Source organism: Biomphalaria glabrata, chromosome 9 (assembly GCF_947242115.1).
Source record: "Biomphalaria glabrata chromosome 9, xgBioGlab47.1, whole genome shotgun sequence".
Classification (NCBI taxonomy): domain Eukaryota; kingdom Metazoa; phylum Mollusca; class Gastropoda; family Planorbidae; genus Biomphalaria; species Biomphalaria glabrata.
In genome coordinates, this window is record NC_074719.1 from 15,185,501 (window position 1) to 15,329,679 (window position 144,179).

At 35.3% G+C, this 144,179-nt stretch overlaps 7 protein-coding genes across 18 annotated transcripts; 3 read left to right on the forward strand and 4 right to left on the reverse strand.

Moving 5' to 3' along the window:
* The first annotated feature begins 22,061 nt into the window (after positions 1–22,061).
* Positions 22,062–72,211, forward strand: LOC106068338 (tudor domain-containing protein 5-like). Of its 5 annotated transcripts, none has more exons than XM_013227676.2 (28): positions 22,071–22,178; positions 23,186–23,325; positions 25,055–25,262; positions 27,479–28,103; positions 29,364–29,434; positions 30,356–30,412; positions 31,056–31,200; positions 32,650–32,804; positions 33,122–33,224; positions 34,679–34,767; positions 35,427–35,638; positions 37,323–37,461; positions 38,001–38,062; positions 38,160–38,229; positions 38,634–38,714; positions 39,628–39,753; positions 61,870–61,952; positions 62,626–62,740; positions 63,841–63,920; positions 64,211–64,270; positions 64,879–64,987; positions 65,502–65,626; positions 66,269–66,381; positions 66,824–66,882; positions 68,224–68,388; positions 69,806–69,944; positions 70,043–70,117; positions 70,293–72,211. In XM_013227676.2, exons 3-28 carry the CDS (start codon positions 25,068–25,070, stop codon positions 70,622–70,624), a joined length of 3,585 nt encoding a protein of 1,194 aa, XP_013083130.2. In that variant the 5' UTR covers positions 22,071–22,178; positions 23,186–23,325; positions 25,055–25,067; the 3' UTR covers positions 70,625–72,211. The 5 variants fall into 5 exon arrangements, with proteins under 5 accessions (XP_013083129.2, XP_013083130.2, XP_055897642.1 ...); XM_056041667.1 differs by having other exon boundaries at positions 69,842–69,944; XM_013227675.2 differs by lacking the exon at positions 23,186–23,325 and having other exon boundaries at positions 22,062–22,178.
* Positions 42,178–56,096, reverse strand: LOC106068339 (E3 ubiquitin-protein ligase TRIM56-like). 2 transcript variants are annotated; one of them, XM_013227682.2, is made up of 3 exons: positions 56,037–56,096; positions 52,377–52,462; positions 42,178–46,015 (listed from the first exon to the last, which is right to left on the reverse strand). In XM_013227682.2, the coding sequence occupies exons 2-3, from the start codon at positions 52,456–52,458 to the stop codon at positions 43,689–43,691; spliced, it is 2,409 nt and encodes an 802-aa protein (XP_013083136.2). In that variant the 5' UTR covers positions 52,459–52,462; positions 56,037–56,096; the 3' UTR covers positions 42,178–43,688. The 2 variants fall into 2 exon arrangements, with proteins under 2 accessions (XP_013083136.2, XP_013083137.2); XM_013227683.2 differs by lacking the exon at positions 56,037–56,096 and having other exon boundaries at positions 52,377–52,942.
* A 108-nt stretch (positions 72,212–72,319) lies between the features above and the next one.
* Positions 72,320–94,889, reverse strand: LOC106068336 (valine--tRNA ligase-like). 3 transcript variants are annotated; one of them, XM_013227672.2, is made up of 25 exons: positions 94,737–94,889; positions 86,328–86,394; positions 85,458–85,555; positions 85,155–85,281; positions 84,844–84,994; positions 84,615–84,696; positions 84,017–84,136; positions 83,741–83,849; positions 83,450–83,632; positions 82,643–82,871; positions 80,546–80,627; positions 80,337–80,413; positions 79,117–79,177; positions 78,916–78,991; positions 78,697–78,767; positions 78,483–78,608; positions 77,550–77,654; positions 77,226–77,373; positions 76,935–77,062; positions 76,511–76,666; positions 75,786–75,992; positions 75,078–75,189; positions 74,424–74,599; positions 74,031–74,183; positions 72,320–73,664 (listed from the first exon to the last, which is right to left on the reverse strand). In XM_013227672.2, exons 1-25 carry the CDS (start codon positions 94,830–94,832, stop codon positions 73,590–73,592), a joined length of 3,015 nt encoding a protein of 1,004 aa, XP_013083126.2. In that variant the 5' UTR covers positions 94,833–94,889; the 3' UTR covers positions 72,320–73,589. The 3 variants fall into 3 exon arrangements, with proteins under 3 accessions (XP_013083126.2, XP_013083127.2, XP_055897643.1); XM_013227673.2 differs by having other exon boundaries at positions 94,761–94,853; XM_056041668.1 differs by lacking the exons at positions 84,615–84,696; positions 84,844–84,994; positions 85,155–85,281; ... (1 more) ...; positions 86,328–86,394; positions 94,737–94,889 and adding an exon at positions 84,276–84,323.
* Positions 94,890–94,903: 14 nt separating this feature from the next.
* On the forward strand, positions 94,904–98,551 carry LOC106068337 (uncharacterized). Of its 2 annotated transcripts, none has more exons than XM_056041670.1 (3): positions 94,904–94,986; positions 95,863–95,920; positions 96,714–98,551. In XM_056041670.1, exons 2-3 carry the CDS (start codon positions 95,875–95,877, stop codon positions 97,712–97,714), a joined length of 1,047 nt encoding a protein of 348 aa, XP_055897645.1. In that variant the 5' UTR covers positions 94,904–94,986; positions 95,863–95,874; the 3' UTR covers positions 97,715–98,551. The 2 variants fall into 2 exon arrangements, with proteins under 2 accessions (XP_055897645.1, XP_055897646.1); XM_056041671.1 differs by having other exon boundaries at positions 94,964–95,104.
* Positions 98,552–99,646: 1,095 nt separating this feature from the next.
* LOC106068335 (uncharacterized) lies at positions 99,647–106,231 on the reverse strand. Of its 3 annotated transcripts, XM_056041672.1 has the most exons (5): positions 105,899–106,230; positions 105,528–105,578; positions 103,488–103,905; positions 103,210–103,274; positions 99,647–101,978 (listed from the first exon to the last, which is right to left on the reverse strand). In XM_056041672.1, the coding sequence occupies exons 4-5, from the start codon at positions 103,250–103,252 to the stop codon at positions 101,053–101,055; spliced, it is 969 nt and encodes a 322-aa protein (XP_055897647.1). In that variant the 5' UTR covers positions 103,253–103,274; positions 103,488–103,905; positions 105,528–105,578; positions 105,899–106,230; the 3' UTR covers positions 99,647–101,052. The 3 variants fall into 3 exon arrangements, with proteins under 3 accessions (XP_055897647.1, XP_013083124.1, XP_055897648.1); XM_013227670.2 differs by lacking the exon at positions 103,488–103,905 and having other exon boundaries at positions 105,899–106,231; XM_056041673.1 differs by lacking the exons at positions 105,528–105,578; positions 105,899–106,230 and having other exon boundaries at positions 103,488–104,330.
* Positions 106,232–111,064: 4,833 nt separating this feature from the next.
* LOC106068334 (uncharacterized) lies at positions 111,065–122,674 on the forward strand. The gene is made up of 4 exons (XM_013227667.2): positions 111,065–111,329; positions 114,857–115,163; positions 115,930–116,100; positions 117,613–122,674. The coding sequence occupies exons 1-4, from the start codon at positions 111,281–111,283 to the stop codon at positions 121,097–121,099; spliced, it is 4,014 nt and encodes a 1,337-aa protein (XP_013083121.2). The 5' UTR covers positions 111,065–111,280; the 3' UTR covers positions 121,100–122,674.
* Positions 122,675–123,102: 428 nt separating this feature from the next.
* Positions 123,103–138,960, reverse strand: LOC106068333 (zinc finger protein on ecdysone puffs-like). Of its 2 annotated transcripts, none has more exons than XM_056041669.1 (14): positions 138,809–138,960; positions 133,290–133,347; positions 132,758–133,074; positions 132,025–132,115; positions 131,142–131,191; positions 130,676–130,881; positions 129,741–129,825; positions 129,558–129,662; positions 129,288–129,368; positions 128,960–129,028; positions 128,814–128,874; positions 127,186–127,307; positions 124,769–125,195; positions 123,103–124,301 (listed from the first exon to the last, which is right to left on the reverse strand). In XM_056041669.1, the coding sequence occupies exons 2-14, from the start codon at positions 133,336–133,338 to the stop codon at positions 124,075–124,077; spliced, it is 1,890 nt and encodes a 629-aa protein (XP_055897644.1). In that variant the 5' UTR covers positions 133,339–133,347; positions 138,809–138,960; the 3' UTR covers positions 123,103–124,074. The 2 variants fall into 2 exon arrangements, with proteins under 2 accessions (XP_055897644.1, XP_013083120.2); XM_013227666.2 differs by having other exon boundaries at positions 133,290–133,350; positions 138,809–138,950.
* Positions 138,961–144,179: the final 5,219 nt, after the last annotated feature.

Here is a 144,179-nt window from a genome sequence, read left to right on the forward strand (position 1 = left end):
CCAAACAATCATGTAGGAGAGACAATTTAGAATATTCATTTCTTCTTCATTACCTCCTAGTAATCTATCATTAATCAATTACGCCGGGGGTAGGAGTGTTGTTGTGTTGTTTTCATGTATATCTAGTCGTATTACTCTACGTGACCTAGAAGTGATGGGAAGCAGGGGCTAGGCATGGTCATGAATTTACCAATTAGATTTCAACGTTGACAAAAAAAGTTATTGTTGTTGTTTTTTTGCCTCGACCTGGACAGGTATGCGTTAGAATGTCTGCCAGGACGTGTGGTATGCTCTTAGGACCAGGGCCGGTCCTATGCGAAAAGGATTGCTCGGGGGCACTCGGGGCTCGGTCTAGGTAGGCATATGCATAATGTTAAAATTAAGTTTTTGAATTTAGAAAATACATTCGTCTTTGCAATAAATTTTGTTAAGTGAAATCTGATGATTCGGGGGGGGGGGGGGGGGGGTTCGCGCTTAGGATTGGCACCCCAAAATGACAATTTTGTCTACTTTTCAGGAGATTTAAATAATTTCAGGAGATTTCAAGGACTTTTTCGTATATTTTGCAATTTCAGGAGATTTCCAGGAAGCCCTTGAAAATCAGGAAGCCTTGGAAACCCTATTTTTATATAGAAGTTTTATTGTTTTAATTTAATAATTTACACCTAGAATTAGGTCGGGGTTTATGGAAGTCTATATTGGTTTCCTGATTGCTAGAAGGATATTCAGCTTAGCAAAACTTTTGCCTGCCTCTAATTCGCGTATTGGTTTCCTGGTTGCTAGAAAGATCTTCAGCATAGCGGCTTCCTTTCTTTCAGCACTTTGCTTCATGATTCTTTGGGCAGAAGAGACTTCTGTTCTCAGGACAAAGTTTTCAGTTATCTTTTGTCGGCTTTCTGTAGCTATTAAGTTTCCAGGGTGGGGTTGATGGCGCTACGCCCGGCCCTCCTCCTTTATCCTGACTTGCGACAGGTCATTATGACCTCTCTGGTGGAGTTCATTTCTCTTTAAGCTAACCAAAATTACCATTGTGAAATTTTCGGTAGCATTGCTTTTTTGTTTTGTTTTGCTTAGTTTTAATAATTGTTGTATTGGCTAAACAAATGCTAAGCGAACTAAAAAATAAACTTACATCAGCTAAATCAATGATGCTCAACCTTATTCGGTCGGCGGCCCATTTTAATTTCCGACAGTCGTGTCGCGGGCAACATGAACCAAAACAAAACAAAAAAACAATAACCATTTTTATTATAAACCTAGTAAAATCTAGTACTTACATTGATTCATGAGAAATTTATCCTAAACCAACTTTTAAATATCCAGTTGCATAGATGAGACGCCGAGTTGGAGCCCTAAATCTAGAATTCTATATGTTCATCCGTGAGTAAAAGTAAAGTTTAGCTTTCAGACCTTGTGATCTATAGGGCAGATGATGTAAAGGTCATCTGTTTCTGTGGCCACGGCTAACTAAGGTGTCGTGTGGCCAAGCACAATGACCAACTAATGTCAGGTATCCATTAGATGTGAGTGGAAACGGAGGTGCCCAAAGATCACAAAATTAAAAATCACAGTCTTTACCAGGATTCGAACCCGGTATCTCCGGTTCGGAAGCCAAGCGCTTTAACGCTCAGCCACCGCGCCTCCTCGTCGTGAGATGATTACGTAATATGGATGTCACCCGATTCATTTGTTCTCACAAATAAGTAATTATTGTGATCATTAAGAACGCTTGTTTTCGTAGATTTAGAAATGTTTCTGCAAGCAGCAGAGTAGCAATCCATGATCTGAATCACTTGAAATTTGTCAAGCAGTGATGTTTAGCTTCGTAAGTCAACAAGTTCCAGTTTCAGCTCTGTCTGGGCACTTGAAACGTTGATGGATTTTTGAAACCACGAGCTTTGTTCAATCTGAACACGATCATCCTCACATGGTCCACACACCTTGCCACATAGATTTTGTTGGTTTGTTGTCAAGAGAAAGATTGACAACGTCGACAGGATTCTTCTTTTCAGAAAACAGGTCTTCCATCTCTGCTAGCAAACACTTTTTTTATGCATTCGCCGTCGGAAAATGGTTCTTTTTGGTAAATATTCTAGGTGAAATCTAGCAATCGCGTCTCAAACCAAAAATGTCGGTTCATTTCTTTATATGTTTGGTTTCATAAAGATGCGTATGTCATTCAAAAGAGCCACTCTATCTTAATAAAACAAAATATGGTAGCTTATTATCGGTACCAATCCATTTACCCTAACGTAGAGCAAGATAATATTTATTCAAACTTTTTTTTTACACTTTTTGCCAACGTTTCAGCGGGCCGGATGGAGCCACGTCGCGGGCCGTATTTTGGGCATCACTGAGCTAAATAATTGTTGAGAAAACTATTTTTTTAAAAAGTTACTATAACTTAAATGAACTTTTTTTTTGCATACAGTATTACGTTACAACAAAATGAAATGAACATGAAGCTAAATTTGCGAATAGCGTAAGGAACAAGTAGTAGGCTTCTAGGAGACTATGCAGTACAGGAACACTATATTGGCACAATAAAACTGGCAACAAGTTTTAAAAAGACGTCTGCTAGACACAAACACACACAGCAGTTGCATTTATTGAGGCGCTACCAAAAAGAATATAACGGATTTTTTTTTTCTAAATTAATAGACTTACATGCGCGACAGTCCTTGCGATGTGTATAAGTAAATGTTTATAACATATGTATAATAATATGTTTATAGTAACATGTTTATAATAATAAAATTAAATAACATTTTCAAATTAATTTAATTAAATACAGTGACTTGTAAAAAAATTGATACATAAATATACTATGTATTCTATGTATATAATGTTATCCTACCTTAATGGCAAGCTAACTGAATAAAATCAAATTGTCTGTAAGTCACTACCGGTGTACTCAATCTAATAGTCTCCGGGAGAATAGGTGAAAGTAAGGTGAGTTCTTCAGGTGATCAACAATTTGAATAAAAGGCAATTGACAGGTGAATGGGTGAGTGGGTGATGGGGGTGGGGGGAGGCGGCAGACGTTGAGCAACTCACGCGACTCAATTATCTGTGTCAACCCCCTCCAGGTCGAGATCAGGCAGTGTTGATAAAATACGGCTAACTTGTGTCTTAATGAAAGGTATGTCATGTTGCAGTGGTGACCACCCATCCCCAGGACATGTGTAGGCCTATGAGAGTGAGTTATGCGCGTGGGGGGGGGGGGAGCTGAAATACAAAGTGATATTTTTGTTCATCTAAATCTAGTTAACAAAAGGTCATTTAGTCCGATAGGGGGGGATGAAAGACTCAGTCATTCCTCTCCCCCATTTTTTCCCCAAACCATATCTCTTTTCAAAATGACCGAAACAGCTATTGCTATTATCAGTTTGGTGTTGGTATAGCAGTAGATCTAGTGTGCAATTTGGTAGCTGGTGTACTACAATCAGAACATCCCCTCATCCATCTTTAAAAAAAAAAAAAAGGATGTTTGCCCCTGCCGTTGCTATGTAGACATAAAGCATTTAGGCTTATGCTGCGTTACAATAAGCGTCGTTATTATGACAACATAAGCGCGAGCTCTTCATTCGCGCGCGCGCACTGCGTTTGTCCATGTAACCACGCCCAAATGACGGACTGGGTCTATTCAATTGGATGTCTAAAACTTTATGAGTGAGCAAGAGATGTGAGGGGGGGGGGGAAGAGAAAAAAAGAGAGGTGGAGGGAGGGAGAGAGGTGTCAGGGGGAGGAACTCTAAAAGTACTTACGAAGCATTGATTAATATGCCGTGTCCAAAACTTCTAGCCCCAGGGTATGCATGCAGACGACGGGCAGTGGGTCACGTGGAGCAGGCCTTGGCTAAAAAATTTTCTTTCGTTAATAAAAGCTTCCATTTTACAGCAGACGTCTGCTTACCATTGGATTTCATTTCTACAATCAATCAAAAGTTGGGTTAAGAAAAACCCTTTTTTTTTTAAATTGTTCACATGGCTTTCCCTATGTATATTCTGGGTTTACTATCTTTCTTTGTTTTTAAATATGATTTTAGAACATAGGCCTCATTTGAATAGTCAACGTTAGCTTTTTTTTTTTTTTTTTAGCTATTTTTTGGTTTCAAAATAAATGTCTCATTGACTCACTATATCACTATGAGACTATTTTTATGAAAGAAAAATATCCAAAGTTGCTAGAATAAACATTACTTTGGAAACACAAAGTTATTATGTTGTAAAACTATAATGAGTCCAAAGATTAAGATACTGCAGTATTATAGGCCTACTTGACAATGCTGACCCAGGTTTGACCTACATATTTTGTCCTCTGATACAGGCCCAGTTGGTTTCTGCCTTGGGTCGATTTAATTTTCTGTGTGCGCCTAGTTTTCTTTGGGTCTCAAATCTCAAATGTATGTCTCGTCATATTTGGAACTATTTGGAAGGGTTCTCCAGACTCAAGTGACAGTTGTTTCTTGTTTTCTTCTTGCTGATAATAATAAGAAGTATGTAATAAGCATTCATTTTTTGTGAACTTAACAAGAGATAAATAAATAGATAGATAGATAGATAGATAGATAGATAGATAGATAGATAGATAGATAGATAGATAGATAGATAGATAGATAGATACAGACAGCCAGATAGATAATCTATCTATAGATATAGAGATCTATATTTTATAGATTAGATAGATAAGAAGTATGTAATAAGCATTCATATTTTTGTGAGCTTAACAAGAGATAGATAGATAGATAGATAGATAGATAGATAGATAGATAGATAGATAGATAGATAGATAGATAGATAGATAGATAGATAGACACAGATAGATAGATAGATAGACAGATAGATAGATAGATAGATAGATAGATAGATAGATAGATAGATAGATAGATAGATAGATAGATAGATAGATAGATAGATAGTGATTATGACCAGCTCCATCAGTGGCCATCACCAAACCTCTATCAACCCTAATATGCAAATGGACCGTCTACTGATAGCAAGATAAAGGAAGACACGCCCCACTCACGAGCGGCGAATCAAAGCCGTCCTTCGCTAAGCGCGTGCCGATGGGAGCATAAAATAATCCAATGAATGACATCACAAAAAGATGGCGCTGATTACTGAGCTCAAGCACGCGTCAGGTGAATAAACGAACACAGTATCGCCCAAGGAGGCTATTTCTATTTAGTTGTCTGCACGACTGGCAACTGTAATTACATTGACTTATTTTTATTGTTATAAATCTTTTGAGGCAGAGGCGTGACACCAAGGTGGTCAGCTTGTAGGGTGCGTTTCACAGGGCTGATTTTTATAAAGACATGGTTTGCTATTGTAAGGAAATTATTTTAATGTAATCTCTTTAAAGCGAAAGTAGACTACAGTTCTTTTCTTCTTCATTCTCATTATAAAGTCATAAAATATAAGCCTATTTGAGATTAACTGCACTAAATAGTTTCCAGGTCAGACAGTTCTCCATATAGTGGTGTTTTGGGGCCAATAGCCCTATATGAAATAAAATTATTAGGCTACATAGGACGAGCTACGCTAACCTGCCTCATAGTAGCGCCGGGGTGGAAACGGTCGTATGAGGAAACGATTAGGCCAGAAGGGCAGCAAACTTCGTAGGGGTGCCTAGGAGGTGCACTCTCTTCGTACAGATCGGGGTTGCAAAAAGAGCCCTTGCAACCATGTCAACAATCCACACGGCATTCCCGCACGTAAGGTGTGGTAAAGAGAAGGAAATGGTGAGGGTCCCCGGTGTGCTCGGTCTCCGGAGCTTCCGAATCACTGGAAATAGTTGTATGATACATAGACAGTTTTTAATAGACACCAACTTGAATCTCTTCCAAACAGAACGATCTGTTCAATCATGTTGGTAAAAGGGGGCTCTTGTTCTTTTGTTTCAAGAGACTTTGGATCAAGACTACCGACAGTTTCCAGTGATTACTTAGTTAAACTGAGACCAAAAGAAATTCCGCTGCCGAGGACAGACGCAGACGGTGATAAAATCTTAATCGACCACCGGCGGACAATGATTATGCTTGCCTTGGATATGGCAAAATATGTAGGTCACAGCTGGGGCTGCGTATCTACGGGAAATACTTCGGACTCGAAGACAGGCCTTGCACCAAGTTAGTGCTTTAAAAAAACATAAACTGTAGACTCGGGAAGGGGTTCATAGATGCAAAGATTGGAATTTTCCCATTTAGTCCAAGCACACCAAAAGTGATCTAATTTAGTTGGCATCTATAAACCTTTTGCATTTTCTACTAGGTTGACAAGCTAGCAAACTCACAACTTTGAAGACATGGTTTGTAGATTTTTTTCGACAAGTAGCTTAGTTTATTTCGAGGAGTAGAAAAATCTCTAATATTTGGAAGTAACCTATTCCGTAAAACTGTACTTATATGCTTGGGCCACTTGACCTTTTCAATAAAGATCTCTAAACAGGAAAAAGAAAACCCGGAAATAGGTCTCCAGATAATCATCCAGCTGTTTGATGTGGCCACGACCAGGGAGCCCATCAGTCTGATTTTGGTGCCGAGGGCAGTTGCACCATTAGTAAAATCACTAAATTTAGAAACAATTCAGGAGAAGACTGAAAAGTAAAAGTAGCAACAAAAAAAAAACACAAAAAAACAGTGAACCATAATTTACAAATGCAAAAACACAACCTAATAAAATACCCAGAGAGACTCAAAGATAAAGGCAACTTTCTTAATCCATATGCTTGGACACATTTATTCAAGTGCTCCATCTTTCACCGTGCCATTATGCTGAGCATGGAACGGGTTGCCTGAATCAGAAAAGAAAACCAATGACTCCCCTAGGTAAGTAATTTTATTGAGGATTTAATGGATATTCGTATGTCTTATTAATCTTTTCTTTTGAAGGAACGCATGTAGTTTATAAGATAAGATAGACCATAGGGTTGAACATTAGTTAAGTGTTGTCCCAAGTGATAAATTCGAAAGTCAAGATATTAATGTTTACTGCATTAATATATTAAATTAAAACTTTTTTAAAAATAACGGTGCATTCTGTCTGAGTCTTTTCAATTTCTTTTCTTTATAATAAGTTAAAAATAATAAATATTAGATAACGTTTGTCACCAAATAAGCTTAAAAATTGTAAACCCTAATACCAATAATTTACAGCATTTTGGCGTTCCAAACATATTATAACGTGGTCCATTGATAAACTTTACCTTCACCCAGCTGTTTAAGTAGGCTACGTAATAAAGAAGCTACGCCCCCGGTCTTGTAGGCCTTGTTGTTTTACACCTTTTATCTCCCCTTCAAGGCTTGGCGAATCACTCAATGATGAAGTAAAGGTATAGGAGCGTGATCACATCAATGAAGAAATAAGCTTTGTTTGACCACATGTTGCCTCTGTCCATCAATCTAGTCTGTCCGTCTCTATGAATGCCCAATAAAAGTTGCTTGCCTGAACGATCTGTTGACTTAATAAACCAACGTGGAACACTCGGCCTTAGCTCCCCTTAACGGAGACATGGGCGTTGACAATGTTTGTCCCAGCTTTTCAAGGTTCATAATTGTCATACACGCTGTAAAAAAGGAAACATAGTCAACTTCATCATGGCTAACATTTCAACATATATAAACCATTGTTTATAGGGCAAAGTACTACAAATACTCTTTCTTTCCTAGTGCTATTAGAGCATGGAATGGGTTGCCTTAATTAGCCAGGAAAACCAATGACTTGTCAGAGTTTGTCATTCATTAACTTTATGATTAGATTGACATAGGGACACGCATAGGACGTAATCATCTTTTTTTTAAGTAACGTCTGTATATTATAAAATAAGATATTTGTTAATAGCCCATACTTTACTTCGTCAGGGGAAGTCGGCTGGCTGAATTCGAACTTGGGACCATTGTGACCACAGTCCAAAGCGCATACCACACAAAAATCAATTAACAGAATGTCTCATTTTTTTAGCGGCCCCCGTAAGGGGAAAAAGCCGCTATTAGGTTTGTGCAAAATGTCCGTTTGTCCGTCTGTCCGTCTGTCACACTCAGATCTCGAAAACTAGAAAAGATATGAAAAATATTATTTCATCATTAAATGCGGCTTGAAAAGTTTAGGTGCAACGGCTACTTTTGGTTTTCTAAAAGCAAACCGTTTAATTTATAAAATTAATTATGCAAGCGAGTTTTTCATAAAAATACACCAATTCTAAAACAATTACGTAAATGTAAGGGAGGCAATGTTACAATATGCTAACAAAGATTGACAATTTTTGTGTATTTTCAGTATCACTAAGTCAAATATATTTTTAAAATGTACAGGAAATGTTTACAACAAATATAAATAATAGTTAACGATGTTTTTTCTGGTCAACTAGCTGCTAAAATTAAAAGAAAACATTTCTGTTTGTTTATAAAGGCTAATAATGCATTTTGTATGTAAATATCACGCACATTTTTTTTAATGGACTTTTTATACAGCGATTTTCTTGCAGTAGCGTAACGTCGCTACATGACCAGGTGCTAAACCAATTCCTTAAACTTTTTTAAAAAATCAGATTTTATTTATTTTTTCTTTATCCGAATAAAAGAAGATTATTTTTGTGCGTTTTGTCTGTTGGTCGGTCTGTCCGTCACGATTAGATTAAAAAAAACTAGAACTCTAAAAGCTATTGAAAATCTGATTTACACTTTAATGTTCCTCCCGTAACATCTCAATAGTTTTAAGTATCTAAAAATTGATTGTTCCGGATTTTTTTGTGCAAAACTAATCAACCCCAACAAATGTTTGTTTGCTCTTCTAATTTATATTACATTCAATTTCCATGCTTAAACGTTGCAAAAACACATTATCAATAATATGTTGTTCCGTTTTTTATGTAAATAGCATATTAATGCTAAATCAAAATCTTAATACCACTTATATTTCATTAAGTGTAAAAATGTTCCGGATATTGTTTTATAAAACATGAATTATGCCTAATGATTGTTTGAAATCGCATAATTTACTAATATTATACTTATATTATTTGACAATGCGTCACTATAATTTGGTTATCAATATCAAATTGTTCCGTATTTTCATCTTTAAACAAATTTTAAAAATATCGACAATAGGTTTTTCAGGGCTTTAAAAAAAAAGTAATTTACTAGAATTGATTACTGAAAATTACTTTTTAGACATTTAATTTTTTTGTTAAAACATAACATAGAAGTTTTGTAATCGATAAAGAAAGTTCCGGATTTTGTTTCTTATAAATCGTCGCCAGAAATTTCCGAATTTATTTAAAAATCTACTAACGCCAAATAATTGTTTGAACTCCCTCTTCTAATTAATAAACAAATAATCTTCTCATTTACGAAATAATGTTTTTACGGATTTTTATGAAAAATATTTTAACTCACTACTCTCTTACAGTACATTTAACTTTCTACCTAAAACATTAAAAAATCTAATTATCGTTAATATTATGTTCCGATTTTTAAGGAAAACAGAATCCAAACACCAAAGTAAGGTATGAAAATCTCTCCACATGGCTGTAGTACATCTAATTTTTATACGAGACCATCCAAAAAATTTAATTAACGGTATTTCATTTATCTGAAATTCTCTTTTTCTTTTACTATTTATACAAACATCCGGAACAATCTATTATATAAACTTTTCAATTGTGTTCATACCTAAAAATTATTGCAATGTTTTGAAACGTAGAATAAAGATTAATAAATTTTTAATAACTTTTAAATGTTGTTTTTTTTTATATCAAGATGACGGACAGACCGACTGACAGACAAAACGCAAAAACAATGCGGCTTTGATCCTTTTTAAATAAATTCTATTACAACTCAGTGCACCAATGTCTATGAACCCTCGTTAAATATCTCGTGTAAATGAAGACATTTTTTTTTATGGTACCGGTACTAGCCTATTGTGAGGTAATGGAATTTTTTTCTTTGACGTCATATGAATGAATTCTTTAAATGTAATGTTAAAAGAACGCACTCGGTGCACCAATGTCTATTAACCCTCGAAAAATTGCTTGTATTAATAAAAACATATTTTAGTCTAACTAAGCCGTGTGACGTAGTGTTTTTTTTTCCTTTGACGTCATATGGAATGAATTCTTTAAAAGAAATGCTAAAAGAACGCACTCGGTGCACCAATGTCTATGGACACTCGATAAATAGCTCGTAATGATGAAGGCGATTTTTAGTCTAGCTAGGCCGTGTGACGTAGTGTTTTTTTTTTCCTTTGACGTTATATGGAATTAATTCGTCAAATGAAATGAAAAAAGAACTCGGTATAGTAATGTTTATTAAGCCTCGTTATGTGACTCGCGTTTAAAAAAGGAATGATATCTTGATTTAGATCTAATCTAGATTTTTTAAACTAGATCTAGATTTTTATTACAGTATATCTAGATCTGGATTTATATTCTAATTAAAATTATTTTAGAGTCTATATCTAGAATTTGTAGCTCTAGTTTAGACTAAAATAGACTAGATTAAGATGTAGAATTTCAATTTCTAAACTTAAAGTGTAAAAAAAAAGTGTAGATTTTCATTTCCAAACGTTTTGATCAATATTGTAATGTTTTAATATACTAAAACTAATCTACTATTTTTTTATTTAATTTAAATTTAAATTTACGGCAAATGAATCTTTGAAACATTATTACTTTTGACCATCGGATGGCTGCCTGGTCGTGCGGTTTTCGCGTTAGACTGTCGTTCAGATTTATGGATGGTCCAGGGTTCAAACCCTGCCCGCTCCCATCCCCCGTCGTCCTGCGGGAGGTTTGGACTAGGAAGTAATTATCTTCAACTCTGAAGGAACATCCGAAACATGTAAAACATTTTACATCAAAATTAAATCACTTCTTGAATATTATTTGCGAATATGCAGATCCGACAGGGATCCGACTTCGACGGGGGCCGCCTCTGAGTTTGTGTAACACAAACTCTCTTTGTAATCTTGTTTAGTACATGTTACTGTCATGTACAAATACACTTACATTCTGCCACAGTTTTTAAACTTGTACACTTAGCAAATAGCAATTTAAAAAATGTTGGATGCATTCCTTCCAGCATCATGATAGTAAATAGTGCCACAAACCCAGTGGCGTAGCTACCAATGTGCGGGTGGTGCGGGCCGCACAGGGCACCAAGTGGAGGGGGGCCCCAAAATTCCCCCAGTGTATATTAATTTCCTTTTTCCCTGAGCGTTTCAGTAAAAACGACTAATTGTATGGACACGAACAAACATAAACTAGTGTATTTTAAACATGAACTAACTTTTTATAAACTAGTCATGTCGCTATTTTGTTTCATCTCCTTGACTATTTCTTCAATACAATGTAAGCTATAGAACAGTTTGAATCTAATTTACTAGATTTATTTCGGACACACGGTACATGTTGTTACTACACTGATCGATGCTTTGTAATATAAAGAAGAAGAAGAAGATAGGCCAACCTTTTTTTACTTCATTGTTTAGTCCATTAGTTTAATCTAGATATTGTTCACAAATATATTTCTAAACTCTAGCTCCAAACAATTGTCTTAGTTTATTCATTTCTTTATGATTCTTAATAGTTTAATTTTGGAAATAATTCGATTGTAATGTCAATTTTTTTAAATAAGCTAACCTTTGTTTTCTACGAGTTTTTTTCAACTAACTAGTTAATTGTAATACTGTAACGTAAACATAATGATGAACAGTGCTCAAGACTGACTAGTCTGGCTGGCGCTTCAAAACCCTTTTAAGCTCAGACGGAGAAATCGGCATATCTGGTTCTGTCCGGTCTGTGTAGGTTATAAGGGCCCCATACCCAGATCTATCGGGGTCCCTCATTACCGACCCATCGGTATAGCAGAAAATGGCATCCGATGGGTAGGACTTTAGTGTAGCTGATGCCAAGTTTTGGAGTATGGCAGGTGTTAATCGCCTCTTGGTGGCTCCCTCTTGCCCTATAAGGGACATGTTTATTTGTGGGGCCGGCATTCTCCTCCACAGAGGGCAAGTACTAATTCTTCTAATAGGAATTCTATCAGTGGAGAGCCCAGGTGATTTTGACAAATTGGCTGCAATGTGAAGGAACGATCGCATTTTCATGCGGTTCCTCTCTCTCCACTGTTGCACTAAGATTGTGGTGGGTAGCCTAGAGTCGCCCCTTTTGTAGCGCTCGTAGGCCATAAGTACCGCCCTCTTCCTCCTTAAATGTAAAGGGGCCACGTTTGTTAAGATTTCATCATCTTCATTTAAATCCAAAGATGGATTCAATGAGTGGTGGAGGTTATCCCCGAAAATAGAAAAACATGAGACCAGCAGAGCTCACATTCAGTCATCTCTTGCTTGGAGGGAACTTGAAGTTTGCCTGAGAGTAGGGAACAGTATTGACAACAAGGCCCAAGATTTGATTATACAAGAGACGAAAACCTGGAGAGTTAGTAAAATTACTATTAACGTACGATCCACTCTTGAGGGAGCATGTGCTTCGAACTAAGCTTTGTTCCAGACCGAATACATACATGTCTCCACAAATACAAAATGAATTTATTACAAAATTGGGGGATCACGCATACAGCAAGTAAAACAAGCCAAATATTTCTCTATTATTTTTGACAGTACACCTGGCATCTTAAAGCTGGATCAAACTTCCCAAATTTTACGGTACGTTGTCATGGATAATGACGGGGTGCAGGTTCGTGAGTCTTTTATTGACTTCATCGACACAAAGGACAAGCATGCTGCTGAAATCGCTAAGATGATTCTAGAGTGCGTTCGGATGGCTTAGACATAATGAACTGCAGGGGTCAAGGCTATGAAAATGCTACGGTCATGAAAGGTCAAAACTACGGTGTCTAAAAACGTATTCTAGAAGTCACTATTCATTGCCTGCTCAAACTCTGGAGACATTAACTAGTAGAGATGAAAATTCATCGACTAGATCTGAAGCAGGTGGATTATTGGTTGCTGTTCAGTCTTTTAATTTTGTCACCTATCTTGGATTTTGGGCTCCTGTATTAACTGAAATTAATGATAAGCTATTCTACCTTCAAAAACAAGGATTGTCTTTTCGAGACTGCTCACTCAAACTAAAAACACTAGAGACATTTTTAAGTAGTAATCGAGAGGACATCGCTGACGACAGCATTACCTTTGCCGAAAGCGTGTGCTCAGATCTGAGAATCAGTACAGAACCTCAAAAACGTATGGGCCATAAGAAAAAGATGCCTGGTGAGAAAAGTGACTACTCTGTACTTACACACAAAGAAGAGCTACGAAGGGAAATTTATTCTACCTTGGAAAGGATTGTTCAAGAAATAATCACCCGATTCGAGCAACTTCATAATGTAGCAGATAGATATGAATTTTTGTCGCCTTCCCAGCAATTAAATCCTCAAGTCGAAATCAATCTCGATAGTACTCCTAGCGACATTGATAAAAACGAATTTCTGCTGGAGCGAAAGAGGCTTCAACGGTTTGTCACAGTTTCATCAGAAGCCTCCGAATTTCCAAAACAAAGACCTGTTGAGCTCTTGAATTTTATAAATAAATATCAGCTAGATGATTCAGTCCCGAATATCGTCATCATGATTCGCATATTTTTTACTATTGCGGTAAGCGTCGCTACATGCGAGAGAAGTTTTTCCAAACTTAAACTGATCAAGAATTACTTGCGATCAACGATGACAAATTTACGACTCACTAATTTGGCCATTTTGTCCATTGAACAAGAGCTGGTGGAAAAAAATGGATTTCGATAAAATTATTGATACTTTTGCCAGCAAGAAAGCGCGTAAAATTCATTTGTAATATGTTTATTTTTTTTTTTTGAATTAACAATATTTGATTAATGAATACATATTATTTTGAACAGGTTTTGCAATGTTATTAATTAGTTAGTTGTTTTTTTTTTTTGTTTTTTTTTTAGGGGGGGGGGCATCAAGATGAGGTACCGCACTAGGCATCATATATTCTAGCTACGCCACTGCACAAACCACCTCTATGTATAAAAGTTTTGCCCTGGGTGGTTGCGAGGTCGTTGTCTAGGGGTTGGATCGCTGGCGACTCTTAAGTCTAATCCAGTTATATATTGTTAGACACTTAGTATTTTTAGTTTGTATAAAGACGCACCATAATTGACGGACTTTAAACGCGACTAGTGACGTTATGACTTAGTTGGGTTAGAGGCTACCTAGAGACGTAAACTAGGATTTCATGAGGGTAAGACGTATTTTTTAGACAGAGACTCGACTGTGGCCCTTTTATTGGATTAAACCTTCATCTGAACAGTCTAATGGTTTTTGGACTTGGCTTCTTCACTTGTTACTTTTTGTGTGTGCGTAGGCCTATAAGTCTTAGTGGTTAGTTGCATTGAATACACCCGCACAAGAAACCCAGACATCTCCAGAGCAATCTGTCCAAGTCAGACAGGCAACACTAACTACAGGACAGATAGGCACATCACAATATCTAGCACTAGCATACTCTTCAAGAAGACTTAACTCGACCATCTATCTATGAGTGTGTGTGTGTGTGTGTATACGTAATTAATCTTTATTACATTCCAACCCTTCATTCTTTCCGAAGACGTTTACTGTACCATAGAATAGATTTTTTCATGGAGTTAGTGAAAAGACTCTAGACATACCGCCCTCGCCAGCCAGGAGATATATGGGAGCTCCAAGCACTATTTCCGGTATTTAAAACAAAAAAACAAAATTCATACTCTGAGGTATATACAGTGCATTATCCTGCTGTTAAAAAATTAGTTCAAAAACCACTGCACTTTATTAATGGAACCCAATGACTGTTAAAAATGTGTAACCCCTCTTGGCCACGCTAATGGATTTTTTAATATTTTTTTTTTGTAGTTTGCTTTACATTTTATATCGAAAATGGAAGTTTTATCTTCAAAAGCATCTGTTGGGGGGGGGGGGGTAAAATTTAAAAAATTCTGGAGTTTTTTTTTAAACAAACTAAAATCCACCTTATTTACGCTCATAGAATTTAATGACTGTAGTTTGCTTTAATTTTATATTGAAGAGGTGGATGGGATTTTAAACTTAAAACCCTCTGGAGGGAGTTTTAACTTAAAGCCCTCTTTGAGGGGTTTTTAAACTCGAAACCCCTCTTAGCTTTCATTCTAATTACCATGAGATATATGTACAAATGTGGCATTCATTCTAATTACTTTGAGATCTATGTAGGCCTACAAATGTGGCATTCATTCTAATTACTTTGAGATCGATGTTGGCCTACAAATGTGGCATTCATTCTAATTACTTTGAGATCTATGTTGGCCTACAAATGTGACATTCATTCTAATTACTTTGAGATCTATGTAGGCCTACAAATGTGGCATTCATTCTAATTACTTTGAGATCTATGTAGGCCTACAAATGTGGCATTCATTCTAATTACTTTGAGATCTATGTTGGCCTACAAATGTGGCATTCATTCTAATTACTTTGAGATCTATGTAGGCCTACAAATGTGACATTCATTCTAATTACTTTGAGATCTAGATTTAAACTTAGTGTACATGATTCAAAACTATTCCATGTAGTCATAACACTTGTTTTAATTAACGCATATGAATAAACGCTTAATTAAGTAGAGAGGTCAAAGGACACCTTTTTTTTTCAACCGTCCATCTCTACGAGTACCAACGTACTGAGAGACCCTCTAGTGTTATCTCATATCCAGACACTATCACCTATTTACCCGCGGGCAGCTTCATTGACGCTAGTCTCTTGTAGCTGCACGAGCGCGCGCTAACGTACGGGCAGACGTCCAAATGAAAAACTGCCTACAATGGAGATGATAATGAGAATCGACATTAAAGTCAAATGTTTAGCATTTATGTTAATAGCTAGTTAAACAATGAAGAATGGATGCCTTGAAACCACAGCGCGTGAACAGAACACACAAAAATTGTTTTCCTTTTTTATTGACTGTTCTATATTGTGAAACCCAATGATTCCGACTGGCCACATAACATAACATTTGATTATAAATGACCAACAGAAAATATTGAAAATCTTCGTCGAATCAAAAAAAAGCGTTAAGAGGTTTATATTGACAAAGTATCTCTCTTATCACCAGGGGCTTCTGGATGTACAGTACATTAAATATTTCTTCATTTCTATAAAATGTTATTACATCATTGCAATGAACCAAGTATTTTACTGTTTCCCCTCTTTTGGTAATCTTTGTTTCGGTTAAATTGTGACAGATTGGCTCAATTCATATCCCACAATATTGTTACGTTTCTCACTATCCAGCTTTCTCTGCAAACTGCACCACACACACAACGAACTTAAAGAGCCTCACAACTCGGGGCTCCAAAGTAACAGTATCAGCGTAATTTCAAATACATCACAAATACTGTACAGTTGGCAACAACATTATACTGACTGTCAACATTTAGCCACGTGATAATATGGATAAAACAATGGGAAAAAAAACTGTCACATGATAGCCATTGTGTATTACGTAATTTGTATAGAAGAGATAGAGAATCACGTGGCTAAATGTTGTCTGTTTACGATTGGTGAATGAGGTCCATTTTGACCCACTTTTAAGTTTCAAGTAGACGGAATAGGCCTACTCTTTATGGACAAAAAAAAAACAACAAACAATGCAATAGTCATCGACAACGCAATACCACTATCCACTATCTCATGAGTTCAGAAAAACTGAAAGAGAACAAGAAAAACATTTTGAAAATACAGTTTTAAAAAAGACAAAGTCTTTTATTATATAAGTTAAAATAAAATTAATAATCAAAATAATTAATCACCAATATGTTTTATGTCTTGTCAGGTACAATGAATAAGTGTGCAAAGTTTCAACTTGATATGGGAATGAGAAATGGGGGAAAAAAACAAGTTCAGACTTTTTAACAGAAAGACATACAGATAGAGTGAATTGATATATATGGCTCCTTCTAGACTTATGATCATTATTGTTAAACCAAACTTTCGTAGTAATTATTCACGCAAATAGATGCCTATGTTTTGTAACTCCGTGCAAGAAGGAATGTAGCACATGTCTTTGTGGGCTGACCAGCAAAATAGCATTAGGCCTATGTCCAGTAATGCAGCATTACACAAGTCCTGCAGCGTTCTCGGAATATTAATAATTCCTTCAAGTAGTAGGCCTACGTTTTTCTCATCTCTTAGTTCATTCATAATTAATTTTGGTTGTATATCACCCTGACTTTGTGATTATCGCAACTTTGTTCACATAGGCCTAGTATGCAATCTTTAGAGAAGGCCAGGCAAATACTAAAAAGGCTGCTAACATTTTCGTTCTCTAATTCCTCAGCGTTGTCGAACCTTACAATTAGAGTTGGATGACGAAATGTTAATAGCCCAGTGTATCCTGCCCATGGGCGTAGCCGGGGGGGGGGGGGGGGTTTGACCCCAGGGCGAGGGCGGGGAGTCTACAATTTTTTCACTAACTCCGGGAAGAACCTATTCTTGGGCACAATAAACGTCTTCCAAAAGAATGAAGGGTCAGAATGTAATAGAGATAAATTGTGTACACACACACACACACACATCCATACAAACATATATATATATATATATATAATAAAAAAAAATAAAAATATATATATATATATATATATATATATAAGTTTTTTCGCCAGGGGGGTGGGGGTGTGGAGAAAAAAATCCCCCAACCCCTCCCCCCCCCCCGAAAAAAATCCCATTGCTCAAATGCATCTTTTCCAGTCTCCCATAATAATGAGGGGATGTTTGTTTTATTTTTAGGTTAATTCTCCCCCCCCCCCACACACACACGATAAAAAGTGTAAGCAAACAACCCCCGCTAGTCGTCTTTTTCATTGTAAAAGCTCTCGACTTCTTTGTGGACTAATATGATGGTTCTTGAGGTAGCCACTGAACTAAATCTTACTACTTTCTTGTGTTGTAGCTTCTGTACTTTCTCTGACTTCTGAAAGGCCGAGAATGTCCCGCTGATATTTTTGTCATAGCATTTCATTGGGTTTAATATTTCATGGTGGAACCCATCTTCTCTCCAAGACCGATTTTACCTTGGGGGTAGACAAGGGGTGGATTGGTTATCAAAATCGGCCAGGGCATTACCATATAAACCGGCCTACCAATGGCAGGTCATATCATGGGCGTAGACAGCATTTTTTTCGGGGGGGGGGGGGTTCCCTCCTCCCCCCACCCGGCACAAACTGATCTTTTACTATTTTGGCCGTTTTTTGTTGTTGTTTTTTTTTTGTACCCTAGAATATAGGCTCTTCCTTTAGTTAGTGGAAAGGCAGTAGACACTCCGCCCTTGACTGCTAGGGGGTCTTGGGAGCGCAGTGAACTTCCCCAGCAGGGTCCGGGTCTCCGCCCAGGATCCAAACATTGTATCCAGTATTTAAAGCTAAAAAAAAAAAATGCATTTTCTGATGTATCTACAGTGCATTATCTTGCTACTCTTCTGCTAAATACTTCAAAAACCAAATGTGCTATTCATTGCACTTAATAAATGGAGCCCAGCGACTGGTAGGTATAAAATGGTAACTATTGTTTTTCTTTTTCTTTTTTATTGGAGTGGAGGGGGGACCGCTTTGGCTACGCTCATGAAATTTAGTAATTGTAGGTTTGCTTTTTCTTTTGTTGGAAAGAGAGGGGGTACCTCAATACCCATATTGGATACGGTAATGGAATTAAGTGACTGTCATTTCTTTTTGTGTTTGTTTTAATGAAGAGGTGGGTTTTTAACCTCAAAATCCCCTCGAGAGTGATGCTAAGATCACCCCCCCCCCCTTTGGCTGCACTGGCTAGATAAATAAGTAAAGTTTCCTTTTTAGACCATGAGGTCTGGGGCAAGTAATGATTTGAACCCCCCCCCCCCTGGTCACATGTATGTGTCATATTATACGCGTAAGCCTAATATATATATATAATTTGATAAAGCATCGACAACTGGATGCACGCTTGCATAGTATTGCGTAATGTATTTTATTTATACATGTAGGCCTATGTGATCTGAACTCTATCAACTGTAGGCTACAATAGCAGCATTAATGAGTTTGAAATGAATAAATTATTAAATGTTTTGGAAACTTTTTGGTATTACTTACACATATAAAAGTTACTTCAAAATATAAGTAATTACCTCTCACGCATTAATAATGTGCAGGGGCGGACTGGGTGCCAAAATTGGCCCGGGCATTTCTATAAAATTCGGCCCACAAAGTCTCAATCATGTGATGGGCATCCATTTCTAGGTGTATCGGTCCTTAAAAATCATTGTTAAGTTTGATAATGTATCGATATGCATGCATACAGTGAACTCTATATCTTAATAAACAATATAGCGTCTTTTAAAATCAGCAATTATGTAGGCCCTAAAAAGATGAAGCCTACTAGTGGCACTGTCTACATTCTACATCATTTTATTTTCGGAAAATGTGTTCGATTAAAAGAGTATTACACTGTAATGTCTGTGAAAGACTTTTTTAACACGATGCTCAGAGGGCCTTTTATAAAAATAATAATAATAATATAATAAGGACATTATAAAACCTTTAACAACTTGATATGTGCCATAGTGACTTCGATCAGGCCATTTCGGTGGCCCTACCGGCCCATTTGGGTACCGGCCCACCGGGTATTTGCCCAAATGCCCATATAGTCAGTCCGCCCCTGATAATGTGTCAATCTAGTCAAGCATGTTGATCTGTGACTTCAACTCTGCCAAGTCGTTGGTTTTCCTGTCTGACTCAGGCAACACATTCCATTAAAAGGTAAGAGAATGCAGAACGAGAGAGACACTCACTTAATGTAAAATTTTCAATAAACAAACCTCTTGCTTCATCCACGTAGGGGCCTACATTCTCAAAAACGCGAATTCTAGCCTACATGAATACACATTATTTTAAACTAGTCGACTGGCGGCAGGATGTCAGGACAACCGCTCTGTTATCATCAGCAGACGCCCTGGCTGGCTTGGCCACGTACGTAGAATGCCAGTAGGTCGACTTCCACAAAACATTCTGTATGGCGATCTAATGGAAGGCAGGAGAGCCGCTGGTCGCCCACTTTTACGCTATACGGATGTATGCAAACGAGACAAGAAGCTCTTCAAAATCGACACTAGCAGCTGCGCAAAAAGTAGCACTGGATAGATCAACATGGAGAGAGAGCATAAAGGAAGGGTCTCGGATTGCAGATGCCATACACAAAACACAACAGAAGCAGAAAGAAGGGTGATAATGCAACGGCGCCTGGTGATCACATATGCCCAACCTGCGATCGCAGCCGTGTATCAATGATTGGCCTCTTTAGTCACACAAGGAGTTGCAAAGGGAAAAGAGACGTAAAAAGCAACAGAAATAGGTTCTTCCTGGAATTAATGTAAAAATTGTAGACTCCCCGCCATTGCCTGCAAGAGGGTCTGGGGGAGCGCTGAGAGTCCCCCCCCCCCCGCCGCCAAGCACTCTTTCGGTATTGAAAGCCAACAAAATGCTAATTCTGAGGTATCTACACCTGATATTAAACATTTTTATTTCAAAAGCCTAATCTGCTATTCTTACTTACTTAGATCCTCCCGCGCCGTTCGGCGCATTGGGCGGCAAGCTGCTTCCACAAAAATCTGTCATTGACAATGTCTGAAGCCTCTTCCCACTTGCTTTGAGGACCTCCATGAAACTGTGGCGTCAAGTTGTACTAGGGTGTCCCTGTTTGCGCTTTCTTCGTAATGGCCTCGATGTCATCGCAACTCTTATTATGCTTAATTTATTTTGTTGAAGAACATGTCCCGCAAACTTCATGCGACGCTCTGTCACATCCTTACTAAGGGGTCGACTCCCAGTTCGGCACATGATTTCCTTGATTGAGACGCGATCTCTATGACTGACTCCAAAAATCCGTTTTAGCCATCTTTGTTGAGCCACATTTAGTCTTTTTGAATTTCGGCAGATAACTATTCACTGCACTTTATTAATGGAGCCCAGCAACTTAGAAATGTGTAACCTCTCTTGGCTAGGCTACGCTTAAACTATAGGCCTATTTTAGCTTCAAACCCCGCTGAAGGGGGGTTTAAACTCAAAACTCCTTAGGCTACGCTCATACTATTTTGGGTGTGTAATTTGCTTTTTTTTTTTTTATTGAAGATGTTTTTTTAGCTTCAAACCCCGCTGTGGGTGAGGTTTAAACTCAAAACGCTCTTTGGCTACGCTCTTAGAATCTGGTGACTGGTGTATGGATAGTCTTACATTGAAGAGTGGGTTTATTTCGGAGGGGGTTTTAAAATAAAGTCTTCCTTAGCTATGCTCTTATCATTTGAAGATTGTCGTTTGCATTTTTCAAATTTTTTTGTTTTTTTTTTGTTTTGTTTTATAAAAGAAAGGAATTTAACTGCAAAACCCACTGGTTTAAACTCAAAACCCCCATGGGCTGCGCTTGGGCAAGGGATGGTTTAGTATTAAAACCTCACCTAAAATAAACAAAATCAAAGCAAAAAATCAGTCACTAAATTTCGACCTCCCTTCGGGGGGGGGGGGGATTTCATTTCGGGGGAGGGGGTTGAACCCACAACCCCCCCCCCCCTCCCCCCTGGTTACGCCTATGTGGACCAGTGCGAGGAGGGGGTATCTCTAAACTTTCCGAGCTCAGCAAACACAACTCATCTTGACGGGTTTCAAACTCGAGCCCAGCTTGATAGGTAGCCAAGTGGGTAATACCTCGCTCTCAGCCACACATCTCACATTAAAAAAAAACAATTAATGTAACAAAACCAACCAAATATTGCAACTCGTGGGATGGTCAAAACTTTTAACTGACTTTTATTTTTGGTTTTGAAGAAGGAGCGAAACAAAATAATTGTCTTTAGGTAAATATTTATAAAAGTTTATAGATCTAGATCTAAACTGCATTGAATTATTCACTTATTTTATTGTATGCCATTTTCTAGATCTAATTATGCATTTTTATCTAGAATTAGATAAATAAATTTATAGTATTTATTTTTTAATCGAAATAATCTTTTGTCTTTGACATTTTTTATTTACTACTGTCAATTACAAAAATTGTATCTCGTGCCGACTGATTAAAAAAAAAAATACACAGATCTAATTCTAAAATAAATCAGAAAATACCAACATTACAGAAGAGATATCGTTGAAAAAACTAAGGACGAAAAGTACAAGATGCTTTAATTATTTTTTAGAGATCTAATTAGTCAAGATTAGATCTATAATCTAATAATAATGATATCTAGATCTAATATTATTATAGATCTAGACTAGACTAGTCAGTCTTGAATATACTTGATTTTTTTAGTGCAGAGTCTCCCCCCCCCCCCCTTTTTGTTTCTTCTGAGTTTCTCTCTTTTCCCTACGGCTACGGCAACTGCCACTATTGGCACTATCTACTAGACTATATCTAGGACTGGACTAGATTATAGTAACAGTTCACTACGACTACTTCACACTAGCGACTAGATTGATGACTAGATCTAGTATCTATTTTAATTCTAGAGTCACTAGTTCAAGTAGTTCTAGATTATAATTAAAGACACTAGTCTAAGAGTTCTCTACTTCCTTAAAGTCTAAGTTAAAGTTTGAAAAATTGCTTAAATTTTTTTTTTTTTAAATAAATATTAACTGGAATCTAGTTCTAGTATTACAATCACTAATGCAAGGCTTAAACCTAATAGGTAAGCCTTGCTAACTGTTTTAAGTACAGGTTATAATTCAGTCAGCCGTCTTTATTAGTCTTTAAACTTTAAGGGGAAACTGTGATGATTTTTCAAAATTAAGCTATTGACATATATATAATATTTAAATGAATTCTGCATAAAAAGTTGTAATAGTGAATATTTTACCATTTTTTATTTAAATACTTAGAACATTTATTTAATAAATTAGTAAATTCTTGACATCTAAAAAAAAAAACGGTTCTTTGAGATATTATTTTAAGGTTAGGCATATCCCACTTCTCTCATACTGAAAGGGATTCTACATCAAACCAGTGGCAGTGCTTCATTTTTACAGGGGCTGTTAGGCTTAGTGACGACCTAGTCCATAGTCCATAGCTATGGTAAAGTTAATATATTTATAAAGATATCTAAAAGCATTAAAGGATAACCAACTAACGAAAAAAGTAACATTTTTATCTACACCCCTCTCTGTCCAAAAAAATAAACAGATCGTGTGTCTGACTTGATTGTAACAAACTGGTCTGTGCAAGTTAGCCTGAGGCTACATGTAGTTGGTCATGATAAGACAACCAAGCGATAGTAATTGTTGTGTGTTGAGTGGGCAGGCGAGAAAATACACACTTACATGGTTAGTCAAGCAATGTAGATCTACTCTTGAACAATTTTTTTTCTTTGTTTACAAGATCTAGATCTTACTGCATAGACATAGATATCTAGATTCCTTTTACAAGATTGTAAACTTTACTGCATGGTTTTCTGTTAAACATTAAGTCAATAGATTAAATTTATAGGTGTGTGGGACATCACATAGAAACCCATTGAAAATCTGACCGTTTTAGCTGTGCAGAAAAATTATGTCAGATAAACATCAGTTACTAAGTTATTGTTGAAAATAAAATAAAAAGAATAATATTTCTGTAAATCAAAACACATATTATATAAAAAAAAATTGTCAACCATCAGAGTTTCCCTTTAAGTTGTTATATATCTAAAACAATAACTAAAAGTGTCACTCAGTTCAAATTTTATATTTAATTTATATAGAATCTATAGAGTCAATAAGAATCTAGATCTAGATACTAGGAGCCAATAGATCTAGATCTTCAGGTTTGTTTAGGCCTGCCCACTTTCCTCTTTCTCTGTGGGTTCCAATCTAAATCCTGACTTGCAACATTGGTCTAGTAGTTGGTTTTGCAAGGTTTGTTCTTTTTTGCTTTTTGATGTCTTGGGCTATAAGTTTTTGATTCTCCCATAAGTTAATAGTAGATATATATATCTTTTCCGGACACCTAATTCTCAATATCAGTGTTGACAACTTTTTCGAAGATCTGGAGTTTTTCATATAATATATATATATATATATGTTTTGTGATCTCCATGTCTCAAAATCATACAAAATTGTTAAAGAGTCAGATCTTGTTCTGTAAAGTGCTTTATTAATGTGATTTTATATATCCATTGTCTTCGCTAACCCTACTTCCCAAATAGGTGAAATAGTCCGTATTAGGGATGTTCCCTTCCTGTAGTACTAATGGGCACTTTTGTTTGTTGATACTTATAAATTCAGTTTTCTTTTTATTGATCAGTAGTACCTGACAGTCATTTTTTGCTCTTCTGAGAGTCTGATTAATTTGGCCTAAGCCTTTTGTTGTGTATGGGAGAGGTGACAGGATGTCATCTTCAGAATCCAAGTCTTCCAGGTGTTGAGTTAGGGTCCACTGTTTATCATTCTTGTGGTTGGATATGTCTTTCGTGTGATCCAATCTATGGCCAACAAAAATATTAAAGGTGAAAGGATCTATACTTGTCTTACTCCTGTTTTTAACTAAATGGATTAGTAAGCTTGCTTTTGTGTAACACTTAACAAAATGGTCCATCATGTAACTGATGATGTTGGTGAATTTTGGTGCAACTCCATAATTGTTCTTCTGTTTCCAAATGATGTCTTTGTCAGTGCTGTTAAAGGCTTTCATGAAATCCACAAAGGGAACTGCAATATGGTCAATACATGATTCGTCCTACTGGAAACCAGACTGTTCTGGTCTTAATCATCTTTATATCTTTCTTTTGTAAATACTGGTCCTAACAGAAATTAGTTATGTCAGAAAAATTGGCATCAGAAGAGATTGACTTCCCTTTCAGATAGTATATCTACTAATAATGCTGCGATAAGTATTTCATTTTCATCCATTTAGCAGCTTGAGAATTAAACTTTTTTTTTACCTCATTGTAATTCATCATTCATTTTGATATAGTCAAGTGCAAGTATTTCTTTTTCCTCGATGTAGCAGCTTTAGAATTAGTTTTTTTTTTTTTTTCCCTAGATAATTACCTAATTTTCTTCATTTATCTTTTAGATAGAATTCTAAAATGACTGACTTGAATAAGAAAAGGGAAGAGATAAAGAGACAAATCAGATCTTTGTTGGAATCAGCACCACTAGGCTTGACCCTTCATGAACTAAAAAGAGATTACAAGATCTTTATTGGGTCACAGTTCCCAACCAGAGAGCTAGGATTTAACAGAGATGAAGACTTCTTAAGTGCCATCGATGATGTGGTGCATGTAAGTCTTTTATTTTGTACTCATTTAATGAGAGAGAGAATGAAGTCCTGCATCTGGCAACCAAAATGGAGTTAGTTGTAACTGTGAGCTCAACAATTAACTTAAGAAGAATTCTGTTAAAGAGATAGCAGACAAAAATATGAATATTTGTCATAGCTGGCAATTTTTCCTAATAGTCTACATAGCATAAAAGTAAAGTAAAAAAAAAAAGAAGTGGATTGTAGTGTTGTTTCTTGCTTGCAAAATTATATTGTTAAATTGATTGCTTCTAGCTAATTTCATTTGTATACTAACTTTTTCTCTCTGTAATTATTTTCCATGTTCCAATTCATTTTGCCCATTTCACTAACATGTTTAGATTAAACTTCAATCATTTTTTTTTGTTTGTTATCGGAAAAAGAAAGGGGAATTCATGCCCATTTTTTATAAATTTCAATGTAAAGAAATTCATGACTATTAAGCAGTGGTGTCACTTATGGGGTGCGGTTCGCACAGGTTCTCACCCATTTGGAGGTGACACCCAAGTAGGAAAAATTATAGCTTGGCAAAAGCTCACATCAAAAAAATATAATTCCTAGATATATATATATACATACCCAAACATGTCTAGGCACATCTACTGTAGTAATTTATATCCATATATTTTATTGTCATCATTAAATTTTGTGGTCCAAAACATGTGCTTACAAGGAGGATGCAAAAGTATTGTTGTTTTTTTAAATCGGTTGTATTTGCATTGTAGTTATTTTATATTTTAGTACTAATCAGGTAAAAATGACATTATTATCCAATTTTAAGAAATTAAAATAGAATTTTAAGGGATGTCATTTCATCTTCTAAGTAGAACATTTCTACCTAAGCAACAATATCGATTCCAGAAGATGTTTTAAAGAAAACATTTTATTGCCTCTTCAACGATGCGATTCTATAGTCTACCTCCTTTTTACAGCAGAATGGACCAATTTCTCCCCACTAACGTACCTCTGTACCATTGACATTTTTTGCATGAACAGAACAGGCCCGCTACAAGATGTGTTGTTAAACAAGAGGATGATCTTAGGACAACCAGTCAATTACAAACTTGCATGATCTACTGTGACTTTTCTCAAGCTGTGGGGTGTACTTCACAAAAGGGGCAAGGGGGCCACATGACTATGATGAATAGTACGCTCAGATTTCAAGAAAAATACTTCATTATCAGAACATCCCACTCCCTTATACTTAAACACTGACATGGGCTGTTCTTACTACGGAAAGAAAAGTGATTTGTTGATGCCAGAGAAAGATTTTATGAAGTTACGAATGCAAGAAAATGCTTTGCTGAGCTAACAGCGTTTACCCAGACTAACTTGCTGGATGGAGAGGGAACCTGATGCCTCTCCAATACTATGCTTTCTTAATTTATTGTGACCTGCAATCTTCTTACTAGGAGAAATAGTACAATCTAAACATAAGGAGAATGAGTTTCTGAAAAAAACAAACTATAGGAGCTTTAAGACTTAAACACAATTGCTGACTAAGGGGACTGCAAACATACATTTTCTGTTCTAGGTGGTTGTCAAAGTTTAAACAACACATCATAATGTTAAACTGTTTCTGTCTAAAAATCGAACACAGGAAACATGTTCATGTGATCTTAAGTCTGTTTCATATTTAAATAAACATTTTATTGTAAAATATACAATAGCTATTGCATAAAATCATAAACAATGGTATTTTATAATAGAATTGACACTCATTTAACATTTGTGTAAAATATATGAAAGTAGTTAATCTGCTTACTGTATTGGTCCAAAAATATAACTAACTAACGATAGTATTTATTGGGAAATATTTGGATAAGTTGATGGATGTGTGTGGGTTGGTGACACCTTGATCTAACCACACTGAGTGACAACGACCTTAGTAATGCCACTGCTTTTAAGCCCCCGCTCTTTAAAGACATCATTATTGGTAAAAAAATGTTGAAAACAACAAAAACATTGATGTTTTACAAAGGGAAACTATTCAAGATTAATTTAAGCAGTTAAAAACATTTTCAGAAAATGATTAAAAAAACCTCATATATACACTACACTAAATATTGTTGATTTGGCTGAAATAATAGGGTCTAATCAATTATGTATCATCAATTAGGAGAGAAAGAGTTAAAAGAATGCTAACTTATCTTTAAAAAGATATCTCACCAACCTTTTTATATTTGTTTTGTTATTTAGATCTCATGGCAAGGCAACCAAATGGTTCTCCAAGCTGTGGCCAGTAAAGAGACAAAGCAACTGGTAAAATTGATTAACAGACAAAAAATTGATCCAAAAAAGAATTGGGGTGTGTTAAAAAATGCCAGATATGATAGAAACCTAGTTCTTGCAAAGCCGTATTCCCCTAAGGATTATCCTCCCAGAAATGCAGGTAGTGATTCAATGGACTGGAGAGCTTCTTCCTTATACAACTACCCCATGCCTTATGACGAAAAGCCACGTCGCAAGACAAGTAAGAAAGTTGCCCCATCGGTTTCAGCCTTTGTCAGAGCTCAAATTCATGACCTGGTGAGAAACTCTCAAGATGGAGTATCTCTAATTTACCTCAGGCCTCTTTTCCGCAATACTTATGGAACAACATTGGAGCCCCAACTTATGGGGTTCTCCTCTTTAGAAGATATGCTGTCAAGCATGGCAGATACTGTACAAATGAAAAATTATGGGTCAGAGGTGAGAGTGGTATCCACGATACCCCCAGCTCCCTCAAACAGATCTGACATTAAAAGCTCTGTCTCACAGAACACTGTTGCTTCTGATAATGTTAAATCAAATTGTGATACTAAATTCAAGGTAGAATCAAAAGGTAAGAATATTTACTCCTCTATAGGAATTTTAAATGTTCATTTTTTTTCTTTTATTTTTATAGACACAATCTTAACCATTAGACTTTTAGTCAGTGTTTTAAGACCTAATTTCCAAAGAAAACTTTACTCAATTTCCTTCATGGATTCTGTAATCATTTACACAGTTAAAAAGCATTTTTGTAAAAATTTTGATTATGATTAAATATAATTTATTGCTATTTAGTTGCATTTATGGGGCAGATGATGTAAAGATCATCTGTTTCTGTGGCCCATGGTTAATGGGGGTGCTATGTGGCCAGCATGATGACCAACCTCCTTTACTTTTCCCCATCTAATGTCAGGTCACCATTAGAGTTGGGTGGACTCAGGGGCGCCCTAAAAATCCTGAAATTCAAAATCCCAGTCTTCACCAGGATTTGAACCTGAGTCCGCTCAGCTGAAAGCCAAGTGCTTTACCACTCGTCCATTGTATCACCTGTTTTGATACAAGTAATCTTCAATGATTATGCTGATTATGTTTTTATTTTACAATGTATTATTATTTGATCAAAGCTTTTTACATTGTCTAAAAACATTTTTTTTGTTCATGTATAGAAGTATACAACATGTTAAATATCCCATGTTTTGATACTTCTGATAGCCCTTAGAAGGGATCTTCTAAGTATCCTGTTAACCAACTTCTACATGTCTTCTCTTTTATTTACAAGTTGACATTATTTGGTGTTGACCTACATGTCTTCTATTTTTATTGCATTAAGTTGACAGTGATAGCTCTCTGTTCTTTATTTGGTGTTGACCTCCCAAAGAATTTATGTTACTATCTTTACAGTTATTCTATAAAATAAAAACTTAGCCTAAAAATGGGTACAGATAGAATTTGAAATGAAAACAATATATATCACTTCTGTAGTGTTTAAATCTCTAACAAACTTTAGTGAACACATTAGCTCATGTTGAAAATAAAAATTTTTTGGAAGAAATGCTTGTAGTTTATTACTAAGTGAAGATACTACTTTAAAAATTGTAGACAATCTTCATTTCTATCTTGGAATTTCCCAATTAGAATTTGAATTTAGTAGGCAAAGCAGTGGCCAGTTGATGCACTTTAAAATTTTAACTGATAAAATGTCAATGTTTGATTTCCATTAGACTAATACAGCTTTATATCTTTTCATAAACAGAGATGATTAAAATATATAATATAATTTATGATTGTGCTCATAACTAATTTAATACAAAAATAAAACTTTGTTCTTAAGTTACCAAGCAAGACCCTAAGGATCAGATCCATTGTAATATACCACCTGCATTTCAAAATTATGTCAGACAAGTAAGTTTTATAAATAGACACAAACAACATTTCTTTCTCTTTTTTTATGTTATTATCTTTTCAAATGGAACAAATGTTTGACATGTCTCGGATGTTGCTTCAGAGCTGAAGATAATCAACATCCTAGCCCATACCTTGGAACCATGGAGACAACCAAACGACAATCCAGCGTGCGTACAGCAAGACCAGTACTCATAGTGCAAAAGTATTTTAAAAAATACCCATGCACATATTATGCTGCAGTGATAGAAATGTTTTAACTTTATTTGTTAGTGATTATAAAACAAAAGATATTTATTTTTATGTAAATAAAATATCTAAGAAACATATTTGTATTGGTAAAATAGATGTATAGATCCCAAGGCTTTCCTGTACCATTATTACCAATGTCTAGTTGTTATCAGAATAATGGTTACATTTCCTTTTGCTTGTTATGGTATGTAAAATGAATTGTTTCACTTATGTGGAGCCTATGACAAGTTTTAGGGTGTGCACATAAATATTCTACAAGCTTTACTCTGTGATGTGCATACTATACTATTTATATTATAAAAGAGTAAGCAAAGTTTCAAATTGTGCACACTTAGGTCTGCATTGAGAACAAGTCTGCTTGAGGTTGGTGTAGACTACTAGACAAAGTAGCTCTACTTGGAGGTGAATGTTAAGGAAGTCTTAGGTTTGAACTGAAAGTTCTTGGAGTTGTGATGTTAGGGGGGAATATTGCAATAATAATATCAATAAAAGGTAAAGCTGCCAGAACAATAGAACACTAGTTTCTTGTCTGATGAGATTTTAGTAACTATCAGAGATCAACTTAAAAAAAAAAGAAATTCCCATGGGATTATAAGTAGTCTTTTAGGTTAAATCAATAAGTTTAATATAGAATGTAGTTATGTTGTATCATAGTTACACTTCCAACAGGTTATTTCAAACTATCCTAAAGGAATCAGTTCCAGCAGATTTCCAGTTGAGTTCAAGGTAAATAAAATTATTGATACTCATAAAAGGATATTATTAGATAAATACTTGGGTGCTTCTTTTAACCTGGTGATTGAAATGATAGTGATGAGTGTTGTGTAACTTTTGTTCTATGGTAAAAGTTAATTACAATCAAGCTTTTTCAATACCTTAAGTTCATAAGAAATATTGTCTCAGGCTAAGACAGGGCTGTTACAGTACAAAACAGCCTTACCTGATTTTCAGCCTGAATCCTTTCACATTAACGTGATTAGGAAGAAAGCTTAGTTATATTGTGCAACATTGGTGTACATATTCCAACCAAAGTTTATCCTCTCATTATTCTATGTGACCCTAGAGATAAATGACAAAGTGTTTTCTTAGACCAATTACATGCCTTTTATATGTAGTCAGCACATAGACTATCTGTGCTTTATTTCTTAAAGGCTGGGAGTCAAAGGTTGAATTAAAGTCACAACCAGTTCGATCTTAACTAAACGAGCTAGAGTGGAAACGTATGAGTTATTGTAAATTTTGATACCAGCTTCACTGTACTGATGCCTGCACAGAACCAGAAGTTATATTTTTATCTCAGTAAATTCCAAATATCCATTTAGTGTTTGGCTAGTCCTTATAAAATCTAACCAATGATTTTCATATACAGGCCACTCATAAGCTAGACATGCCTTTAAAGACATATGGCTATAACTCTGTGATAGATTTCATCAGTGATCTTCCCCATATTGTACGCATGGAGCGACCTAATCCTCAAGGTGATTGGATGCTTTATCCAGCAGAAGTGAAGCCAGGTAAGTCATCTTTTTTTTTTAATATGATTATGACCCACTGATTTTCTTTAGGAGTAAAAAAACAAATGTGTTTATTTTTATCCATGAACATTAATAAAACTGCTGCATTAATGAAAATGTTTAGTGAGAAATTATTAACTAATTAATTAGTTAATTAATTATTAAAAAACAAGAACAATGGTATTGATTTATAAGACAACACAACCCTATTATTTCAATTGATTAGATCATGCGCTGTACCCTTACATTAAGTATCGATAACATTGGTAAAAGCAATACAATACTGTATCAAGCTATCCATAGAAATTACTTTTTGAAAAGTGGTATATGTGAAGCTTTATTACACGAAGAAACCACTCATAACTTTTATTAATTAATTTACCTTAACTGTATTAAATATGTTAACTAAATAGATAAATTTAACCAATTTAAAAATAAGCATTGTTGTAAAGGCTTTTGCAAAAGGGTTTCTTATCAGAACAATTTTATCCGAAGTCTCAGTGTGACTTTAGGGCAGAAGAGCAGAAAACAAAAAAAGCAGGTTTTATCAATTTTACCAAAGCTTTGACCTTGTCAACAGAAGTCATTTGTTTGAGTACTAGAGTACTTGCTGTCCAAATAAGCTACAGAAACTAGTGTCAGCTTTTCATGAAAATATGCTGGTCATGGTGCAGTTTGACTATTCCTACTCTAGGCCACTCTCCATCAAGAGAAGGGTAAATCAAGGATGTGTTTTGGCTCCAATATTATTTGGCATTTTCTGTTTAGGTTGTACTCGATATCTCCTTTAAATCCCTGGAAGATGGGGTAAATAATAATAAAAATCCTTAGTAGATCAGATGGAAGGCATTTTATTTTCATCTATTGTCTTTCAAGACAGAAGGAGCCAAATGTAAAAATAATAAGCTCTAATATTGCTTTGAGAAAAGCAAACTTTACTTTATCCTCAGCCTTTTTCAAAGAACATGCCACAGGGAGATGTAGCAAGCACCCCAAGACTTATGAAACATAAAGACTTTTGACTTTATCAATCATACTTTTTTTCCCCATTTGCTCTGTAGTCAATAGTATTTGCTATTAGGGCTGTCTTAATAAAGTAGAACTCACCGTTTTCTGTTCTTTCCAATCCACTTTTTGTTTTTCTTTTGCCCATTTGGAGTCTGACGTACTTTGGCTAACATTTTTACTATGTGGCCACAAAATAGTTTATATTTTGTTAGACAAATAGATTTGTATATTTTATATGCTACAAACTTAAATGTCACCAACCATCTTCCTGGTTGCATCATTCCATATGTGATCTCTGGTTGTCTGCTGTTTTTCCTAGTATCTCATTTTGCAAGTGTTTATTTTTTGTTTTTATGCTTAACTTTGGTATCATTTACTAAGCATAACCAATGAAAAAGTCGTAATTGGCACTCTTACTCATTGAAATAATTAATAATTTAGACAAAAAATCGGAGGGTAAAGAAGAAAAACAATTGGCTGATGACACAGACCTTCCTCCTGTGGAAATTGACCAACTGACAAAGGACACAATAGTTCAAGTTCTGTCCATGCACAAAGATGGTATCCCTTTGTCCAAATTTCAGTCTGTGTACAAAGTAGGTGCTTTAGTTATTGTTCTGATAATTTCACATTTTTTAATATGAATTTTAATCTTTTATAAATACATAATTATAAATAATTTAGAGAAGAACGTGTATGTATATGTGTGTATGTGTTTAAGATAGGGTGGCAGGACTTGACAACCCCTATAAACATGCTCAAAAACTAATGTATAAGGAATTTAACATGTAGATGCCAATTATATTTTTCAATTGTTGTTGGTTTCACCAACCATTACTGTAACATTCTGTTGTGTGTGTGTGTTTAAGATTTGTTTAGTTTTTGTTTTTTGTTGTTTTTTTTACTCCACTAGGACATGACAGGTGTAGCACTAGAGGTTGACAAATACTGTAATGGTGGTATCAAACAGTTGTTGATGAGTTTGCCTTATGTTTTGATCAGCATATGTCCAAAAGGTGAGCAGGCAAAAGTTTAGTGTACATTACTTGGTACATTTGCAATAGTTACTATCATTTCATAGGCACATTATGATGTTTAAATACTCTGTATCTAAATATTAAGCCTTAAGATTTATCTCTGCTTATATGGCAGGGTGTATAAAAAACTGATCTCTGCTTATATGGCAGGATGTATAAAAACTGATCTCTGCTTATATTGCAGGGTGTATAAAAGACTAATTTCTGCTTATATTGCAGGGTGTATAAAAGAGTGTTCTCTGCTTATATTGCAGGGAATATAAAAGACTGATCTCTGCTTATATTGCAGGGTGTATAAAAGACTGATTTCTGCTTATATGGCAGGGTGTATAAAAGACTGATTTCTGCTTATATGGCAGGGTGTATAAAAGACTGATCTATGTTTATAATGTTTTGCAGGGTGTAAAAAAAAAGGATCTATGTTTATAATATTTTGTGGGGTGTCTAAAAGACTGATTTATGCTTATATTGCAGGGTGTATGGATGACTGATCTATAATTATGTTTCAGGGTTTTGGAAAGACTGATTTCAGTTTACATTGCAGGGTTTATAAAAGATTGATTTCTGGTTATAGTGCTGACTTTTGGAAAGTCTGATCTCTGCTTATATTTCAAGTTGTATGAAAGAGGTCTGAATCTTGTTAGGTTTATCTTCCTTTAGATATCTTAGCTGTTTTTTGTTTTTCAAAGCAAGTGGTAGTCTTGATTTATTTCTCAGTCATACTTACTGTCACTCCTATTGGAGTATGAGCCTTCAACAATAGAGCTCCATAATCCCTGTTCTGGGCTATCATTTTCATCTTGTTCCAAGTGTAGAGGAGTTTTCTGCACCCAGGACAAAGTTTTCTGTCTTCTTTTGTTGGTGTTCAGTAGCAATAGAGTTTGAAAGGTGGGGTTGCTAGACCCATGCCAGGACATCCTCCTTTATCCTGACTAGGGACAGGCAGAGTAGTCAGTATTACCTCATTATGACCTCTCTGGTTTGGTCATAATCTCATCTTTTTTTTCTAAATTCTAAATTTTTTTAATCCACATAGTTGGATTGTCTCACCTTAAATTTTAGACATATAAATCCATTCCTATGGATTCTTAAGAGTTAGCCTCTTTTTCAATTTTGTTAGGTTATTTTTATTAACTTGAACAATAATCATTAAATATTTTGTTAAGAATATGTTTTATTGCTTAGTGAATAAAAACTACATTCTACAAATATATGTTGCTTCCATTAAAAACATTTTATTCTAGTTTTAGTACAACACTGGGGTCACATAGAGCAGCTAGCATTCTCATTGTCTGTGATTTTTTTGAATGTCTAAAAGGTGACCCTGACTTATTCATGTCTTCTTTTCTAGTTCTTTGTTTGTTATTTTATGTATTTATAAAATGTATTTAGTTTTCTTTTCCAGTTCTTTGCATGTATAATGTATCTTGCAGATAAATATCGTGTGTATCTGAAAGATGTTGTGGCTACTAGAAAGTTTGACAAACTGAGCAGCATCTACCAGCCACTCACAAATAATGAGGTAGTGTAGTTTGAATAACAAGGTAGTGTAGTTTTAAATCATGATGTAGTGTAGTTTAAATCACAAGGTAGTATAGTTTAAAATCATGATGTAGTGTAGTTTAAATCACAAGGTAGTGTAGTTTTAAATCACAAGGTAGTGTAGTTTTAAATCATGATGTGTAGTTTGTTTGAATCACCAGGTAGTGTAGTTTTAAATCTTGCGATAGTGTAGTTTAATTAATTTTCAAGATATTTGCATTTGTTCACATGAAGTTTGCTTTTTTTTTTGTTTAATTTAGACAATAATACAATTTTTAAAAGAAATTTGTATAAAAGACATTAATGTTTTAAAATAATAAATGAAAGCACCACAACAGAAACATTTGTATAATGTACACCATCCTACCTTTAATCTATATTGTCATGTTAGTAGACCTTTACTCTCAAAAGTACATTACAAATGTAAGAGTGTACGAGAAAAAATTCCAATGAACAATTGTATAAAGTCACATGACAATCTCCCTACAGTGGGTCTGAAAACATGTTCAATGAAACTATGGGCTGAATTTGTCTGTGTTAAGAGATACTCTGTACTCTTGTTTTGGGGAAGAATGCTAGAGATTATGGTTAGAATTTATTTTTAATCATTTTTGTATGAAATATAATTGTTTCTGTCAGCAATCAGATGACACTCCTCAGCTGCCCATAGATGTTGTGGGGCCAGGATGTTACTATAAGCAACAGCCTTTACCTGCCATTGATGAAGAGCACCAGTACATCAATCTGTTTGTTTCTTATATTGTCACTCCGGCCTTGTTCTGGGTTCAGCTGAGAGGCACTGAGACCACAGTAGCTCTTGAGGACCTGATGGATGACATTGAGAAAATTTAGTGAGTACACAATCAATTTATTTTCCATACACCAAATGACTTAACCTTGTTATAATTTAGTGAAGACCTTACTTTTAGAGTATAATGCATGTATGAACTCTTAATAAATTTTATACTGCGCATCGCAACATATTTAGCATGAATTGTACACAAATTTAAATAATTTCAATGGATTTTAATTTATTGACTAAGAAATTTATTTATTTTTTTTTTTTTTTTCAACAAAACACCCTAACTCCCATGTCTTTAATTTAAATTTTAATTAACGCAAAATACACACGTTCTTGATACTTAACGTTTGTCATTAGTATTGTTATACATTTTCAAAATGAATTATTTGGCAGTTTAGTAGATTGTTGTCCTTGAACAGTGATGGGCAAACAAAAGGAAAAAAATTATTAAATTTAGAATTAAATATTAAAATTTAAACTAATTAGTTGTGTTTTGATAGTTTGTCATAATATATTTGGCTCAGTTGGAACATAGTTATTCTTTAGAGCAAACTATTTGCAAATAGAGCAAGTTGTTTGAAACCTTTAATAAGGCCCCAGATATTGTCAATGAACACATTTTTTTCTTGTATCTTAACATTTTATTTGTTCAGGTGACAGAGAAAATCTGTAAAAAAAGACAAATTTTTCTTATGTTTCATTTTTAAGTTCCAAAACTCGCTTGAAAAAATGTCCATCTTATTTGTATGTAGTTAAGCACATTAGAGTATTTAGGTTGCATAAAATTAAGAAACTCATGAAATAGTATTACACCAAAGACTGTATATTTAAGAGTTTGAGCTTGAGTGTCCATGAGAGTGGTTTGCCTTTAAAATGTATCAAACATTACTGTCACATTTGTACTTACTTAGTCACACAAACTCCCAACTCAACAGTCACTTGTTTGAATTACATTTATAAACTTAAACTGTGTGAAAGTTCTAAGTTATCTAAAGTGACCATAAAGAACTAATCTGGTCATGGCTGTGTCTAGTTAAGTGGGCTGTTTTTTGCTCTCTCTACTTTAAAGGTTGTATGGTGGTAGAGTTATATGTTCTTGTCAGGAATATTGAGTATTGAGTGATCTATGATGTTTAATGTTTATCCTACAGTAATGAGTTACATTTCCATACAAGTCTAGAGCAAGTTGCTTCCTCCACTGCCTAACCAGAATTGAAAAGAATAACTTATTTAAGACAGTTTCCTCTTCTCTAAAATGTGGCCTGAATCAATTGGGATAATGGCTTAATTTGCACAGGGTTTTAATAGTGTTCAGGTTTTTCTTGTGTTTCCTTTTAGGCCACATCGACTGCACTGAAGCCACTTTTTCCTCTTCTAACTTTTGGATGGTCTGGCAGGTCATGTAGCAATGACTAGGCTGCTTTAGTGATGGTGCCAATGCTACCCTAATAGAATGAGTAGACTAAAAGTCTACAATGGAAGCTCTAGATAAAGTCTTATCCTGAATCTAAACATTGCTTATTGTACTGTTAATAAATATTTAAATTCCCTAACATGGAACAATTTTGAATTTTGATATTATTTTCATTAATGATTACCTTGTAGTTGTCTTAATTTCACAAGATAAATTTAACATTACCTGCAACATAATATAAAGTTTTAGTGCTATAATTTTGAAATATACCTAATTATTGCTGTTTGTTTTTTTCTTAAAAATTTTTGTTTGTCATCAGCGAATCAAAAAAACTATCCAGAGAATATTTCATGACGCCTGCCATTGCCAAAAAAGGTTTGCTGTGTGCTGCCATTTATCCTGAAGATAGATACTGGTATCGGGCTGTTATCATGGATATCAAGGAACCTTTTTATGAGGTGATTCAAAAATATTTTATGCTTTAAAAAAAAATCCAAAACCTCTTTAGAGTAGCATGCTTCATATATATCTATGGTCCAATGCCATCCTCTGGGGTTGGCTGCCTTTTCAGCATGTAAACTCAAAAATTCTTTTTTACATGGTAAGGTCACTATCCCCAGCCAAACCCTCCTACTTTCTCACCTGAGCTCGGGACATATTGTTTTACCAAGTAGTAAAAAACCCTCTATGAATTAGTTGAAAGTATCTATTATAGAAATTGTGTATAAATTGAAAGCATGAAATAGTTTTTGAAATGAAAAGTTGTTCTTAAAAACTATGTAGTTTCCTTTTGATGAATATTTTCAGACTAAATAAATATTTCTTTCTAGTGTTGAAGAAATTCTTCAAGTATCATGTGATCATTTTCAGAATGCTTTTTTAAAACCTGATGTTGTTTAAAATTATATTACAAAATGTCTATAGTTACACATTTGTTTGTGAATGTAATATGTTATGTATTATTTATTCACATTACATTTGTTTTTAACCTTTCTAGGTATTTTATGTTGACTATGGCAATACCTGCTCTGTGACAGTAAGTCAACTCAGACTGCTCAAGTAAGTAGTAGTTTTAACTTTTGTAAGCAATGATAATCATAATTATTGATAGTTTAAGGCAAAGCAACCAACTAAAAAATAATTATTCTGATATCAGGGCCAAGTTTTTAAAGCTGCCAGCCCAGGCCATACAGGCAAGACTCAGTCATCTACACCCTGTTGGTGAGGTAAATATGTATTGAACATTTTTATGTATTTTAAAAATAAATAACATTTGTTTTTTCTTTTAACTTAGAGTTGGAGCATACATAAAGCATTGTCATGTTCCACTCCACGTACCGTCTTAAGGCAGAATTTAACCCAGCTGGTCAATGGAAAAAAATATATTATTAGAAATATTTTTAATATAAGCATTGTTTTTTACATTTTGTTTTACTATTTATTACTTCTAGGCTAGTTTATGGACTCTCTCTTTAGATGAGCTTTCTTTCTTTGTTATCCCAATATTTCATTATGAAATAAATTATTTGTATCTTAAAATGTTTGTTTTCAAAATTATTGCATCTTATTTGTTGATTTTATTTTGTCTGACTGTATTGAATGTAAATTGTTAAACTTGAAAACATTTCAGAAATGGGAGCCTGGTGCCAGAGACAGAATGCTAGTGTTGTCAAAGGAAAGACCATTGTGTGGTTTAGTTACAAATATCAAGGTACATTTTTCAAGTCATCTACACTTTTCATTTGTCTCAATAGAATTTTTGTACCAGGTTCTAAAAAAACAAAACTTTTTTTTTTCTCCCCAATTAGTTCATAAAATTTAAGTTGAACCCTACATTTTTTAATTTACATGTTGTTTTTTTTTAAAGGAATCTACATAACCACTTAATACATTTTTTTCCATTTGAGTTCAGGGCACCTGCCTATAATAATTTGAGAAAGAAAAGTAATCTAGATTTTGGTTACTTCCCTTCATGCAAACTGTCAAATTAAAATAGCAAAACAGATAACAGAATATTAGAAGTTTATTATTGAAATTCTTACCTAAAACAACATTAAATAATAAAATGTTAGCATTACTGTTAGCGTTTCAATTTCAAAAGACAAAGCTTAGTAAAAAAAAAAAAAAAACTGGTTAAAGAAAAACTTTGGATTGGCAGTAAAAAGGAAGTAATTTTCTTCTATAATTTTGTAGCCCACTATTAAGGGAGTTGGCTATTAAATGAATCAAATTATAGAATCATATCATTTATAGAATGAATCTAAAAATCATGTTTCTTCAGAGTATCGTTTATAGAATCTTCATGTGTTCTTGTATTAAGAATTGAAATACTATGACTGACTAGGAAAAAAAAAATCAGCACTGAGCTAACTTTTACAGACACTATAACTATAACCTCATCAGCAAACTGGATAATAGACTATATTCTGTGACACAGTTGATGTATTTTGTGTTTGATTGATGTATTAGTTTCTGTGTTGCACTTGAATTAGTTTTTGTGTGATTGTTGAATACATTTTATGTCATTGAGCGTTGTCCAATTGTAAAATAATAATCAAAATGATATTAGTTTAAAGGAAAAAAATATATAGTTAAGAAAAGGATATATTTGTGTTATGTTTTAGGATCGAGTTTTGTCTCTCTGTCTGGTTGACACTAATGATGAAAATAAAGATGTTCACATCAATGATGTTCTAACCCAAGAGGGATATTGTACATTTATTGCAGATGATCAATTTGATCTGAGCCCTGTGAGTTATACCTAGTTTTATACATTTTTTATTTTTATTATTAAGCACTTTTACCGGTAAACTTGAATTTAGTCAAATATTTAGACCTGATATATATTATACAGCCTTCAACAGGGTTACTCCAAAGAACTCTAAAAATGTTATTAAAATAATTATTTTTATCCCATGATTAAAATCAAACAGATGGTTGCATGGTATTGGTATTAGTCATTGATAAGTAAATACTGTATGTTGCTCAGCTAAAAGGTTTGTCAGAACTGACTAGAATATAATTATGTTGGTGAGCTTATTTTAGCACCTTAAATATATGTTTTACAAGCTGGCTTGAAACTTAACAACTTTAGCTCTTAGAAAATATTTTAATTATTATTTGTATAAAACTCTTTAAAATTTGTAATCTAAATACACACACACACACACACACATACTCAATCATAAACACATACTACAAATATCAACCTTTTCATTAAACACAAAACAAAAATGTTGTTTGAAATGTATTTAAAACACTTTCAAAAGTAGACATGAATGAGGGTTACAGAAATATCAGGTCTGGTTTCATTGTACAACCCACAACAGAGAATAAAACATTGCACAAAATAGTGAAGTTTTCTGAAAGGATAAGATCCAGAAAGACTCTCGTTGACCTCCTTATTGTTGTTAAAAAACAAAACACTGGTACTACAATTCTAAAAACTTTCAAAGCCCTTGATGGATATATTGGTCTTTGTTTGAGTGAAATGTGTCAGTGGTTTAACTAGCTACTATATTATATAATACATTTTCTCCACTTTTTTAGTTGAAAAAAATGTCGAAACTTATGTGGCTCATGAGTAATTAGCATACTTTTTCTTGATTGATTCATGGAGATTGACTATTCCTGAGTTAACCAGATGCCTGTGCAATGAAGAAGCATCAGTTTTGTATAACTATTCCTGAGTTAATCAGATGTCATCAGTTCTGTATCACTCCAAGAACATTCTCAATTACACATAGTACACAAAATAGTACACAATTACATTATTAGATGTTTGAAAAACACATAATACTAAAGAAAGCAGTCTTATAAATCTAAAAATCAATATTTATTGAAAAAACAACACATTATCTACTATTAAGTCGTTCATTTCAGTTAGAGAAAAAATAAAATTGATAGTTACAAAACATATTAAATATAACATACAGTACACTATATTACAGCAGTTCATAGTCCAAATGTGTTGTAAAGTTAAACGTTCAGTTAGTTGTCTAGCAGATCTCTCCAGTGAAAGAAAGAAAGAAAGAATCATCGTGTTATGTTAGTTCAGAAAGTAAGCACAAAATAGTTGAAAATAGTTTTGTATGACAATATGAGTTTTAAGTTGTTCAATTGAGGAATTGAGTGGACACAAAACTTGAAGTAACAGCACAAGAAATCATTTAAGAGGATTATTTAATGGTGCTAGTTGTCTTTCATAAGTATGGTCTTTTAAGTGTTCCCATTGTATTTAAAATGTGTGTGTGTGTGTGTAAATAAAAAGGGTTCTATGAAATTAACTTTCTTCAACCTATTTTTCTATACCCGATGGTTAATGAGGATGTCATGTGGCCAGCACAATCACCAACTGCCTTTACTTTGCCCAACACGTCAGGTCCCCATTAGACTAAAAATACCAAATCTCAAAATGTCAGTTTTCACTGGGATTCAAACTGGAGATCCCTCAATTTGGAAGTGAGCACTTTACCGCTGGGTCCACACAAAACTGTTTTCTTCTTTCTAAATATTCTAAAACTAGGGTTGAGTAGCCACGTGAAATACTGTACTCCTCATTAATCTTCCTGGACAGACAGGCCAGCCTTTATTCATATTGTTTTAGCCATTATAGTATATTCTACATCAGCCCCCGCAATATATTCTTGTTGTTTTTCTACTCATATTCTTGTTCTCCCTGCCTCTAAGTTTTTACTTTAAACTCATTACATTTTGTGTTTGTTTGTTTTTTCCCACAAGAATCCTTTTCACTCTGCAGCCTCTTCTGTATTGTCTGACTACAAGATGTTCAATTATTACTTTCATTGTAACAATGCAAACATGACCTACTTAGTGATGTAGCCCCCACCCCCATTTTTCTTGAATTGTTCTCATTTATTTTATTTTAAAACTAACACACCTGCAACATGTGAATTGCAAATTATACATTAGAACTCTGCGAGAACTCTATGCGCCATGTTCACTGTCGTGATGTCCCCTAACGTTGTGGGTGAGGCTGGAAAGTTCTTGGAAGGATTGCACGGTGAAAGTTTTGGTTGATAACAAGACAAGATTGCAATACAATTAATAGGGCTGGTGCTAAACAGACATCAAAGTATAGTAGAAGTTTTGTTTTCTTTTCATTGACACTCGAACCTGAAACATGTACAGCCAGTACAACCAATGACTATCCCCCCCCCCCCCCCCCAGTTGTCTGAATGTGCATGTAACTGTGATCGTGATCTATTTCTGATGACATTGTCATATTTGTAAAATAACGTGTTCAAATTATAAACAAAAAACAACATTGATGCAACCAGTAGTGGAGATCGCTACCTATCGCAAAAGAGCTCAAAGATAGGATTTATTTGAACACCTTTTAGTTACAATTTTTGTTTGCATCAAAATGTACTGGTAAATATGAAGTACAAATCCATTGAACTAAAAAGAACATCAAAGTATCCAAATCAATGCACATTTATGTAGCAGGATTCCTTAAATCAGTTGCCTTCTATAAATGTAAACATGTTCAATTAAAAAACAACAACAACCCGTTTTTAATTCAGGCAATATTTCACTGTGAACAACACTGTACAAGACGTCAGTTTCTAGGTCTGTTTCTACATCTACAAATGTATGGTTAAAGCTCATTTCTTTCACCACAAGGTTACTTTTAGTAGTGTTGTAGCTGTCCATTCTATTTGCTTGGAAGAGTCTAATGGAACCAGAGTACAATGTCTAGTTTCTATACAGTTTGTTTCGAGTACATTGAATCCACAACTAATCCATTTACTAAGTTTGTGTTTCCAATAGTTCAATCGAATAGATGTGATCATACATATTTGTTTAAACAATGCTAACATCACTTTTGGCAGGGTGTGGTAGGGAACATTTTCTGGGACATAATTTAAATACAATTTCATTAGGCCCATGTAAGAAAAAGCCGCTTTTGGTTCTATGCTGTTGTGTCTGTCCATCCGTTATGTTTAAATACCAACAATTAAAAGAGGTATTGACAACCCGATTTCGCCATGGCTTGGATCGTGCTCAAAATAAGTGCCACGACTACTTTTGGTCTTCTAATGGCGAACCCAGCAATACATATCATATGCACATACATAGACACATATTTAATAGGACATCATTTGGTTGTCTTAACTTGTTAATTCACAATTACTGTGTGGTACAGCTTTACAGATGTATAGAATTGTATGCCACGTATTGTGTTGTTTTTAGCAGGGCCACCCACTGGTTCAGGTGTTACATACTTTTTTTTTTACTAAATCTATATTTTGTATAGTTTATTGTGTCATTCACCCATAGTATAGATCTATCAGTTTTTTCTTGCACCATAGCTAGATCTACATTGAATCAAAACTTGGCAGAAAGTAACAATCTCTTAACAAGGAACTTGACACAAATGAATGTATGCATCTAATCAAGAGGAGGTCGTAGATTTATAAATATACTCGACAAAGATCAAATGTTAGGCAGCCAAAGGAGATGAACTGCATCCAACTAAGATAAACTTATAATGTTTAATTCAGATGACTGAATGTTAAGTATCCAACTAAGATGCTCTTAGTAATGTTTGAGATGACTAAATCATTCAACCGAAAGGACCTTAATACCCTGTACATGGGTATTTGATCTGACTAAATGTAGGCTTTCAACTAAGAAGAAATTAATACACATCGAAATGCGTCTAAATGTAATCAAAGTATCTGATTAGGCCTTCAGAGTTGACCAGCATCAGGTGGTTGTCAGGGGTGCTGCTAATGAAGCGAACATGCTCGTTAGGGAAGTAGCACCTCTGGAGGTGGCCCTCGTAGTTCAACACGTCGATGCGGCTGTCCTTCTTGTCAAAGACGATGACGTTGTTGTGTTGATCGGTGCAGATGATATCTGGCCCCTGGTACAACTCCTCCTCTGCGTCCGTGTTGCCATATTCGAACAAAAAGTCCCCGCCTGGCGCGAAGCCAATGACGCTATGCCTCCCCGGGTCAGCCACGAAGAAGTTTCCCATCTTGTCGGTTGAAATGTAGTGCGGCCGGTCGAAAAGGTCCATGTGCAGGCCGGAGAATGTGTCGTTGGTCAGAACGCGCTCCACGGAGCCTTTCTGGTCGTACAGCGTGATGTTACCACCATACTTCCCTGACCGACCAAGGATGGCGTTTGTAGTCGCGTAACGACTTGCGGCCACTAAAAGTTTCCCTTCCTTGGTGGCCGTGACGAAGTTAAGACCGAAACTTTCGATGTGGCCATCGGCCAGCACGTCAACATTGTTATCCCCAGACATGACCTTCACCTTGTACTTGCTCTCGCTCCTGGGCATTACGAGGCTAATTTTCCCATCGGCGGATATTGAGTGGATCCCCCAGTTTTTAACGATGGGGATCTGTCCCCTGATGATGCCATGCTGCTCCAGAATAAAAACCTTACTACACCCACCAGGGGATACGGTGCCGACAATGATATCTCCTAAATGATTAACACCCACGCCTTTGATACATTCGGAAATAATAGCGTCGGGAAACCTCATTTCTCTGACGGGTTCTTCCAAGTTGTGACATGGAAAGTCTTCTTGAGTGCCGATGGTTCTCTGCACTTCGTTGTCAGGTTCATGTGTTGTATTTTCTGGTCTCGGAGAATAGCTGCTGTTGTTACTTAGCCTCATTTCTTCGTTGCTGTTCCCGCTAGTTGAGAACAAAGAAGAAGCTGGCCTGAGGGCGTCACTGGTGTTGCTTTCACTCAGCATGTCCGTGTCTTCCTCTGCTTCGTCCTCATATTCCCCCAGACCTGCCAGCTCGAGCGGATACTCTTCAGTAGATGATATGGAATGTCTGTTTCTCCTGCTCATGACTCCGAGATCAACACTGTGGGATGCAGCTTGAAGCTTTTTCTTTTCCAAAGACGAGTGGTTCTTGAGCTCGCCAAACATTTCACATATGGACTCCACGGTGACCGCTGGCTCGCTCAGAACGCACTTTGTCAGCTTGACTTGTTTAGATGGCAGCCTGTACTCACATAACTCTCTTACTCTCCCGCCTATTTTCCTGCGCAGCGAGACCTTCTCTTCGTCTGAACCAAAGACAAGCAGTTTCTCGGTCAGATCAGTCACCACGGCGATGGAAGCCAAATGCTTTTTGATGACTTCTTCTTTTTCTCGAATCATATTTAAATTCTGGGAATATCTCTTCTCTAGTTCCATGATTAAAATGGTTTCATATTCCTTGATCAAATTGCAGAGCATCCCTGTCCTCTTCCTCACACAGTCTTTCATATCGAGTTCGTTTTTGAATGTGGAGTTTTTGGCCTTTTCTAAACTTGCCAGAGCCTTCTGTAGCGACTTTTTGTCTTTTTTCAATTCCTTCATGGGCCTTTTGATCTTGCTGGCGAAGTTTAGTGCTATGGCGCTGACTTCTGCGCATCTATGGTCATCATGCTCACGCTTGTGGCACTCAGGGCATAGGCACAGCTCACAGTCCACACAATACACAGAACCTATATCCAGGGCGTCGTAATACTGACAACACCGTGGCAAGGTTGGCAGCTGGGAGCCAGATGACCAGCCATTATCGCCCTCTTCAAATTTGTCTATCGTCTGTGTTTTGTGACTAACGGTTTCCTCTTGGTCCAGATGCTTAGCTGCACAGTTCTCGCAAAGGAACTCGTCGCAGTTGACGCAGTGCACCGATGCCGGGAAGGACGAGCCTGCATTGTCGCACTGGCCGCATGTCTTTTTTCTCTTGTCGCGCACAGTGTTCGGACAGCTCAGTCTTCTGACTAAAGTATTATCTGGCAGTTCTATGGACGCCTCTTGCGATAGATCTATCTCCGTGGCACATACTGGACAGGAGAAACATCGATCCTGATTGCAGGTGGCTTCAATGTGATCATCGATGCAGGCCTTGCAGAAGGAATGTAAACATGGCAGGTACTTGGGGTCCTGGTATTCATCCTGGCAGAGAGGGCAGCAAAGGAATTCTCTCGGCACGACGTCACTTTGGCGATCCTCCATCATAGGACAACCTGAAATGGACGTGTTCATATTAGAATAAATTTAGAGAATTCTGCTTCATTTTGATTGTCTGTCCCATCTAATATCTTGAGGAATCTAACATAAATTACACGTCTTACCGGTCAGCCTTTTAAAAAAGAATACCTTTTGTCCAAACTTTAATTAGCAGTTAGTTAAAACATCAAGATTCTTTCAATCTGTCACTTTTCTAAGTCTACTTTCGACTTGCAGAAGCCGTCTTACCTAGCGTGTACTATTTAAAGCTTATCGGAACAAAAGCCTTGTCTCCACTAATCGTTCATTGGATGATTACATAGATTTGGTGTGCATATTTTCGTTAAGTTTTAATAGAAGACCACATTGCACCACTTCTTAGTGGTCCGTTTTTACCTTGTCCAAACACTTCCACTACCTGGGTATCAGGTTTTATGGAACCGAACTTATACTAGTGTTGGGTTGGTATCGATTAATTGATTACTGCTGCAGTACCTAAAGACACGTACTTATAGATTGTTGGTGTTTCTTCTCTCTCTCTCTCTCTCTCTCTCTCTTCTCTTCCCCACTGCAACTGTTATCACCCCCCACCTCTTTTGTTTTCGTTCTCTCTGTTGGGGAAAGTATTCTTGACTCATTTCATAGTTCTTCTATTCTATGTTTAACTCTAACTAACACGACCGGCCCTAGACAAAGGTCATTTGGTGGCCCCAAATAAAATAGAAACATAAAATAACGCAATTTATTAAAACCCGTTATGTACTTTAACAATACCATTGGGGACAAGTTCTCTAAAGAAAAATAGTTTTGATTCTTGTGCGAGATCTCTTCACCAATCAGTGGACCTGCTTTGCATATGCGTAAGGCCGGCCCTGCCACTAGTGCTCGTCATTTTATTGTTGGCCGTTATCCCATTTAGTATCAGTTTGCGATAAATATATATATTTACACTTTCACACACACATCAAGTTGTTCTCTGCACCTTGTAGTTAAAGTTCCCCTTTCAGACCTTGTGATCTATAGGGCAGATGATGTAAAGTTCATCTGTTTTTGTGGCCTACGGTTAACGAGGGTGTGATGTGGCCAGCACAACGACCAACCGCCTTTACTTTCCCCTACTAATGTCAGGTACCCATTAGAGCTGGGTGAACTCAGAGGCGCCCGAAAATACCGAAATTAAAAATACCAGGATTCGAACTCCGGACCCCGGTTCGGAAGCCAAGCGCTTTACTCCCGCACCTTGTAGTGACCATCTATAATTGTGTCAGTTAGTATCCATCTCTAAACATGGCCTTCCTGCTGGTTGTTTATACGGCCTGCTGTGTAAATATTCGTAATTCTTTTTTAGCAATAAATGAAAGGGAATCTGAAGAAAGAAAACAATCGATGTTCACCCAATAAGTGAATAACTACGTTTGTATCATGAAGCATAACTTCGATATTTCCTTACCGCCAGTGTCATCATGAAATTTAATGTAAAGAATATAGAATACTCTTGGAGTTGTCAAGGCTTTCACTAACGTACTAGCAACTTCAAAACCAGTTACTCCACTGTGAAGGCTTCACTTTGATCAAGCTGTAGAAACATTCCATATGTAGACATGATGTGTTTCCTGTCTGTTCTCAAAGTGCGGACACCACTTCACTTTGACGTGTACAATACTTCTAGTATTTCAAGCTCTAGATCTAGCTGCACTTATCGAGCGCTGTGTGGAGCTCCCTGCTGCTGATCTGCAGGTAAATACGGTGATTATTGATTGCAGATACCAACGCTTCATTCAGAACCTACCCGCGCGCGCACACACACACACACATGTAGACCAATACACGCCCACTGTGGTGGTGTATGTTTTTGATTATTATAATAAAAACTTGTCAGGCAAGATCTATGTCTGACCTAGGGCGATATGTTTGGCTTCTTGTGGCCCACAACTCGTCTCATTCTTCTGATTTATTGTGTGCTTGATCAAAGATTGTCTCTCTGAAGTTGATTACAACCATTGGAGCAGTTGTTTACACACCACAGAAGACTGGCCTTAGATTCCTAGTGCAATAGATCTAGCAGCTCCATTCGTGTTCAGTGTCAAGGTTAACACACTCATCTGTTCTTAGCTTCGTTAAGTCAAGAATAATACACGGCTTGAAGTTGTTTTTATATTGTTACGGACAAAGATTAATTTTCAATCTCAGAACTATAAACTAGAAACCATTTTTGGTTATAATTGAGCGTGTCCTTAGAGAAGAGGTTCGGTTTGGGTGAAATCGTTTCTGATACGAATACAACTTCTTACATTCCTCTTTTTCTTTGTTGTTTTGTTGATCATTAAACCGAAAGCCTAGTTGAAGCCTGAATTTGTCGTGACTAGGAAAAGCACTCACATCAAATACTGTGTGTTGGCAATAGTGGTGACCTGTCAGACTAATTGGGTTCCTTCTCGTTTGTATCCCGTAGTTCCCAACTATCTTTATAACTGGTGGTAACACATTCTTAAGTTAGCTGATCTAGCTCAAGGTTCAACACTTTCTTCCAACACTACTAGTGGCTTAGAATGATTGCCAAGTAGCGTAGCATATCGAGAGCTTTAATCTAAGCTCCAACTATTGAATGTCTAGGCGCGGAACTTAGGCTGGCCTTATCTGATTTGCGAGACCCTGACTAGTTTGACTTTGTGTTTTCCCCAATCAATTGAACGTCAACATGTAGTGAGCAGCAGTCTATGTGTCATGTAGACTTCAAAGAAACGGAACATGTCAGTGCCACTAGTGGAATGTATTCAGTTCACAGCTGCCGTCATACGTTTAATGTCATTTCATTTCACTAACCAGTTGAATGTACTCAGTTCACAGCTGCCGTCATACTTTTAATGTCCTTTCAGTTTCACTAACCAGTTGTTGCAAATAAGGAGCAGCAATAGCGGATCAAAAAAGGGGGGGGGGTCAGTTGATTCTCATATATGGACTCACAGTTTTTACATTTGTTAAAAGTTTTAACAATATTTTGTTGAATTGCCCCATTTCCAATATTGTCTTCTTATGCTCAAATAAATAGGCTTTTAGACGTTTGTAGGCGGTTCAAAAGGTGAAACAAAAATGTCCCAAGGCAGAGCGAAGATGAAGTGATTTGTGTCCTTTATTCAGGGCCATGGATTTTTACTGCTGCCACTCGTTTTCTCATTTAAAAAAAACCATCAAGTCCAAAACGTTGGCAATAGAGCGAGTGTGGAAGGTGAACAGCAGCGATACTGTCACTAGTTTTATTTCCAAATAGTTGACAAAACGATGAGTTTGTTTATTGTTATTTCACGTGCAAGTCTAACGTGCAGTTTTTACTTTTTTTTAAACGCTTGGACATTGTGTGTCTTTGACTCTCGGACTGCTACTTCCAGCTACTACTAGATAACAGCTACTGGCACAACGGAAAAAAAAATTAGAAAAGTTTTTTTTAATTATTATTTTAATTATTTCCCATGCGCCCGATTCTATCATGCAGTTGATTGCCTGACTGTGGGAATGTTCAAAGGGTTGTGAGTCAACGGCAATGTGCACCAGGATAATCACTTGGATCTATGTTCAACAGATTTGTGGTTTTTATATTGCTCAATGTCATGGGCGTTATATGAGTGTATTATAGGTCTCTCAAATGCACAGCCATATGTTTTGGCGCTTCTGACGGGACACGAACAAACCCAACCTATTATCGACTTATCTAATTAGTTTATAGGCGTATCCTAATGACTAGTTTTTATATTATTAACTAAGTAAATAAGAGGTAACAATCAGACACAATTATTTTTTTTTAAAGTTAATTAAAAGCAGCAAGAAATGATATAATCAGTCTGTGATGAGAGCATGCCTCTGGATGTTGTTGCTACTAGATCTGTGTTTTAAAACAACTTCACGTTCTCTTATAATGACAGGCAGACGATGCATTATTTCTTTCATGGCATTATTTTTTTGCTACCGGGATTGCACTAGTGGAAAATAGTAAACTCCCCAAAAGCTGTCAACCGCTGTAGTGTTGAGTTCCACCTCGTGCGGTTGACGTCATCTCATTAGTGATCGTGTTTCATTGATTGGCTGTGCGACATGTTGAAATCAGCGTTTCATTGTCCTGGTCAACTTCCTGTGTTTTACACTTTGTTTGTCCTGACACTCGCTTCTGGCGTGCTAGTAACACTTGGGAAATGTCATTGCTTGTTTACTGCCTACTTCCGGAGGGGTGTTGGGATCCAGAAATTCAAACCTCTGATTGTGTGAATTATGTCTGTCCTTACGTCTGTCACGTTTTTATATTTTTTTCAAAAGACTACCCTTTTGTTTTAAAAATTAAACTTGTATACACAAACCACGACACATGCACATATATATTATATATGTGTTTTTATACACCATTTTCAAACTGTCGCTTTGTGTGCATGCTGCCGTCTTTATCACGTTCAAAGCTACTATTAAAAGTAGGCCATTTGTTTGTATTTATGATGAAATGTGTTGTGCAAATGAATGCCAATGGGTAAACTCCGTTTGTCACCAGCTATCAATCCAGCAGATGTTTTTGTCACCCGCTGTCAGTCCATCAGTTGTTTTTGTTACCCGCTGTCAGTCCATCAGTTGTTTTTGTCACCCGCTGTCAGTCCATCAGTTATTTTTGTCACCCGCTGTCAGTCCATCAGTTATTTTTGTCACCCGCTGTCAGTCCATCAGTTGTTTTTGTCACCCGCTGTCAGTCCATCAGTTATTTTTGTCACCCGCTGTCAGTCCATCAGATGTTTTTGTCACCCGCTGTCAGTCCATCAGTTATTTTTGTCACCCGCTGTCAGTCCATCAGTTGTTTTTGTCACCCGCTGTCAGTCCATCAGTTATTTTTGTCACCCGCTGTCAGTCCATCAGTTGTTTTTGTCACCCGCTGTCAGTCCATCAGTTGTTTTTGTCACCCGCTGTCAGTCCATCAGTTATTTTTGTCACCTGCTGTCAGTCCATCAGTTGTTTTTGTCACCCGCTGTCAGTCCATCAGTTATTTTTGTCACCCGCTGTCAGTCCATCAGTTGTTTTTGTCACCCGCTGTCAGTCCATCAGTTGTTTTTGTCACCCGCTGTCAGTCCATCAGTTGTTTTTGTCACCCGCTGTCAGTCCATCAGTTGTTTTTGTCACCCGCTGTCAGTCCATCAGTTGTTTTTGTCACCCGCTGTCAGTCCATCAGTTGTTTTTGTCACCCGCTGTTAGTCCATCAGTTGTTTTTGTCACCCGCTGTCAGCCCATCAGTTGTTTTTGTTACCCGCTGTCAGTCCATCAGTTGTTTTTGTCACCCGCTGTCAGTCCATCAGTTGTTTTTGTCACCCGCTGTCAGTCCATCAGTTGTTTTTGTCACCCGCTGTCAGTCCATCAGTTGTTTTTGTCACCAGCTGTCAGTCCATCAGTTGTTTTTGTTACCCGCTGTCAGTCCATCAGATGTTTTTGTCACCCGCTGTCAGTCCATCAGTTGTTTTTGTCACCCGCTGTCAGTCCATCAGTTGTTTTTGTCACCCGCTGTCAGTCCATCAGTTGTTTTTGTCACCAGCTGTCAGTCCATCAGTTGTTTTTGTTACCCGCTGTCAGTCCATCAGATGTTTTTGTCACCCGCTGTCAGTCCATCAGTTGTTTTTGTCACCAGCTGTCAGTCCATCAGATGTTTTTGTCACCCGCTGTCAGTCCATCAGATGTTTTTGTTACCCGCTGTCAGTCCATCAGTTGTTTTTGTCACCCGCTGTCAGTCCATCAGTTGTTTTTGTCACCCGCTGTCAGTCCATCAGTTGTTTTTGTCACCCGCTGTCAGTCCATCAGATGTTTTTGTCCCCCGCTGTCAGTCCATCAGTTGTTTTTGTCACCCGCTGTCAGTCCATCAGTTGTTTTTGTCACCCGCTGTCAGTCCATCAGATGTTTTTGTCACCCGCTGTCAGTCCATCAGATGTTTTTGTCACCCGCTGTCAGTCCATCAGTTATTTTTGTCACCCGCTGTCAGTCCATCAGATGTTTTTGTCACCCGCTGTCAGTCCATCAGATGTTTTTGTCATCCGCTGTCAGTCCATCAGATGTTTTTGTCACCCGCTGTCAGTCCATCAGATGTTTTTGTCACCCGCTGTCAGTCCATCAGTTGTTTTTGTTACTACATATATATTTTTCTATTCACCTGCCATGTTTTTAATTTTCTGTACATCGCGAGAAAGTTAGATAGTGTCTAATGAAAGGTCACTTCACGTCTTGTACTGAATGACTTAATGGAGACTTAAGTATTATGCGGAAAAAAATGTTGAAATAATTTCTTTGCATTTTACAAAAAAAAAAAATGTTGCGACTGTGGATAACTGCTACTTGAGTTAAAGTTGAATTATCACTATGACTTACCTCGCATAAGAATTGCAACATCTGACTTCTGGCACCATTTTTTATGTTCTTCGTTGGTCCCCTCTGTGTCAGCTTCTGTCATGATTCTAAATAAAATATAAACCCAGTTTTTCCATTCAAAAGAACAAGAAGCAAAAGGCTGTTGACAACAAAGGTTGAGCTACACAAATGTACAAAACTTGAACGAGGCAGAGGTTAGAACTTTGTATTGCATCTACTACTTCACTAGTTGAACTCGAATACTTGGTTTTATATAGCCAGCACAAGTGGACAATTCTTCTGCTTTTTACAAAACTCTTTTACTCCTAGCTCTTACCGGTTTATAATGTTACTTGTTCTTAATGTTTTTCTTCCATCTTCTATCTATAAGGCTATTTCTTTAGCTAATTTATAGTTCTATCAATTAACAGCTCTGTCACCATCTTTAAATGCATTCGCTCTATTGTTGTTGTTTTTTTTTTAATTCTTATTCTTCGCAAAATGTTTGAGCCTCTTAACCTAACTTAAAAGCCTGCCAGCGCTCTTGAACTGCCATTAACGTTTCGTAGCATTCATTTTCTTTCCAGTGTTTTTCTTTTTTTTTTTTACTGTCCATAACGTGACCTCATGGTATTAGTGTATGCGTTAGGTTCAGTGGACGTCACTGGGATTCTCTGGATGGCGATCTGTGCAGATGTCGTCACGTGCTCTGGAGAGTGGGGAAGAGAGGGCAGATTACTGACACTAGTCAAGAACAAACTAGACCTGATCGCTGTATCGATTAACTTGTTGTGTAACTAGTGAAGTGTGACCAAAGGTTTGCTATTTCCAATCCTGAAAGCTGTCATTGATATCGTTCCACTCTCGTTGAACTGGTGGCCAACATTTCTCTAGCAGGTCTTGCAAGATTCATTGATAGCAACTTTCTACAAAGAAGTATCTGCTAAGTATTCGCTAAACAAAAAATAATAAAGTCATAAAACCTAATGTCAAAATATCAATTTACATTTAGTTTGAGAAAATACTGATTTACTCTATCGGGTCCGTTAGGACCAGTTCAATCATATTACATTATTTCAGTGTTCGAACAAATCGGTTCTAGACCCAAATTAGGTATCGAATTATCGACGAGAACCCGAGGTGCCACTTTTGTTGTTTTTAATTTATTGCGCATTTCAATTCGTTTGTTGACTACGGTAGATCTAGTAGTGCTGATAGAAAGTACATTGGTTTGTCCAGCTTGGATTTAGCCCTATTTTTTTTTTTAATCTGGGTGTCTGCGTCCCTGTGTGCTCTTTTTTTTTTATCCATCTATCACAACTGTAGCCTTTTAGATTGTGTTTGTTAAAGTCGGCTGGTGTTTGACATTTTCACTGGACACTTGGACGTGGTCAAACAGGCGAAACAAAATCATCCAACAAGCTCATTTCACTTCTTTCAAAAAAATCATGTCATTTGGCTTATAGATACTTATATATATTATATATATAAATCATCTCCAAGACAAGCCTTCCCCTGAAAATGTTATTTATCTTCTGGAAGACATTGATTCTAATGTATGTAACATAGGTACTTTCTCGACTTGTTTTATACATTTTATTTATTTCCTTTCACCGAAGACTTCCACGCAATAGTTTCAAGCTCTGAGCTAATCACCGTGTGTTTCTGACGTAATGCTGGTGTCAATGTGGGGGATACAATGAATAGAGTCCTGTATTCAGTCTACACATTAGTTACAAAGCTGATTCTGTTATTCGGTGTATTGAAACTGTTAAGTGTCTAGTTAAATAATGGACGGGATAGACATTGTTTACATTGTAGTCCTAAATCTACATCTACAGTCTGTAATAGTTGAAGTTTGGAATAATACAAGGTGTTGAAAAGTCAGTTTGGATCATTTTTTTTTGGTTGGTAACATGCTGACAAAGGGGCGCAATGTCGCTCTATTTTTTTTTTTTGGTTGGCGTAACATGCTGACAAAGGGGCGCAATGTCGCTCTATTTTTTTTTTTTTTGGTTGGCGTAACATGCTGACAAAGGGGCGCAATGTCGCTCTATTTTTTTTTTCAAGGACCAAAAAAAAATAATAAAAAATAATGTATTTGCTTTGATGATATAAAACCATGTTTGACTATTAATTATTTATTCATTTATTATTTATTGCAATTCTTAACATAAGTGAAGTCTTCTTGGGGGTGTGACGACTAAGGGGAAAAGCGCTTGGATTCCGAAACTAGGGATTTTGAATTTCGGGACTTTAGGACGCTCTGAGTTTACCCTCTGACTTACTGATTTCTATCACATATCCTTTAGCGGCTTTCAATCACTGCGTTCGGGTCATTAGTTGGGAAAAGTAAAGGCGGTTGATCGTTATGCTGGCCCCATGAGACCTGTCGGCCTTAGAAACAATTGACCCTTACATTATTTGCCCCATAGATCGCAAGGTTCGAAAAGGGAACTTTACTTTTGTCTTTGTTCACCTGCTTTATAGTGTTTCATGGAAAGTGCCTGTAACAAAGTTGATTCCAATAGCTCTATTAGTGAAGACATGTTGTAGTCGATACCCAGATCGCCCACAACATAAAACCATTTTTTATATTAAAAAATTTGTGTTGGTCAAAGAGCGAGATTGGCGACATTTGATTTCGATGCGCGAAGAGATGAAGACTCAAGAGTCCTTAGTGTTTGTTTCTTTTGATGGCATTTATTTGTTGATTTTCAAATGTTGAAGCCACAAGAGAAATGAATGAATCATGACATGTTCATGAAGTTTTACAAATGATTTCCTAAGAGTGGATCAAACTGAGCTACTAGTTCAAGTAAAGATGTTTACACTTTGTGTTATCTTAAACTGCTCACATGACCATGTAGACTTGGTAGAGGAAGGTAAAGCTAAATCAAATATTTAATGCAGACTAATATTCCTTGCAATATATTGCCATCGTTCTTATTTCCAACTGTAAAATGTTTAAAATAGTGCATCGATTGCTGGCTTATAATTCATATTTGCTTCAGTTCTCCGCGTTAAAATCATTCCCATTGGACTTTGATGAAGGCTCATCAATGTTGTGCTCAACAAAACTGCCTAGTACAGTCATACTACAAGTCTATATCGTGTTCTTTTTTTCCTCAGACACATCAGTCTTGTGTTTTGTACAAGTGAAGCTAGGTTGTGACTATATTGTGTAGTAGATAGTTTGATAACACATTTAGTTGTTATTTGAATGAGATTGGTCTTCTTGAGGACATTGTATTTCTCAGAGTACTTTGAGGTGTTTCCATGGGCCCCCGTGCACCAGTCTTAACGTGAGCAATGATTTGAGGTTTCAAAAGCATTTCACTCAATTATGCTTGTGTTTGTGTTAAACATTCAATGTAGTAAATCTGTAAAATACATATCTAATGTAACAGCTTTGAAACTGTAAAGTTCATCTTCATTGAATACATTCCGTTTCGTTTTCAATATTTATTTCTCAATTAAAATGCGAATACTTGATTAAAATACACAGCCCCCATCTTTTTATATATATATATATATATATATATTTCCTTTAAATGGTATGTCACGGGATTTCCTATTTCCCCTCTGAAAATTAATTTTTTGAATTGACGACAGAAGCAAATGACGTTTTTGTATAGCACGATTACTTGTCAAGCTACTTTAAAAAAACGAAGGACTTACTGTTTTCTATCACATATCCTTTAGCGGCTTTCAATCACTGCGTTTAAAAGACCTTTAACTAGTGACTGTCTAGATTTATATACAGAGGTAGGTGTGTGCAGCAGTGTGTGTGTGTGTGTGTGTTGATTTATCTCTCTTTGACAGGCGAGGTTAGTACCTTCTTTAGTTCTCTTTCTATTGCTGTTTGTGATCTCTACTAGACATAGAACTGTTTGTCAGATTTCTCTCCCCTCTCCAGAGTTTTTTTTTTTTAATGATTTGTCTACCGGTACTCTTGTCAAGATTTAGGCCAGGACTTTACATAGTGATAACATTTATCGGAATATAAAAAAATAGCTTTGTGGCGCCGTCAAACACAAAGTCAAATTTCTTTTTTGCGCCATGGAGCCAACCCAGCTTGAGCTCGTTAATCTTGCTTGAGCAGTCATTTCATATGCCCATGCCTAACGCCATCCACCAACAGATCTGTCGGCCTCAATGTATCATTGCCAAATCCCAGCGCAGCGTTTCTCCATCTCTAGGGCGTGCCCCACTGGGGGAGGGGCGGGAGACTTGCTGTCATGACACAAAAAGGGGGGAGGAGGGGGAAGCTGGTCATTTTATCTTTCATTGAGGAAAAAAAAAGTATTTTCATTGGTTTCAAGGTTAGAATAGTCGTCAAGTCAAATGACAGTGTTTAAAACATGAGAATATTTTCAGTAAGAGACGTCGTTTCATGTTATGAGTATATGGCTCCTTCCGTCTTGAGACGGGGCAGAATCTGGAGTGACTGATCAAGCCAATTCTGAAGCGGCAGAGTTTACCATAGTTCGTGCTTGTATATGCATCTGTCCTAGGGCTAGCTGACAGGACACCTTTCTTCTTCTTCCTCTTGACTGATGCAGCTTCGTTTCTTTTGCACTCAGCGAAGTTCGTACCAGCACGTACAGTCTGTCTCCATGCTGTCCGGTCTTGGGCTATCTCCTCCCACATACTTTGTTCAATGCCCCGTGATTCTCATGTCTCATGTTTTTAAGTAAGGCCTTTTCAAATGTATAGCGTTTTCTTAAGAGGCGTCAGCAAACATGTTTTTCAAAACGTCTTAGTATAGAATAGATGGATGGAACTATGAACGACATTAGTGTCTATGGAGACTAAACACACTTTAAAATAGGAGTAGGCTAGAAACGTAGGGTTAGCATTTGTCAAGGTAATTAAGACTTCAGTAGTGTGTATGCCAATATAATCTTGTGTTCGTGTGTGTCCACGTGTGTTCGTGTGTGTCCACTTGTGTTCGTGTGTGTCCACTTGTGTATTCAAAGTTTGAAAAAGAACTTTATTCTGTTTTGATCTGGACACTCCTAGGAAAACAAAATGTAATGTATAGTTGCACTGAGTGAGATGTTTGTAGCTAAAACGAATTGTTACATTTGTTGTTACACTTAACCTGATAAGCTTGGATGAAGTCGTAAAATTTGTAGAATACTTTTCCAGGTTATTATATTAGGCCTGTGGGTCTAGGGGGCAAGGTGGCTGAGTGGTTAAGCACTTCGCTTCTGAACCTGGGGTCCTGGGTTCAAATCTCTGTGAAGACTGGAATTTTGAATTTTGTGATTTTTAGGGTGCCCCTGAGTCCATCCAACTCTCATGGATACCTGACCTTAGTTTGGGAACGTAAAGGCGGTTGATCCAAATGATGGCCACATGACACCCTGCTCCCTAACCGTTGGCCAAAGAAACAAATTACCTTAACATCATCTACCTTATAGATGGCCAGGTCTGAAAGGGGAACTTTACCTTACTTTTCTTTTTTGTGGGTCTAGCTGGTCAGAGATTTGTCTTAAAACAATGTTAAATGTGTGGCTGAGAGGCCAAAACCAATTGGCTAAAGCTTCATCCACCCGAATTTAGATGAGAAATCTAGTTTATCTTTGATAAATGTACAAAAGATGATAGTTTGAAATATTGATGGGAACAAAGTTTATTAAGTCAGATTTGTTAAAGTTTGTTTTTTATCAAATTTAACCTTACTAAATCTTACTAGATTTTTCCAAAGCTTTTGATAAAGTTCTCCACAATTAAAATAGTTTGGCATTGATGGTCCATTGCATCTGTGGATTAAAGATTTTCTGATAGGGAGAGAACAAACTGTAATAATAAATGGCTCTTCTTCTTCTTCTTCTTCATCGTTCTCATTGTTATGTTGAAGTGATTCATATGACTAGACCAATACATGAGATGAACTGCGCAGTGGTTTCCAAATCAGGGAGCTCTCCATAGAGTTTTCTTTCTATTGGGGTGATTTGGGGCCAATGTCTTATACGGGCCTCTTGGTAAAGAGATCAGTTTTGGAGGACGTGGTCAGCATTTTCTGGTGATACTCCACATGGGCAGATTTCACTGGTTCCAATTTTGAGCTTCCGGTACATGTGTTGTCGCATTCTGTTGTGTCCGGTCCTGAGTCGAAAGATTATAGGTTGGTCTTGTCGGCATAGCTTACTATGGCATAGCTTATAGTAAGCGTCATCTTTCTTGTGATTTGGATGAGAGCTCGTCCATTTCTCATTTATTTTATTTACAATTAATTTCTTCATTTCTTCTGGATAGAGTGCAGAGTTTATTTGAGTGTTAGTTCTCCCACTCTTGGCGAGTGTGTCAGCCTTCTCATTTCCTTCTAGTTGTATATGAGCTGGTATCCATTGAATAACAGTTTTTTTGCTGTTTTTTTTTAGCTTTGTAAGTGCTGTTCTGAGGTTTTTAATATAAGAGGAATAAATGGCTCTAAATCAACACCAATAACAATAAACTCAGGCGTACCTCAAGGAACAGTCTTATGTCCACTACTATTTTTAATTTACATTTATAAACAATTTACCAAATTGCATTAGTTCAGGAACAAAAGTCAGATTATTCGCAGACGATTGTATAATATATAGAACAATAAAAACAACACAAGATACATGAAATTTTACAAAGAGAATTAGATGAGTTTCAGAAATGGGAATCAAATTGGAGCATGTTTTTCCACCCAGAAAAATGTCAGTTATTAAAGTAACAAAAAAAGCTAAAACAAAATTAATTCCACTTATCTTATTCATGGTAAACCAGTAACACAAACTAAAAATGCAAAATACTTAGGTGTCATAATAAATGAAAAACTGTCATGGAATCCCCATATTGATGAAACTATAAAAAAATCAAACAAAGCATTAGGGTTTATTAAAAGAAATTTCTATAAATCAAATAAGAACATAAAACTAAAATGTTATTTAAACCTTGGTTAGGCCAATAATAGAATATGCATCCTCTGTTTGGGACCCCCCAACTCAAGAAAACATTAAGAAACTGGAACAGACACAAAATAGAGCAGTGAGATTCATAACAAACAAATATTCACATTTGACTAGAGTAACACCTTTAGTAAAATCACTAAATTTAGAAAGCCTTCAGGATAGAAGGCTCAAAAGTAAATCATACATAAAACACTGAACCATAATCTTCAAATACAAAAACAAAATTTAATAAAATACACTGAAAGACACAAAGATAAAGGCACATTCCTCATCCCATATGCTAGGACAAATTTGTACAAATACTCCTTCTTCCCTAGTGCTATTAGAGTATGGAATGGGTTGCCTGAGCTAGCCAGGAAAACCAGTGACTCGGCAGAATTTAAGTCATTGGTTAATATGCATGACGCGTAGGACATAATCATCTTCTTTTTTGAAGTAATGTCTGTATTATATAAGAAGATAAGATAAGATAACCTTGTCCAGATTGTTTGTGTGTGTGTGTGTGTTGCTTGCCAATTCAATTCTTTATTTTCCTATTTTCTCTTGAATAATCCATTGATAATGGAAAGCAATGCTCTGGTCACTTATAACTGTCATGCTTCACTGAACGGCATTTGTCCATTTCTCATTATTACTGCAGATTGGTGTTGATTCTAGTCTTGGTTGAATGTTCTGACAGCACTTAACTTGTATAAATTTCTGGAAAATGGATGCTGGGAACTTTTATTTTTTTTTTAGCAAAACATTCAATAGTCGTTGAAGATATGAATATGGATTGAGTGTCTAATAATAAATGGGATGCATACACATAAACATATATCTTGTTTTGATAGATTACATTCTTATAGAGTCACAGCCTGAATCAATTGTTTTATTTTCTACACTTTGTTTGGACATATTTTGCTAAAACAATGCATGTGTGTATGGCTATGTCTGATCTTCTGGTGCTGGTGAGGCTTGCTCAAGGCCATTGCTACTGTGTATGTGAGACAAGGTCATGGCTGCAATTTGTCAAAGTCATTTGTCTGTGTATTTGTAGACAAGCTCATGGCTTGATGTACTTTTGTGAGCCAGATAATAGCTATGTCCCAGGTTTTCTTATTGTATTGTTGTCAGATGTTACTGTGTATGTGAGACAAGCTCATGGCTTGATGTACTTTTGTGAGCCAGATAATAGCTATGTCACAGGTTTTCTTATTGTATTGTTGTCAGATGTTACTGTGACATGCCGGGGATTCTGTAGATTTATCTCTAGATTTAAATATGTCTTAGAGATTCAATTAACAAAGATCCTTTCAATTCAAATACAAAACTTTAATTCAAAACTTGGAATCACAATAATATACAGTATGTACAGAAATAAAACTGTATCAGATGAATATCTTCTTTCAAAGCTCAATAACAAAATATATTCAGATTAATACTAAATCTAATAAAATATAAGACTTGTCTCCTCAAGTTACAACTCAAAACCAAAATATGTCTTATCTCTATGAAATGTCCTCCACAACTGAATTCTCTAGATCCTTCTCTACCCAATCGTTTTCTTTGCTCCACCCCCTAAGCTTGCTTTAACCAATCCACTCATACCCCGCCAGATGTTATGCTGTCACAGGATGTGTGACGTCATGGGTTTCTCCACTTGGGTTTTTCAAGCGCTTGAACCAAATCCTAAGTTTATTTTACCCTAGACTAAGTTTATTTAAATTGATACATGACAAACTATATACTTTTGTGAGCAAGATAATAACTATATACTTTTGTGAGAAAGATAATAACTATATACTTTTGTGAGCAAGATAATAACTATATACTTTTCTGAGCAAGATAATAACTATATACTTTTGTGAGAAAGATAATAACTATATACTTTTGTGAGCAAGATAATAACTATATACTTTTGTGAGAAAGATAATAACTATATACTTTTGTGAGAAAGATAATAACTATATACTTTTGTGAGCAAGATAATAACTATATACTTTTGTGAGCAAGATAATAACTATATACTTTTCTGAGCAAGATAATAACTATATACTTTTCTGAGCAAGATAATAACTATATACTTTTGTGAGAAAGATAATAACTATATACTTTTCTGAGAAAGATAATAACTATATACTTTTGTGAGCAAGATAATAACTATATACTTTTGTGAGAAAGATAATAACTATATACTTTTGTGAGAAAGATAATAACTATATACTTTTGTGAGCAAGATAATAACTATATACTTTTGTGAGAAAGATAATAACTATATACTTTTCTGAGAAAGATAATAACTATTTACTTTTGTGAGAAAGATAATAACTATATACTTTTCTGAGAAAGATAATAACTATATACTTTTGTGGGGTTGATGATGTAAAGCAAGTGTGACCAAGACAATAATAATATTTGTAGTCTGTATCAAATGTAGATTAGCTGGAATAGACTGGGGATATCTTGAAATCCCTAGCTTTAAAATAGTTCAAGTTTCAGGCTCTTGATTTTTTTTATGTTAATATTTAGTCATCATGTCCTATTGATGTTAAACCTATTTCTTCTTCTTCTAAATGCAGGTACAGAAGAATGATAATGAACTTATCTTTGGTGAGAATGTGGAGCCAGAAACTAAGTCTACAAATAGACTTTATGTTAGACAGTAAGTTGTTTTTTTTACTGGTGAACTTTACTGCACCACATATGTAGACATTTACAATCTGAAGTGTCAAGGAAAATGTTAGTAATACCTAATGGTACTCATAGGACTCTATCTCTGTTATGAATCAGCCAATTCTAAACATAATAAAGTGATGGTATACTATTTTCATATTACATAATCTATTCTGATGATTCTGAGCATATTATTGCATAGGCTGATTTTTATACTAATTAATACCTATTTCTTTGATGAGGCTAATTAGGCTCAATGACAGCCAAACTAGTGACCAAATTAGAAAAACATAAAATAAGTATATGTGACTTGACAGTTCATCATTTAAAAAAAAAATGTGATCACTGAAATCGATGTACAACTCATGAGCAATCAATTTTAGCAGCTCTACTTTCTGCTTAGTAAAACATATTAACATTTAACATGTTTGTTTATAGAGACAAAAAATGAATCTTAAGATGCATTTATCACTCTGCTTATTTATTTAATAAATTACTTCTGAACTTTTAAAAATGGTTATGTCAATTCACTTTCAATTCTAGGGTTAATTTGTTCCTTTTCATTGATTTGCCTTTCATAATTGCATAAGAATAAATTTTTTTTGTTCCACTTTGTGTTGTGTCTGACACTGTTTGAATATTGCTGTTTATTTCCATGACAGAGTTCAAATGTCAGATGATATTGTCATGAACCTAATCAACTTAGATGGACATCCTTACTTTCTCTCCTTTGAAATCTCTAAACTGTTCTTTAAAGAGGACATCATTGGATCTAAGGTACTGCAATGTCATTAGTGTAGTATTGTATTGTATCTGGCTGATTCACATTACCCTAGCTAAAGTAAGTGCAGTGGCTCTACTATTCTTAGGAATGCCAAGAATCTAGTGTGGATGAATAATTCATATTATTATTATGTTAATGGATGAATAGTTCATATTATATTAATGGATGAATAGTTCATATTATATTAATGGATGAATAGTTCATATTATATTTGTGAACATCCTCCACTTGAATAGAAAATATATTTAGACAAAATATTCAGAAGATTATCTAAAATAATGTATTTAATGGTCTTCATTATGTTGAATGTACTTGCAATGTCTATTTATGAACTTCTGAAAACATAAAAAAAAAATCCAAAAATTTGAGATTGTGTTATTTAATAGCTGCAAGAGATTAATTTCACCAGCTAATGCTACTACAAAAAGGTTACAAAAAACAGTTGACTAAGATATATGATATCCCTTATTTCACCATTACAGTCTCATGGATAGTTTTTGTATTTCATAATGAAAAATGTAAAAAAAAAAATTATACAGCCACAGATTTGTTCATTTATATCAGCTTTTTAACTTGGTAAAATTATTTTATAGTCCCCCCTAGGAGGAAGTGGGTGGTGGGCTGGTTGAGTGGTAAAGCGCTTAGCTTCCAAAGTGAGGGGTCTCAGGTTTAAATTCCAGTGAAGACTGCGATTTTGAATTCCTGGGTTTTAGGGTGCTCTGAGTTGTCCCAATTTAATGGGTACCTGACATTTGTTGGCCACATAACACCCTCTTTATCCGTGGGCCACAGAAACAGATGACCTTTACATCATCTTCCCCATAGATTGCATGGTCTAAAAGGGGAACTTACTACTACTAGGAGGAAGCAGCAGCCCCCTATAAGTCCACAGGATCACTATACTTTAATATAGGCAGAATAAAATATATAACAAATACATGTTTAAAGTTTGATTCTGTTTTAGATCTAGCAATTACAACCTAATAGTAATTCCTTTATTGCCTTAGCTCTTCATAGTGCGCTATGTTCTAAACTTTCCCTTCATATCAATAGAGACATTCATTTTTGTTTAAATTGTTTCTTTCCTGCTCAGTTAAAACGTGACAACATTGATGTGAAAAAGATCATTGTGAACAAAGCCAACTATCCAGACCTGTTCCAAGAACTTCTTCTGTAAGTTGTACTTCACTTTTTCATGCATGCTTCTCCCTGTACTAATATTCAGTAGTAACTCAAGTCAGTTGCCTTTTTTAGTTCAATGTATGTCAACACATTTGCTTGAATAACTTGTCTTTTAGCAAATTACAATACATCAACTTATAGTAACATTTTCTGTAGCATAATCTTTATTTACTACCAATGATTAGATTATGAAACAAAAAGTTTTGTTACAACTAGTTTTTTTAAAATTTGTTAATAGTGTTAGCAATAATATTCTTTCTTTTTTTTTTTTTTTTGTTCAGCTATGATGTGGCCAACTTCACAGAGAAATGTGAAATGTTAAGCCTGTTTTCTCTCTCAGCGTGAGTAGGACCTTATATTGTATTTAATTAATACTCTTGTCTGCTGAGAAGTTAGTGTCAGCATTCAGGCTACTTACTTTGCGATGCTGCCTCATAGACTACCTAAACAAGGGAAGTAGTGGCTAAACACTCATGTTCCATGCTCTCTTTTTTTTTTCTTGGTATTCCTTACTTAAATTGTTTCCTTGGAGTGGAGAACAGTGCTGAATCTGACTCTAAAATTTGTGAATCTTAGAGAAAGTTAATAATTAGGTTAATCAATGCATTGGCAAATATTATATTAACATCTTTGTTAAACATTACCTACTGATTAATTAGTAACTGCCATGTCTCTTATAGTTTTCTAGATCTTGAAAGACAGTTATTTCTCTTTGTTTATACAAAGAAGTTTTGAGAGTTTCCTTTAGATAAGAAATTATTGTGCTTCATAGTCCAAAAACTCCTGCAGAACAACAGAAGGGAAGTGAAGGTTTACATCTGTTAACAATTTTACTGACATATATATAATCAATACTCTCATTTATTTTGTTGGTCTAGGTTTTTGTTGAAGAAATTTATCATCTTTCTTGCATTTAAATTGTTTGCTTGATGTCCTGTGCTTTCCCCAGTTTTCCAATGATTTTAAAGTTGTATGGGAAAGGGGAAATTTTTGATGATATGAGAGAGACAGCCCAGGAACTGTTAAATTGGTTTGACCCGGACGACCCATACTGGAAGGTTAGTAGTTTATTTCACACATATATATATAGGGAGGGGGGGGGGGGGGGTTACTGAAACTATTAATGTAATGCACCAGCTCTTCTTTAACTTTATGTCATCACTGTATATATAACAATGAGATGCCCATGTACCTTAACGAACTGATAACTCCGTATGTCTCCCAGAGAGCCCTGCGTTCAATGGACTCTACGTTTTAGTGGTGCCAAATTTCTCCCTCAAAAGCTACGGTCTGCTGGCTTTTTCAGTGCACGGACCAAAGGTTTGGAACTCACTCCCCATTGATCTCAGACTGACAACATGCTACACCACTTTTAAGAAGAACATTAAGACCTATCTGTTTAAAACTTTTTCAGATTAATTGGCATTTTAGCTCTCGTGTTTGTGTTTGTAATGTTATTACAGCGCCTTGAGCCTACATTTTGTTTGTTAACAGCGCTTTATAAGTAAAAGTATTATTATTATTATTATATAAAGATTATAAAGAAGACAAGATAGTTTTTTTAACTTGCAGGGTGAAGGGGACACTGAGAGCAGTAGTAGCACCACTCAGGATGACCAAGACTCAATGAGTACATCTGGCGGCAAGCCTACAATGGATGAGCTTAGCATGGCTCTACAGACATTGAACATGCAAAGGTAGATAAACAAGACATTTAAAAAATTTTCTATTCATTTTATCAGCCTCTTAGTATCAACTTATTTTCTTTTATCCAATGTTTTGCCTTTCACATCCTAGTCCTCTATTACTTTCAACAATTTCCTAAGTCCTAAATGTCAATCCAATACTTAAGCACTGATTCTTGTAAACGTGTCCATAACTTTAAAAATACTATATCTTAAAAACTATTAAAACTTTCTAAAGTCTATACCTAACTCTATCATTAAATCCCTAAAGAATGAAAAGTTTCCAATTACCACTTAAAATAAAAGAAAGTCCAAACTGTATTATATAATCCTAATGGATACAAAGATCACAATAGTAGCAGACTATGAGTTCAGTGAACATTTAACATCATGTCATTAGATGACTTGCTGCTAAGTCTATTTTGTGGTAGTCACTTTTACAGCATTAGTCACCAAATCCCTCTTTACCTCTAAACACAAGCAAGGCAGAAAACTTCCTTAAAATGCTGGGATTGTATTATATATATATATATATATATATAAAGCCTGTGAAAACCCCCAGCCTACACTAAATGCTAAGAAGAAGAAGAAGAAACACCAGCAAAGAAATAGTTTTGGTATTGACCATAAAGAAGTACGTTTATTTGTTGTCAGAAAGAGAATATTGTACAAAATGATGTCTGGGAGCCAAGTACGTGATAGTGTGACTGAACTGGATGATGTGGAGACAAAAATTAAGAAGGTTGAAGATTTTATAAAAAAATTGGGTGAGTAAACTTTGGACTAGTTACCTTTTAAGAAGGAGAGTTTATTACATAATCAATGTGCCCACCAGATAGTAACACTATTGTTAAAAGCTCCTTGTGAAACATCTTATTAATGACCTGCTCCCAATTTTATCAGCCACCTCACAACCTTATCCCAGGAAATCCTAAAAAGAATTACAGTATTGAATAGACCACACACACAAACACAAACAATGCTTTAGCGACAAAAGGTGTTGTGCGATGAACAGCATTTTTCCAGATATAATCTTTACCTTTGCAGTTTGAATGGTCACACAATTTAAAGCATACAATTTAGTTTAGTAAAACATTTTTGAGTGTAAAAAACAAAGATGTGTAACTTTTAAAATGCTGCTAGTTCATTAGATACAGATAAAACATTGAAACTTGTATCATTGCCTCTGTTTCTTGAATGTCATTTCAGGAAGTGATTCAGGTCTTACTCACTCCACTTCTGACTCACCAGACATGCTTAATTATCAGGTTGGTTTCTTAAATGGAATTTTTTATCTGAATAAATGTTTAAACATTTTATTAGAAAGTTTTATTAGTATATTATTACTTCAAGCTTTCCACCCAAGCCATTTGCATTCTTTGAATGTGATTTTGTAGTAACGATTGACAATATGATTTTTTACCAGAGAATGAAATAATGACTGGCAAACATTACACAATTAAAAAAACATTACACAATTAAAAAAAACATTAAACAATAATAATTATTATTACACTAAGAATGAGATTGTGGAGACTGTCTAGAACAGTTGATAATGTACAGTGTTACATAGGCGGATACTTGCATAGGCTCTGTTCTGACCTATATACGATTCCTGTTTTCGCTACAATTAGTCCTCGGAAACTTTGGTACATCCAGTGTCCTCGGTGCCAAGAGATTGGAGGGGGGAGGAGGAATGTGTTTGCAGTGACCAGTAGCAATGAGACATGGTGCTAAACATCAGTTGTTTTTTTTTTACATTTCTAGGTTCTCTAAACAATGCAATATTTAACACTGTTTAGGTCCAGTATTCCAGCTTATTTCTAATAAACCTGCTTAATTTCAAATATTAGCTGAGTTTAGCACTGATAGTGTTTTACAGAGGAGGGAAATGATCAGCTGTAGCTTATGATAGCCTGTACATTTTATAAAAGTAAAAAAAAAAGTAAAGTTTCCCTTTCAGATCTTGCGATCTATGGGGCAGATGATGTTAAGGTCATCTGTTTCTATGGCCAACGGTTAACAAGCAGGGTGTTATGTGGCCAGCACAACAACCAACTTCCTTTACTTTCCCCTACTAAAGTCAGATACCCGTTAGAGTTGGGTGGACTCAGAGGCACCCTAAAAATCCCGAAATTCAAAATTCCAGTCTTCACCAAGATTCATACCCAGGACCCCAGGTTCGTAAGCTGAGCGCTTAACCACTCAGTCATCTCACCCCCTATGTACATTTTATCAAGTGCCAGATATATCTAACTTACTGAGCTTGTCCCATAATGCTGATGTAATGAGGTTAAAATCAATCACATATTAACACACAGTTAATGCTGTCACATTTTACAAGGAACTTGTACTATTGAAAACTGGTTTTCTACTGTATGCATATTGACTTCCTTTAAGCCTGTTTTCATTAAATCTCTCTAGCTGTATATTTGAAAGCTATCAATAGCTTGGTCTCACCCAGGCCATCACAAGCTAGATGATCTCTTTCTGGTCCTCAGGTGCTACCCTCTTTAACAACTTTTTCCTTGTTGATCTGAATGATAAATGAGTCATTCCTTATTCAGGATTAAAATGTAGAAAATACTTTGCTTCTCTTTTGCTAAAAGAATGTGATGGGCCAAGATTTGTCTGCAGCCAAAACAACACAGAAAGTAGCTCCTATACTCCAGAGTCAGCTAGAAAACACTTTGCTTCAGAGCTCACTGCCTGCCATTTCTGACACTGCCATGTTGAACAGAGTCTTGCAAGAGCAGGCAGCCTTGAGATCAAATGTAAGAGTCCTTGATTTCTTTGGTTGTTGTTTTAAAATATAGCTCTGGTCACTGTTTTACTAAAGATGCTACATTACAATGCTTATATTAACTCACTCTGTATCTTTCTTCGATGCTGAGATTTCGGCATTAGATTTTTCAACCACTTCTACTCATCCAATAGTCATCAAATTTTGCATACATGCTCATGATCAATGACAACACATGGAGCAATAAAAAAAAAATCAACCAATTACTTAATCAGTTAGGTGTAATTAATTAATTTTGTATTTGTTTTTTTATGAAAATGTATATTTAAAAAAATATACTAAGCCTAGGGAGATAAGTTTTGTGTAGAGAATTGGAAAAATAGCAAAAGTAAAATAAAATAATTAAATGTTAATATCAAGATTATATCATAGACTGTATATTAATGAGTCATAATGATAATATTTTACGAATTTGTTAATTAACATCTTAATTACCAGTGTCAAAATCCAAATTTCCACAGGAGTCTGGAACATTTGTTACTTGTTTGTATTACATCCAAAACTTAAAAAAAAAAACACAGATGCCAAGTTGTAGCTAGTGAATGACTTCACGTCTGTATATTAATTGTTTATACTTGTTTGTAACACTTCCAAAACTTTGTTTTTCTTTGAAATGGTATTTGTAATGTATGTCTCACATATAAATCAAAACCGTTTGACCAATCTTGATAAAACTTGGCATAAATGTTCCTTACATCACGGCAGAGACCATAGTGTATGTTTCCCACAACAGTGGATCCCAAAAAATAATATAAAAAATAGCCAAATTTATCTCCATTAAAAAACAAAACTTTTCAAATTGGGTTAGCTTTTTTTCACAATATTTTTTTTATATGAATATGTCGGATTAACAGCTAAGCTAATTTTTACAATCTACTTTTATTTTCATGGCAAAAGAAAAAAAATTTGAAAGGAACATTCGCCAATTTTGACATAAATCTAAATCCAATTCACTAGATTAGAAATACTATATTGACATAGATCTAAATCCAATTCATAGATTAGTAATACCAAAACTAAAGCCTGCAGGCTGCGGGTAATATCTGGCTATTATGAATATAAATAGGATACAAGCCTATTTCTGCACAGAGGCATTGTAAACAATATTTATTAATGATAAATCTGATGAGGAATTCGTCTTCATGTTCAACTTTCTATTTTCCTCATTCTTGATATGGAATTTTTAAATTGGAAAAATAGTAACTTTAGAGGGAGGATTGCAAGTGGGAATATCAAGCTTGAACTCAGATTCCATTTTGTACAAAAAAAAGTTTCTCCCATATTTCTGTTCCTACAAGTCTAAATGTTGATTGCTTTTGTTGGAATTTGTCTTGTAACAAAATTATGTGTTATTGTCTAATGGAAGAATTGTATTTGTGTTTATCCAGTCTAATCTGAGTTCTCTGTTTCCTGGTGTACTGCAGTCTTCAGTTAATCCCAGTGTGAACCCAGGCCTGATGAACCAGCAGCTGCTGGCCACATTACAACAACAGATGTTACAATCTCAGTTACAGCATTCAGCTTTAGGTCAGTATCAGTGTACTGGTGCTCTAGATTATTAGATCAGTCAGTTTGTTGGTTTTCCTTTTGTTAGATTTACAATTTGTTTTGTTTCTTTTTGTTAGAACAATCATTTGGTCTTCCATCATCACATTCCTCTGTGCTTAGCTCACTAGCACCAACATTGCTGCAAGCATCAGGTACACAAATTATTTTATTGCATATATTTTAATATGATAACAATAATTTCTAAATGTTTTCTAGCAGCATCATAATCTTGTTAAATTTATAACAAGTTATTGACATGTTGCATATTTGTTGAAAGTTTACCTTATAGTTTTTTACTCTACAAACTTTTCCATTTATGCAACCCAGGCAACAGCTTCAGTTTTACGCCCAGTGAGCAGCTTCAACAGAACACATGGCTTTTACAGAATCAGCAACAACAAATGAATGCTTTCACTAGTGCCTTAGCATCTCTTCAACTGGGTTCAGCAGCCAGCAGCTCAAATCTATCAGACTTACTGTCTGCTAATCCAAGTAACTTCCAGCCGAGTGCTGGGGCTCCAGGCTACAACACCTGCCTACAAAATACAACTGTGTCAGCAAGTGCCCCAGGTTTGACACCACTACAGCGAAGCCGTCTCCTTCAGATACAACAACTTCAGAACTTAGCTGCCCAGTCCAACATTACAACATCACATTAATATTGTTTTTCATCTGTATAACAGCAGTTTTCTTAGTTTGTTGACCAGAAAAACAAACATCATTGCATTTTGTGATATAATGGTCATATCTGAGGCTTCAGACAGAAGTCCTTAATTTTGTTGTTTGAATTATATTTACTGCATTTCAAGAGTTCTTATTGTTCAGTTTTCTTTTCTTGTGTTTATTCAAATCTTCAAGTAGTACATATTTCTAGTCAGTTAAACAAATTGAGACTTGTACTTTTTCATGCCATTTATGTAGACATTTTTTTTTACAAGTTTTACATCAAAATTTCCCTGGAACAAAAATTGAGCTAGGCTGTAACAATTCTGTACACTATGTGTCAGGCAAGTTTCATGTGCCTAGTTCTGTACACTATATGTCAGACAAGTCACATGTGCCTTGCTCTGTACACTATGTCAGACAACTCACACATGCCTAGATCTGTACAATATATGACCGACAAGTAAAATATGCCTAGTTCTGTACACTATATGATAAATAATGTAAATAATGATTTCTTTGAAGTACCCGGTAATGATCTTTCCAATATTTAAAAGGAAAAACAAATATTTAACAAATTTATTCTATTTATTATCAGGGAAAGCTTTCTTGTTTACATTTTCATTTTGCTGTATTAATAGATCTGAACAAGCCTTTAATGAATTACAAGTGTATTTTGATTATCTAGTCGTCTAGTATAGTTTGTGCTTCCTTTGTTGCAGCAGTGTATATTTGTTTTGTTCTCTAGAGTTAACTCTGCATTTTGATTCCTGCAAAATTAAATCCATGTGTATCATGCACTGGCTTTATCTTTAAAAGTTTTTCTTCTTTCTAGTAACTTTAGAAATACTGTTTTGTTCTGATAGTTTGTGGATCAGGTCAAGTATCACCTGTTCTGTGTCCTACTAGTAGATAGATAAGGGGGCAAATAGCCTAGACAACTCTCTCTCTTCTCCCTTAAACAAGTTAGAGTTGTGTGGACTTGGGGAATGCTCTGAAATCTATAAATAAATCCCAGCATCCCCAAAAGTTAAAAATGAAGACACTCCTTTTGTCAGCAAAACATTTGATTCCCTTAAGTGAAGATCGTCATCATCATCCCTGTAATTTATTTATCAGCTTATTTGAATGTGTATGTTTATATGTCTATTGAATTTTTTTATTTTTTTTTGTTGCTTTGTCTAGTAGACATTGTGAAGTAAAATTTGTCTTTCTGGCCACCATTTTAGTTGATTAGTTCAAGTCTCATCTTTATTTCACTCTACATTGTGTTCAGGCTTTTTATAATGTTCATCAATTGTCTGTTTCTCCACAAAAACTTCCCAGTCATGTGATGAATGATTTTGTTATGTTGTGTTCATCTGTTTCAGTATTGTTTTAAAGACTCATTGAATCCATTTCAACTATGACATTTTTCTAGCCAACTGTGTGCCATTCTGCCCAGTGTTTGAAGGAGGTGGTGTACATGTAAATAGGAACTGTATATGAGTTAAACATTTTTTTTTAAAATTCAGTCCAATGTTTATTCTTTGTTTGGCTTTGTCACATTCTAATAATGTTATATTAAACCAAATACAAAATGATTATTGGTATTGAATACATTTACTAAAGAAATCAATCTTCTAGCAATACTCTGCAATCAGGCAATGGCCTTTTTTTTTTTTTTGGTTTTTATATAGTGCTACTTTCATGTTTATAGCATGCTCAGAGCGCTATGGTCCAAACTGATTTGTGGACCAGTGGGGGGATGGGGTATCTGGGAGAAGGTTTTTCAGTGCTGCCTTTAGGCACTCAGTAAACACAACTCTGCTCAAGTAGGGTGTCGAACCTCCAACCCCCTTTATAAGTAGCCAAATTCAAGCGTACTTAGCCTCTCGACCACACTTCAGAATGGCTTCAAAAGATAACATTTATATTGAAATGATAATATTTTCTCAAGGACTGATTCATGAATACACTGTCTATATACATAACTATACATACAGGTATGTATGCTGAATGTCTTCCGATGTCTGATCTGATGCCTAAGGTGGATCTTTAAAATAAGATGGCAAGATAAAATAACCAATGAGAAAGTGCTTCAAAGAGCAGGGTGCCATGACATCTGCTGTGTTATCAGCAGCAGATGCCTTGGCTGGCTTGGCCATGTTCATAGAATGCCAGTAAGCTGACTTCCACAAGTCATTCTATATGGCGATCTAACAGAAAGCAGGAGAGCCACTGGTCGCCCATTTTTATGGTATACAGATGTATGCAAACGCAATATGAAGCTTTTCAAAATCAACACTAGCAACTGGGAAGAGGTGGCACTGGATAGATCCAAATGGATAGTGAGCATAAAGGAAGGGTCTCGGATTGCAGATGCCATACACCAGAATAGCAGAAAGAAGGGTGAAAATGTGATTACATATGCCCAACCTGTTTCTCCCCTCCTTTAAGACACTAACTCCCAAATGATGTTCATAAGCTTAAAAACAGTTGCATTAATATTTAATGGTGTGTCAAGGTCTGGTTTCCAGATTTATGAGACTCAAGGAGCTCATAAAAAATGTGTTGTAATGGAAGACTATTTTTCAACCTCTGCATATTTCTGAGAAATGTCTTTAAAAGGACAAAGTCATGTTAACAGGGAGCACACATAAAAAAGTCTTTGATAGGTGCCTATGTTATAGTGGGTCCATTCTCGTTATTTCAGTTGTGCAAACTAGCTGTAGACTCCCTGTGATCTTTAGCCTTCAAACTTATTTAGAGAAAGTGAAGTTGCATTGGCAATTCTGGCTAATAGATTCAAGAAGCTTTGCCTGCAGCTGTTTATAGCACAAAAGGATTTACACACTAATTTAATACACTGTTTATTTATTACAAAGAATAACACTTTGACATTTCAATGAAACAATATTAGTACACATTTTATCACATCAATCAGTCTTCCTATAGTAACAATTTTCTCTACATGGAAGTTCATCTTTGATAGTTTCCTTGCAGAGCTTGAATCATTTGATCAAGTTTATAAACATCTTTGTCTAGTGCAGCAATCTGCCAATATTAAACAAAAAAGGTTGTTTTTGAATATTATACAACCAAAATAATAATGTGAATGTCTAGCACCATCTTCCTGAGTTGAATAATTGCAGTTAGGATTAGACTGGTACCATTTTTTATGAACAAGAATTTAGTCATTAAATAATAAATATTTAAAGTCCTTTTCTAAAAGATCTAAACATTACTAAATTTTAATCTAGTACAAACAGCATACTCCTATGTACAGTATAGTTTTATATACAGTACATAGTCCTATGTGCATGCTCTTTGAAATTCTATATTAATTTGTTACCCTAACTGCAGCTACAGAAAGTTTTGCTCATCAAAAAAAGTTGGTTCAAAGATCACTGAAGAAATCACCTTGTTTTTTAAGTGGATTGCCTTTTGGGAGTCTCCTTTGTTTTTCCTGAGAAATTTGTCAAGTTTTTCATTCAACTCTTTCTTGTCTTGTTCTTGGTTTTCCTTTTTCTTTTGAAGTCTATCTAGTTCTTGAGTCAAATCTACTGAAGTTCCCTGCAGTGGGGAAAGAACAGAAATATTCACACAACTGATGAGTATAGCAAGTATGGCCTGCTGCAATAAATGTCATCTTCAGTTGATATCTAATGACAAGAAGAGTAAACAAAGACTATCAGAAACAAAACAGCCAAAACTGAGAATAGTTGTGCGACAGACCCAACACAGTAATACTTTAAAACCCAGAAAGAGCTAGCATTGTAATAATAAATAAACAAAGAAAGTCGAAAGTGTTACCTTCAGCTCAACCTTGACCTTGAGCTCAGGATTAACATAAACTTCAGTACACATTTCTGTCACTTGGTCTGAGGGTTTGATCACTCTGATATCTCCACTTTTGGACAGAGACAAGAGACATGGTTTGTGTAGAGTCAACAGTTCATTATAGACAGAATTGTCTGTTTGAAGGTAGGCTGAAACAATTGACTTAATAAAATATACTGAAACAACAACAGAGTCTTAACATCATAGCTTGTTACTTGATGCTTGAAGAAGAAATCTACTTGCTAATGCAACTATACGTGTCTCATGGTGGGGCTTTGTTTTTAGAATTGAAAGGCTCAAGTTCATTTGAATTTGTTTTCAAAGCTACAATATGATAAGTACATAAAAATAACTCAACATTACTTGTGAGAGTTGTGTGTGTGCATATGTGCAGAATAATTTTTTGTGTTATAATTGAAGTGTATTGAATATCATGATGTGCCAGTGTATACATGAATGCTATTTAATTTGTGTAAGTAAATTGAACAATGTGATTTGAATGTGTGTTTTTGCATTGTACAATATGATTTATTTGGGTTTGCTGTGTGTGAATGAATGTGTGTGAATTAACTTATTGTCTTAAGATATGCATGATTCCTAAGTGTTTTGAGTGTGTGGCAATCTTACCTTTTGATTTGGTGCCCATGATGTTAAAATCTTTTCTTAACTTCTGAATGTAGTGAATAATTTCTAGACACTGTTCCATAGAGGTGTGCACAGAGTCATTACTCCAGTGAAACTATTCAAACATGATCAAATCAATTTTAGAGTGTTGGACTGGCATTTGTTTAGAATTATAATATAAACATCTAGCAAGAGATAGCAGTTGAAGTACATTCCTCGTCCCATATGCTAGGACAAATTTGTACAAATACTCCTTCTTCCCTAGCGCTATTAGAGCATGGAATGGGTTGCCTGAGCTAGCCAGGAAAACCTATGACTTGGCAGAATTTAAGTCATTGGTTAATATGCATGACTAAATGCATGACGCGTAGGACGTAATCATCTTCTTTTTTGAAGTAACGTCTGTAATATATAAGATAAGATAAGTAGAGAACACTTTTTTCTGGGGTCAGAAAGTTCTACAAGTTAACAGACAGGCAGCTTGGAAACCTCCCAGATTCCCCCATGTATAAAAAAAAACAGTATCTGAACCAGATACAAATGAGCATAGAGAAGTGCTATACAAAAAAAGATATTAATACTCTGTCAACCAGCATACTAATTGAAAATGATTGTGTAATTGTGATTATTTATTAATTAATCAGCAGATTTTCAATGATCTTACACGAAATTTTAAAATGCCAATATAACTTGCATTACTAAAATGTTTACCTTGTCAGGTTTTGGATATTCTGCTATACAGACACTCTCTGCCTTGCCCACATCTCTGGATGGTAACCTCTGATAGAGCTCTTCACACAAAAAAGGCATGAATGGTGCAGCAGCCAAGACAAAGGTTTCAGCACACAAGAAAAGTATTTGTTGAATGGCCTCCTGCCACTGCACATCATCACTCTGAAACACTGGTTTCACTGATTCCTGCAGAATAGCACAGTGAAAAGATTTCACTCATAATCTAAATATTAAACATTTTTTTTCAATAACATATGGGTTGTTTTTTTAAAAACCAGAGTAATAGGAATAGCTTTATTTAGGGAACTGTAAGTACTTTTATAGAAAAATTGAGAACTAACTGGATAAAACCAGTCATGTAGTGAAGAAGACTGCTATCGAGATTTCAAAACAGTTTTTTTTTTTTTTTTGGAAAAGTAATTACAGCCAATTATTAAAACTGTCAAAGCTTAGTTTTGAAAGTTAAAAAAAACTTTTCATTGATTAGCTGTACAGGCAAGTTCTCATTATTGATCTATTCTATTTCTTTAGAACAACATAAAAGTTTATAACCACAGGTATTAAAGAAATGATACAGCTAGAATGATACAAATGAACTATAGTAGAAATATTTATTACATGCTCATCTTTTAGTTTATATTGAAACAACATAGCACTTATTGAAGTCACAAAGTAAACATCACAGATATACACATAGCACTCACTAAATAAACATCACAGAGTTCCTGATACCAAAACTGTTGCAAGGCTGCAGTCACCAGATGGAAATTATGAGTTGCAAAATGTGTCTCACACAGCTGCACCATTATACTAAGTTTACTTAATATCCATAGGTCAGTGCCATCTTCTTTACCATACAGCTGGAATGATACAATTGAACTACAGAAATATTTATTACATGAAGATCTTCCAGTTTATGGCTAGTCTGAAAAAAAAACTGACCACTTTTTCTCATAAATCATACATTCCACTAGGACAAAATTTTTGGTTGTTTATTTCCATTTCAAAACAATTTAAAGTTTTCATAAGAGTTAATATAGTATCTGTGTCCACGAATTACATCAAATTTGTATGTTGTTTCTATGTCTAAGAATTAACAACAACTATTTACAACACCATTACATTTACCTCAAGAGTATTCAAAGGTTTAAAGTCAGAAGGCAATTTAGAAAATATGAATTTGAAACTCTGCCATATTTTGTTACAGAACCTCAATTTACTTTCCACATTCGTTACATCAAAGTTGATATCAACATCTGTAGACAAAAATGTGTACCACTAGTTTTAGTCCAGCTTTGAATAATTACTTTTTTTTTTCCTCTAAACTATCTTTATATCAAGTACCAGAAAACTGAAACTAATTATTTCTTTTCAATGGTGAAGAAGTTATAAAACTGAGACCTAAAGTTCTAGTCTTACTTTTGGCATTGAGTGAGCACAAAGTGAATCTCAGTGCATCAGCTCCACACTGGGCAATACCATTAGGGAAGTCTTGGTGAAGCCCTAATCTTGCAGTGTCAATCTCTTTAGGATTCAAATTTCCTTCTTCAAGTCGTTTCTCTAAATTCTTTGGGGAAAAAATCAGACCTAATACATGATGTATATAAGGACTTGTATTTTAACATACAGTTATGACCTATTGACTAATAAGCATACATAATACATGATGTATATATAGATTTATATTTGAAGATGAAGTCAAAATGCATTCACTGCTAGATAGGACACAACTGCAATATTAACCTGAAGTGTTGTGCCCTTGATGACATCCAAGGGATCAATGACATTCCCTAAAGATTTACTCATTTTACGTCCATGAGCGTCCCTCACCATTCCATGTAACAACACCTGCAATAGAAGGAACGAGCAGTAGAAACTTTCAACGAAATCCTTTTCTTTACATTGGAATCTAGTCTCAAAATGGTGATAGAAAAATTGTAGGAGATAAATACATCATGGGCTCCTCTGACAGCTTATGTAGAGCCAAAGGCTAGTGTAAACAAAAATATGTTTTAATAAAAGTGTGTATATGTAACTCCTTATAACACATGGTATGGATAGGTTTGGTCTGATGCAGATATGCTTGCTTCTTTTCTCATTTTTTTTTTTTTTGAGATCTTGAAAGCTACCAACTCTCAAACTGAGAAGTCAGCACTTTAAAAAATACTTGATCAACTTCTCACACATTAAAGTTTTATATAGAGGTATAAATACATTTAGCCCCTGCAGGAAGAAGTGCTTTGTATTTGTGTTGTCAGTCATGTCCATATCTCAAATAATGCTGTTGTAAAGATGCTGGAAATATGTGCAACATCTACTATTGGCATTGTTTAGGAAGTATTCAGAAGTATGCAAGGAAAACAAAACTTCTAAGGAGACCCTTTTTAAATGCTCAACATAGATTTGTTGTTCTGAAAGTGAGACACATTACCTTGTCAATGTCTTCAATATGTAATATTTCAATTCATTACAATAGGTAGTGAATGTATGCAACAACCTATGTTTTGTTACATAGTCTCAAAGTATGGCATGTTAAGTGAGTGGATCTATCTGTGCATTAGTATAACAGTCATTCAATTTATTTTAGTCAAATTTTGTAAAACACTATCTATCTATAAAAACTAAAAGCACTTCCAAAGCAAATGAAGTGACAGTAAAGTTTTTTAAAAGCTATACCTTATGAAACGGAAGCCTGCCAGTTAGCTCTAAACTCAACATAACCATTCTGGACACCCAGAAGAACAAAATATCTTGACCAGTCTCCATAAGTTGTTGAGGAAAATACTGTTCTAAATCTAAAGTCTGGAAATAAAAAATAACTTTATTTTTTAAAAGTTCCCATTAGATATTTGTTTAAACAAAATATTATTTGGCTATAACGTATACTGACTTTCTGTGGCCAGCCCAGGACAGAGAAGGGAAGTAAGGATGATGAGAACCAAGTGTCTAGAACATCATCATCTGAGAAGAGAAATGTAATTATATTTATATATGCACCTCTTGCTTCAAGGGCTCTTATTTAAACATTCACACACACACACATCACATATATAAGAAAACTCAAAATAACAAGATAGCAATAGTATATTCAAATAAAAGTATTCACAACCTTGATAAACAGATGCTGATTTTAATTTCACCTTGGCTTCCTCTTCATTCATTGCACATGTTGTCTCTTTACTTTTCTATAAATAACACACAAAGTTACAAACAAAAATTATCATTGTGTCAAGTAGTTATTGTGTCTGTGATTTTAAATATTCACTTTCAACCATGCATCTTTATGATTCCACTAGTCCAGCAGACTTACATTACAAGTGTATACAGGTATCCTGTGTCCCCACCAGAGTTGTCTTGATAAGCACCAATCCCTTCAGTAACAGAATGGAAATAATACTAGTTGAACTTGTGTAAATCTATTGCTAATCAAACTGTAAAGTCAAATCTCATTGCCTACATAAAGCAAAGCTAGAAAGATTATTTTAATCTTGAACTAAAACAAGTTTGCACCTAATAATAGGGGAAAAAAAAGGAATAATAAATAAAATAGTAATTGCAAATGTAAATTGTGAGAAATTGGACCTTTCTTGAAAGTAATGTTTTGATGAGTTTAAATTTCATGGGACATATGTTTTGTGTGTCTAGGAAAAAGTCCTCATGCTATAAACTCTAAAGAAAAAACTGAGAACAATGAAAAGAGATGATATGGAGTGAAGAAATCTATGGCATAATTAATTCCCTCCTAAAGAGAGATGATTCATCAATGCTTATGCACTAAAAACAAAGTCTGGTATTCAAGTCTTGTAATGAGCCAATGGAAAGTAAACAAGAGAGATGTCACAGGATTGTACCTTGACTGTCGTAACTGGACAGCTCAGTTGTAAATTGAATACAGCTTAGCAATTTAGTTGCCAGAAATATCAGGATAAGTTAATTAAGCTACATAAGGTTGCATGTAAAACAAACAAGACTGTAGACAAATATGTTGAAATGCAGCTTCAAACTAAGGCATGATCAAAATGAGGCTAGAAGAACAGTGCTCATTTAATCATTTAAGAGATTCTTAAACCATATTGACCAATGAGACCTAGGCCTCAAAATCTTTGCTCTGTCACTTTAGATAATAAATTGAATGATTTTTGCATTATCGCTTCATATTTTTATTTTTTTTTAACTCCAGGTGTAACCCCTAGCAACAATCCACTAAAGGCCAACTGACAACAACTTCACTAAAGGCCACCTGGCAAAAGCTCCACTTAAGGCCACCAGACAAAGTATCTTGGAGGAAACTGATAAAAGTATATACCTAGGCTAAAGAAATATAACTAGATTAAGTTTTAAAATGTATTTCTTCTAATGTAAGTAAAAGTGAAAAAAAGTCAGTGGTAATTGAAAGACAAGGAAATTTCCATATTCATTAAATAAAAACTAATAATAAAAGCTATTAGTAAAGTAAGTTAAAATTAATATGTTTTTAGCATGTTAATAATTTAATAATGTAATTATTTTGGTTATTGTCAAACATCTTACTGAGATTTTGTGAGCCATTCCCACCAAATGATTTCATTATTTTTAGGAACTAAGTTCAACTGCCCAGACTCTACTGCCTGTGGACAAGGACAAAAAAGTAATAAAATGACAAAAATGTCCCAAAATTGAAGACCCTGCTTAGATTTTGAAGATTAGTTGTCTGGACAAAAAAAACAACAACCAGAAATGTGACTAAAAAAAATAAATACCTGCATAGCTAGCTGAGCCATATTCTGACAGTCTAAGAACCACTGTTCTTTTAGTCTTGGTTCTATGATGTCACCAGAACGACTACAGAAAGATTTTGTTTTTAAGTTTAACTTAATCAATTGTAAAGATAAGCATTTGGATATCTATTTAAGAAGAAAGTGCAAAATTGTTTTCAACACAAACACATTGGTTTAGCTCTCCATCTCAAATATTTTGAATCCAAACACATTGGTTTAGCTCCCCATCTCAAATGTTTTGAATCCAAACACATTGGTTTAGCTCCCCATCTCAAATATTTTGAATCCAAACACATTGGTTTAGCTCCCCATCTCAAATGTTTTGAATCCAAACATATTGGTTTAGCTCCCCATCTCAATTGTTTTGAACCCAAACACATTGGTTTAGCTCCCCATCTCAAATGTTTTGAATCCAAACACATTGGTTTAGCTCCCCATCTCAAACGTTTTGAATCCAAACATATTGGTTTAGCTCCCCATCTCAAATGTTTTGAATCCAAACACATTGGTTTAGCTCCCCATCTCAAATGTTTTGAATCCAAACACATTGGTTTAGCTCCCCATCTCAAATGTTTTGAATCCAAACACATTGGTTTAGCTCCCCATCTCAAATGTTTTGAATCCAAACATATTGGTTTAGCTCCCCATTTCAAATGTTTTGAATCCAAACACATTGGTTTAGCTCCCCATCTCAATTGTTTTGAACCCAAACACATTGGTTTAGCTCCCCATCTCAAATGTTTTGAATCCAAACACATTGGTTTAGCTCCCCATCTCAAATGTTTTGAATCCAAACACATTGGTTTAGCTCCCCATCTCAAATGTTTTGAATCCAAACACATTGGTTTAGCTCCCCATCTCAAATGTTTTGAATCGAAACACATTGGTTTAGTTCCCCATCTCAATTGTTTTGAATCCAAACACATTGGTTTAGCTCCCCATCTCAAATGTTTTGAATCCAAACATATTGGTTTAGCTCCCCATCTCAAATGTTTTGAATCCAAACACATTGGTTTAGCTCCCCATTTCAAATGTTTTGAATCCAAACATATTGGTTTAACTTCCCATCTCAAATGTTTTGAATCCAAACATATTGGTTCAACTCCCCATCTTCAGCAACCTGAGTTGACAGTTACTTTTACTTCTTAAAAATTTCTGCTGCTCTTGGCATTATGTGTGTCTGACATTAGGCATCATTTCTGCTGTACTTTTTTACAACATCATCAGCAGATAAATATTTCCTTCCTAAGAGAAAGAATGATCCAACTTGCCCAAGAATGTTTTCTGAATCTTGAAAGCCAAGCATTAAAGATGACTACAAAGTGTACAAGAACTTTCTAGTGTGAACACACTTTTCAGTAATGATAAGGGCATAATAAATGTTTTTTGGGTCTATGACTTTTTTTTTAGAATCTTTTAAGTAAGAAGGCCCACAACATGAGAGTTCAAATGTCCAGCAGGACTAATAAATTTGGGCATCTCTGATATAGATGGCGAATAAGACAAATAAGATTACACATCACTGATATGGATGGCCCATAAGACAAATAAGATTACACATCACTGATATGGATGGCCCATAAGACAAATAAGATTACACATCACTGATATAGATGGCCCATAAGACAAATAAGATTACACATCACTGATTAGTTCAAATGGCGCATAAGACAAATAAGGTTAAGCATCACTTATTTAGTTCAAATGGCATGCTAGACAAATAAGGTTACACATCACTGAAATAGATCAAATGGCCTGTAGGACAAATAAAGTTACACATCACTGAAATAGATCAAATGGCCTGTAGGACAAATAAAGTTAGGTATCACTGATATAGATCAATAGGCCAGTAAGACAAATAAAGTTATGCATCACTGATCTAGATCAAATGCTATTCATCACAAGTGAATAAGCTACAAAACCTCTAAATACCAAATTTATGATCATGATCTCATTATTCTTATGCTACAGTAAATAGAAAAGATCAAGTTGAAAGTGGTGGCACTAGAATAACACTTAGCTCAGACTGTCATCACATAGATCTACTTTGCACAAACATTTAAGAAATAATCTTCCTACCTACAAATGGGTAAGACTGTACTTTGTCCTGTGTCACCACAGTAGAGACCCAAGTTACTTAGTGTGTCTTTTAGCTTCCTCCTGACTTGAAATCGACCCAGACCTCCAAAGTCTGGAATATCTTTATGTAGTGTCCCATCATCATTCAAAATCTCAATGATTGGCAAGCCATGACGTCTGCCAACTTCATAGTCAACAGGGTCATGACCAGGTGTGATTTTAACAGCACCTGATAGAGAACAAAAATCTTCTTTTAGTGGCACACTCTTCATGTCAATGAAACACAAAAGACAAATATAATAATGCATGGGGTACTTCAGTTTGATCTTTTACCATTACTGAATTGGTTTAATGTAAACATCTGTGTGGTCAAGAGCAAAGACTTTAGAACCAGGAACATTTTTCAAAGTATTGTCCATCAGTTTTTAAAAAGGCTTATAATCTTGTTTTCTCAAAATGCTTAATGCTAAAACTTTGCTCTACTTAAGAGATAGGTTGAAAAAGGATACTTAAAAAATATATTTTAAAAAAAATTATCCTTAAAAAATGCTATACAAAACAAAAATGTGTATCCTTAAAAAATTTTTATACAAAAAAAGAGGTATCCTTAAAATTGCTTTACAAATAAAATGCAGTCAAACAGTAAAAATCTGGTATAAGTATAAAAATGATTTTAAGATTTTAAAATAAAAGTGTATTATTTGCAAGATTCTGAGTAATCACTTTACAAACACAAAACTTTTTAAAAAATATTTCAATGCAGTTTAAAAGGCAGACTGAGGATTTAGAAACAAAAAGATTATTCACCGGTGCCAAACTCCATATCAACAAATGAATCTGCGATGATGGGAATAAGCCTACTCTTGTCAAAAGGGTGTACGAGTTGCTTGCCCACTAGATGAGAATACCTGATGTCTTGAGGATTGACTGCAACAGCGGTGTCTGCCAGCATTGTTTCGAGTCTTGTTGTAGCAACAACCAACTTTTCATCTGCAGAAACAAAACCTACAATATTAAGAAATAAATATATCCCTTGTAGAGGATTAAAATATATCCCTTGTAGAGGATTATCAACTGACTATGTCTGTACTGACGCACCTGAATCCTTGATCTGATAAGCGAATCGTGAAAGAATTCCTACTTGAACTCCATTCTCTGAACCAGGGACTTGAAGTAAAGTTGGCACCTCAAATGATTTTTTATCCACCTGAAACATTTATTGATTACAATGTTAATTTTATTCAAAAAAAAATTTTTTTAATAATTAAAATTCTAGAAATCCTTTTAAAAAAAATCATATTTTTGTTTATAAAAAGAAAAAAATTATTTTTTTTCTGAATTGTAATAATTTCTTAAACTGTCTAAAAGACTTACTTCAATATCAGACACTGAAGACTGCAATGCACATGACCAATTTATCATGCGTTTGTCTCTGTAGATTAGACCCCTTAAATAGAGTTCACAGAAGGCTTTGTTCACAGCTTCATTCAATCTCTGACCACAATATATATATATATATTCTATTTAACACGAACACATTCAATCTACTCTAGAAATAATGTCATCATTATTCTTATTTGTATTTTATTTTCTAGTGTTAGTAAAAGTAGTAAGCTTGAAAACACCTGCTTACATTTTCTTCAGTCAGACTTGCATTAATAGGGTCAAGTTACAACAGTGTTAAACATCTTCCAAACAAAATTGAATTACTTGTTTACATGTTAAGCAAAGAATATTTATAGGTTGAAAATGTATTATTCATGATCTATTGCTAAGTAGAACTAAAATCCAAGGCAACTCTCTGCATTTAGTTTAAAAATTAAAAACAGTTTTGGACAGACAGTAATTTTAGTTATATTCTTTTCTTTTTTGTTTAAATTTGTACACTAAGAAAAAAAAATATAACTAAAAATACAGTAAACATTTTTAAAACACAAATATAAAGCTAATTTTCAAGATACTGTAAACTGACCTTGTCTAGAGTAAAATATTCTCTGGACCAATCCAGTGACAAACCTAACAGCTTCATTTGGTTTGAAATTGTGCTACCATGTCTAAAAATAGAAGTTCATTCAAACACAGATATTTATTCCAGTTTTCAAACATACATTTGGCCTACAACTCCCCCCCCCTCCCCCGATCGTCTAGAGGAACTAAAAAAAAAAAAAGAAAATAGTTCTTCATAGTTTTAACATACATACTCCTCTTTCCACTTCCAGATTTGCTGAACAAATGCTTCTCTTCCTAAGTCATGCCTTGTCCTGCCCGTCTCCTTCATCAGCTTTCTCTCTACTACAGCATGTGTGGCGATACCAGCATGATCTGTACCTGGTATCCAAACTGTTGTGTAGCCTGTCAACAATGTGATGTATTCATTTCAAAGATTTGAGAAAATAATAATTTTTTTTTTCACAGTCGGACAATTAATAGTGGAAACATTTTAAATTAGCCAATTTTATTTTTAAGAAAAACTTGAGATATATGCTTTTGATCAATGCACAATTAATTGTACCTTTCATCCGGTGCCATCTTACAACCGCATCTTGAACTGAGCCTGTCAGAGCATGACCTAAATGTAGTGAGCCTGTTACATTAGGAGGTGGTAAGAGTAGTGAGAATACTTTCTGGTCGTCTGAAGGCTGATGGAAGAAATCAAACAATAGTTATACAAATGAAAACAGCTTCTTGGTAAATTAACTAAACTATCAGCATAGCCTGAGTGATTCATTTTGAATCATTCAATCAATAATATCATAATTGTCACTACTATTTAGATTTGATATACTATCTCTATAAAAATACATCTTGATCTTACTTTATGAGGAGTAAAAAAGCCTTTGTCAATCCACCAGTCATACCATTCGGTTTCTACTTCTGAAGAATGGTAAGTTTTGCTCATAGGGGTGGAGACATCTTTAAAAAGTGTAAAAACAAAAATGATGCTTAGAATTTCACTTATCCTTTGATAAAAAAAAATATTAGGCGTACTGATTTTTTAAAAAAATTTTAGACATAAAACAATAATGATCCAAGAAAAGTTATTTTTCCAAATAAGATTTCATAAATAAACAAAACCAATTTGCATATTTTTGCAACCAAGGCAGCTAGGAAAAAAACTTAAGACATCAGCTTGTACTAGTGCTATCTTAAAGTTGACTAGTACTATCTTAAAGTTGACTGGTACTATCCTAAAGTTGACTGGTACTATCTTAAAGTTGGCCGGTACTATTTTAAAGTTGACTGGTACTATCTTAAATTTGATGTTATCAGATATTGTAACCATAAAAGGAAAATAGTATTAATTGAAAATTCCTCACAACAAAAATTCTAAAAATATTTGGAATATGATAGACTATCTTTTAAAATGATGCATGTTTGTATTGTTTGCTAATTGTTAAGAAAATTTCAAACATTTTTGTTTAGAATTAGTCTTCTTTAAAACTAGTTGGCTTCTCAGAAAATCTGCTGAATACTTTTGAAAGAAAAATCCTCAGTCAAATTTGTGGTGAATACCAGAGGGAGAATCCACACCAACCTAGAAATATACCAGCTATCTGAAGACTCTCCATAGTGGCAGAAATAAAAAGGAACAGATTACTGTTCATTATCATACCTGGGGGATTTTGGAATTCTTGATTAAAATGTTTCAATATTTATGCATTTAAATTCAACACAAATTGTTTACCTTTCTTAGCAATAGCTGCACTTGAGAATTTGTTTGTTACATTTTGAAAATGATAGAAAACACAGACCTGGAGGAATAAACTGATTTCGTGTGATTACTTTTTTAAAAAAAAAAAAGCTTTCATATTTCAATAATAAATATTTATTCTTTAATAAAATTTTTTTAGATTAAACCTGATTAGATTGAGGTCACTAATGTTAATTAATTTTGACTACATGCAGAGTGGACAAAAGAGAAATAAGCTCTCAATAATGATTCAGCCTTTAAAGGTGTTAAATAGGCATTGAATGTGTCAAATAAATATATAGTATGAAGTAGATCTGATGTGCAAGCTGTTGGAGCTTAACAAATTCTTAAAATTATATATATAGACATTTTTGTCAAATGAATACCCCTATTTTCTGATATTAGCAAACACCCCAAAATATTGGTTAAAATGAGCCTTTATTTTGATAGCTATGATGAAACTAGTGTATTGTTTTTATTCATGGTCCATTTGTTTATAGTTCAGACCGATTTAGTTTTGTTTACACTAAAAAACAAGGGTTTTACTTGGGTTCAAAGAGCACTGGTTATGACGATGTCACCTTTTTCTTCTAGGACAGAAGGAGGGTAGGTCCAGGGTTAAGGAGATTTTTTAAAAACATTTAATTATTAGCTAAACATGATCTATCTAAAATGCTTCTAAATAGGCAAAAAAACACATACGTATCATAGCCTTTCTGTAAATAGGGGGTGTACACCAATATTCATTTATTATTATTACTATTTTAATTAAGCTGTTCAAGACTTCAAGACTTGTGAAGCTGTGCTACATTTTTTTACACTATTTTATTACTATTTTACCGTAAATCACTAATGCGCTACAAATTTTTAAAAGACAGACGCAATCAAAAGTGATAGGCTACTAAAGAAAAGGGTATACTAATAACTAATACAATTAACAAACAAACAGAGTGAAAGGCACAACCCTGCTCTCCCTCTCTTATTCCATGTCTCCTTGGTGCCCTAATTATTGAATGACAATGTAAGTACTAAGTATAGTAACATCAACACAGTACCAGAAAAAAAAAAGTAGTGGGAGGGCCCATTATTGATTGATCAGGTACCAGATTTAAAGACACAGTCACTAAGTGGAGTGAATGGGCTAGACAAGTGGGGTCACATCATTTTTTTAGGGGTCCACTAGACCTAGGTAGGCTACAGTATAGGTAAAAATTGTGTCTAATGGCCTGGCTATGGTGTCTGTTGTAATTAGAGAAGGAAGAATTTAAGATAACAAAAACAAAATTTAAAAAAAAAGCGTAAAAATTGCAGCGGCAGGGCTTGACCTGTTCATTAGACGAAAATGACTACATAGAAACCTGATTCCAGGTATCTTGTCCCATAAACTACAACAGAGGACTATTAATAATTAAGATAAATCTACATTCTATAATATAGATTACTCTTGCCTAGTATCTACGCATCTAGTCTAGTGTATATACTAGTCTATCTATAATCTATAGTAGTTGATGGGTGCTTGGCCATGTATGTGATATGCGCTCGCCGCTCTGAAGTGTCGTTAAGTCATTAAGTTTAAGTGGTTAAGTCCTGGTTTCGAACTCTGCCTGCTGCCATCCTCACTCTTCCTGCAGGACAGATCTATAATTATAATATATGTCACTATGACTATGTGGCTAGTCTATGAATACTAGAATGACTAAGACACTCACATTGACAGAGTTCTAGTAACTTCTAGAATAGCTAAGGTACAACCTAAGTAGATCTAGAATCTAGACTAGATATCTAGACTCTTAAGTCTAAAGTCTAAGTAGACTATCTAGCACTAGTCACTAGTATCATGTTAAGATCATGTTTTATAACACACCTACTTGCACTGCCTGTACAGCACTGTCAGCAGAGATTAAATATCATGATTAAATATGCCGCACTCCGGCTCCGCATGCCATTATGATGAGTTATGACTTTCAACTTACTTTTTTACTCTCTGTCTCTAGATTCTAGACCTCTATGACTATACTGCTATATAGTAATGACCAAAAGTTAACTAAAAAGTTAGAATCTATTAGTTTAACTAAAAAAAATTAATTAAGGCCAAAGTTTAACTAGAAAAAAAAAGTTTTGTTAAAATCGTATTTTAATTATTTTTTTTAGTTACTAACTTAAAAGTTTAATTACAATTTGTAAAACTTTTCAACATGTGGTAGCGATTGCAAGGTATATCCTTGTTGTGTGTTTTCTGATCACATGATATCATCAACTTTGATTATCAAAGAAATGATGCAGTTAACAACAATTTGGTCAGTCTGTATTTGAAGAGGGTAAAGTAGAAGTTATGGGAGTCAATATCTGCATTGGAAAGTAGCAGAAAAAAAAGAAGTAGCCAAAAACTTCTCAGCAGTATTATGAATGGGGTTGTTCCAAAGTTTCTCTCTCACATTTGGTGTTTCATTTCTGATAAACGTGTTAGGTCAATATTTAGTGGGTTTAATCAATTCATTTGTGGCAAATAATAATTTATTAACTTCAGGAACATCAAGTAGGCCTACACCCTTTTTATAGCTTAAACCTTATATGAAGTTGAATTGTATAAAAGATTCTAGTCTTGTGACTTATTATTGAGATCTAGTTCTTAATTTACAGTTAGGCCTATATAGATCTACAAGCATTAGGATAACCAACTCTAGAAAAAAAAAACATCTTAATCCACACCCTCCCTGACTAAAATGTAAATAGACTTAGTAGACTATGTTTGACTGATTTCAACAACCTGGTCAGACCATGTAGGCTTGTGTGCTGTACATGTGTTGTGGATGATACTACAAGACTACCCTGTGTTTTTTTCATCGCACGTTATGCAATAGTGTTTGCTTAATGTCAAGTGGTCAGACAAGAAAATAACACACTAGCATGGTTAGTCAAGCATGTACATCTATCTTTACAATAAAATAGTTACACACCCTCCCTGCCCAAAAAGTAAATAGACTGTGTGTCCGACTAATTTTAACAACTTAGTCAGATAGAAGTACACATGTAGGCAGCCTATTGTACTGTAGTGTGCAGTCCATAATGACAAGACCATCCCACGTTTTTTCCTTGCATGTTTAACAGTTATGCAATAGTGTTGTATGTTGAATGGTCAGACAAGAAAATAATACATTGGCATGGTTAGTGAACTATGTACTTTACACTGAAATAGTTACACAAGTCAAATGTTTCATAAAACTCCAACAATTATGTTTCTATTGTTTTGGGTTACTAGAAATGTGAAATTCTAAATTTCTATTTTATTTAATGAGATTTTAAACTTAACCTGTATAAGTAAGATTTTCTGTTATATAAGTTAATATAATTTAAAAAAATAAAAGTATCATTCTTTTCTAAAGGTTTTAATTCAAGGCTAAAATACAAGCACACAAATTTATTTAGATAAAGACATAGATTTTTTTTTTCAAATTTTAGTGTGCATTAATATTATAGATCTATGTAAGAAACATCTTGTGATTTTATTATGGATAAGTATTTCTACAATGTTAAAAGATCGAACCGTAGGCATACAGTAAAATGATTAGAGGTCTAGATCAACACCCCCCCCCCCCCCCCAAAAAAAAAAAGTAAAATGAAAAGAATAGTTTAATTATTATTTTTTAGTTTAGTTTAAGTTAAGTTTAACTATATTTTGAAATTCATGACAAACTTTATAAACTTTAGTTTTAGTTTAACTGCTTTATTTTAGTTGAAACTTAGTTTTAGTTTAACTTTTTAAATTTAGTTTAGTTATCATCACTACTCTACTGCTCTGCTATACTGAGTCTATACTCTATCAGTATGGAATATCAGTATCAGTATCAGTAGTTGTTACCAGTTGTACTCAGTAGAGTAGTACTTGCAGTGGCGTAGCTAGGGTATTTGATGCCCTGTGCAGGAGCTCCTAATGATGCCCTCAAAAAAAAAACATAACAGCAAAATGAAGACTCCCCACCCCCAGAACTTTAGTTTTTAAAAACTTCTATGTGTATGTATACACAAACGTCACATATAAGCAAATCAAGATCACGATATTTGGGACTGAGCTATAAAGGCGATATTTTTTTAACTCGAGCTCACCAGGTTTTTGTTTTGAAAAATTTGGTACTTCTGAAGAAACTTTGATTAGTCATTGAAGCCTCTTTTGCTCCAGACGAAACTCAGTTTTGTTAATTTAATGTCACTTGGAGGACTCAAGATTTGTTTCAATCTGAGGATCCAAAAGTTGGGATAGTGACAAAAAATCAAATTTTTCAGCCACTTTATAAGGTGCTCAATTTTGTGATAATCTTTTAAACAGTCCAGTACAACAGATAATAAATTTCCCTCGGTATCTCTTTCTTGTGTGTCAATACAGAATCTTCATTTATTTCGCTAGGCATCTTTTTCATGTGGCCAATACGAAGAGGCTTTGCACTAATCCCTAGGTCTGAGCATATGCTTTCAGCAAAGGTAATACTGGCTTCAGTGAGGTCCTCTAGAAATGGTAGAGTATGTCGAAAAATAGAGCTACATCGACTTCAGCTTCAGCAGCTCAAATTCTGCCAGATTTAGAGATTTGGACATCCTAGTGTTGAACTTTCATGAGAACAGCAAATATCTAAGTCTCGACCAGGGGTGGACTGGGTATCAAAATCGGCCCGGGCATTTCTATACCATCCGGCCCATAAATTGTATATTATATGATGGACATACAGTGAACACTATGTCCTTATAAGGAATAAAGACTTTATGTCCTTTTTAATCAAAAAACGTACACATGGTTACTGTGACCACTGTGTCCTTACAAGGAATAAAGGCTTTATGTTGCTTTTTAATCGCAAAGTGTATAGGCCCTAAAAGGATGAAGCTCTACATAAGTAGGCTATTACACTATTTCGGAAAATATGTTAGATTAAATTAGTAGGCCTTAGAGTCTGTAAAAGATTTTTTTTTAAATACTTAGCTATAAGAACCCTTCCCCTGAAAAAGGAATACTATGAAAAAAATTAACAATTTAATAGTGGCATCCATGCTGCCCTTATCTTATAAAATACAGATGTGATTTCAAAAAAGGAGATGCTTACTGTGGTCCTACCGGCCCATTAGGATACCGTCCCACTGGGCATTTGCTCGAATGCCCATATAGCCCCTGGTCTCGACCTCCGTAGTCTATTATTTCTGAACCATATGAACGTAGTTTTTCTAAAATAACCGCAGAGATTCCATAGGCATGCTTATTCTTAGTGTTGATGAAGCCCATGAAAGACTCGTCGTTATCCATTACCGTCAATGTTGGAAGCTAGGTCCGACTTTCAGATGCCAGGTATACAATAAAAAATAATCGAAAAATAGATGGCTAGTTTTAATTGTTGTTTGATCTATTTCCATGACCACCCATAATTACAATATAAATTCTTATGTATTTTTGTAAGTTTGGTTCGAACCCAGTGATGCTTCAGGAGTTGAGTCCACTAGGATAGTAATATCACTAACTCCTACAAAATGCCTTCATTTTTGTTCTTCCAATTCTTCTTCAAATTGTTTGTATGGCCCAAGAGTGCCAGATTCTGATTGGAGAGCAAAACAAATGATGCCCAAGAGTCTCTTTATGTAGGGCTTCCATTTTTTCCTTCTTGTTTCAATAAATCTTGACCACCGCTGTGAATACCTCCCTAACACATTTCCTCCCAGCTGTCTGAATGTTCTGCTAGTCTCTTCCTAATATTCAGTTCTTGGTGATAACCTCCATCTATCGTTTGATCCAGTGATGCCCAAAATATGGCCCCCGGGCCAGATCCGGCCCAAGAAGTGGTTCCATCCGGCCCACCGATACGTCATCACAAGGTATAAAAAATCCCCCCGTTTTTTTTTCTCCAAAAAAAAAAAAAAAAAAAAGGTTGAAAAATGTATCTTTACCTACATTAGGCCCCTCATTTGTTCTCGAATGGATTGGTCCCATGACCTTTAACATTTCTGAATTGAGAATCAACTAGGAAAAGTTACGGATCATTACTTGTAGAACATGATAAACCAACATGTTTGTTTATAAAGAAAGTGGAGTTGTTTAAAAAAAAAAAAAAAAAAAATATATATATAAACGGCATTCTGAAACAAATATGGCGGCATTCTTGATTTGAGCCGTGAATAAAAGATTGTTTACCTATGGGTACTAGACCCACGGGCTTCTAATCAAATAGTATCAGGTTAATTTCATTTCGTGTTTTATATCTTTTCGTTGATGTGGCCCGCGACACGAGTGTTTGAAATTAAAATGGCCTGCAGGACGAGTAAGGTTGGGCATCACTGGTTTAATCCATTTTCATGCTGATGTAGCCTAATACTTGATCTTGAGAAAAGAGTTTGCAGGGAAGCTAAACAGTTGTTGTTTTTTTTTGGTGGGGTAACAATTTCTGAAAACTTTTTTTGCCATTTAGTATTTTCCTTTGAAGAAAGTAACGTGGAAGTCTAAAAGTGCGTTAATTAGAGATGTAAACAAACCTAGTAAACTCAGGCTAGTCTTTAGTTAATATTTAAGTTTGGAAAGAATAGAAGATATCAACAAAGTAGCTAAATAAATAAACGTTTACATTTCTAAAGAATAGTCTGAGTTTGTGCAGTTTTTAACTGAGAAAGTTTAAATTGTCCTTTGTTTGATGCCCTGTGTGGCCCGCACCACCCGCACATAGCTAGCTACTCCACTGAGTACTTGTTACTAGTACTTCAACTTGTTTGTGAGTTAATAAAATTATAATATTATAATATTAAAATATATACTCATACAAAGTTATAGTTATAGTGTTATACTATAGTATAATTATAAGTTATAGTCTTATAGTTATAGTTTTATAGAATATACTCTATAATAATATAGTTACAGTTATAGTAATAGACGTAAAATCTAGATCTACAATTCTACATCTAGAATCTAGACACATAGAGGAGGCTCTTGTAGTTTGAACACCCCATCGAATTCTCCTTTTTGAACGGGTCGCTTTTTTTTTTGTTTGTAATTCATTTATTTTGATGTTTGGAGCTAAAAACAACGTTTCGGGACAGCGCATGTCCAATTTTAGATAAGTTCCGGTAATTTTGTTCCGTTTTTCCAAAGCAGGTGGCAGTTATTTAGATTCGCGGTAACCATGTATGTAAAGCTGTTGTTATAACCTCCCCCGGCAATTCATACCAATATAAGGGATGAAGGCTATATCATGAGCCTGTTTGATCATAGGCTGATGGGCATATCAAAATAAGCTTCCAAACATCTTTAGAAAGACATTTCAATCACATTTATACCGTTAGCTGTTAAATAAAATTTAAAAAAGGGGTGTCCAAACAAATAATAATGAATTCAGCTCATTCTCCTTTTTGAACACAGCAAAATCGTATTATGAAATATTATTGGGATTAATAAATCTATGATTTTTTCAATGAATAAACATGACCTAGATAGAGATATCTAGAATATATAACTTATGAATGAAAGAAAAAGTGTGGGCTGCTAATTTGAAGCCAGAGACCATGCCCACTGCAGGTGATCACGCAAGATAAGCTGGCGGTGAGGAGAGGTATACACTCAGCGAGTAGTGTCACAAACTATCCAACCAGGCAGTGGAGGGAAGGGGGAGAGAGTCATGAAAAGAATTATAAGCATCTATGGGAGGGAGGGGATGTTAAGGTTTCACAAAACGAACATCCAAATTATGAAAACAAGAAGAGGGTCCTTGGATGGGAGTTAAAAGAAAGACAGAGGAAATACAAGTAGCCTAGTAGAAAATATCATGTTTATTAAATTAAAAAATTAATGTATAGCTCTATAATCTATATAAATTTATTTCTGTCTGTTTCTACACATAGATTATATAGGTATTTAAATAAATAAACTATATATATATATATATATATATATATAGTCTATATAAATAAAGAGAGAGAGAGAGAGTGTATATGAGGAAATAGACTATAAATACATATTGCAAAAGTGAATCTACTTCTTTTACTACAATCTAAATAATTTTTAAGTAACACAGATATAATTTATTAGCAATTACATAGTGGTGTTCAACACCGGTGCTCACTGTTCAACTAAAGTTAAAGGAGAAAGCCCAAAAACTGCGTTCAAAATAGGAGCATGAGGTGACCCAATTTATTTTAAAATAAAATCTTGACTATGGGTGGTAATACAAAGGAACACAGCTATGTTTATAGTCCTTTAGTTGCAGAATAAGAATCTGCTTTCAGTTTTTTTGTAAGTTAAACCTTCACCAAATAAAAAAATAAAATAAAAAATTGACCTAGTTCCCGAAAGACGGTGTTCAGACAGTTCAGTTATAAGAATCTACCATAGTATACTCTAACTCTATAGATCTAGATCTATATCTAGATCTAATGAAATTTCACCTGAATTTGTGAAGCTCTACATACATATTTTGAATGGGGCCCAAATATGACTCGTTGTACCGCAACGTAACGCACTATTGCCAAGGGTGCAGCCATTTTGTTTGTTTACATATTTTTATTGTTATGGATATCTAGGTCAGTGACTGAGTTCAATAAAAATGAAAAGAAAAATAAATAAGAAAAGAAAAACAACGCTAGCTATTTTGTGAACACGTAGACACAGGTCTAGATCAGACTTTCAGACTCAAAGGTTCTCTAATGTTTTTGCACAGGGGACCCCTTTATAAGTTTATATAGCTATATATTAATATATACTATATAGCCCAAACTTGCTCACGAACCCGAGTACGTAAGTGAAAACGCTTCAAGTAGATCCTTTTTTATATCTCTTATATTAACTCTTATAATATTATATTATAATATAATAAATAATTATTAGTAGTCTAATTGTTACTGTATATTATATTATTATAGAATATTACTAGATTCTATTATTAGTTTCTTCAATTTCTTCATTTGTTAGTATTTGTTCTGTATAAAAGTTAGCTCTTGAGGGATTACGGGCACGACATGGCCTAAATTGAAAATACAAATATACATACTAATGCATGTTATGTTAATCAATGACTTAAACTCTGCCAAGTTGTTGGTTTTCCTGGCCGATTCAGGCAAGCCATTCTATGCTCTAATAACATATTATATTATATATATTTGTTGGGGTTTATGAACTGTATTGACTGTATGAATAGTGTCAGTGTGATTCCTATTGATTGTCTATAATTCCATAGATTAAAGAAGAATGTAGTATTTCACATGACCAAGGCTAGCAGATTTAGTTCCTGCATATTTTGCCACATCTAATGCAGATAAAGCCACTGTCTGCTGGGGGTCTCTATGTAAATTCTGTTTCTGCGCCTGTTGTCAGCATGGGCTTTTTTCATATTACATATGTGTGTGCCACAACCTTTTGCATGATCTCTCTGAGACCAGCTGCTTTCCTTTTTACCTGTCTGTGCGAAATGGATAAGGCTTATATATGTATTATATATATATATATAATAGACTCTGCTCCTTATTTTTAATAATTGTTATTAATTTACTTGCCGCTTGACAAACTTTATTTCAGATTGTCAAAGTAATGAATAATTCTTACACAAGAAGACTTATTAAACATAGCTTTAATGGTAAGTCATAGCAGTTCATTAAAGTTTATTTAATTTTATCATTTCAAATTACATTTGACTGTCACGTATTTTTGCAAGTGTGTTACATTAATTTGTTTCAATCTGTTCAGTTTTAAACTCTGTCAGGTTCATTGGGATTTTTATTTTGGACCAAACCCTTGAGCTCACCCGCCTCAAATGTGTACATGGTCTCAATTGGGAAAATATTGAATGTTAAACAACTGCTGTACAGAAGTGGTTAAACTCAATGTCACCAGACATAAATTAGACTCTTCGCCTTTAGTTTTTTTTCTTCTCTGAGCTGCCATGTATAAACCATTCTTGAGGCATTAGTCTTTACTCTGGTCCTGGGGTTTTACTTGCACAATGTTTTTCTGCTTTTTTTTTTCTGTGTTTTATTTGTCCTTTATAAAACTGTGTTTTAATGTAGCTTCAGACAGTTAATCAATTTTACCTTTGTAGATAGATTACTTCACTTTCATTCTAATATGAATAAAGCTTAGACATTTTCTTTTAAACAAAAATAAACTTGACTTTTATTAATAAATATTTGCAGCTTTCAATCTCAATGTAGAAGTATATATAAACGCACAAGTTAAATTACAAGATGTCATATCATTTACAAAATCTCAACCCATGTAAAATCCACTGTTCCCGCTATCCAAACTTTACACATGGTTCTGTTTTTTTTATTTCGCTCAGATAATTCCTCATTTTTATACACTCACGGTTCTATCGTAATAAAAATTACAATTATTTTATATTTACATTTGCTTTTTGATCTGTTCCTCAGGTGATCATGAAACTCAGTTGTCAGAATGTGGAGAAGCCAATCTTCATAAATACCTTATGGACTGTAAAAAGAATCCAGGTCATTCAAAATTTATACCTGTTGGTTCATTCACTTTAGAACATTTGCCTGAAGGTCATCATGATGATAGTTTATATAACTTTATCAAAGCTACAGCTGACCTGACAGTTAAGGTAATGGTACAAATGACCAGTCCTCGCAGACCTGAGCAGTATCCCTTCTACAGCATCAGGGGAAATACCAACTTGAGAACAGGGAGCGGAATTCTTTGTGGATTACAACAGTACACAGATAGTGAATATCGTCAATTACAACAGTACACAGATAGTGAATATAGTCAATTACAACAGTACAGGGATAGTGAATATAGTCAAAATTTAGGTCCCCATTCAGTGCTTAGCTTAAAGTGTCCATGTAAAAGATGTCAACATTCAGATTCACCTGCCTGTCAGTGGTGGAAAATTACTGTAGTTACAACTGCACATGTTATTTTTGATGATATTGAGGCCAGCCACACGTCTCTGAGACTCTTTTATGACATGGATGATTGTCCAGTAGTCGTTGTTGATACAGTCAAAATAATACATACAGACATTATCGCAGATATTAGTTGGTTGATATGCTTGACTTGTGACAAAAGTATAGGACATAAACTCAGCCAAACGTTTGTAAAATTCAATACTCACATATGGAAAGTTAGAAAAAAATATTTGGCAACTAGGGACATTGACAGGTTAGCCTTCATAGTGTCACATCCTCATGGGTGCTCAAAACAAATTAGTTTTGGCAGCTGGTTGGACAAACGCCAGGTTGGTAAATATCATTTCCAAAATAAGTTTACTTATACAACCTGTACTTGCCCAGGGAGTAGTGGTGCTGCCGTCCATTGTGTGGGGTATGACTGGTGTGGATATCATCTAGTTCTGCACAGTGGATCGATGAGAAGTGGATTAAACTACAGTACATCAGGTTTTGTTTATTGATAGATCCACATTTAGTTCATTGATGAATTCTCATGTAGTTCATTGATGGGGTCCACATTTAGTTCATTGATGGGATCCACATTTAGTTCATTGATGGGGTCCACATTTAGTTCATTGATGGGGTCCACATCTAGTTCATTGATGGGGTCCACATTTAGTTCATTGATGGGGTCCACATTTAGTTCATTGATGGGGTCCACATTTAGTTCATTGATGGGATCCACATTTAGTTCATTGATGAGGTCCATATTTAGTTCATTGATGGGGTCCACATTTAGTTCATTGATGGGGTCCACATTTAGTTCACAGAGGGAGAAAAAAGTATTTTAAACTTATTCAGCATAAACCTACACAAAAAAGGGAAATTTGTCTTTACAATTTGAGGTCACTGTTTTGTGGCTGATGGTAGATGAAAATCAAATGTGTATTACACAAAATTGTCAATACTTCCGTCATCAGACATTACTAAAGCTGAATGAACTCATGAACATCAAGCAGAAATGTTCTACATCTACCTCTCCGACAAGATTTGAACTCTGGGACAAGCTTTCAAATTTTCACCCTGTTTCACAACTTGATGCGTTGATAGATCTGTGTAGTTCTTTTTAGGCTACATGTTATGTACTAGCTGTGTACAAAATGGCCAGTGACCAACTGACCTTGGTCACTTAACTCTGTGCTGCTATTCTTGTTGTATTTAAGAGCAAACAATTTTTGTATTTATCTTTTCCCCTCCTTTTGAATGTTAGTTTTTGTAAACTTAAATTGTCTTTACAATTGTAGTTGCCTTTTTTTTTAGTTGGTGTTATTATCAAAATAAAATTATATATATATATATATATATGATAAATTATTATATATTTTAATGTATGTCTGTGTGAATGTTTTTAATATATATACAGAAGCGTGCTGGATGAGTGTAAGGCACTTGGCTTCTGATCCGGAGGTCCCCTAGGTTCAAATCCTGGTGAAGATTGAAAAGTAAAGGCAGTTGGTTGTTGTGCTGGCCACATGACACCCTCGTTAACCGTTGGCTACAGAAACAGGTGACTTTTACACCATCTGCCCGGTAGACCGCATTGTCAGAAAAAGGAACTTATTTTTTTTTACTTTTATATGTATACACACTAGCTTTACTCACTGGCTATGCCCCCTGGTGTGTTCTCTGATATATCAGAATAAACTGAAGATAGAAAATTCCAAAACGTCACATACAGATCAAACATTAGCCTAGCTCTCTCATGTCCTGTGAGGAAAAAGGTTGGTCTAAATCTTTTGACCCGTAAATTTACTTATTGTAAAGTATAGATTGTGTCCCTTGATTTACAAAGTACTTTTTATTACTTATTCTGTGCCCCCTTCTAATACTTGTTAGTGTTGACTATTGTTTTAATGACCCAAGTTTTATATTGTAGCAATGTGTGTATCTGGCCCAAGGCCCAAAGAGTAAAAAAAAAATGATAAGAGAAATGATTTTTGAAGATATTCATACTCTATTGGTTATTCACAGTAATCATTTCTTTTAGTAAACATTGTTAACAAGTCTACAGTGCTAAAACTAATATGCACCATAATAGAGTTTCTCCTCTTTAAAAATTAGTTTATTTGACCAATAGGTCTTTATTCTGTACATGTCCACCAAAAGGCCTTGGAAAAGCTTGCTATAGTTTATCAACATTTCCGTACTCTGTTACTTGACCTCCATTGTATGTCAATCTGTGCTAGACCTATACTTTTTTTTAAAGTTCAATACCATTTCCCCTCAAATTCTCTCTAATTTAACAATTCCAATGACACACACTTTCAAAAATCTGCAGCACTAGCTCTAATTGTAGACTCTGTAGAAATTGAAGAACTACATCTTTTCCAATTGACTGCAGCTTATTGCTTTTTTTGCTACTATTTAATATGAACACAACCGTAGCACACTAATGAATTACAATATTTTTAATGTGCATAATTGTTAGTCATACATGCTGAAGTATAGGCCTAGTATATAGACATACATAAATATAGACTGGAAAAAGGAAAAAACTTCATGTAACTTGAAAACATGTATATCTATTGTAGTCGGATTTACGAATTCGGAAAAGTTGCATGATCTTCAATCTTAGAGATTAAACAAAACTGTTGTATAATAAAGTACACAAAATTGCAAGTCACAAATTTTCGTTTCATAAAACTCTTTTATCGGCCAGTCTATATTTATTTATGTCTATGGCCTAGTAAGACTACGCCCCCTTAAAGTCAGACTTCAATAACGTAATTGCCAACACATTATCTGTTTCGATGCTTATCATTGGGTTTATTTAAAGAGCAACACACAAGAGTTGTCGACCGTCTTTCTCCATTCCTCTCCGTCGTTTGCCTTGGATAGAATCTCTTTCAATGGCAGGCCTTTCCATTCTTTTATGTTGTCTTCCCCCCCCCCTGTCTGCCTCTTCTTCTTCTTCCTGGTACTGTTCCTGAAGGGAGGTCTTTGGGAGCCCCAAAGGCCTTGTAATTATGGCCATACAGTTTTAGTTTGCGTTTTTTTTTTTACAATAGTAAGCAGGTCAACGTGGGGTCCAATCACTGTAGAAACCCTGTCTCTAATCTCTTCGTTTGTGATGCGGTCTTTAAATGTGGTACCTAGGATACTTCTGTAGCATCTCAATTCCATTGTAGGCAGGCGGAGCGATTTTTTTCCTTCAAACTCTCGCCATTAGGCGCCCAAAAGCACTACCGGCCCTGCCTCTGGAATAGCAGACCTGTTGTTGTAATTACAGTGGGGTTACTTCCCATTGTTGAGGGCAATGTCTTCTGTAGAATGAATCAAGTTTTTAATTTTCGTTGATTATTATTGGAAGAGTTGCCGAGCAAATATAATAATAATTTGTTTTTAAGTTTCACACAGACAACTCGTTTAGTAATAACGGCCAGATGGCTCATTAAAAACACTCACTGTTATGACGTAGGACCTCATGGTAAAGATCAGGTAGACCTAATTTCGACATGACTGTTATTGACAGATCTAAAGTGTACCGGTAAAAGTATTGTTATTATTTCCATTTTAAATGTAAACGCTCGACGAGTAATCATTTAAGCTACGTCGTATTTAAACAATCTTGATGTCTACAGTTTAAAAATCTCCATCCACTCCTCATTCACATCATGAATAAAATAAAGAGGTAGAACGTTTTATCATCTCATTGTTTCTATCCAACGAGTTCATGTCTTCATCACTTCATCCTTTTTTTTCCTTTCCTGATTGATGGCGACGTTTTCATTACTCAATAGTATCCTTCCAAATTGAAGGCATCACCTCATCATTTCTTTCTAAATTGAAGGTGACATTCTCACACCTTTGCAGGTAACACCCACCCGATTGCACTACGATTTAACCCGGAGTTCTCTGATCCTTGGTGGAGAATCGGATCCTTCCCGCGGAGGCCAGAATATCCTATCAGAAGTACATAAGCCCCGCTGCTTCCAGGACAGGTGCAAGTCGTATAGGTGAACTGACTGTAACACTCGCCCACTTTGGTTCTGCTAGTCCAACGACCAATGCTGATCTGTTTGGCACACCCGTGGGGGTGAGAAATAATTATGGCTAATCTGTCAACATCTTTAAGAGAGGAGTACTTATAGTAAGTTGTGCGCCAGAGGTCGTCAATTTTTTCATTTAAATCTTCCAGCCGTTTTCCGATACTTTCATCACAAGTCACACATTTTATCTGGCATCTGTCCCTTTCTTTACTGAATTCACTGATGCTCACGTGGTCTAAAACAACAAATCGGCTGTCTTCGCTATCGAAAAAAAATCTCAGGGTAACCTTGGCCGTGTCAGTTTCCTCAGAAACTACATGTGCAGCTGTTTCGATAGTTATCTCCCACCATACATGGCTGGGGGTGTCGGATGGTTGACATTTGGGGCACGGGCACTTCCGGTTGTTAACGTTTTGCCTTTCGTATTTATCTAGCCCATCGACATATTTACAAACATTCGAGACTTTTCCCGTTCCGGTTCGGAATCGAGCTTTGCCTTTGAATGGATTGTCTGACCTAGCTGCACAGCCATGTTGAACGTGTACTCTGACTGTCAAATCACTTAAAACATTGATGTAATCAAACACATCATCAAAGCGATATGGTTCGGGCAAATCCTTGAGGCTAAATTTCCTGACGGGGATGAAGTCTGTATGGCCTGGGTTCTTGTTGCAGGTTGTAAGACATTTGTGTAAATCTGCTTCATCGCCTTCTATTGCCTCAGTCTCGAACTGACCTACACAATGAAAAGAAACAATGCAGTCACGTATTTATTATAGTTTTATTATCAGTGACAAAAAAAAATATTTAGATCTCAATTAAATAATTACCAAAAAAAAAGTAAGAATATATCACTCAGATGTTAGTCGGACGTTTAGAAAACGTAATTGGTCTAATAATTTTATATGCCTTTAGACATTTTAGACCTTATGAGAGCGCTACAGGTGATCCTTGGACCAGTTTGCGGTAATTTACTTTATTATTTATTCACTTTCAATAGGTGTGAAATGCAAAAATTTTCACATTGCAACTAAAATTAAATTATATAACAATCATCTCAACTTTCATTATGTAAAACATAAATTCTTGTAATGTAAAAGAAACAAAAATACATTCAAAAGAAAAAAATCACAGCCGTTAGTGTCAGTAGTTGGCACGAGGGCTCAGAACAAACGTTTTTCTTTAAGACTTGATCATAGATACATGTGTCTTTCTGTACATAAAATAATTGTATATTTGTTTCTTACATATAATTTTCTGTGAACGTTATGCAATACTTAAAAATGGAACTTTGTTAAATCGTACTTTCAGCTAGTGACTAGCACAACTTTGTTTTCAATTAGTTACTAGCACACTTTTGTGCTAAGGTTTTAATTTTAAAATCTGAAGAATCCCTCTACAGCTTTGCAAAGTGGAAAACATTGGCAGCTAGATTATGCTTGCTAAAAGTCATTGATAAAGAAGTCATTGCTTTGACAGGAGTAAAGAATAAAAAATAGGGTCATCTTTCACAGATTCCTTTAGTTTGAGAAGCCCTATTACGTTTTTTATTCACTTCAAATAAAACGGCTCTCGCTCTGATTTTAACGCCCCCTTTCACCTTATAGCAAGTGAATTCCATTACCAACTTCAAAAAAATAAATATTTCAAAGGCCCTTATTTTCAATCTGAACGTGAAGATTTCTGCCCTAAAGACTTAATCACAGAAACAGATGAGATTGACGTTAGCTGCCCTAAAGACTTAATCACAGAAACAGATGAGATTGACGTTAGCTGCCCTAAAGACTTAATCACAAAAACAGATGAAATTGACGTTAGCTGCCCTAAAGACTTAATCACAGAAACAGATGAGATTGACGTTAGCTGCCCTAAAGACTTAATCACAAAAAGAACCGAAAAGTCTTGAAAGAAAACTACACGTCCAACATGTACATATTGAAATGTTACATTTTCAAATACATTCTTACTAGAATACTTAGAACGTTTATCAGCAAGCTTGTCGTCTGTCATGCTTATCCTTCCGTTGCATTACCTGCAATATAGATATATATATATATATATATACACATTTAAATTACAAGCAAAATAGGCCTATAGAAAAATACATATTTATTAGCTAACTCATTCCAAAAAAGTTAATATGGTGCTAAAATAAAATAATGTTTCATAACCAATTTTAAAAATTAAATAGTTTGAAATGATTTTGTAAAAAGAAAAAAAAGACACTAGCAAGAACTGCACTAACCTTGTACATATCATCTAAACATTTCAAACTCTCTTATAAATATACAGAGAAATGGATGTGTAATTAACTCTGTTTCTGAGGATACCATAATATAACCATGGAAACAGTGGGAATATAAAAGAAGTTGAATATACGTTGAGTTTTCCAGTAAATCAAAGGTCCACTTTAGCTTGATTGTTGATCTATTTCTAAGTTTAAAAGTTCCTAGAGATCAAAAGGTCCTAGTGGTATTAATGTTAAGCCTATCACTTTATGTATCCAATGGCTTATGCGGGTGTGGTCTAACCAGCAGAAACAACACTCCAGGCAGAGACACACGGAACTGTATCAACTCAAGTCAACTAGTTTCACTGGGGTACTTGGTCTCGTACTTCCAAGTTTACTTTAAACCATTTAGTGAATGGTGCTGGTGTTGTCTCTACAGAAGAATGAAATTATTTGTATGATACTTTGAGTCTAGATATATTCTTGGCAGATTCATACAGACTTTTTTTTTCGGAGCACAAAATAAACTTTTAAAAGTAAAGCTTAAATAGAGTTGACCCCCAAATCGTGTTTCTTCTTACTATTATTTTACTGACACTCTGTAACTGTTTAGTCCAACAATAAACAAAAACAGGAAACCATAAGTAAAATGTGTTCAATACAAATATAGTGACTACGTTATCTATCGCACGTCTACCGTAGAGATATAAATAAATAAGCTTCCTAGAAAATATTAACAAGATAAGAAAGAGAGTTTGTAGGCGGCTAGTAGGTGTCTTCTGTTGGTAAGCAATGTGGGTCATCTTTATGTATATACTAGCAAATACCCGTGCTGCACTACGGTTGAAATAGTTGGTAAATGTTTATTTTTACCGGGGCTTTTTTTTTTTTGTCTTCAATGTTAGGGCCCGCTCCTCCCCCCCCCCCCCCAACCACTCACTGTTATGACACTTGAACTTTAGAAGTTCCCCTCCTCCTTAACTCTTTCCTTCTTGAATCAAACTGGCCACAAACAATACATTTAGACTCTGTACAATCACTTCTTTGCCCATCCCTTGTTGGCCTTAAAGAATGGCACTCTGGGAGACTGGGACTGCCCGCAAAGCTTCCCCAACGCACTACACATGTTCTATTTTCTGTGTCCCCAATGAAATTCCTCCTCCTGCCAGCACCACACACCTTTGGGCACTAACATTCTTCAGTGGAACGACCCTCAGCTGCTGCTTAAAGTTAACAGAAACAAGAAATAGTAGGGAAAAAATATTTTTGAAAAAAAAAAAACTGAAAATTTAGATTCGTGGATTTGACATAATGATAGTATTAACTTAATGGCAATGTCTTCGATGCCGAAGATTATGGATGAGTGTTAGCTAGTGTTTCACATGACTACGCAAACCCAGTTGCGACTCGAATATTTTCCTCATCTCGTGCAGACAAAGCCGTTGTCCGCAGGCCGTCTATTTAAGATTGCTTTCGTCTTTTGCACATGCCTAAAGTAAGGGCCTTTCTTCGGGTCTCAAATGTGGTACCAGGGGACTTTGTGAGAGCTCTCCGACTGTATCTTTCAGAGGCCGCCCGCGGCCCGCTGCCACCTACTTAATTTCCTCTATGCCAATTAGGGCGAAATTGGGCCTCAATTGATCTTTATAGCTCTTTCGAGGGGGGGGCTCTGTTTCGCCGTCTTCGTTTCAGCTCGCCAAAGAAGGTCGCTCGCGGTCGTCTCCCATTCGGGATTAGTGTCCTGAGCCAGCCAGGAAAACCACTCACTTGGCCGAATTCAGGTCCTTAGTTAACATGCATGACTAGATTGACCTAGGAATTGCGTAGGACATAATCACCTTAATTTTGGAAGTAACGTCTGTACTTTGTAAGATAAGAAGACTCAGTGCAGCAGTTGAATGTTAATTAGTGCTTCCATGCAGTCCTGCAGAACATAGTTAGGCCCTATTTGTAGTGTAGTCTAGACGTCTTGTCAGCGTATGCCTATTAACATTATACAAAGCCTGTTTTTCAATACAATCTAACTACATAATCTAAATTAAATAACTCGCTTACCTTCATATTCCCTCTACGGCTCTACATATATATCATCGTCAGTATTCACAGCTATAATGTATCATAAAGAAAATCCTATTTGTAGCTAAGTGGTAAATTTTATGCATTTAAATCCAAACAAAAAAAAAACTATTACATTATTTTACATTATATTTAAATAACATATTAAACATTTGGCTACATTCACTCTGGCTACAGTCTATAAATAGTTCATGATCTACTATCACTCATTTTAACGCTTACTATTATTTCAATTGCTCTAAAAGTTCTAATATTGGCATTGTAAACCATGTAGAACTAAATGTATATTATTTTTGTTCTAAAATTGTTGACATATCTGGCATGTTTCATGTTTTAAAAGAAATACGTACCGGTTTGTCCCAACAGAACCTCGCAATGACGCCAGAAACAGGAAGTTTCCTACATTCAAATTTATAACATGCAGCCGGTCCGATAAGCTTACACTTGGCTTACAGGATATTGTAGGAAGACTGTATCACATGCTAATTTTAATCGCATGTTGCTCATGTCTTTATTAATAGAATGAATTATGTCAGCTCGTATATTTATACATTTGTATTTACTTGTTGGGGATTTTCACAATAATTTCCTAATTATCTATCTAATTTATTGTAAATAAATAAATACATTTATATATAGGCCTATATATATATATATAAGGTTAGGCCTACATATAATGTTCGTGCATTCATTGGGGCCGCTTCGGATAAAAAACAAACAAGGAGAGCGTCTAACAAGGTCAAAAACAACCAACACACGATATCTGCGATACTGTTTCAATGACTACACATAATGAAGCTTTTATCTTTGCTGGTATAACGTTAAATATATTGTTTTAATTTATAACTGTAGGCTATGTGGAGATAATGAGCTAATAATAGAAATATAGATTTTCTATTTGAATTAGTCATTATAGTCATGAGTGTCTCAAAAACACGCAGTTTAATCAGGAAATGGGGGGGGGGGCGGTCGGCCGAGTTCTATCGCCCCTAACACTCTCCCCCCGCCAGTGGACGTGCCCAATCTAGCTGTGGCGCGTGTTCCCCTCAAACGTAATGGTTTGCAGGCTTGTTCAGTCCATGAATCAAAGGTTTAGAACACTCTCCCAATTCAGTTAAGATAAAGCATATTGCTTCACTGTATTTAAGAAGAACATCAAGGCTGAACTGTGTAAAACTTTTTTAGATAGGTTGCCCTTTTAACGCTCACCTTGATGTTTGTTATGTTCTCATAGCGCCTGGAGTCGACATTTTGTTTGCTAACGGAGCTTTAAAAATACAATTTATTATTATTGTAGAAATGAACAAATATTCATTCTCTGGTAATGTCGTGGTCTTTTAGCATTACATTTAAAGAGTCATTCATATGACGTCAAAGAAAAAAAATTCCATTACCTCACATTAGGCTAGTACCGGTACCATAAAAAAATGTCTTTATTTACACGAGATATTTAACGAGGGTTCATAGACATTGGTGCACTGAGTTCTAATAGAATTTATTTAAAGAGGATCAAAGCCGCATTGTTTTTGCGTTTTGTCTGTCAGTCGGTCTGTCCGTCATCTTGATATAAAAAAAACAACAACTAAAAGTTATTAAAAATTGATTAACCTTTATTTTACGTTTCAAAACATCGCAATAATTTTTATGTATGAACACAATTGAAAAGTTTATATAATAGATCGTTCCGGATGTTTGTATAAATAGTAAAAGAAAAAGAGAATTTCAGATAAATGTAATACCGTTAATTAAATTTTTTGGATGGTCTCGTATAAAAATTAGATGTACTACAGCCATGTGGAGAGATTTTCATACCTTACTTTGGTGTTTGGATTCTGTTTTCCTTAAAAATCGTAACATAATATTAACGATAATTAGATTTTTTAATGTTTTAGGTAGAAAGTTAAATGTATTGTAAGAGAGTAGTGAGTTAAAATATTTTTCATAAAAATCCGTAAAAACATTATTTCGTAAATGAGAAGATTATTTGTTTATTAATTAGAAGAGGGAGTTCAAACAATTATTTGGTGTTAGTAGATTTTTTAAAAAATTCGGAACTTTCTGGCTACGATTTGTAAGAAACAAAATCCGGAACATTCTTTATCGATTACAAAACTTCTATGTTATGTTTCAGCAAGAAAATTAAATGTCTAAAAAGTAATGTTCAGTAATCAATTCTAGTAAATTACTTTTTTTTAAAGCCCTGAACAACCTATTGTCGATATTTTTAAAATTTGTTTAAAGATGAAAATACGGAACAATTTGATATTGATAACCAAATTATAGTGACGCATTGTCAAATAATATAAGTGTAATATTAGTAAATTATGCGATTTCAAACAATCATTAGGCATAATTCATGTTTTATAAAACAATATCCGGAACATTTTTACACTTAATGAAATATAAGTCAGTATAGAGATTTTGATTTAGCATTAATATGCTATTTACATAAAAAACGGAACAACATATTATTGATAATGTGTTTCTGCAACGTTTAAGCATGGAAATTGAATGTAATATAAATTAGAAGAGCAAACAAACATTTGTTGGGGTTGATTAGTTTTGCACAAAAAAAAATCCGGAACAATCAATTTTTAGATAATTAAAACTATTGAGATGTTACGGGAGGAAAATTAAAGAGTAAATCAGATTTTCAATTGCTTTTAGAGTTCTAGTTGTTTTAATCTAATCGTGACGGACAGACCGACCAACAGACAAAACGCACAAAAATAATCTTCTTTTATTCGGATGGGGGCACTAAACAAAAAATAAATAAAATCTGATTTTTTTAAAAAGTTTAAGGAATTGGTTTAGCACCTGATCATGTTGCGACGTTACGCTACTGCACGAAAATCGCTGCATAAAAAGTCCATTTTAAAAAAATGTGCGTGATATTTACATACAAAGTGCATTATTAGCCTTTATAAATAAACAGAAATGTTTTCTTTTTAATTTTAGCAGCTAGTTGACCAGAAAAAACATCTTTAACTATTATTTATATTTGTTGTAAACATTTCCTGTACATTTTTAAATTATATTTGACTTGGTGATACTGAAAATACACAAAAATTGTCCATCTTTGTTAGCATATTGTAACATTGCCTCCCTTATATTTACGTAATTGTTTTAGAATTGGTGTATTTTTATGAAGAAATCGCTTGCATAATTAATTTTATAAATTAAACGGTTTGCTTTTAGAAAATCAAAAGTAGCCGTTGCACCTAAACATTTCAAGCCGCATTTAATGATGAAATAATATTTTTCATATCTCTTCTAGTTTTCGAGATCTGAGTGTGACAGACGGACAGACGGACATTTTGCACAAACCTAATAGCGGCTTTTTCCCCTTACGGGGGCCGCTAAAAATAGTCCCTTTAACAGTGTGTATTAAGGAGTTTTCTGGTGATGTGGCAGGTCCGCATCAGTACCGCCCTCTGACAAGCAACGAGAATATCTTCTTAAGAAAGTGTCTGCGAGGTCAGTTGTCACTAATCCATTAGTTTAAATAACAACAGGGTTATTTTGTTATTTTAGTTAAGGGGAGGTACACCTAAAAAAATTATTTTCTTTAATATTGATCAGAAACTTATCAAAATTGGTTGGTTGGTACAGTAACTCACCCTGATAAAAAAAACCTTAGAAAATTGTGTGTCACTTTTGTGGTTGCCATGGTAACGGCCGCCATCTTGTTTTTTGTATATGATTTTTAAAATGCTTTTCCTTTCTTAATAATCAATAAAAAAGACTCAAACTTTTTTATTTTGAAGAAGGAAACATGACTCTATAATGTGACATCTCAATTTTTATTACAATTCTATTTGTTTTCACAAGATTTAGAAGTAAAATAAGTGGTATAGTTTTTTACAAAAAAAACTTTTTTTTAGAGATGTCAAAGACAATTATTTTGAACCAATCGTGAAGTTAGTTTTTAAAAGATCTAAAGTAGACCAACAATAATAAATGTGTGCAATTGGGAAAAGTTGTATCAATTATTTATCAGTTGTTTTATTTTAACGCAATTTTTATCCTTTTGCCATGCTCAATGCGCTAAGGTCCTTAAAGCTAAATCACAAAATTTAGAAAGTCTTCAGGACAGAAAGTAAAGTAGCAATTATACATAAAACACTGAACCATAATCTTCAAATACAAATTAAATACTCAGAAAGACACAAAGATAAAGTCACATTCCTCATCCCATATGCTAGGACAAAATTGTACTAATAGGCCTACTCCTTCTTCCCTAGTGCTATTAGAGCATGGAATGGGTTGCCTGAGCTAACCAGGAAAACTAGTGACTTGGCAGAATTTAAGTCATTGGTTAATATACATGACTGAATGCATGTCGCGTAGGACGTAATCATCTTCTCTTTTGAAGTAACGACTGTATTATATAAGATAAGATAAGAAGGTCCAATCACTTTTGTGGACTTATTAGGGGAGTTCAGGGGGGTATCTGGAAGAAGGTTTCCGTGCTGCCTTTTCAAAAGCAATTAAAAAAATAAAATTTGTTCGAGCCTGAATTCGAACTCCAGATATTGAGCCTCCTAGCAAGTACTTATAAACAATATAAGGTTTCATCATATTTTTATAGCTATAGATTGTTACTTTCAAATGACCTAATTCTCTACACAATCTTACCCCGCCCTTTTTTATTTAGCTTAGTACATTCTCTATATAAAGCAAAATTAATTAAATAAGACTATTTCATTAACTAATTGGTTACTTTTTTTGGTCACTCTGTCTGTCTGGTAATAAGTTTGAACACGTTATTTCTCCCACACCCATTCTCGAATCAAGTTGAAACTTCGCACAATTATTCATAGACGTAGACAATAGAATCAATAAAAAAAAAGATTAACCAATTAGTCAATTAATAACAGGTTATTAATTATTTTGTGTGATACCAATGAAGGAAATTATTCTTTCAATATTCACATATATGGTTATATATGTCGGGTTTTGTTCCCTTTAATAATTGTACACGTTGTTTCTCCCACACCCATTCTCGGATCAAGATGAAACTTAAAACAAGTATTTATTGTACCTAATAAAACATGCATCTATAAAACAATGAACCAATTACTCAATCTCAATTAATTATTGGTAATTAATTGTTTTGAATCATATAGTTTTAAATGTGACGTTCTTCCCCTTAGATAAGTTTTTTTTTTTTAAAGGTGCAGTTTTGTTATACTTTGCTTGTTTTCAAGCTTGAATACATGTCAAAATCCTCTCTAGATCTAGATCAACTTTCACACATCGACATTGTGGCCCTCCTTACCCCTCCACTATCATGAACTCAAGACTTGCTTGTTTCCCTTGTAGGCGTATCTGAATGTAACAGAAGCCGCCTTTGTGGGCCTACATGTCTTTACCTCGATCTTGAAATACAACTAGATCTACTATTTTAATAAGTACAGCTCACTCTTTGCAATAGAGACTTAAAAATTAATAGATCAGGCTTTTCACAATGAATTGATTGAACTACATCTAATAGACTGTTTTATTCAGATGTGAGAGTCCGCTCATCTACCACACCAATAGACAACGCCACAAAGAGTTTCTTGCCCCTTCTGTACATGTCTTTCAAGCTGGTCGGTAGGGATGCGGAAGAGATTACAACTGTCTAACTATTGACACTGTCATGTACTAGCTGCACTGTCCGTCCAGCCACAGGGACAACATGTAAACAACTAATTGGACAATTTCGTGGCCACGAGTGTCCCCAAAAAATGTTGGTCAAAATCTATGTTTGTTTGTTGTTCTACTGGACATTAGCAGGTAAGTCTTTCTCCATATGTTATGTAGGAATTTGTATATTTAGATTCGATTAGAGCAGTGTGCTATTGAAGTAAGTTCTTTGCAAAATGACATTGTCTTTGGTATGAATGAAAACTAAGAAATAAGAAAAAGAAGGATAATTACAAATAAATATTTACATCTAGCGATGCGCGGTGGTTGAGCGGTAAAGCGCTTGGCTTCCGAACCAGGAGGTCCCGGGTTAGAATACTGGGATTTTTAATTTCGGGATCTTTGGGCGCTTCTGAGTCCACCCAGCTCTAATGGGTACCTGACATTAGTTGGGGAAAAGTAAAGGAGGTTGGACGTTGTGCTGGCCACATGACACCCTTGTTAACCGTAGAAACAGATGACCTTTACATCATCTAACCTATAGACCACAAATTCTGAAAGGGGAACTTTATTTTTCTGACATCTAGGAAGCGTAATACCATCTTAATTTTAATAAAAAAAACTTACAAAAGAGGCTTATAAAGCAAAGTAGTTAGTTAACATGCTTATACATGCGTCTACCTGTTACCCAATTCGCCACAAAAAGAACAAAACACTTGAAAGATATTAGAACTTTGGCTCGCAAGCCATTGTAGACTTCTGGAGTCGGTAATCGAAATACCTTTAAACGTAAAAGGTTAGTAGCAGAGCAGTTTCCTCCTAATGATCCAATATAAAATAATGTCGTTCCTTTAAATTCAAAAAGTTAAAAAGAGTTAAGTTCTCCCTTTTAGTCTTTTGCGATCTATAGGGTACATGATGTTAAGGTCATCTGTTGGTTTGGTTTTTGTTGTTGTTGTTGTTTTTGTTTTTGGCTAACGGTGTAAAATGTGCTGGGTGTCACAACGGCCAACCGCCCTTAGTCTCTCTACTTTCCCCAACAAAATTCAGGTACCAAGTAGAGTTGGGTGGACTCAGGGGCGCCCTAAAAATCCCGAAATTCAAAATCACAGTCTACACCGAGATTCGATCCCAGGAGCCCGCAGGCTCGGAAACCAAGCGCTTAACCGCTCAATCACCACGCCCCCACATTTCTAGTTTCATTTTGTTGTAAGAGTCAAGAACTTGCCCTTAATATCACTTTGTTAACAAGTTTTTGTTGGAATGATAATTTTCTACCCTTCGGGCTTAAATGAAACTTTAGTTCTAAAATACTCATACAATAGAGTAAGACAATTTTGTTTCGACTAGAACTATTATTAGCCTATATGTATAACCTGTACCTAGACGATAGTTAGGCCTACACGACAAAATAACGAGCGACAAAGTAGCGTCGACAAAATAGCACTGGCAAAATAACGCGAAAGTTCTCGACAAAATAGCGCAACACAAAACAGAGCTGACAGTATGTATATCATGGGCGTAGCCAGGGGGGGGGGTTGACGAAATGAAATCCCCAGGGGGGTTCGAGTTTAAAACCCCCTACCAGGGGGGTTCTAGTTTAAAAACCCCTACCAGGGGTTTTGAGTTTAAAAACCCCTACCAGGGGTTTTGAGTTTTAAACCCCCTACTTGGGGTTTTTGCAGTTAACTCCTCCTCTTCTATAAAACAAAAAAAAAAATGCAAACGAAAATCCCCTAATTCCAAGAGCACAGTTAAGGGAGATTTTGATTTTAAACCCCCCTCCAAAATTTACGATAAACCCCCTCTTCAATATAAAAAAAAAGCTAATTACGCACTCAAAATGTTATGAGCGTAGCTAAATGGGTTTTGACTTAGTTTTGAGTTTGAACCCCACTTCACATTACCAGTGACAGATTTTTATGGAAACAGCTTGACGTCAAATGCTCCGAACGGCGCGGGAGGGTCTAAGTCAGTAAGAATAGCACAATAGGTTTTTTAAATAAAACTTTTTAATAGGAAAATGCAGTGTAGATACCTCAGAATATGTATTTTGTTGGCTTTCAATACCAGAAATAGTGCTTGGCGGCGGGGCGAAGCGTTGGGGGAGCTCCTAGCGCTCCCCCAGACCCCCTTGCTAGTAATGGCGGGGAATCTACAATTTTATGGAAACAGCTTGACGGCAAATGCGCCAAACGTCGCGGGAGGGTCTAAGTCAGTAAGAATAGAACATTAGATTTTTGAAATAAAACTTTTTAATAGGAAAATGCAGTGTAGATACCTCAGAATATGTATTTTGTTGGCTTTCAATATCAGAAATAGTGCTTGGCGGCGGGGCTTCGCTCCGCGCTGGGGGAGCTCCTAGCGCTCCCCCAGACCCCCTTGCTAGTAATGGCGGGGAATCTACAATTTTCCCACTAATTCATGGAAGAACCTATTCTAAGGCACATTCTTCCGAAAGAATGAAGGGTCAGAATGCAATAAAGAATATGTACACACACACACACACATAAATACATATAAAATTTCGCCCAAACACCCCCCCCCCCGAAAAAAAAACCTTGCTACGCCCATGATGTATATATATATATAAAATGATATATAATGCTATGTATATTACACGCTGGCCAGTGCACATAACACGTATGCTACCTTATGGCAAAAAGCAATCTTTTTTGGCTGTGCTGAAAGGTGGTCGGCGTAACAGGATGAGACAAGCTGGCGGTCGGGCGGTCAGCTGACCATTGCATTTCTTATCTTGCTACTATGTTTGGTTTAATCATATGCCGTAAGTGACCAATATACAGTGCACTGAGTGCTGTCTGCCACGAAGAAGTAATTCCAGTATACAGTGCACTGAGTGCTTTCTGCCACGAACAAGTAATTCCAGTATACAGTGCACTGAGTGCTTTCTGCCACGAACAAGTAATTCCAGTATATAGTGCACTGAGTGCTTTCTGCCACGAACAAGTAATTCCAGTATACAGTGCACTGAGTGCTTTCTGCCACGAACAAGTAATTCCAGTATACAGTGCACTGAGTGCTTTCTGCCACGAACAAGTAATTCCAGTATACAGTGCACTGAATGTTGTCTACCACGAACAAACAATTCAGTGGAGGGACGTCACCATGAATTTCAGCTGTCTAATGATGGTCACAACACTTATGTCTACAGGCTGATCAATCATTTTCTCAAAAAACAGGATGACACACTGAACAGGATTCTTCAATACAGTAATGGAAAACGAAGCGAAGTCCAACTTGACAAACCTCTGGCAGATATGTTGCCAAAGTAGACCAATAGCAACAAGCCACTGATTGAGTTTTATGTGGGGTTGCAATGGTTGCATGCAATTTAATTCCGTGACAATCCTTTATGAATAGTGAAGTATAGGGAATTAACATATTATGTGTAATTTTGCCTGCATGTTTTTCCAATGTAGGCATATTGTATGTTGTATGTTGTATTTGATTTTTTGAATTGTGTTCTACTGGGTTTGCCTAATCATAATCTACAAGAACTGAAACAATTGCTAAAAAGGAATTTTAAAAATGGTAATAAAGACGGGCGCAATTTAGTCATGAGAGTTTCTTTTTTTATCATCGCGTTTTTTATTTCTCTCTCTAGGCGCTATTATTACAATCTCAAATCGCCCTACGATCATTCTTGATTTCAGTTCTCGCCACGGGTTTTACAATTCTGGCAGAAGGCGGCCCAGCTACTGAAAGAACGACCGACTTGTCCCTGCGTTGTGACGTCACAGACCTGTCCCCCGAGGACGAGCTCGTACGAGTCACGTGGTCCTTTTACGACAGACAATTTCAAAACTTCGTCGAAATTTTCACCGCGGACCTAACGTCAGACGTCCCAGCGTATTCCTTCTCTGACAGCTGGAATGGAAGAGCCTTGTATGAGGCTGCTGGAGTAGGAAATATTCTTTTACATGCCCAATATGTCTCCAAAGACCTCATGGGAGATTATAGGTGAGTAGTTGGCAGCATAAGAGAAATGTGTGAATCAAGCGCTAGATGTGAGTTGTTGTCAGCATAAGAGAAATGTGTGAATCAAGCGCTAGAAATTCCTTAGTTGTTTCACCTCAAACAGACAAGGTCTTACTATTTAAATAAAAGGCTGCCTTTGATCATTTTTAGTCCTTGTTATTAAACAAGAGATGTTCAGATGTATTTATGTAATTTATGCCTAGTAATATGTTTAGACTTCGCTTTGTCTACACGATGATCTACGATTCAATTACAGATTTCCCTGAAGCGAAAAGATCTTTGGATACCATCATATGCGAGGCAAAATAATCTTTTTTGTATAGCTGTGTTTTACACAGCAAAGTACACAGAAATAAGTACACAGAAACTATCTTTTTTGTTTTTAAAGAGAATCAGTTAACACGAAAAATCAGCCAATGACTAGACATCATGAGTAGGCCTACATGCAGCGACACTCTCTCTTCCTTTGTCCTGCAAACATTCATTTTCTAGACAGCTAATAAAATGTTTCCTTTAAGCGCTAAGCTACTAAACTCCGGATGGAGACCCCCTGATAGGCAGCCAAGCGGTATATGATGTATATGCCACTCTGCCACACAACCCCTAATTTGTCCTAGTATATGGAATAAGAAATGTAGGCCTTCTTTAATCTTTGCGTCTTTCTGAGTATTTTGTTGTGTTTTTTGGAATATTCATTTCGTTTCGCTAACAATCATATTCTTTTTTTTTTTTCAATACCGTGTTGAAGGTGTCAGATCAACTCTTTGCTATCCAGTGGAGTGGCCAACGTTCAAGTGGATGTTTATTTTGGCCCTGGAACGAGCGTCATGACCACGCCTGGTGGAAGAGTAGAGCAACAAGAAGGCGACAGCCTCACTCTGACTTGTACAGCGCAGTGCAACCCACCGTGTGCATATAGGTCAGTGTCACATAACTGTCTATAGTCTATGCCAGTGATGCCCAACCTAATTTGACCCGCGGGCCATTATAGTATCCAACACTCATCTCGCGGGCCACATGAACAAAAAGTTATTAAATGAAATGAAATTGTTCTGAAACTATTTTGGTAAAAACCTATGGATTTGATACTTAACTAATAGGTTATTTGACAATTATATATATTTGTACGCGTCGGACAACAACTTCATTTCTGTATTTAAATGTGAGCAACACCAACTCATTTTGTGGTCTCGTTTGGATAAATATTTCCATGGATCCCCCAATATGTAAGCAAAGTTTAACAATCTTTTATTCGCGACTCAAACCAAGAATGCCGCCATATTTATTTTATAATGCCGTTTTTTATGTTGTTGTTTTATTTAACAGACACACTTTCTTTATTAAATACATATGTTGAAAAAAAAGTAAAGATCTGCTAACTTTTCCTGGTAGATTCTACATTCAGAGTCCCATTTCACAAACACACAAATGTTACATGACACCAATCCATCAGAGAAAAAGTGAGGGCCCAAACGTAGGTAACGGAATCATTTTTCAACCTTTTTTTTTGTTTGGAAGCTATATTTCTACACATAGTGCTGACGTTTCGGCGGGCCGGATGGAACCACGTCGCGGGCCGGATCTGGCCCGCGGGCCGTATTTTGGCCATCACTGGTCTATGCATTTGAGTTAAGATAAACCTGTATGACTTTTTCGGTTTAGTCGCAGACCCAGGGACTTAAGCTGTCAGTTATTATACGTACATTGTCTAATGAATAAACTCTTAAATAAACTTTCCTGTCAGCGTTCATTAAAAGAAAAGAATTAATAATAATATTAATAATGATGATAATAATAATCTATTAATTATTTACATGTAATTAACGTTATGTTTAGATGATCTAAAATCCATGGGAACCAGCTGGGAAGAGGCCGTGAAAGTCACTTATGACCGATTTCTGTTGAAAGAGCTTGCAGTCCTATACATCAAAACCTTGGAAGGACTTAAGTCACATTACTTTTATTTGTAAGCTACTCCACTACAAAAATGTCCTTCTAATTTTAAAATGAAGCATTAAAGTACAATTAGTTTACTAAAAATGAAATATTAAAATGACATTTGCCTAATATAAACGTTTTAAAAGTCCCCAGTTCTGTGTTTAATAAAAGACAGCAGTCCAGTCAGATGTAGCTATAGTTGTCATTGTTATTCACCTTCACGGTCCCTTACTGACTAGTCTGTTGGACAGTGGTTGGGGCAGCACGCAAGATTTGTCTATCTCCATTCCTCTCTGTCTTTTGCCTTGGATAGATCCTCTTTCAATGGCAGGCCCGTCCATTCTTTTATGTTGTCTCCTATCTGCCTATTCTTCTTTTTCCTGATACTGTTCCATGAAGGAAAGTCTTTACGAGCCCCCCCAAGACCTTATAATATGTCCACAGAGCTTTAGGTTATTGTTTATTGTTAAAAGCTTTCAAATGTATATTTCAGGTGGTATAAGGCTGGGAAAAAAATCTCGGACGATGCTATTCTAGAGATGACCGGTCTGACGAACGCAGACGCTGGACTCTATGCCTGTCAAGCCAGGAACGATGCAGGGCGCAGCATCAAACCAGTAGATCTTCGCATCTCTTACCAAGCCTCTCTTGTCTCCGTCAACATAAGCGGAATTGGTGTGGACTTGAACACCGGTTTTCAGAAGCTGGCAGACACAACGCATAACCTTGTGGCCAGCTGTGAGGTCAAAGGTTGGCCTGAGGTCAGTGTCGAGTGGTTTAAAGATGGAATCAGCAGTTGGCATGTTAACTCCTCGGTCATTACCCAGTTAGATTTGGACAGAAAGCTGAGTCAGTTTGATATCAACCCCCCTACTTGCTCGAGTAATGGCGAGTACACATGTAAGGCATCTAACGGGTTTGGCAGCCCTGTGGCATCCAGTGCGATACTCAATTTAGCCTGCTCGCCGTACGAGACAAACCACTCCAGCAAATGTCAGTCCAGTTCGTCAGTGGATTGGGTGGTTGATATATTTCAGAGTGTTGAGTTTTTCTTGTGTTTTTACGGCTACCCGGAACCTGTGGTCGACATCGTGGCCGAGACGGATGTGTCTAAAGAAAGCGTGTACCATTTGAAAGTTGTCTGCGACAGACACGAGAACCAGTGCGAGGCCAAACTCCAGCTGAACATTACAGGGCCCCAACATTATGGTACTTATCAAGTTAAGATTTCAAACTCACAAGGATTACTGCACAAGAATTACAGGGTGATTTCCCAGCAGCCTCCAATATCGCCAACTTTCTTCCACATTGTCAATTCAACTCAGACTTCCGTTTGCTTTGCATGGGACCTGCAGTTTAATGGCGGCTCAAAGCAAACATATTCTTTGAGTTACAGACAGAAAAATAATTTACTAGAACTTAAGTCAGACGATGATAGGTATTTAGTTGTAATGATCGAGGAAGATGAACCATTCGCTAAGGCTCAAAAGGTGATTGGGTCTTGTATTCACAATTTAGTGCCTTACTCTGAATACGAAACTATTTTAACCTCATCCAACAAATATGGCCGGTCCAAGATTTCACACAAAGTGACATTCTCTTTGCCAACAATAGACAGGGGGCCGAGTCTAACTTGGCTCCAAAACCCTCATTCGGATACACGCACTAATGACGATGAACCCAATGGAGAAAGTGGAGATTTGATCATGAGACCTGGTGGAAGAAATCGTCAGAAGTCTCCCAAAATTGAAATCACAACAAAAGGCTTGTCCCATTTAAAAGACTGGAATAAAGAACTGTTGGACAAATATAACGACCTAGATGACGACACGTTAGACGACCATGATGACGTAGATGAAAACGACTTCCAACAACTTTTCGACTCATTTTTCGCCCTGGATGCATTAACAGATTTAAACAGCAGCTTTAAACCCAAAGCCTTCTCCAACTTTTCGGCTCATTTGCGAAAACTAGTCAATAGCTACGCGAGGACTCACCAAAATGGGAGTAGACACAGCTCTCTTAACAAACTTAGCCTGCCAACACACTCGGCTGGAGATTCGACCAGCAAAGGCTTAACTACAACATTCTCCACTGCAGTGGAAGATTCCCAAGAGCGGACAGGTTTCTTTATTTCCCTGATTGTGTCCGCCTCCTCAGTGACTGCTATGTTCATCATGGCTACAGTGATAACACTGGCCTGCAAAGGTTTGCTTAAAAAACGTCGGCGGTTGAAAGAGTGCCAAAAGAGACACATGAATAGAATGAAAATGAGCAGGGGCGAGACTGATGGAATGGAAGTGGTGGTTGGCAACCCCCGAAATGACCATCTTCAAACTGTTGAAATTGTACCCTTTGCGGACCTCAACACTGTACCTACAACATCACCGGCAAACAGCATCCTAAGCGACATTGGAGGCTTGCATCCATCAACCTCCCTAAGACCGAGACTCGCTACTCCTAAACTTAGCAGCTCACGCCAGAAACTAATCTCTTCGTCTCTGACCATGGGAGAGCACGAGGACTACTCAGCTACGCATGATAACAACGATGTTCCTGAAGTGAAGAGAGCGTCTTGTCCTTCGTATCTTGACCTCTGCGCCGGTGCAAGCAACGTTCCTCCAATAGAAGCGCTAGGCACATCTGAAGTTCTCATCTCGCCCAGGTGTGTTGACATGTTCTCTCTGTCTCGTGTGGATACCCTCACACCACCACTGGGTCACTACTCTTCCACGGACTCCATTGACCAGACCAGCGTAAAACAGCTGAGCGACACCGAGGATTCCACCAAGTACCTTGACCTCTATGAAGCTCTAGCCGTCAGGTCCAGGTCCAGATCCCCTTCAAATATTTACGACCCGGTACACTTTGACATTGTTAAGATTGAGCCCATATTGCACTCTGATTCAACGCACACTGCGCATAAATTTACCTCAGATGCTTCTCAAACTATAAACGAGGCGGTTAAAAATCAAGTTATTCATCATTCTAGATTGAAGAAGCAATCAAGTCATCCAAACAATGTGACTTCCCGAGTTCAGTCTCTTGTCCAATGTTTAGAGGGAAATATATTAGTCCCGGCATCCCAGAAGTCAGAAAGACACCGAAACACTACAATGGTAAACTACCCAAAAATTGTTCATTCCATCAATCGGACTATTATGCCAAATTATCCTGACCCCAGAAAATCATTATCTGACGGCTACTTAAAACCGAGGGACTTAAGTTATGTGAACGCTCAATCCATGAAAGAAGCTTCGTCCTCTGCCAACGTAATGCCATCCAAGGTTAAAACAAAATGCAAAGTGAATGATACTTCGATCTCCAAAAATAGGAACTACGCCAACATGAGAAAGTCTAAAACTCAAGGCGGCGATGAAGTATTCTGCATCGATAAGATGATCAAAGGCGCAACCAATCAAAGCTCCTCACTTTATGAAGAGGGTGTAACGTTTGCAAAAGATTCTCATTATGTTGATGTTGACAAGTGCCTGCACTGCCGGCCTTATATAGACATGAAAGCTAAGTTACACTCGCAAAAGAAAAGTCTAAAAAGTTGTTTTATAGATCATTCGGTTAGTGAAAGAAAACAATCTCAGAAACAAAAATCCGATTTATTGCGCGTGAAATCGTGTGATTTTATTCGTCCTCTGAGTGTGGAATATCTAACTCCTTTTGTCAAGGGCCCAGTGCTGTCTAAACAAAAGAAAGGCAAAAGTCTAAACAAATGTCAGAAACATCAAACTCAACCAAAATGTGAAATCCATGATCATGCGAGTAGTACTAAAGACCTGACATCTCTGGATACACGGCAAGACTCGCTCAACAAAACCAATGACGTCAAAGCGTACATGGTTACAGACTGTCTGAATATTAATTTCCCAGAGGACAATTGTATCTTTGGCCCACGTGACCAATCTCAGCCAGATCAGTCCAATATTTATGATGAGGTAATAACGCCTGTAGCCAACACAAAGTGAAGGACAACTTCAGGAGAATGCAATGGCTAGTGGGCTTCATAATTCAATAGGGCTTGTGCCGCCATTCATAACTGGGACAGACATACAGAATGCTGGGTTGTCGAACATTTTATCTACAAACATTCATATCCATTATAAAGTTGTGACTTGGTCTAATATGGCTTGTATCGTGTGGAATAATGACTTCTGTATAAAAAGGAAGTAATGGAATCCATTCTGTAAGAACGTTTGCAACATTAAAAAAAGATATCTACAGCTTTATAAATGTTCCCCATAACTATTTATTATATCATTATCTTAAATAGAAACATGTACATTTAGAACCAAAATGAAATTATGGTATAAGTTGTGTACAGCTTAGTGAGGCTTGTTAAATTAGCACACTGATTTGTTTCATGATAAGTCCACGATGATACACTGGTCTGTTAAAATCTACACTATACTAACATTGTCTCAGTCATGAAAAGCACAAGATGATACACTGGTCTGTTAAAATCTACACTATACAAACATTGTCTCAGTCATGAAAAGCACAAGATGATACACTGGTCTGTTAAAATCTACACTATACTAACATTGTCTCAGTCATGAAAAGCCCAAGATGATACACTGGTCTGTTAAAATCTACACTATACTAACATTGTCTCAGTCATGAAAAGCCCAAGATGATACACTGGTCTGTTAAAATCTATACTATACTAACATTGTCTCAGTCATGAAAAGCCCAAGATGATACACTGGTCTGTTAAAATCTACACTATACTAACATTGTCTCAGTCATGAAAAGCCCAAGATGATACACTGGTCTGTTAAAATCTACACTATACTAACATTGTCTCAATCAAATAGTTCTTACAATTCATCAAGAAGAAATGGCCCTGAGTCTCAATTAAGAACAGCTTTTTTACTTCTAAGTGTTTCTGTGTCAGAGCCCCACTACCAAACTATTTCAGCATTCTGAGCTACAGAAACGCGTCCAGGCGGCTACAGAGAGAAGAAGAAAAAAGAACCGAAACTAAAATGTGAGAGTCATTCAAGTCGCATGTAGTACGGGTAGTAATATCTTTTTGTAACGAGCCTGTCACATGATGGCTGAAAGCTGGGTACAATCACGACTTATTGAAATTTCTGCGAAAGAATCTTGTTGCAGACGACTCTTGTGAAAACGTATAAGAAGACTTACTACTAGTAAATTGAAATGGCATTACATTCAACAATCACAAAGAGGAGTGGCTCAACCAGGAGAAACAGGCAGAGCTATGTACAAAGAAATGACCATGCCTAAGTGGCCAGTATTAACTAGGAACAGAACACACACCTTAAAAGAATGAATCTCATACACCTACCCCTGTTAGACACTGCACCAACCCTTATAATTTGTAAACCATATCCTCTTTGAATGCCCTGTCCTAATTCACCTTAGGCAGACCCTACTTCCACTACAGCCCACCATAACCAACACCCTGTACGGCAGTGCTGAACAACTGAAGAAAACAGCACACTATTTTTCGTTGGCAGTCTGCAAAAAGAGCTAACAGCTCAGCAGCAAAAACGCTGGCTAGAAGAAAAATAATAAAGTCATTACATAATTTCAAGTGTCACTTTTTTTTTCCTAACCTCAAATAAGCATTTATAACTACAATCTGTCCCTTAATTTAACTTTAAAAAAAAAAAAAAAAAAGCCTTCACGACCCCTTAGTTTGGGAGGGGGGGGGTCTCCACAAGGTTGATAGGCATTGACATAACTAAACATTCCATTAAAAGCGCCCATACTTATTTTTTATATGTCTAAATGTCCAGACATACCTACCGTAACCTAACTGTTATAATGAAATGTTTTAGATAGCCCCAAGACTCTACTTTCATTGTAATGTTATTTAAAAATTAAAAATTTCACATTTATTTTTTTAGGCCTTGTCAGCGATTGAGTTAATTCAAGTACATGTGTACAAAAAAACAACTTTGACAAGATATTTAGATTGAAACAAGACAAACAAGAGATAAAAAATTTTACCTTTATTTGAAAGAAACACAATAAAAGTCAAATTATATGATTCATTATATATAAAACAACTAAATAATAGTCTAACTTAGATGCAATTATTCCTTTAACATCAGCCTACAACTAACTACAGTAGGCAACCCTTCCCACCCCCTAAAAAACACTTGTCTACTTGAGTGAACAAAATAGATGTGTTAGAGTGTAATCTTTCAATGCCAAATGAAATAACTCTAGAAGTGAGAACTGTCAAGATTACACACTGGAATAACAGCTGAAGATGCTCAAGACTTTTCTCCCCCCTCCCTCCCCATCAATTATTATAAAACTCTGCAGGCATCAAATTTCTACTTCAGTTAAGTATACATAGGAATTCGACAACTAAAAAAAAATTCACATATGATATAGTCTTCCTATAAAGTTAATTAAATGCTAAACATGAACACCAATATAGGCTAAAAACAATGATGAAAAGTCTCTTCAATATGGAGTTGAAACATATGTCTAAATGTGTCATTTACATTTATTTTAACAAGACAAATTTTGTTTGACTTTTGCTGTTCTGAACATGCCAATCGGCTTTGTTTATAATGATCACAAGTAACAGCATTCAAAAAATATTACCTGAAATATACTAACTAATCTAATAAGTTTACAGACTGTCAGTGAAACTTTGACAGCGAACTGCAGCAAGGAAGTGTAGATTCATTAACCTTAACCATGAGGTTCTCTGCTGAACTTTAAAAGAAAATTGATTCTGGACATTTTGGATCACATTTTAAAAATTCACTCCCCAAAAAATAAGCCAATTCAAATGTATACACATTCCTTACAAAAATGTTCTTGAGACTAGTAATATAAAAATAAAATACTTGACTATAGGAATAATAAAAACAGTAGAGACACAGAAGAGAGTACACAAATCTAAATAAAGAATCCAGCAACAGAGTGTTACTAAGATCTCACACCGTAACACTCACTTCTTGCCTCTGCCTCTACCCCGGCCTCGTCTTGCTGTACCACTTCCTCTGGTCTTGGCAGCCGCTTTAACTGGTTCACTAGCAGCAGGTGTGGCTTGGCCTTCATTTTCATTGTCTGAGGTGACCAAAGAATCTTCTTGTTTCTCATCTGTAGGTACATTCTCTTCAACTTTAAGTTCAGTCACTACATCAGTCTTAGGATCTGATTCATTCTGTTCACTTTCTGCAATTACAACATCTTATTATTCTCCAAAATAGGCTTATCAGTCATGTACAAAATTATTTTTTTTCTAAGACACTGTACAATAGACAACCAATGGCAAATTACAGTTTGCAATTGTTTTTCAAGTTAAACTTCTGACCAAAATTGATTTCATGAATAGGAAACCTTTTCTTTAGTATTGCAGTAGCAGCACAACATCAGCCTAACATAATGTATAAATAGTGTCTACACTTCATCACTATTCAAAATGTAGTTGAATGAATCAGTTATCATTTTTTTGATAAATACAATGTTAAAAAAGATAAGTGACCCTCCCCCAATGGGGTACATTTATTGATTTTCATTTAGATATATTTCAGATTTCAATGAGAATTAAAACAAAGGTTCACCTAAAGGTTTAGAAGTTGGAAATAAAATGTATAAACACAACCACATACACATGTAACAAATAGTACAGGAATACTTACTGTCTTCTATTTCCTTCTGTTCATTTAGCTCCTTTCTGTTGATTTCAACTTGAGCCTCTGCCATTTCACCAGATAAATACACAAAACTGGAGTTGGCATCTGTATCATTCAATCCTGAGTCAGCAGTTATGTTAACATCATCATCATCATCCAGCAAACCGAAATCATCATCCTTAGCCAAGCCACCATCATCATCTAAATCTTCCATGGGCAATGGGTCATCATAATCTTCTTCATCAATATCCTCCTCTACTCTCTCTTCTTTCTCTTTCTTGTTTTCCTCAGTTGCTTCTGATTCTTGTTTGTTGTCTTCTTTTTCAGTGCTTGAAACATCTTTGGATTCCTCATTGGCCTTCTTTTCTGCCTCTGCAGCAGCTTCTTCTGCTAACCTCTTCTCCCTAGCTGCAATCTTAGCTTCTGTCGCCAACTAGAAGAAATAATACATCTGATGGTTATTGTAAAGAAGTTTTAAATTGAAAGCAATGTTTTTTTAACAAAACTTTAAAAGACAGAAAAGAAATTGTAACAATGAAAGTATAGAGGGTTCTTGTAAAAGCTGAAGGTCCAGAATTCTTTTACTAAACATTTTAAGACTTTTTCAAGTTCAAAACATATATTCCAGCAAGATATTCTACCCAGAAAATAAAAGATTTTAAAGCATAGACATCTATGTCTTATCCAGGTAGACAGCATATTGAGCTATTAACACACAAGAATAAACAAATAAGCACACACCTTGCAAACCATGATTACCCATAAATTTCGTATTGTGTTAATACAATTCCAGAATAACTGTATAACTATTAGATTTTCTCCCTTAAATGCAAGTCAGTTAATAAACTGGCTTAGACATTAAATATTCTAAATTTATTTTCACTAGGTTATAAACATTTTATTAAGGGTAAGCATACAAGATAGAAGTCTTAATACACTAACTTTCTTTTAGAAAGGCAACAAATGTAAATAAAAAAAAAAGATATTGAACATGCATCCACCTCTGCCCAGGGGTGCCACCCATGAGACCAAGTAAACCCTGAAACCAGAATTTCCAAATTTTACAAACCCTGAAATCATAAACCCCAAACTTTACCAACCCTGAAACGTACCGCATATACAATTTAGGCACCAAAATTTTACGAAAGAAGAACAGTATTAAATTACTACCTAGATCTATATCATAATATGCCCCCCATGTTTTAAATATGTAATTAGTAAGCCTATCATTATAATAAATAGAGTTTGTGTGTATTTATTGATAAAGCTTGTAATACAAGTTAAGAGGATTTAGTACAATTTTATATTAACAATGTTTGTAAACCCCCCCCCCCCCCCCCAACACAGTTATTTTAAATGATGTTTCTCTCTTAACATTTTTTCCCTCATTATTCATTTAAAGCAGCCTACTTTAATCAACATTGATAAAACTGATTCCATCAATGTACACGCATGGACCTGCAAATCTATTGCAACAAGATAAAATTGATTTTGAGATTTAGTACAGATCTACTCCAAAATGAACATTAAGATTTAGTTTCTAATATTTAAATGTAGACCTAGATGGCTAGAATGTGCTGGACTGCCTATACATAATTATAATTTATTTGTATAAAAAAAAAACTATAAATCTATTGACCAATCGATCTATTTTTTCCAGGCGAATGCAAACTTACTAATTTAATTCTTCAATCATTGATTCTAGTTCTGATCTAAAAACGATATAAATATCCTAAATCTAGATCCTACTTCTATAATACTCTAGACATAGGCTAAGGCTCTATGTCTATATGGAACCTATACAAATTTTAAAATATAAAACACGGGAAAAAAAAAAATTTCTCACTCGTGAATTTTTTTTTCTTTCTATTTCTAGATCTAGGACTAGCCGCTAGGTATGCGAGTAGATCTAGACTATTCTAGACTATATCTATACTAAATACAAGACTTTACAGTCTAGATCAGATCTAGATTGATCATAGAAATAGATCTAGACTCTAAATCGAGCCGATTTGAGGCGCGTTCCGTAGATCTAGAAATTCTCTATAGATCTAGAATGTTTACACTTTTTTGTCACTTAAAAAAAAAATACTGTACCGGTAAATAAAGCTTAGTGCGCATGCAAAGTGAAAGTCTCGCGAATAGCGAGATATGAGACTGGTCGATTTTGTTTAAAAATGGCGGCTCGCGCGTTCGGAACTAACAAACTAAAATTAACGGGGGAAAATGACCAGAAATTTCGAAAAAATCTAAATCAACTAAAACCCTGGATTTTTACAAAATTGTAGAAGGCAAACCCGGAGGGGGGGAAAATCGGACCCTACAAAACCCGGATTTCCGGGTTATTCCGGAAAAGTGGCACCCCTGCCTCTGCCTATTCTACAAACTACAACTCTATAAAAAGTAAGGAATGTAAACCCTACCTTAAATTTCTCATAATGTGTTTCACTCTGACAGTGAGCTCCTTTGGCAGACTTTTCATTGTTATAAAACTTGTGGCAGAGTTTACAAAAGAAACCAGTGACAGGAACAATGTAGCTTAAACCTGGATTAAAGATGGAGAAATTGATTAAGTCATAAAACAGAACACTAGTGTTAAAGTATAATTATTTTCTATTCATCGAGGTATTTTATCAAGGGTTTAAACATCAAATCATCATCTAGAAAATTAAGTTTTCATTAAGAACTCTTAGGATTAGAGGAACACTATGACATGCTATACTACAACACATAGAGAATAATAAGTAATAAAAGTGTTCTTTTTATTAATAAATTAATAGGGCTTCCTGTTTCAGTATGGCAATACTCTCATGAAGTAACCTCCCTAGTACATACTAGCAGCTTGTTGTTCTCAGCCACTTTTTGTTTCATCAACTTTATTATGTTCAATTTGTTATTCCTCTGCATTATTTTAATTTTCATATGTGAGAGTCATTTAAGCATTACAAAATTATTTTCTTTTATTTATATATATTGTCTTTTAACCTTTTTTTTTCTTTTCTTTGCATAATCATTTCACCATTTCCCTTTAAACAAAGCCAAATAGAATATATACTAAAATAAAAAGGTAAGTTTTAGTCAGGGCCAGTCCTACAGATTGCGGGGCCCTATGTGAAACGGATCGCACTGGGCCCATTCTGGGTTGTGATAAGGATAATAAGAGAAAATTAAGATTTTGTATTACAAAATAAATTCGTCTTTGCATTTTATTCATTCTTTAATAAGTACAAAATCAATGTTAAATTAACTTTACAAGCCATCTACAGTAGATAATAGTTTTCCAACAAAAAGCCAATAAACATTCAGATCTGCCTTTCAGATTTTTATCGACTAGCAAAATATCGCTTTTTTTAAGAGGTCGAGATAGATTTAGATTAATATTTGTATGCCAGTCATTTTGCCAATGACTATTAAAGTAAATTAATAATTTGAACTTCTTGCTTTATTATTACATTTTTATTAAATGAAAACTGACAATGTCGGGGTTTTTTTTATCGCTAGTAGGATTGGCGTTCTCCATATTGAATAGCAATCTGAAATAATTTTGTCTGTTTTTAAAGCGATTTGCATCAGTTTTCAGAAGATTTTAATAATTTCAGGAGATTTTCATGACTTTTTCATATATTTCACAATTTCAGGAGAAATGCAGGAACCCTTTAATTATAAGTTAAAATTGTTTAATTTAATAATTTACACCTAGAATTCGGGCGGGGCTTATGAAAGTGCGGGTTCCACAGTGGCCTAAGACCAGGCCTCTTTACAGTCTAATACATTTTACTTCTTCCTGAAAGATTCAAACCCTATGAAAATCCAATGTGTTCATCTAGTTATTAGAGATTTCAATTGCAATAAGTCATTGGTTTTCCTGGCTGATTCAAATTCTATTCTTTAAATTTTTTTAAAGTATATTTTTTCTAAATAACAACTTTCAGTTTACCCATGAAAGTTAATTGAACTAGCAAAGACAAAAAAAAAAAGGGTTGGTGTTAGCATGTATATTATAGTACAATTTTATATCATCTTTATACATTGTAAAGAGGGCACAACTTACCAACAGTCTTTTCAGCATTGTATTCAGGTATGGTTAAATCCTCCTCATCCTCCTGCTTTTTCTGGAAATCACAAAAAGACAAAATGCAAACTAGTTCAAAGTAAAAGTGCAAAATAGGATAACTCTGTATCAACTAAAATGTTCACCTTTGCTTTCTGCTCCCTTTCTTTCTCTCTTCTGGATCTGTCCCTGGAAGTGCTCCTTCTTCTGTGTTTCTTAAACAAAAAACACAAGACCAGATACTATTAAAAATCATTTTTTTTTAACAATCATTAAGAAAAATTCATTGCACAACATCCAAAATTGATTAGAGGAAAGCTTTGTTTTCCATGTCATGTTTGATTCTAAGACTTTGATAACACAGAACTGAATCATTTCTTTTAATCAGAAAGATGCAAAACTTGTCCTTTCTACTTTCATTAAAAAAAAAAAAAAAAAAAATTTATTTCGAAAAGGAACAAAACTAATTCTCACCTCAGATCTTCTGTCTCTACTACGGCTCCTAGATCTACGTCTTTCCTTTTCATCCTTTTTCTTTCCAAATATTTCAGCATTCTTTGAAACAAAAAAAAAAATGTTTATTGCAAGATTAAGATTCTTTTTTTCACACACAAAATAAAACAGCTAACAAACAAAAAACAACATAAATTTGAACAAACAGAATTTTATTTTTTTAATTCTTGGTTTAATATATTATTTTAAGGTTTGAGGAATTTATTTTTATTTTAAGTGTATTTTGCTTGCCTTTTTGTGTTCATCAGTCTCTCTGTGTTCTAAAACCTCAGTAAAGTTTTTAAAGTCATGAACTTTACACCAGCCACATCCTCTGGTCACTTGAAGTTGTCTTTGCTGTCAACAAAGAACTCTTGATGAAATAAACTAATGATTGCTAACAGAATTAAGATAGCTTACATTAAGTACACTTACAGTGTGAATCTTGGAGAATCTGTGTCTCTCCCAAGGAATAGTCAAACTGTTGTTACAAATCTTGCAGAAGTAGTCAGGATTCAAACTTTGGTAAAATAAGAGAAAAGCTTAGAATTAGATTTCTAGTTAAAAAACTAACAAATACAAGAGCTAACAAAAAAAAAAAAAAGAAAGTAAATAACGTTTCTGTGGCATTTTACATCTGGAGAGACAATCCTTTCCCTTTGCTACTTCTCAGATGATGATCATTGATACAAAACTGCAGGCATCAGTAATTGCCAGACACTGTAGCACTTTCACCCTTCTTTCTACTATATTCTGTATGCCATCTGCAATCCTGGACCATTTCCTTTATGTTTGCTCTCTACCTGGATCTATCCAGTGCCTCATTTTTTCCAACTGTTGATGTCAATTTAAAGTGCATTGGTTGTTTTTTTGCTTACATCAGTGGGAAACTTGTGGCTCTCCTGCCTTTTATTGGATCACTATACAGAATGTCTTGTGGGAGTCAACCTTGCAGCATTCCATGAACATGTCCAAGCCAACCTCAGTATCTACTGTAGATAACACTATGGATGTCCTGGCACCCTGCTCTTAAGCATCAGAGGTGGAAGGTAAGCATTTTCCTACCAAGAGTACGTTGATCCTGTTTAACTACCATGCTCATCACACTTTGGTAGTGTTAGTCAGCAAGGTATAGTCTCACATTCTATTCTGCAGCTTGCCTTGGCTATCCTGTTCTTGATGTCTTTAACATGTAGCACATCGTTGAAATGATGGGAGCCAATATAGCAAAAAATGGTCACAATTTCTCATAAACACGATAAACATTGAACTCAAAGATGTTTAAAAAAAATCTCTGTAAGAGCTTCAATGTAAATCAGCACACCTGTTTAAAAGTTATCAATTATTTAGGAAAAAAAGAAAATTCTCACCCTCCTCTACCCCCTTCAATTTTACGCAAATGCTCCTCAGCCTTAATCCTAAATTTGAGCTGATTGCTCTTCATCTGATGCATGGTAAGCACACTGTTCATCAGTTGTGTATGTTTGGGGCTATTCAGATGTCTTCTAAAACTCTCTTCATCATAAAGGGTCTTGTTACAAACATGACAATACAGGTTGCTATCTCTGTCATGCACCTGTATATATACAAAAACATTGGAAACAAATATATAATATAATATACTTGAGATTATAAAGAAATATATAATTTAAAGATTATTTATAAACAAATATAGGCCTATAGTTAAAAGTGTGTTAAAAAATAACTAATAAGAAATGCATTTGGAAAATGAACGTTGGCTTAAAACAAGAGCAATGCATTAAAACAGTTACATTAGTTTGGACTTTTTTTTCTCACTGTCTACAATATTTCAAACACAATATCTACTTGACTTACATCGTCATCTGTAGGTTCAGCAGGATTATAAACATCATCTCTGTCTCGATCTAAACAAAGCACCAAGAGAGAACTTAAAAAATGTTGTTGTTTTTACTTCTAATGACAAGTTGTATATTGTACTTCTGAAGCTTACGATTGTTCAACTATTACAATACTTTTAGATTCATATACTAAATTCTAAACAGAGCAATGTGCACTTTGAATAAAAGGGCACTCTTAAAATTTTTTTTACAATTTTACATTTTAAAATAGATAAAAGAATCCACTTAAATTTTAATTAAATAAAAGTACTTTGACCTATTTTCTCAAAATTCATTCCAAAAAAAAAAGAAAAAAAAAAAAACAAAAAAAAATAAAATAAATTCATTATATTAATTTCAACACAAAAAAAAAAAAAAAAAATCCAAAGTTTAAAGGATAATGTGCTGCTAACAAAGCAAGCCTCCAGTACTGTTTGATTTGATAGAACAACGGAAAAGAAAGACTGAAATAATAGATTCAGTAAACAAAAACTGACAGGTGAAAACCTGAAATCTTGGTAAATTTTAAAAAGTAACATCAGGTATTGGAGATGAAACAATGATGAATATATAGATTAGCTGCAGTGAATCTAGTGATTTATGTTTTACTTTAAAGTTAAAAATATCTGAGAACATCACCACCTGAAGTGAAACCTTTTCTTTTGTGTATGGCTTTGTCATAAGTGAGCACATTCACTTAACTTTCCATTTAGTTAGCTTTCCTTTTTTTTCCTTGTGTTGTTCAGATATGGAGAAAATAGAATTGTGAAAGCAGAAACAGTGAATAATGAACCATAAGGTATCAATACCCACAATGAAGAAAACTCATCCGCACTTCTGCAGAAAGAAAAGGGTTTTACCTGAATCCCAACGACTATTATGTTTTCTATCTCGACTTTCACCGCTTCTGCCGCTGTCTCTGCCTCTAGACCTATCCCTATCGCCACCTCTCTGAAGATCCAAGTAGAAGTGAAGAGAGAATGGTGGCCAATAAAGGGAAGGCGCAATGAAGAAGAAAAATGACAGCATACAAAAAAATATTCAATCAAAATCTTCAACAGCTTGAACATGTAGGTCATTGCTTTGAAATCTAAGAAAACTGACATTTTACTTTGTAAGTTCAACATCAAGACAGAAATTATCTTGAATATGTGGAATGCTAATAAAAAAGTGTATTAGTTTCCTGCTGAAAATACAATTTAACAGGTAATAAAACAGTCATTCACATTCTTGAAAATAAAAAATTGTCAAAATCTGAGAATATAAAGTAGCAAAAAAAGAGAGATGAAAAGTGTAAAAACTTAAGTTTGTAAAGCTATTTTAGTGAAGGGAACTGAATTAGAGTTGACATCAGTTTCTTCAGGTTTAATGAATTTCATCTTTTAAAAACCTCCATCCTTTTACAAGGCTCAAGGATCAATACAGTAAAGAAAAGCAGAATTGTGCTCTAAATTTCTAATAAAATATGTCATTTCAGATATTATATCCTAAGTAATGAAAAAAAAAAAAATAAAGCATATATATAAATATTTTTTAAGTTATATAAATAACTAACACTATCAATGATATTTATAATACATTTGAGGGTCTCACCCCAGGAGAATCATAGCGTCTTCTTTTGAAATCATTATCTCTACCGTTCCCACTTAGCCGCTTGCGGTCATTTCTCATTCCACCAACATTTCTGCCTCCCATTCCACCAGAGTAGCCTTGAGATTGCTGCTGGAGAAAGGAAATGTTTCCCAATGATCCATCTCCATATCCACCAGCACGACTGAGTCCCGCTTGTTGCTGGAGAAGCTGTTGCATGAGCAGAAGTTGACTGACTTGTGAGTTGACCATTGGCTCATAGGAACCACCACCTCCACCATAGCCAGGACCTTCTCCTAAGAGTCCATCTCCTATTCCACCTAGCAATATATCCAAAAGTTGTAGAATATATTTCAAAAGTAAAAGAAATCTTACATGTAATTTAATATTTTTTTAAAGCTTTTTCAATACAAATGAGAAAAAGTTGTTTAATTGAAAATTAAATTAAACTTAAAGGGTCCAGTTGAAATGATATAATATAATAATATATAATATATAAAAATTAAGTAAGGAGTTTTTTTACAATTATTTTTACCTCGATAGCTAGGGCGCCTATCTCTGCCACTGTGTCGTTGTCTGTTCATATTGTTATTCTGCTTTAAAATAAAAATATATTATATTTAAACTAATTTTTTTATGTAATTTAAGTAACATAATACAACAATAATTAATATTAAATTAAAAATACTATATTTTAACTGGGGTCTGAACACACAAAAAAAAAAGGGTAAAATTCAGATCTCCACATTGGCACATGCCTGACTGAGTGGGAAAGAACAAAGATCTTTCACAAAATGAATTGTTTACTAGAAAGAAATTAACACATTACTACACTATCACCAGATCTAGATATATTATAATATAAATAATATAATTATTATAATCATGCATAATATCGCCTATTACCGAAATAATCATTAAATTGACTTTTTATTGAGTAGCTGTTCTGTAGTCACAGATTAATAATAAATTACTGTAGACGTTACTATTTAATAATGATAATAACGAGACTGTCTTGATCAAGGTAGACATATATAACTAACTTTTATTTCCGTCCGATTCTTTGCTTTCGCATAAAACATAATCAACAAACAATGACGTAATATCTTCTAATATTAACACATCCTTCCTTTTGAAGCTATCATCACATCCTTCCTTTTAAAGTTCTTAATACTTATATTTACAAGGAATTTTGACAACTCGACCACTTCTGGTTGTCTTGACCGGCACAGCAAGTTCTCTAGATGTCGGTTTATAATTGTCTGTTTCTTTTGTTCTAACAGTTTGCTGTTCATTGTCTTCGTCGGTGTCATAGTACCCAGAGATGTCTTCTTCGTAGCTCTTGTTTATAAACCGTTGATTTCGTCTGTATGTTTTCCCATCATTTGTCTTTATGATGTAAGATCTGGGTGATGGATGTTTCTTAATGACGACTGCTTTCTGCCATGTTTGTCCTAGATGAACTCTCACCTTCTCCCTGACAGAGTAGTCTTTAGGTAACCTTGCTTTTGCATCGTACCTCACTTTGCTTTTCCTCTGTCGTTCGTTGAGTAATGTCTCTGCATTTTCAGCTACCGATGGTTTCAATAGTTTGGGATCAGTTGGAATGATGTCCCTGAGTCTTCTACTCATCAGCAGTTGTGATGGCGAATAAAGCAGTCCGCTTATCGGAGTATTTCTATACTCGAGCATAGCGAGATATGGATCTTTCCCACTATTGTATGCTTTGTTGAATATCTGCTTTACGATACCAACATACACCTCACTTTGTCCATTTGATTGAGGGTATCTGGGACTTGATGTTGTTATCTTGAAACCCCATTCAGAAGCAAACTCTCTATATTGATAGCTATTGAATGGCATATTGTCGCTCACTATTTCTTCTGGTATGCCATGTCTAGCAAAAATACCTTTCATTGCCCTGATAACACATTCTGCTGTTTTGTTCTCCAGTCGTTTTATTTCAGGGTATTTAGAGAAATAGTCCACAACTAGCAAATAGTCATTGTTTCGCCATTCAAACAAATCTGTCGCAACCTTTTTCCATGGTCTGTCTGGTACAGCATGAGGTAGCAATTTTTCCTTCACATTATTTCTTTTGAACGTTGCACATGATGCGCATTTCATTATTGTCGAAAAAATATCTTTAGACAATCCTGGCCAAAACACACTCTGTTTTGCCTTCGATCTGGTTTTCTCAAGACCAAAATGACCTATGTGCAACTTGTCGAGAATTTCATTTCTCATACTTGAAGGAATTATAATTCTGTTCTCATAAAACAATATTCCATTCTCTTCATGAATACTGTCTTTAAATGACCAATACACTTTCACTGTTTCATGAACTTGAGTTTTTATCTTTGGCCAACCTTCTCTGACATAATTCATTACAAGTTTTAATTTAGCATCAGATTCAGTTTTCCTTCTAATTTCAATAATCTTCTGATCACTTCCCGGAAACTGCTGTTGCGCTATGAATTCTCATAACCATGTCATCATTTGAATTTGATTGTTCTTGACCATTGATGTACGCATGCGATAACGTATCAGCTATTTGCATTTTTGAACCTGGAGTGTAAGTTACTGTTAATTGATATCTCAACAGTCTTAACATCATCAACTGAAGTCTTGGTGAAATCTTATGTAAAGGCTTAGTCACAATAGTTTGCAAAGGTTTGTGATCTGATTGTACAGTCACAGTTCTTCCAAAAATATAATGGTGAAAATGTTCAGCTGCAAACACTATAGCTAACGTTTCCTTTTCTATTTGTGCATATCTACACTCTGTTTCTGTCAATGATCTTGACGTATACGCAACTGGTTTATCTTCTTGCATTAAACATGCTACCAACCCTTTAGAAGAAGCGTCACACTGAATAGTAACTGGCTTTTCAGGGTTAAACAATTGCAGAACTGGAGCTTCACTAAGTGTTTTCTTTATTAGTTGGAAAGCATTTTCTTGCTCTGCATTCCACTGCCACAATACATCTTTCTTTAGCAATTCACGCAATGGACTGGTAATTGTTGACATGTTTGGAATGAAACTTGACAGAAAGTTCAACATCCCTAGCAGTCTTTGAATTCCTGTTCGATCTGTTGGTGCTGGCATCTCCATTATTGCTTTGATTTTAGCTGGATCTGGACGAATACCATCTGCTCCAATTTGTCTTTCGAGATAATTAACACCAGAAAGTTTATATTGTATCTTGTTCTTGTTGAACTTTACATTGTTCTTTCTAGCTCTCTCCAGAACATTTTCAAAAATTTGATCATGTTCTTTTTCATCTTTTGCTACAATCAGCATGTCATCTGACATGATATGTACACCTGGGATGTCTCCGAATACTTGATAAGCACGTTTCTGTAATACTTCACTAGCTGAGGATATACCAAAAGGCATTCTCAAGAATCTGTATCTTCCAAACGGAGTATTGAATGTACATAAATAAGAGCTTGGTTCATCCAACTCAACTTGCCAATATGCATCCTTTTGATCAAGTATACTAAACACTTTTGCTGCTCCCAGTGAACTATTGATTTGATCAAATGTTGGTATAGTGAAATGTTCTCTCATTATATATTTGTTCAGTTCTCGGGAATCTAAACACAACCTCAAAGAATTATCTTTCTTCTTTGCTATAACCAAGTTATGAACCCATTCTGTTGGTTCATCAACTTCTGTGATCACTCCATCTTGTTGCATTTGTGTGAGTTTTCTTTTTAATTCTTCATAGAGTGATGGTGCAACTCTGCGCGCACATTGAATAACTGGTTTTGCATCTGACGTCAGTTTAATGTGATACTTCATTTTGTATGTACCGAGTCCTTCGAATACTTGCTTATATTTTTTCATCAACACTTGTGGAACTTCATTTTGTTGCTTGACATCGTGTACTTCAACATTTCTCTTTGCCTCAATTAGTTTTAAAGCAATAGATGTCTTCAGACCTAGTATAGGATTTATACTTTTCTTGATCACGTACAGATCATCTTTAACTTCTACATCGCCGACTTTAAATGTGACCGATGCAACTCCCTTCATTTCTAATGCTTCATCCCCCAATGCTCGTAGGGTAGTATTTGAATTCTTTAACTGAGTATCAGTTTCTAAATTGTTCCACGTTGACTCTGATACCACATTAGCTTGTGCTCCTGTGTCAATCTTCATTTTGACTATTTTTCCCATAATATTGACATCAACCATCCAAACTTTGACATTGTTGTCAGTACCAATTGCCTCAAACCACAACTCATTTACTTGGCTTGCTTGACTTTCATCTTCCAGTGAATCAACAGCCTTGAAGTGTTTCGACCGACATTTTACAGCGAAATGATTTCTTTTTTTACATTTTCGGCATGTCTGTCCGAATGCTGGGCAATTGTATTTTCTGTGAGATCCACCACAAGATCTGCAATCTCTAATGAGACTTGTTACATGATTCTTTGCCATATTTTCCTGTGAGGTTTTGACTGGCTTTCTATCTTCTGTCTTCTTTAATTTATTAGCAGCATCCACATGTAGTCCTTTCATATCTATCATTTGGTTCTGGGTATGCTCGTCAGCACGAATTATGCTTGCTGCTTTCTCTAGTTAAGTCTACATCTCTCAGAAGTCTCTCTCTCACTCGATCCGACTGTATGCCACATACCAATCGATCTCTGATGAGTTCATCTCGAAGGTTGTCAAACTTGCATTCTTTTGCCAAATTCTTTAACTCATTATAATACTGTTCAAACGTTTCTCCGTCTTTCTGCTTTCTTGAAAAGAATTTAAATCTGTCATACACAGTGTTGGACTTAGGCAAAAAATAATTCTGAAACCTTTCAATTACTTTGTCTACAGTCTCATCTTCACATACTTGAAAAGTATTGTAGATGTCTCGAGCGGGTTCACCGATCAGGTGTAACAATAAAGCTTTCTTCACTGGCTCGGGCTTCGTATTTTTTTCAGTGGCAACCATAAACAGTTCAAAACTTTGTCTCCATTTTTTCCATCTTTCAGATAGATTACCGTCTAGTGACAATGGTTTAGGAGGATCGAATAATTCCATTATTCGTACAGATTCTAGATTCTATGTCTAGATCTAGATCTAATAACATGAACTAACGACACCACAAATAAAATGTACTTTTAGCAATTTAGAAACCACTAGATCTAAATCTACCTGTTACCAGCACTTTAAAGCAATGTGACACTTAATCTAACACCAGATCTGACACAAGATCTGAAAACAAATCTGACACCATGTTCTGTTGTCACAGATTAATAATAAATTACTGTAGACGTTACTATTTAATAATGATAATAGCGAGACTGTCTTGATCAAGGTAGACATATATAACTAACTTTTATTTCCGTCCGATTCTTTGCTTTCGCATAAAACATAAACAACAAACAATGACATAATATCTTCTAATATTAACACAGTAGCCTAACAATAGTTTGAAAATGATTCTAAATGAATAGTAGATCTATCAGTATCATTTTGTATCAAATCAATGTAACTATTAGTAACTATTTAGTCTATTACTATCATTATCATAGTTCTTAGACATTTTTAGTAATAATAAATAGACTATTTCACTAATAATTGTCACTAGATCTAGATGTCTATCTAATTCTAATCTACGTTTAATTAGACTAGTTTAGTACTAGAGGTCTAGAAGTCTAGATCTAGTAGTTTAGTAATTAGTTATAGTTTATTTAGTTATTAAAATACTCTCTAGTCTCTAGTGACTCTAGACCTAGCCTAGACTAGAGTGACTAGACTGACTCTACTCTGTCTCTAGACAGTCTAGACTTTACTCTTAGTCAGTCTTAGTAGAGTAGTAGATCTAGTGAATCTAGTGATAGACTAGATCAGTTACTAATAATAAGTACTAGTAGATCTATAACATAGTATAAGTCTATATACTATATTACTATATGATATCATCATATAATATATTAAATATATGATAGTTACATAGATCTAGTATCATCATGATATGAATTATGTATGAATCTAGATCTAAGTTCTATTTTCCAGATAGATCTAAATAGAATGAAATTACCAAATAGAGTAGATCTAACTTTAAATTAGGGTTTATTTATTCAATGCTACTGAGAAATGAAAATAAAAGATATTGACAATTTAAAACGTTTATTGTCATATGCGCATGCGCGTTCTTCACCCTTCATTGACAACTTTAAAATAATGGTTCCGTAAGGCTGTTATAGCCGGAAGTGGAAATTGTTCAAATCCGAAACTAATGATGGTGTTTTTGGTCTTTAGCAATGTAGTGCTCTGGTTAAAAAGTGTGTTTTTTTTTATTTGAGATATGAAATTTAAATTTTGATGACGGAGAAATTTAATTTAAACAAGTGCCTCGAGTGAGAGTTTCTTCGTGGCTCATGGTAATGGAATTTGAGAATTTTATGTGAAGTAGCCAAACTCAACGCCAACTGATTCATGTCTCGACTCCATATTGAAAAACTGCTGCAAAACATTTTTTGACGTCCAGATTTTCTGTAGAAGAAGAAATCATAAAGAGAAGAAGGGGCTGGATTGGACATACTTAGCGCAAATCGCTAACTAGCATCACGAGGCAGACATTGATAAAAAAAAAAAAAAAAACCGCAAGACAAGTGAAAGAGAGGGCACCCGGCGACGCGAACTAGAAGCAGACACATTCATGTTTGGTTACACCTGGAACAAGATGGAAATGATGGCCGAGGACTATCTAGATCTATTTTTGGCGGTCCACACTCCAATAGAGGTGACGGGCTTTAAGTAAGTCTGTCTGTGGAATTTACGTCTCGAGAGAGGCCAATCCTTGATACACAGTTGCGGTCACGGGTTTGGCCAATGTAATAAACCAGGCGCCGTTGCATTTTCACCTTTCTTTCTACTACTGTTGTGTATGGCATCTGCAATCCGGGACCCTTCCTTTATGCTCTCTCGCTCCTTGTGGATTGATCCAGTGCCACTCAACACCAAACTGCAAGCGAAAGCCAAGTTGATTTCGGTTGTTGATTTCACATGTGTGTGTGTCTTATCTTATCTTATATAATACAGACGTTACTTCAAAAAAAAAAAAAGATGATTACGTCCTACGCGTCATGCATTTAGTCATGCATATTAACCAATGACTTAAATTCTGCCAAGTCACTGGTTTTCCTGGCTAGCTCAGGCAACCCATTCCATGCTCTAATAGCACTAGGAAAGAAGGAGTATTTGTACAAATTTGTCCTAGCATATGGGACGAGGAATGTGCCTTTATCTTTGTGTCTTTCAGAGTATTTTATTAAATTTTGTTTTTGTATTTGAAGATTATGGTTCAGTGTTTTATGTATGATTGCTACTTTACTTTTGAGCCTTCTGTCCTGAAGGCTTTCTAAATTTAGTGATTTTACTAAAGGTGTTACTCTAGTCAAATGTGAATATGTGTTTGTTATGAATCTCACTGCTCTATTTTGTGTCTGTTCCAGTTTCTTAATGTTTTCTTGAGTTGAGGGGTCCCAAACGGAGGATGCATATTCTATTATTGGCCTAACCAAGGTTAAATAACATTTTAGTTTTATGTTCTTATTTGATTTATAGAAATTTCTTTTAATAAATCCTAATGCTTTGTTTGATTTTTTGTAGTTTCATCAATATGTGGATTCCATGATAGTTTTTCATTTATTATAACACCTAGGTATTTTGCGTTTTTAGTCTGTGTTACTGGTTTGCCATGAATAAGATAAGTGGAATTAATTTGTTTAAGTTTTTTGTTACTCTTAACAACTGACATTTTTCTGGGTGGAAAGACATCCTCCAATTTGATTCCCATTTCTGTAATTCATCTAATTCTCTTTGTAAAATATCTGTGTCTTGTTGTTTTTATTGTTCTGTATATTATGAAATCGTCTGCAAATAATCTGACTTTTGTTCCTGAAGTAATGCAATTTGGTAAATCATTTATGTAAATTAAAAATAGTGTGGGCATAAACACATTCCAAGGGAAATTACAATTCTTCATTAAGCAGGCAGAAAGGGTGCACCTTGTCTACTGCCCAATATGTATCGCTCTGCAACTTGATCAGCACTTATTTGTGTGAGCTTTTTCAATGATAAATCGGGTGAAACCCATGGTACGTAGGCCTAACTGTCTCACGGACGAACTCCTAGATTGAGTGCACTGCTCCGACTTGGTGTCTCGTCTATGCTGCCAGATATTTAGAACTTAGTTTCGATTATCTTATCTTATGATACAGACGTTAGGCCTACTTAAAAAAAAAAAGATGATTACGTAACTACGCGTCATGCATTTAGTCATGCACTGACCTAAATTCTGCCAAGTCACTGGTTTTCCTGGCTACCTCATGCAACCCATTCCATGCTCTAATAGCGCTAGGGAAGAAGGAGCATTTTTACAAATTTGTCCTAGCATATGGAACGAGGAATGTGCCTTTATCTGTGTGTCTTTCTGAGTATTTTATTAAATTTTGTTTTGTATTTGAAGATTATGGTTCAGTGTTTTATGTATTATTGCTACTTTACTTTTGAGTCTTCTGTCCTGAAGGCTTTCTAAATTTAGTGAGTTTACTAAAGGTGTTACTCTAGTCAAATGTGAATATTCGTTTGTTATGAATCTCACTGCTCTATTTTGTGTCTGTTCCAGTTTCTTAATGTTTTCTTGAGTTGAGGGGTCCCAAACAGAGGATTAAACTTCAAACAACCATTTAATTTATTAAGTAGGCTACTGGATCCATGGTTCTCTAATCATTTTTTTCTCTGGTCTAATTCATTTTTTTTTTGGTATCTTTTCTGTGATGAGGCTCGCGGCACATGTCGAAAATTAATTTGACCTGATCATGGAACTATAACCTGATTAAGTTTGGGCTTCACTGACCTGTATCATATTTAGCCTATTTTCTGTTCAAGTAAAAACGATATAAGCCAATGTGGAGACAAATTAAATTGATAAATTAAGTATTGTTGTTTAATATAAAAAAAGGAATTTCAATGCCACAGGATCGATTCAGAAAGCTTTTTATAAGAAGACTTTTTTTTAATGCGATTCTAGTCGAGTGTAAGTAAAGTTCACATATATATATATAAGGCCTTAAAATGCGATCTATGGGGCAGATGATGTTAATGTCATTTTTTTTTTTTGGCCAACGGTTAACGAGTAGGGTGTCATGTGTCAGCACTTTACTTTTCCATCTAAAGTCAGGTACCCATTAGAGCTGGGTGGACTCAGAGGTTCTAAAAATCCCGAAATTCAAAATCCCAGTCTTCATCGAGATTCGAACACAGGAACCTAGGTACAGAAGCCAAGTGCTTAACCACTCAGTCACCGCGCTTCAAGTCGAGTTTACCCTCTTCTTGAATGTAGTGAAGCATGTTGTCTGTTTATTGTCTGTCTGAGATCAATGGGTAGTTAGTTTCAAACTTTTGGTCCATGTACTGAAAAAGCCCGCAAACCGTAACTTTTGAGGGAGAAATGTGGCACCACTAGAAGCGTTGAGTCGATGGAGCGCAGGACTCTTTGGGAACATATGGAGTGATCAGTTCAATAAGGTACAAGGGCACTTTTTTTTTAAATTGTAGATATACTGATGACACGGGCTATTTTTTTAAATCTAGTAGAAATAGTGCACTGTAAACGCCTGGAGAAAATTTCTGAAGCTCGGTGAACAGAAAACGTTTGACGATGGTCTCCGCACTGTACCTCCTGGCTGGGTTTATGTTTGCCTGTTCACGTTAGGAAAAGACATTTAAGGCCTATCAGGAATCAATTACACTTACTTTCGATGGTACACGTTTGATGTACTTAGGAATTACTCTGGATCTCAAACTGGGCTTATCCGATCATGTGCGAGAAGTACGAGAAAAGGCAAAGTCCTAGGTGCTCTCTAATTGACTCAGTGAGAGCTTGGATTGAGTTTAGACAGTAATACAGACGTGAAGCTCTTCGCTGTAATAATGAAAGATGCATACATACTACATTTATATAGGCAGCACTAAGGACACATTTTTAAGTTGAGAAAATGGTGAATTAAATAGAACAAACATAATGGACTGCACGAACCAGTTACCATCCGATACGACCTCCACCTAGCGGGAATGCAGTGCCAAGCGATCTAATCACATATCATACCATCCAATCTTTTTGATCAGTAGCATTCACAAGCATGCACTGTCACCAAGAGGCCAACCATCAAAGGTCGAAACATTTTTCTATAAAAAATGACATGGGACGCCTACCGGACGACACAGCAACACATACTAGGAATGACGGGATAGTCGGAAAGTGCTGACATATTGGCGAAACTCTGATCAAAACTGGACCCTCCAGAAGAGCCACAAACTTTTCGAGATTGCTGGAGTAATTATTTGCAAATGGACCAGAGCTTGGTGGCACAAGAGCTGGGGACGTTGTCACAAAAGTAGGGAGGTATGGACAAATTTTAGAAGTCCAAACAGATCGGACGAAAGGAGTAAGTAGCAGCTAAACAGGAAAGAACAGGTCACGATTGCTCATTTCATAACAGATCATTTCCCCGTTGGTGCCTGTCTTTCTAGAACTAAGACAAATTTCGACTCCCGTTGTCGACACTACAATCTGGACACGGAAACAATGGAACGACTTTTACTTGAATAATAATGATTGATTCGCATGAAGAGCTGGTCGGTGACAGAGAATGAGATACACAGCCGCTTACCTTGACCGTGTTACTGGAGATTAGTTCTCAATACGGTGTCTTTAGAGCAATGAGACTATGACGGTAGAGTTGCTGGAACTGTAATCTTGCTCCAAAGTTTTTTAATTACCAATAATTAATTAAACTATTTTTTTTTACTGATTCTTGTTTTGTCAGGTAGAAATGTACAGACGAAATAGGCCTATTACCAATATAGATCAATGACACAGTCGGAAATATCATTGCATTAAATACCAAAAGACTCTGTCTGGAAAAATTTGAAATTTGAAGCATGATACCAGTTACGAAATGTACGAATACAATTAGGGTAAGAGGATTAAACAGAAGATCATAACTAATGTTTTGTTTTGTATTTTTAGTTGATGTAACAATGCAATTTCAATTTAAAACTTGCATTTATAACTCCACTTTCACTTACTGGGCAAATTATTTGTAATATAGTAATATTCAGATATAACTTGTTAATCTGAAAACAAAGTCAGTGCTGAAGTGAAATTTCCCTACTCCCGAAAGCATCTGAAATGCTTATTTTTGGAGATCATTACCATGTGGAAGCTTTGTAGAATTAAGAAAATCGGCCTAAGAAAAAGGTTATGCCTTTCACTTCGTATCAACATACAGATGCAAGCAAGCCTTTTCATCCTTGAAAATGATCAACAACAAACTGATTCAAATTTTAAGACCTGTCTGTGGCATTCAGTTACAAATTTAACTCCTAATATTACAGATTTG

Coding starts and splice junctions, on each gene's coding strand:
- LOC106068338 (XM_013227675.2), top strand. CDS start 25,068: ATGACTGACTTGAATAAGAAAAGGGAAGAGATAAAGAGACAAATCAGA. Junction 29,435..30,355: donor TTCAAAATTATGTCAGACAA/GTAAGTTTTATA, acceptor CACTTCCAACAG/GTTATTTCAAACTATCCTAA. Junction 38,230..38,633: donor ATCTACACCCTGTTGGTGAG/GTAAATATGTAT, acceptor AAAACATTTCAG/AAATGGGAGCCTGGTGCCAG.
- LOC106068339 (XM_013227682.2), bottom strand. CDS start 52,458: ATGACAGAAGCTGACACAGAGGGGACCAACGAAGAACATAAAAAATGG. Junction 46,016..52,376: donor TGTTGCAATTCTTATGCGAG/GTAAGTCATAGT, acceptor CGTCCATTTCAG/GTTGTCCTATGATGGAGGAT.
- LOC106068336 (XM_013227672.2), bottom strand. CDS start 94,832: ATGGCTGCACCCTTGGCAATAGTGCGTTACGTTGCGGTACAACGAGTC. Junction 84,995..85,154: donor AAGATGGCACCGGATGAAAG/GTACAATTAATT, acceptor CATTGTTGACAG/GCTACACAACAGTTTGGATA. Junction 83,633..83,740: donor TTATCAGATCAAGGATTCAG/GTGCGTCAGTAC, acceptor TTGTTTCTGCAG/ATGAAAAGTTGGTTGTTGCT.
- LOC106068337 (XM_056041670.1), top strand. CDS start 95,875: ATGAATAATTCTTACACAAGAAGACTTATTAAACATAGCTTTAATG. Junction 95,921..96,713: donor TATTAAACATAGCTTTAATG/GTAAGTCATAGC, acceptor TCTGTTCCTCAG/GTGATCATGAAACTCAGTTG.
- LOC106068335 (XM_013227670.2), bottom strand. CDS start 103,252: ATGACAGACGACAAGCTTGCTGATAAACGTTCTAAGTATTCTA. Junction 101,979..103,209: donor TAAACGTTCTAAGTATTCTA/GTAAGAATGTAT, acceptor TTCATTGTGTAG/GTCAGTTCGAGACTGAGGCA.
- LOC106068334 (XM_013227667.2), top strand. CDS start 111,281: ATGTTGGTCAAAATCTATGTTTGTTTGTTGTTCTACTGGACATTAGCA. Junction 115,164..115,929: donor GACCTCATGGGAGATTATAG/GTGAGTAGTTGG, acceptor ACCGTGTTGAAG/GTGTCAGATCAACTCTTTGC. Junction 116,101..117,612: donor AACCCACCGTGTGCATATAG/GTCAGTGTCACA, acceptor TGTATATTTCAG/GTGGTATAAGGCTGGGAAAA.
- LOC106068333 (XM_056041669.1), bottom strand. CDS start 133,338: ATGAACAGACAACGACACAGTGGCAGAGATAGGCGCCCTAGCTATCGA. Junction 130,882..131,141: donor CTGAACCTACAGATGACGAT/GTAAGTCAAGTA, acceptor GTATATATACAG/GTGCATGACAGAGATAGCAA. Junction 125,196..127,185: donor CACATTATGAGAAATTTAAG/GTAGGGTTTACA, acceptor TATTTCTTCTAG/TTGGCGACAGAAGCTAAGAT.